Raw genomic sequence first — 144,179 nt, forward strand, 5'->3', positions numbered from 1 at the left:
TTTAGGAAATATTTTGTGAAACCGTCTATTTGGGAAGCTTGATAAGTGTATATAGGCCCTTGTAGATACTTTTTCTTCTTAAGACTTTGCTTGTTAGAATACTTGTAAAACACCCTAGGATGTGTCATGCTAGTATCCTTTGATCCATGGATTAAGGCCTAGTCAAGAGTACCTTGTGGTGTGATAACTCCTTGGATACCATTTATTCCAAGGTGACCCTTGAAACCATGCAACCATCATCCATGTTCTACCACATTTTTATCATCAAAGGGAATGGGCACAAAAATTGTTCAAATTTGAGTTCAAGAAAAGAAAAGAAAAGAAAAAGTTTGCAATTGCATCAAAAAGAAAAGAGGAGTAACAAAAATGAAAACTCCTATGCTTCAAATACAAGGCACCCTCGTTACTAATTGGGGTGACTTTGAAAATGTTCAAAAAGAAATACAAAAAGTTGAAAGATTGTCAAGTATTGAAATTGCCAAATATCAAAAAGAAATGGCAAAGTGAAATTTTCTCAAATTGTCAAATGCCACAAATGTGGGGGGGGGGGGGGGCAACAAAAAGCAAACTCGCACATGAAACTCAAAATTCTATTGATCCCTTTTCCATCGTATCCACTTTTGTGCATGGTAGAGAGGGGACGACCCTTATTCTTGTTTAGGCAAGAAGGGGAATTCCGCGATCCTCTAGTGTTTCTAACACCATAGGGAGTCTACTCTTGACGAAAGCATTTAACGATTGAGGACAAACGTACCATAGCTTGACACAACTTGGAGGTGATTTATTGGTATCCTTCTAGGCTTAGTAGTTTGAAGAAACCGTATCTATAATGGAATGTGTACCCTTAGATTACTTCCCCTTTGGATAATTTCCGCCACTTAGATGAGGAAAGTGGCTATTCATTTTTGTAGATGCATCCATTTCTTGTTTTGTGTGCTTTAATGCTTGGATGTGTCCCCATTATGACAAGCCCTACCTTGCCTTGCAAGAAGGCATCCTACCTCATGATTGTCTTGTTGTGAGTTGAAGGGGCGGAATGAGATCCGCTAATTATCTCACATCGGCTATATTAGTAGGCTAGTTTGAATAAAGGTCCTAGTTTTTGTCACCTCTTTACTCGGGACAAGAAAAGGTTCGGTTTGGGGATATTTGATGTGACTCATATTTGAGCATATTTAGTCCCCGAATTAGCCTCGTTCTTATGCTTTATAGTGCATAATTGGGCCATTTACTATCTTTAGATTCTCGTTTTGCATATTCTTTGAGGAATTGTCCCTTTTGTAGGAAATGAGCGCAAACCTTGCATTTTCGTGGCAAAATGGAGCTAAATTGATCAAATTCAATGACCAAGCATCAAAGGGAAGACAATACTAGAAGGCATATGTAGAAAATAAAGTAGATTGGGGAATGATGAAAGGATCCTTGCATCCCCAACAAGATCCTCTAGGATTGTTGAGGAAAGAAAAAAAAGGGAGAGAGCTGACCCAGGATCCGAACGACTCTCTGCCCAATCTGAGCGTCTCCATGCTGTGATCCGAGCGTTCCGATGCCAAGACGCTCATCTTGAGGCCTATGAATCCGAGCGTCTACCCCTTGATTCGCTCGGATTCCCTTGCAGAAACCCACGTCTCTGCTGCCTAGCCGCTCGGGACGAGCATACTCTTTGGAGACCACCAAAATAGAGAGTAGCATCTCCTTGGAGAGGAGCACTTCCTCAACTTTTCTTAAGGGTCTTAATTGTAATACTCCGTATTTATGAGTCTTTGATTACTCTATCGAGTAGGCCTTACTCTGTCGAGTAAGGGTGAGTTGCGTCTTAAAATAGTTTCTGACCTGTTGGGTACTCGATCGAGTAACTAGGGTACTCGATCGAGTAAGGGGGTACTCGATCGAGTACCTTGGGTACTCGATCGAGTAGCCGGTTTACGGGGAGTTTTTCTCAGGTTTTGTTAATTATGCGATTAAGATATATAACCTTTTCCGTCATCATGCTAAACACTTTTGCAAAACCTAATTTACTGTCAAAGAGAGAAAGCAAGTACATTCATCATCTTAATCGCATTGTTAGCAAATCCCGGAGTTTGGAAGGTCGGTTTTCATCGTTGGTTATACCGTTGAGATCCCTGCGTCGAGGGTAAGATCTATGTACCCTTTTTGTTGTCTTTCCTTTAAATTGGTTAAACCCTAATCTAGGGATTTGGGTGTTTTTGAGTAGTTTGTGATTTGGTAGCATTTGTATGTTGTATGATAGGAGGAGGTTTCGTAAAAGAAGCTTTTTGATACAGCTGTAGAGACCGTCTGATAGTTGTGCTTTCCAGGTAGGATTTCCTACTCAGTATTAGTCCCATAATGGGATGATTGTTGATGTGTTGAGATTGATTGTTTGATATAGTAATTGTATTGTGACGGTTGTGATTGTGATTGTGATTGTGATTGTTGTCTATGGTTCTCGAGGCGTGTCCTCGGCTGAGTGGGGTCACTTGCGGGAGTGGCTTCATGCCCTAGTTTCGCCTTCTGTGGAACCCGCCACAGAAGGGATGTGCACATTAATGGACAGGGTTATCGCTCATTATGAGGAGCGGGGATTTGGTGGGTACGGCTGCGGTCCCCCATTGGCAGGGCTGGTCCAGTGGACAGTCGGTGTTTGAGATTATTGGAATTGGTGTGGTTGTGTGTGTGACAGTTAAGCTGTCTGTTTATCTTATTGTTGATATATATTGAGTTGTGTGATTAGTATCGACCCGGTTATTGTTTTGTAAACTGCGGTGATCCATTCGGGGATGGTGAGCAGATATTGAGCAGGTATGAGATGAGTATCTTTGGGATATTTGGGATTGCCACGATATGATGATAGAAGTCTTCCGCTGTAGCTTAGTAGTTTCTTTACATTTCAGTTAGAACAGTAAACAGTTAGTTTGAGAACATGTATTATACTTTTGGTTTTGGTTTCGAGAATTGTAACCCTTCACTAAGTATTTCTATTTAAACGTTGTTTCTTTATTGTCTTATGATATTCATTGCCTCGGGTAACCGAGATGGTAGCACTTCCATGCCTTAAGTGGTCCTGGTAAGGCACTTGGAGTATGGGGGTGTTACATTAATAGTCATTTAAGCCCTTAGTAACCCTAATCTTTATACCTAATCTTTAGTATAAATACCCCTTTTTACTACTTAGATTAGCATGCTCTCTTAATATCATCTTAATCCTATCTTAATCTTGTAATCAACTCGTAATTTAGCATTAATACAAATCTCATCTCTTAATCTTTCCTTAATTTCTCTATTGTTCATCCTTTATTTTGGGTAATTGAAGATTATTTGGGATTTATTGGGAGATTGACAACCTTCCATCAAGCATCAAGTACTTCTATTATTCTTTTGCTTTATTATTGTGGAATCTCCATAGGTATAATTCACTTAATCCTTGCTTTAATTATTGTTAATCATTTCCATTCATTCATCATGTTTTGCCTTGTTAATATGATTGATAACCTTATTAGCATGTTAAACTTGATAATGAGTGATTAGTCTCTTAGCTAGGGTTAATGGGTAATTAGGGGAAACCAACATGGGATATGATTCATGCTTAATCTAATATGTTCACTTAATTTATTTGCTTGCTTCTTGTAATTTCAACTTATGCACATGTTATGTTTGATGAAAGGCGAGCCTATGAATCCTTGCATTTTTACCCATCACTTATCTATTCAATGAGACTTGTATGACATAAACCAACTCGAGTCTCATTAGACCATGTATATAGTTGAATAAGGAGGATTAAGTCGACTTGTAGGTGTTGTACAATCTAATCGATTCGGCTTCGGGACCCAAACCTTCCTAGGATTGTAAGATATAAACCAACTCGATCCTATCACAACAATAATTGCTTGCTTATAATTTGAGAATATGTTTGTATGATCAATTTCCATGTATCCCCTATGAACCCATGACACCCTAGTGCTTTTAATCAATTGTTTACATCTTAATCATCTTGCTTGCTTTTATTACTTTATTTTCATTGTTGATCTCCTTTCTCAACCCCAAACTGTGACACCCCTTAGATACGACCATTTGCAATCAAAAATCCTACATCAATACACGTCCCTTGGGATCCGACCTTTACTTACCTCTTTACTAAGAGTAGTTTGTGAAGTTATAAATATTGTTTTCACCGAGGTAACTTTTGAGGACAAGTGATAAAACCGATAGCCCGACCAGCAGCTTGGGTGGTGGCTGTGGTGGTTTGTGTTGTCGGGTTTGGTGGACTTTGTGAGGGGTGTTGGTCACGGTTTCTAAACCGTGTATGGGATGTTGTTGGGTGTTTTTGTGACGAGTTTTAATTGGTTATTTTGGGTGACTCATGTTATAGTTGAATCGGTTTTTTAAGTACCGTAAACCTTTAATAATTATAATAAATAATTAATTTGAATAATGAATATAAATTATAAATAATAATGGAAGATAATAATTAATAATTGATGGAAGAATTATAATATTTTGATTAGGTGACGATTGTGAAGAAATTATAATCGGGTTAGATTGCTTTAATTATTTGGATTGCTTGAGCTGCTTAATTGGAATCGCTTGCCATGTAGGGATAAATCCTACTCAACTCTTATTCGATAATATTTGGTTTATTGGATGGCTTATATTAAAGTGAATTGATCGTGTGTGAATCGTGTTGGCTGACATTATCGTAATTGTTGGAAGGGAGAATTATATTTCATTTGTTGGTTGATAATATCGTAATTTGTTAGAAGAGTGAATTATATTGATTTGTGTTAATAATATTGCTGAGGTGATTTGAATTGTTATCGTCGATTGTGAACGTGATTTTTGTGAAAAGCTGTGCGACAGTCAGTTGTACGTTGTTGAGGGAGTTTGTACACTGGGGTGATGGTAATATGTACGTTGTGAAGGAGGGGTACTATTACATGTTGGCGGTACGTTGTTAAGGGAAGGGTACCAAAGTAAAGTGAGCAAGTTGTTAAGGGAGGTGTGCTAAGTCAAAGAAAGGAGCACGTTGTCAGGGAGTTGTGCAACGTAAAAGGAAATTGGATTGCTTATCGTATATTATTGTTGTTAGTATTTATTCCTACTCAACCTCGCGGTTGACACTGTGTTCGTGAACGCCTGTGATGAACCATAATGGGGAGCAGATTTGACAGGTACTAAAGATTAGCTGACTTGGGAGCTATGGGATGCGTGAGGACTTCGCCGACCTACCTAGAAGTATAGACCACATAGATTATGAGATCACTTTATTTATTTACGCTGCGAGTTGTATCGTATTTTATATTAAGTTTTAGTTTGTTAAGTTGTAATAAACATATAATTGCTAAGTTTAATTTAAAGTACTTTTGTGAGTTGGACTTTATTATTCACTACCTTGGGAAACCGAGATGGTAACGCTCTTATTTACTTGGGATGTCTAGCTAAAGACTCCTGATTAAATGGGGGTGTTACAGGAAGTACAAGAGGGAATGGTTTAGATAGTGCAATCATTTTTTCCGATTTTCCCTCCTCAGTCTTATCGGTCTTTACAGATCGCCGATAAGAGCCCTTCTCCCTCCTCAATCAATCATTTTTGAGATTTTTGTCATATTCTTTCAAATTTAACGCTCAAATCGTCAGTAAAGGGGATGACACTGATAAGGGCATAGCCTTTGATTGAACAAGACAAGAAAGGCATCAACTGTGAAGCTGCTTTTGTGATCAGCAAGTTTTCTACTTGTTTCTTTCAATATAGATTGTCCATCCTATACGGTTTTTGCTCTTTGATCTTAAGTTCGTTCTTGTGTTTGATCTGATTTCCGTCTTGCATCTCTCCTCTTTGGTTGTGCGTCAAGTTCGGCTTCTCCTGGGATATAGGATTTTCAGTATGCTTTGTTTTGTTGTTTGTATAATCTTGGCTTTAATTTTGCTTTTTAAGATGGCCTATAAATTCCTTCTTATTAATCTATGTGATTTGATTGTTGTGGTGGATAGTGGTGTCGACGATGATGACCTTGCTAAGTTGGTTATGGAATTGGGGTTTCCTTCTATCTCCAATGTTCATCTTGTAAAAGATAAGGGTAACTTCCTTTTCAGGGATGGGAATTTCGTCTTGGTTTCTCGTCACTACACTCAAACGCTTAAGCTCTTGTGTTTCCTAGGCCTTCCACTCGCACGTGACCAGCCTGTAGCCACTTCCCTCTGCCTCTCCCTTGTACTTAATTTAGCAGGTTGTGTGTTAAAGTTGTCTCAGTATAATCGGGTTGTTTGTTACATCACTTTCGTCTGATCTTTTGATCGGAGTAATGTTAGGGCCTTATTTCGTAGAGGTCTGTCTTTTAGGCATCTGAATCTTCTCAACGAGGCTATTGATGACTTTGAACATGCTGTGTAATTTGAACCGCATAACAAAGATGTTAATCGAGAACTCCTTTGTTTGCCTGACCTATAGTTTTAAATGTTAATGAGAAACGAGTCTTTTATCCTTTCAACTCTGTAGGCTCAGTCAAAAAAGGTAAGAAACCTTTGCTAGTCAATGAAGTGGTTAATAAGTTTGTAATCCCGTTTGTATTGGATGAAGCGTCTTGTAGTAGCGTTCCTTTGGTTATAGATGATGTTTCTTCTTCTCTTGCTGCAATTACAACTTTTTCTATTGATTCCGAAATCCTTTTTGTGAGTGATTCTGAAATTAATATGGACTCTGAAAATCTGGTATTACTGCCACTGGTTCTGGTTCTAACATTATTTTGAACTCGGAAAGCCTTAATAAGGCTGATCGTGCTTTGCCAGCTAAGGATAACTCCAATCCCTTAAATACTTTTATCTCAAGACAGGGAAAATGCTCCTTCTCTAACAACAAGCATCCTAATAATAATTTGCATTTCTCATCCCAAGATTATGAGAATTTGTTACTTTGGAGGAATCTCCTTTTTTCCATCAACGATCTATGTCATCCTTGAAGGTTCGTCTTCTTATCTCCATATATTTTATTCCGATGGGAACTCCCCATGAAGAAAATTCAAGGGAAGCAGCAGTTTGCATTCCTTATCTTTTACATGGATAACACCATCAGCTATCTCGTTCGCATTTGGGGTCTGAGAGTGATGTGTTGAATCTTGAGGAGGCTGATTTGCATATTTCTAAGAAGAAACGACTTTCCTCTGATACATCTATGGTTAACAAAGTATCATTGGTTCAGTTTCAATTTGTTGTAGTCAAAAAGAAATCGAGCATGAAGTTTTGTCGCAAGGTGCAACATTCCATTCGCAAGGATCGAATGGTTAGGTCAGGTGTTAATTCGAGGAAGAGATCGCGGGTTTATGTTGATAATTTACCCTTTTTTTGCAAGTACACAGGAAATGCTACTTCTAATGATGTTGCAGTTTAAAGATCTAAAAGGAAGGAGGCTGACTTACTACAGTTCGAGGACCGCTATCATCCACCTTTTAAGAAATTTCGTATTTCAATTTCCGTTAGTTTGGCTTGTAATTTTCGCTCAGTTAGTTCTATTTCTAGTAGTTTCGGGGTATCTAACTCTCCTATGTTTGTATTGTAAGTTTGTTTTTCCTAGTTGTAATCGTATATTGTGTAATCTCGTCTTTATAGTTTTATAAAACTGTACACGTTTGTTTAAAAAAAAGGTGAAAGTCAATACTATTTTCACCCGATAATAGTCACTTTCTTATTCTCATTTCCTTTCTTTTTGTTTTAAGTTTAGGCCAAGTGTGGGATTGTTGGAGTATGATAAAATGTCCCATATAATAAAAATAGTGGGAGTGCTATCTTCTTTTATATGGGAGTGTGTCACCTAGTATTAAGTATTAACTAGACTACTATTGAGGTGGGACTTTAAACTCCCCCACGGGTGTGCCGCTGCCGGCCGACCGGCTCGGCTCGGCTTGTGCCGTGTTTGTGATACGTGTGTGGTGGAGCTATATTTTTGCTTCTGGTCCAAACATTTCTTTATCAGATACTATTTCTTAGAGTTTATTACACAATTATATCCGCTCTTAATTTCCGATTTAATATCATTCATTGCTAGTTTTTTTACTACTAAATCTGGAGATCATCGAGCATCTTTATGTGATTGTTACCTTCTTACTACATACCCTAGAATCATCACATCTCTTTTGTTGTATATACATCTGAAATTCACAGAAACACAATAACTCCCCCCTTCTCTTTTATTCTCTACCGAGTGTTAGAGATAATACGAAATCAAAGATTACGATATTATTACGATATTGCTTGCTTGTACTATTTACTTCATATCTTGTATTCTTAGTATATATCTTGTGTATCATATATTTTATATTCTTTGTATCTAGGTTTTCATAGGTTAGTGTTCTTCTTAGCTTTGTATAAATAGCTACTGTATTTATCAATATTAATCAAGTTATTATAATACACTTTCTATATGGTATAATAACCTTCAAAGATCCATCTTCATCCCTTATCTTCTCCTCACGACAAATTTTTCCCATGGCTGGACAAGCACAAGTTTTGCCCAATCCTGCCGACCCCAAAAATACGATCTTTGTTGTCAACTTCGCCAATATTATTGAGCGTTCCCCTTCGACGTAGCATGCTTGGTCTCGTCAAATACAACACCTTCTCATTGGCTATGATCTCATCAAATTCTTGGATGGAACCCATCCATGTCCATCCGCAACAATTAAGGACGACAAATCTGTTGATGCCTCAAACCCGACTCACTTTATATGGCTCCGTCGGGATAAACTCCTAAGTGTTGCTCTTCAGGGAACTATCTCGTCTAGCATCACAAATTTTCTCCTCAGTGCCACCACTACTGCCGAGATATGGACTACCCTTAAGTCCACCTATGTTAATCCGTCCCGGGGCCATATCCTTCAAATTAAGGATCGAATCGATTCGATTTCCAAAGCTAATCTCTCTACTACTGAGTATATACATGCCATCCGTTCATGTGTCGATGAACTTGCTGGCTTGGGAAAGATCATGGATAACGAAGATGTCGTTTTCAAGGTACTCAATGGGCTCGACTTTTAGACCTATCGTTCTCTCATTGAGGCTGTGCGGAATCGAGATACTCCGATGTAGTTTGATTCCCTCCATGAGAAGCTCCTGGAATTTGACCTCTCCCTAAAACACACCACCAATACCTCCCTCTCCCCTCATGTCCCTGCCTCTGCCCACATTGCCTACACCACCACAACCATAACAAAAATCGCCCCTACTCCCACAACCTTTCCTCTTCATCCACTGCCCCTGGTATACTCCCTTTACCCGCCTCTCCTTCCTCAAACACCTCTGCCACTCCCTTCAAAGGGAAGTGTCAATGGTGTCATGTATCTGGTCATTTTCTCAAGATTTATCTCATATTTAAATCCCTATACCCACACATCATTGTCCCCCCTCGCTCCACCCCATTGAACTAGACCCGCCATTGTCCACCCCGTGCAAATACCGCTGTTGTGACTCCCACCCCTGCCTCGACCTTTATTGTTGACAGTGGTGCCACCCACCATATCACCCATGACCTAAACAACCTTGCTTTTCATGCCCCATATGACGGGAATGACGATCTTTTGATAGGCGATGGTTCTCCACATCACTAATATTGGTTCATTTACAATTCCCTCTTCTCCTTCCTCAATTAAATTTAATAATGTTCTTCATGCTCTATCTATATCTGAAAATATCTTATCTGTTTCACAATTTTGTGTTGATAATAATACATTTGCTAATTCCATGTCTACATCTTGTACTTTTCAGGACCGATTGAGGGGTCGGGTGCTACTGCGAGGCCAACTTAAAGACGGTCTCTATGAATGGTGTGTTCCGTGCTCTCCCTCTGCCCATCTCACACGCATCAACCCTGTTTCGTTTTGGCATCATAGGCTCGGACATCCAGCCTTTATGCTTCATTCCGTTTAAAGCATGATTTATCTTACAATTGTAATGCATGTGCGATCAATAAAAGTCACAAACTTGCTTTCTCTCAATCTACCTTACATTCTAATCATCCTCTTAAACTAATATTTTCCGATGTTTGGACCTCTCCTATTCATTCGATCAATGGCTACAAATACTATGTAGTTTTCGTTGATCATTAAACTCGTTATACATGGTTATACCCACATAAGAAAAAGTCCGACACATTCACTGTTTTCACTCGCTTTCGTGCGCTTGTTGATAAATTTTTTAACCGGTCTATTATACAAATTTTCTCAGATAACGGTGGCGAGTACTTAAAACTTACACCCACAGTAACTAGTCAAGGAATCACTCATCTCACGTCCCCTCCTTATACCCCCGAACACAATGGTATCGCTGAGCGCCGTCATCGTCATATTGTTGAAATGGGTCTCTCCCTTCTCAGACATGCCTCATTTACCATTGCTTATTGGTCCTATGCTCTTGTCACTGCAGTTTACTTGATTAACCGTATGCCCACTCCCGTTCTTAACAACATCTCTCCCTATACTAAACTCTTTGGTGTTTCCCCTGACTGTGCTAAATTGCAAAGTTTCTTGTGTCTATGTTACCCGTGGCTTCTCCCCTACACAACACATAAACTTGACCCTAAATCCATCCCGTGTATCTTTGTTGGGTACTCAGCTACCCAAAGTGCTTTTCACTTTCTTGACCCGACCACTAATCGTCTTTACACTTCGCGTGATCTTAAGTTCGTTGAGTCCTGTTTTTCTTATCCTCTCCTTTGTTCTAATGCCCCCTCTTCCCTGACATGCTCACCAACACAATGGTGTTCCATGTCCATTCCTCTCCTACCCATTCCCCCTACCCAAACGCCTCCTCATACGCCTCCTCATACACCCCCTAGTACGCCCTCCGGTACACCCCCTACAACTCCCCGTGCCTCTCCCATGGACACTGTTACCTCACCCACTACGGAGTCCCCTTCCCCTGCTCATGAAATTGTCCCTGCTGCTGCTTCCCCTTCCCGTGTCACCACTAGAATCACAAATAACATTCGATGACCTAATCCTAAATATGCCAAATTTGTCCAGCTATCTACACCTTATCTTCCCCCTGTCACGCTGAAATCCGCTCTCTCCGACCCTAAATGGCAAGCTGCCATGGCTGATGAACATTCAGCTCTTCTTGCGAATAAGACTTGGGCCCTTGTTACCCCTCATCCCTCTTGCAATGTCGTCGGCTGTAAATAGGTTTTTCGGGTAAAATATAACCCGGACAACACCATTCACAGATATAAAGCTCGACTTGTAGCTAAAGTTTTTCATCAACGTCCGGGTGTCGACTATTCTGAAACGTTCAGTCCCGTTGTCAAATCCATCACGGTTCGCCTCATTCTCTCGCTAGCACTCATCCATGGTTGTTCCCTCAAACAACTTGACATTAACAATGCATTTCTTCAAGGTACGTTAACCGAAACCGTCTTTATGTCTCAACCTCCCGGCTTTATTAATCCCTCATGTCCCGACTATGTTTGCAAACTTTCTAAAGATATATATGGGCTTAAACATGCTCCTCGAGCTTGGTACACTAAGTTAAAAAATTACTTAATTTCATTTGTTTTTTCTAAATCACTCAATGATCCGTCCCTCTTTCTATACCACAAAAATTCATCCATTATCTACCTGTTGGTCTATGTCAATGATATTATCGTCCCTGGTCCTCCATCGTCTCATCTTGATCATTTCTTTACATCTTTTTCCCGTCGTTTTTCTCTCAAAGACTTAGGATTCCCGCCTTACTTTCTTGGAGTTGAAGTTGGTCTCACATCTTCCGGCCTCTGTCTTACCCAAACCAAATACATTTATTACATTCTCACTCGCACCAATATGCTTGACTATAAACCCACCACCACCCCCATGAGTCCTTATCCGCCTCTTACTCTCACCACTGGCCACACTATCCCAAACCCTTCTTATTACCGTGCCGTTGTTGGCAGCCTTCAATATCTCTCCCTTACCCGTCCCGACATCGCTTTGCTGTTAACAAACTTGCCCAGTTCTTGCATGATCCTCAAGAGTCTCATTGATTGGCCTTAAAACGACTCCTTTGTTATCTGAAAGGCTCTCTCACTGTTGGCATTCATCTACATCGTGACACTCTGCTGTCTTTGCACTCCTTTTGTGACGCCGACTGGGCCGGTGATAAAGATGATTACGTCTCTACCACTGGTTTTATTGTGTACCTAGGACGAAACCCGATCTCATGGACCTTAGAAAAAAGCGAGCTCTTGTTCTATCTTCTACCGAGGCCGAGTTTCGTGCCATAGCCGCTGCCACAACTGAACTTTTGTGGCTTCGTTCTCTTCTTGCCGAGCTGCATTTTCATGTCTTGTCACCCCCTGTGATCTATTGCGATAATTTGGGTGCTACTAATTATTCGGCAAATTCGGTATTTCGTTATCGTATGAAACATGTCGCCCTAGCGTTTCATTTTGTGCGTGAACATGTTAACAAAGGGTTACTACGTGTGAAGCATATCTCGGCCAATGATCAGCTCGCCGACGCTCTCACAAAGCCTCTCGCACGTCCTAGCTTAATCCTATTTTGCACAAGATCGGTCTTTCCTTTGGAACGTCCGTCTTGCGGGAGCGTGTTAGAGATAATACGTAATCTAAGATTTACGATATTATTACGAAATTGCTTGCTTGTAATATTTACTTCATATCTTGTATTCTTAGTATATATCTTGTGTATCATATCTTTTATATTCTTTGTATCTAGGTTTTCATAGGTTAGTGTTTTTCTTAGCTTTGTATAAATAGCTATTGTATTTATCAAATATTAATCAAGTTATTCTTATAGACTTTCTACACTAAGAAGGTTCTTACTTCTCTCTTTGAAGTGCACCAAAGTCAGGAAATGAGACGTTAATCCTGACCTGGAGTCGGTGACCAAGAAACCAAGACGCTCCATTGTGAAGGTCTAACTAAGTTAGGGCAGTGATCAGTCACAATGTCTCAATTCTAATTATTTGGTTAGATAAATACATATTTCTAACATAGGATATTGGATACATTATATTGACTATTATTGAAGACACAAAGGCATTTCTATCCACATCTCATGGACAGGCTTTATAAATTAACCTTTCCAATTACCTACAGTATTTTTTAATCATTTTCCCAGTCAAAAACATAAAAAAGGGTTGCTGATCTTTTGCCATAGAATTTGCCAAGTGGCTTGAATGGAAAGATTATGCCATTCTCTACTTCAGCTGGCAAATAATATGAGAGAAGGATTATGTTATAAAATGCTTTGTTCATGGATAAACGGATAAGGGCGTACGTCTTAAGTAACTTCAATGATTCATAAACTCAAAGTCTCAAACCAGGCAGGAAAGTGAACTGTGGATATTATTGGAGTATTTTTTTTTTTCAATGCATGCCTTAATTATTAGGGCTCCCCACTAACGAAGGACCGTTAGATCCAAGCTTTAACTTTATTGCTGTCCTATTATATGGTTTAACTTGATAACTGAAGGCTAAAGCCTTTGGTTATTGATTTCTTAGATCGTCAATTTATTAACCATGTTTGTTACTACCATGTTGTTTATGATAGACTAAAAATGAGAGAGAGGAGTTAAAACATAAGGAGACGTTTTACTAGTAAACGAACTCAATTAATAGCATAAATGATTAGCCTTTAAATAGGCATACAAACTAACTCATTTACTCCTAAACTTGTGGGATAACAACCCACGATTCCCTCAACTCACCACTACAACATATCCTAAAATCTAATTAGCCAACTACACTAATTATTAAGAATTTATTAACCATTAGCATGATTATAGCAAACCAACTTTGACTATTATTTTGGATCATAAAATCCAACAGTTTAGGACTGAGCAAAAAATCGATAAAAACTTTTTATCCGAAATCTGATTCGCTTTCTGAATTAAAAAAGTCCGAATATCTAGAATCCATTTGAATTGGATATTCGATCCGGTTTTTTCTCATTAGACTAGATAGAATGCGGATTGGGAACTTTTAAAATCGAAATATCAGATAACCGGGTTTATTCGGATCGAATCTGGATCAAAACATTAAAGAATTCTAAAACTGGATATCCGATTCGGATTCTATGTTCGGATACCCGGTTTTACTCAACCCTTTATTGTAGTAGTTTCCCTTATTTACGGACAGTATTTAACTTGATTTTAGACTATGACTGTTTTTGGTAACACAAAATAAGTTATTTTATTGGATCAAAATAACTTATTTGACCAAAATTTTACCTAGCTTATTTTTGTATAGGCATTTGGCAAATACCTTATTAGTAAATTATTTGATAACAAGTTCGTGGAAATGAAAAACTAAAGCATGTGGGATTAACCTACCTTATGTATTTCAATTTTTTTTTTTGCCCCTTTAATTTATAGTATTAAATATTTATTATGTCATTTACAACTATCTTTTCAGCTAATTTCCCAAACAATTTTAATATAATAAGTTAACTTATCAAATAATACTTTTCACCTAGCTTATAAATATTCAACCAACTTTTCAGTTTTCAAATAATTTTTCAGCTAAATTTGTCAAAGAGAACCTATTATTTATTCCTAATTTCTTTAGCCTTACTTACCTTAGTTCATGCATATTTCCTTTAATTTTCTTTATCAAGAGGAAAAATATAGATGTAATTATTAACCAATGAAAATGTTTCACTTGATTCAACCTTCACAAATTCTTCTATAAGACTTGTATAACCTTTAAGACTTTAAGTTGGATATACTCCCTTGCGGTAATTTGTTGTTCTTTGGTTTTGACATAAAGATCAAGGAAAGAGAAATGGACCAATTACTAAATGACAAGAGGAATAAATTGGATGAGAATGATCAAATTATTCATTCTTAAAATAGAAAGGATAATAATTGACTGAGACACCTCAAAATGGAAAAGGACAATAAATGACCGGAACCGAGGGAGTACATCTTAAGGAAGACAATCTCTTCAACCCTGACGTAGTGACATGTAGCGTTGTAGTCCCATCCTAGTCTGGTCCTTCACTATAATATACTCGTTCAGTCGTTCTATTAGTTCTTATTTTGGTCAAATGACGTCTTTGCGACATTTACAATTTTAGAAAGAAATTGCGGCTTTATATATGATTTATGAACTCGTGATTAAGAGATACGAACGGTAAAGCTATTATTGGGGAAAAAGTGTAAATTTCAGGAGTCTCATGTGAATTATCCGTTTTCATAATCATTATAGTAGAAGATACATTTTTCCATCAACCTTTCCACCATATGATAAAAACCCTATTATATTTACAACTAGATTAGCTAGCAATAAAGCTTCCAAACTTGTTCATAATACCAGACATTATATCCTTGTCATGAAGCTTTATTTTGTGTTATAATTATTAGCAAGTTTGCTGCTTGAGCTGAGAATAGAACTTCTTAATAAACTCCTCAGCAGCCTCATCAACTTGCATAGCCTCATTTTGCGACAAAAATGGCGAATCTGTCACTTTTAATTGCCTAACCGTAGGACTTTTATACGCCTTAGCGTCACTAGAAAGCGTCATCATCATATCCCACATGTTATTCACATCCTGTTCGATGCTTTTTTTGTGTTGGTGGTTAATTTTATTGTTGCTACGCTTATTGTTGGGGAAGTAATGGCGGTATAGGGGAGTGTTGGTGCAACTAAACTCGTATTCGTCACAATTATCGAACGTGGAGACATTATGGTTGTGGAAAAGGAGATTGGTGAGGGTTTTTCCGGCGACGAGTTTCCCACGCTTTATGAATAGATTGAGGTCTAAGAGAATTTTCTTCTTGTTGATGCTTTTCTTAAGCATGTAGAAAGCAACCCTCATTATGTTCCATATCTTCCTTGTTATAGTTGGTAGATTTTGTTCCATTTTATTTGGGATGTTTGTTTTAAGTTGTAAGAGGTGCTTTGAGATTGTTGTGAAAGAGTTATTGTTAATTAGAGATTTGAATAAGAAAGCAAAGGTTTTAGTTTAGTTTGGTGTGAGGAAACAAAGGTATACGATAAGGGTATTTATATAGACCGCTAGTGCGCATTTGAAAAACAAATACAATTATTGGAGGATGGGGTGGGAGTCGCCCATCCAATCCGTCTAGTCATTGGTCAGGTCAACTCATCTTGAATTTTTATCGTGTCAGGTTAATAACAAGTTTGGATTAGACGATTTATTTTAGGTCAATATTGAGTTACAAATTCGGTCGAATTTGATTCGACTGTATTAGGTCAAGTTATCAAACATACACATTTCATATCAATGCTATTTTGATTGCATTTATTTTGATATAAATTTAAAAAAAATATAGAAATTAGGCAATTCAATGTTCAGCTTATTTGGAATAACATTAAACTAATTTATTATCGGGTTATCTATCAGATTGAGTCATTATCTATCAAGTTGTGAGTCATTGGCAAGTCATGGCTCATCGATGGCCGGTTACCATTCGGATTCGGTTGAGTCAGTTGGGTTATCACTAAATTTTATTTTCTGGTTTCTATTTATACGTATTTTATGTACTTTTCTGAAATCGGATCAGCTTTTGTCAGTCCTATGTAATCCAATAAACATATGATTAGAGGCTCAATTCTTTTTCACAAATGCACATACACAACCATCTATGAACAATTGAAGTTTTATTGTATGTATATAACTAAACTGTTGAGATTATGACTTGAATTTACCCTAACCCTTCATTTTATCATTGAAGTTTATGCGACAATTTGTTTTATGTATTTGACAGTAATTTAATAAGTCACGTTATTAGGGCCGAACTATGACATATGTAGTCTCGGGTCTAGATATTGTATTTAAACCAATGATGATTAATGAGAACGACAACACAATGATTAAACACAAAACATAACTTAACATGGTATCAGTGTCTTTCTCGTTCCTAAAACCCTAATCACTCTTCCACCTCCTCTTTCTCGATGACCAATCCCGATCAATCAGCCTCTGGCGCAAAGACCGAGGCACCCAAACTCGATCCCCTATCTCCTTTCTCTCTTGCGAACCGGCCAAGAGGGCCCCGGTCAATCCATCACCCACATTTGTCTTCGCAGCGATAATTATGAAGAATGGAGTCGTTCTATGCGTACCTCCCTCAAATCACGCCGCAAATTCGGGTTTTATGATGGTATAATCACCAAACCTCAAGACGACCATTTTCTTGCCCAATAATTGGAGGTTGTCCACTGTACGATCGTTCAATGGATCATGCATTCAATCGATGATTCGGTTAAAAATTCTGTTTCTTATACTGAAGATGCGCGTGAGTTATGGCTCGATTATGGGATTTATCTGTATGCATCCCTTTAAATATAAGGATTATAACGATTTATAATGATGAATGCTAGTCATAAAATAAATTACATAAACAAAAGGTAGAGAATTAAGAAATCAACCTTCGGTCCTAGCAAAATCGGCCTAAGAACAATATCGCAATGATATTCACCTATCAGTTGCACCCAAGATGATATGAGATATGCCCTTTGCTTCTTGCTAGAATCGATCCCCAATTAACTGATTAATTTTAGGTTTTGTGTTTTTCTTTGATGAGAGGAGGCTTGGTTAGAAAATTAGGTTAGAAAAATTCTCCCCTTAATCACCCTTTAAACCGTGTATGTAGAGTGATTAGGGTAGTTTTTTTTTTCTTTTTAATTTTCGGCCCATCTTTTCGAAATTAAGAGGATTATTTCTCTTTTTTTTTTCCGGTTTTAGCAACAACCACAAATTAGGATAAAATCCTCTCATTTTTGGTTATTCTAAAATTATATATAATGTGTACATTTTATTAATTGTCTTACATGTTGTCCCGTTTTAATAAGTCCATACATAACTGATTGTAGTCGATTTATTAAGTCCGGCCTGACAACATATATTATAACAATCTCGTGTAAAATATACTTTAACTATAAATATCGCATATTTATAATTACCTAATTAAATATAACCGATTACATTTAATTACAAATTAACATATTAATTCGTCCAAGCTAACATTATATACATTAACTAAATATAACAAATTATATTCAATTTACGAATTGACAGTTAATTCGTCTCAGCTAAGATTATTTAATCGGCATTAAATAATCGTCTCATCAACACGTTGACTAACTTTTTAGTCATATAAGGCATCAATGTGATTACATTTCCATAATCACATCTCTCAAACACATCCTTTAGGTGTGACTTTTAGGGACCAGTTGATCACCGCCATCAGTATGATAATAACGTCAAACTTTCTAGCAAGCCAACCGTTATTAGGTAATCATTAATCAACTGATAAAATACGAAGTATACCCTTGTGAACCTATAAGAGATTTATTAATGTTATCACATTAATTTGTGGAGGACACAAGCTCCAACAAACTCCCACTTGTGCTCACAAGTGTATGTGCGATAACCGATTCTCATATCCTAAAATTTCTCTCACTCAATGTAAAACAATTTGCAAAATCCGTATTCACAAAGGTCGTATTTTACAAGTGATCTGTATCAAGAGTGGTTTCCCCGACTAGAGAGTAACTTAACTGATAAACGAATCATCATTCGAGCATGGCCATGCATTTCAGTTACAACTCCTCGAGTGGCCCTGAGAAATAACTATACCTGATAAGGGTTGGATATTTTCCTCAACTCGAATCCTGCAGATGTAAGCACAGTATGAAATGACCCATAAAAAATATACTTAGCCTCCGATTCGGCGGGACCGTGAGAAAGAAACCAAAGTCACCCAAAAACTGCCTTAATCTCAAGAGACAATCGATAGTCAAAAGAATCGACTCTAGGAACACAATGGACGTCCAATCCACGATCTGGCACCGAATGTTTTTAAAACATTTAGGACTCCATTACGTTGTCACCAAAAATTTGTCCTACGAGGTATCGTTATAATCTCGCATATGTGATCGATCAGTCAACCGTTTGACTTATGGCTCGTTGAACCCACCATCAATCGATGGCACAATATAATAGCCAGAGTTATTAGCTCATTAAGGCGATTAAGGACCAAAACAAATATAATGTAATTCAGTTCACTTTGTGGCGTTCAAAGTTGTCAGTACAATCCACATGAAAAACAAAATATTATATTAAAACGATGAAGTTATAAATAGTATATGAAAAAGATAATGTATCAAATCCATAATCAACTACTACAACTCAGGAACACATTTAATTCCCATGGAAAGAACGTGCCCTTCATGCTTATCAAAATTCAACGGTTTAGTGAGAGGGTCCGCGATGTTATCATCCGAAGCTATCTTGTCAATCACTATCTCTTCTTGCTCCACGTAATCACGGATCAGGTGAGCTTTCCGATGCACATGTCTAGATTTGTTGCTAGACTTAGGCTCCTTAGCCTGGAAGATGGCACCTCTATTATCACAATAGATGGTGATCGGGTCATTCGAACTAGGAACTATCGTAAGTCCTTATAAGAATTGACGCATCCATATAGCTTCCTTAGCTGCTTCCGAAGCGGCATAGTACTCGGATTCAGTGGTAGAATCTGCTACAACACTCTGTTTGGAACTCTTCCAGCTGACCGCAGCACCATTAAGAGGGAAGACGAACCCGGACTGAGATTTTGAATTATCTCGAACGTTTGGAAGCTAGCATCTGCGTAACCGATTGCGCATAGCTTAGTATCGCCTCCATAAGTCAATACCCTATCCTTAGTCCTCCGTAGGTACTTGAGGATGTTTTTAACAGCTATCCAGTGTGTTTCACCTGGATTCTTTTGGTAACGACTCGTCATACTCAATGCATATGCCACGTCTGGACGTGTGCATATCATGGCATACATGATTGATCCTATTGCAAATGCATAAGGAACACGACTCATGCGCTCAATCCCTTCAGGCGTCGTGGGTGACTGAGACTTGCTCAAATGCATCCCAGACGTCATTGGAAGGTTCCCCTTCTTGGAGTTGGTCATGCTGAACTTCTCAAGAATCTTATCCAAATAAGACTCCTGACTAAGTGATAACGTCCGTCGTGATCTATCTCGGTAGATACGGATTCCCAAAATGCGTTGTGCCTCACCCAGATCTTTCATCTGGAAATATTTCTTCAACCATTCTTTAACAGAAGATAGGAGAGGAATGTCATTCCCAATCAAGAGTATGTCATCAATATACAATATCAAGAAAATAATTTTGCTCCCACTCGACTTGATATATAAGCATCGTTCCTCGACCGATCGAGTGAAACCATACTCTTTTATCACATGGTCGAAACGATGATTCCAACTCCGAGAAGCTTGCTTAAGTCCATAAATGGAACGCTTAAGCTTGCGTACTTTCTTAGGATGTTCAGGATCTATGAAACCTTCGGGTTGCACCATGTACAACTCTTCCTCCAAATAACCGTTTAAGAAGGCGGTTTTCACATCCATTTGCCAAATTTCATAGTCATGAAATGCGGCAATCGCTAAGATTATCCGAATGGAAAGTAGCATGACTACAGGTGCAAAAATCTCATCGTAATGCAATCCGTGCACTTGAGTGAAACCTTTTGCCACTAGTCGTGCCTTATAGGTATCTGGTTGCGAGTCTACAGAACGCTTTATTTTGTAAAGCCATTTGCACTGTAGAGGTTTTACCTTATTAGGTAAATCAAAAAGATCCCATACGTCATTCTCATACATGGAGTCCATCTCGGATTGCATGGCTTCGAGCCATAGCTTTGAGTCGGAACATGCCATATCACCTTTATAGGTAGCGGGTTCATTACTCTCTAGGAGCAAAACGTCATTCTCCTCGACCATACCAATGTATCTGTCCGGAGGATTAGAGACTCTACCCGACCTCCTAGGTTCCTCAGGAATATTAACCGTATCATCAGTTGGAGGAACAACTTCCTCTATCTGTTCTTCGGTTGTTGGCTCTGGAATCTCCGACAGCTCGAAGGTTCTATTACTTGTCTTGTTCTCGAGAAATTATTTCTCTAAGAACGTCGCACTAGCCACAACAAAAACTCGATGTTCGGTAGGCGAATAGAAGTAATGACCAAACGTTCCTTTTGGATAACCTATAAAGTATGTCTTGACCGATCGCGGGCCGAGCTTATCCTCGTGTCTCCACTTGACATAAGCCTCGTAGCCCCAAACCCGAATAAAGGACAAGTTACGGACTGTTCCCTTCCACATTTCATATGGAGTCTTGTCGACAGCTTTAGTCGGACTTCGGTTAAGTATAAGAGCAGCTGACAAAAGTGCAAAACCCCATAATGAATCAGGCAATACCGTGTGACTCATCATGGATCGAACCATATCAAGTAAGGTTCGATTTCTCCGTTCGGACACACCATTTAATTGAGGAGTTCCAGGTGGAGTTAACTGCAAAACAATTCCACAGTCTTTAAGGTGTTGATCAAACTCATTTGAAAGATATTCGCCACCCCTATCTAAACGGAGTGCTTTAACCTTTCTACCCAGTTGGTTCTCAACCCTGTTCTGGTATTCCTTGAATTTCTCAAAGGACTCACTTTTATGCTTCATTAAGTAGACATATCCGTATCTACTCAAATCGTCCGTGAAAGTGATAAAATATCTATAGCCATCTCTATCGGTAATTGACATAGGTCCACAAACATCAGTATGTATGAGTCCTAATAGGTCACTAGCGCGCATTCCAACACCTTTGAAGGAAATTCGAGTCATTTTTCCAATGAGACCTGATTCACACGTGCCATATGTAGAAAATTCGAATGCGGGAATAGTCCCATAATCGACGAGTTTCTTTACACGTTTCTCATTTATGTGTCCCATTCGGCAATTCCATAGATAGGTTTGATCTTTGTCACCAACCTTTAATTTCTTATTATTCACGTGTAATATTTCCGTGGTTTGATTTAAGATATAAATTCCATTCATGGAAACCGCTTTGCCGTATATCATTTCATTGAAAGAGAAAATACAGCAATTGTCCTTTATTAAAAATGAAAATCCGTCTTTATCAAGTACGGAAACTGAAATAATGTTCTTAGACAAACAGGGTACATAGTAACAGTTATTTAAAAATAACTCAAAGCCACTAGGGAGTTGGATTACATATGTTCCCTTTGAGACAGCAGCAACTCTAGCTTCATTCCCGACTCGCAGGTCCACATCACCCTTTCCGAGAGGTGTGATTTTTCTTAGGCCCTGCAAATGATTACACAGATAAGAACCACAACCAGTATCAAGTACCCAAGTTCCGAAACTTGCATGGTTAATCTCAATCATATGAATATAAGATGACATACCAACAGGAACGACGCGGCCTGCTTTAATGTCCTCACGGTACACGGGACAATTCCTCCTCCAATGTCCAGTCTTGTGACAATGGTGGCACTCAATGTCACCGCCCTTGCTCTTTGCCTTGCCCTGTGAGCCACTAGTCTCACCAGGCCCACTCTTACCATTTCCTGGCTTTTTAAACTTTGGCTTATCTACAATTAGGTCGCCTGGAGCTTTGCCCTTACCTTTACACTTGTTGGAAATCGTGAGAACATCCTGCTTCATGCTCCCACTCAATTTCATATCCTTCTCGGTCTGTACGAGAAGTGAGTGTAGCTCATGAGGAGTTTTCTTTAATTCATTCATGTAGTAGTTCGCCCTGAAAAGGGCAAAACCATCGTGAAGAGAATGAAGCATACGGTCAATGACAATGCTCTCACTGATTTTACAATCAAGTGCCTCCAATTTCTCGACATTCTCAATCATGTTAAGAATGTGTGGGCTAACCGGTTGGCCCTTTTGGAGTTTCGCATCAAAGAAGCGACAGGTATGCTCATAAGTAATGATTATCGGTGCTTTTGAGAACTCGTTAGTGAGCGTGGTGAAAATCTTGTTCGCACCTTGGGCAATGAAGCGTCTCTGCAAATTGGTTTCCATTGCAAAGATGAGTACGTTCTTTATCGCACCCGCTTCCATGACGAAATCACTATAAGCAAGTGACTAGTTAACTCCCACATTGGGGCCTGGGTTGACCGGTATTGGCTCAGTTAAGTACTTGAGCTTACCGTCAGCAATGGCAGCATTCCGTAGTCTTTGCCTCCCGGTCCGCAAAGTTGGACCCATCATTCTTCAGTCGCGTGTACTGATTCATGTTGTCCATAAAAACTTTCAGCCAGGACTCGCGTCCAAGTGTGGTACTTGGCATTGGGATTTCGTTATTTCCAGCTATTTGTTGTAACAGTAATATAAATGTGTTCTACACTGCGAAAAGAAGAATAAATAATAAGCATGTGCATCGATTTTAATTTAAGTCTAATGCAATACTGTTATAACGCGAAGACTCATGCATTTATATAATTGACCTTCCTCAAGAATTATATAAATGATCCCAAGACTCAATTATCTATAAATTGATAAGCTAACCTTTTGGCTAATTCTACTGTTAGAATTCTTGGTCGATAAATTTCTGTAAATTCTATCTTTAGTCCATCATAATCACGAGAAACTCTTCGGACTATAATGTTGAGATAAACTAAGTCAACACAAACTACTTACCCAACGTAGAAGGCGTCATATTATGCCTACCGACGAAGAAGGGATTCATAGTTGTTTGCCCTTATAAAGACTAATCTCAATTTCCGTTTTAGAGAAAGATCCCATCAACTTTGTTTTAATTCATTTTAAGTGAACTGATATCTAGCATGCGTGAATGAATAAACTAAGGTGATGGCTTAAAAACATGTGACATCTGTATGTCTATGAAAACTAACATACAACCTATTGTGTCTATTTTCATGCATTTTAGTAGGTGGTTTGGTTTTAGGCGGAAAATGATGCACTAACCAGCATGTGAATGAAAAGCAATAAGAACGGTAAAACGTAAAACAAAATAAAGTCCTAGTGTGGCCTATCCTATCAAAATGAACATAAATACAACTTTGTAATCCATCCACGGACCCGAAAAGCTTGTCTTGATGTTCCATCTTGATCCATGTAGCGGGAGTGAGCTCCAATCTCCATCTTTAGTCTTCTTAAAAATTACAATTTAAATTACATAGTAAACCTATTTACATTCTAATTTAAAAACCATAATACTTAAAGAAAATAAAAGGAGATTCGAGATCTCATAATTACATAAAAATTATGTTTCCTTCATTACGAAAACATAATTAACTAAGACCACACTAGGTATTACAAATTACAACCGATTGCAAAAATACGTAAATAAATTCATTCAACAAAAGAAAAGCATCAACTAAATAAAATTAAACATGCAAGACATAATTCCTTAATTATGTAGATTAATTTTCCAAACCACCTATTTAAATGATCAAATTAAGTGACAATTCCTCAATTAATCACATTAATTTCAATCTTAATTCACATTAAACTTGTAATATGAATTTAATCCAACATTATTTTAAACTTCTTTAAAATAATTAGGTATCTTAAAATTTTGAACTGTTTCAAAAACATACAATCATACATTATAAAATTAATGTATAATTATAATTATTGGCCAAAAACAACAAATTTTTTTTTTTTTAAATTTATCTCGGTAAACACCAAAACAGCCTAATAAAAAAAAAACCTTTTCTCGATTTTACAGCTAAAACCAAATGAAAAAAAAAACAGATTTTTTTTTTTAATCTGCCCAACGTGAACAATAACAAAAGCAGGGAAAAAAAATTTTTCTTTCTTTTCTCGGTTTCTTTTCAAATCGGCATTATGCCCTAAATTGCAAAAACATGATATTGATGAATAAAATCGTTTATTGTTGCTATTAACAAGATTGGCATATTCATCTTATAATTTAAACATGTAAATTTATGAAACTTGATTCTAAACAATAATTTAGAACCATTTATGCCAAAAACAATATAGCAAAAAATAATTTATCATCAACAACAAGACGATTCCATTTACATTTTAACTTAATCTTCATTAAATCAAACATCAATCAATTTATCATATGATTATTTTAACTGATTAAAAAAACAACATGAAAAATCAAAATGGAAATAAATCATCAAACAAAGAAAAAAAAACAGACGGCAAAAAAAATTCCTCTCGGCAAAATTTTTTTCAGCCGAAACCCTTTTTTTTCGAAATTCCTTTGCACTTTTGCTAAATTCATTTATGAAAATCATCAAAATAAAATCGTGGTCTTGGCTCTGGTACCACTTGTGGGATTTATCTGTATGCATCCCTTTAAATATAAGGATTATAACGATTTCTAATGATGAATGCTAGTCATAAAATAAATTACATAAACAAAAGGTAGAGAATTAAGAAATCAACCTTCGGTCCTAGCAAAATCGGCCTAAGAACAATATCGCAATGATATTCACCTATGAGTTGTACCCAAGATGATATGAGATATGCCCTTTGCTTCTTGCTAGAATCGATCCCCAATTAACTGATTAATTTTAGGTTTTGTGTTTTTCTTTGATGAAAGGAGGCTGGGTTAGAAAATTAGGTTAGAAAAATTCTACCCTTAATCACCCTTTAAACCGTGTATGTAGAGTGATTAGGGTAGTGTTTTTTTCTTTTTAATTTCCGGCCCATCTTTCTGAAATTAAGAGGATTATTTCTCTTTTTTTTCCGGTTTTAGCAACAACCACAAATTAGGATAAAATCCTCTCATTTTTTGTTATTCTAAAATTATATATAATGTGTACATTTTATTAATTGTCATACATGTTGTCCCGTTTTAATAAGTCCATACATAACTGATTGTAGTCGATTTATTAAGTCCGGCCTGACAACATATATTATAACAATCTCGTGTAAAATATACTTTAACTATAAATATCGCATATTTATAATTAGCTAATTAAATATAACCGATTACATTTAATTACAAATTAACATATTAATTCGTCCAAGCTAACATTATATACATTAATTAAATATAACATATTATATTCAATTTACGAATTGACAGTTAATTCGTCTCAGCTAAGATTATTTAATCGGCATTAAATAATCGTCTCATCAACACGTTGACTAACTGTTTAGTCATATTAGGCATCAATGTGATTACATTTCCATAATCACATCTCTCAAACACATCCTTTAGGTGTGACTTTTAGGGACCAGTTGATCACCGCTATCAGTATGATAATAACGTCAAACTTTCTAGCAAGCCAACCGTTATTAGGTAATCGTTAATCAACTGATAAAATACGAAGTATACCCTTGTGAACCTATAAGAGATTTATTAATGTTATCACACCAATTTGTGGAGGACACAAGCTCCAACATCGATCTTGAGGAGCATTTTTGTGTCGTCGTCGGGTCTCAGATTCACGCACTCAAGGCCGAACTTCACGACTGCCGCCAAACCAAAGGTATGACCGTAACCACTTACTTTGGCGAATTAAAGGTTTTATGGGATGTTATTGCCAATTACGAATTCTTCGCTTGTAAATGCGGTGGTTGTAAATGTAACATCTCTAAAACTGCTATGGCTCGACAAGATTCGGAGCGAGTCCATAAATTTCTCATGGGTTTAGATGCAACTCTTTATAAAACAATACGGTCACAACAGCTCACCCTTGACCCGTTACCATCTTTGAACCGTGTTTATCACTCCGTCTTGCAAGAGGAACGACTCGTTTCCTCACCTACTGCTGTCGAAGATCCCACGGGCATCATGGCTTTTGCAGTCCGTCCAGACCTTTCGACCTCTGTCACGGCTGGTTCAATTCCGGATTGGCGCGCTTTGCGTGATGCTGAGCGACAAGAAAGGCGAAAATTGTTTTGTTCCCATTGTCAAGCTAACGAACATGAGGCTATCTCCTGCTTTATTCGCACTCAAAGGTTTCCGGATTGGTGAGGTGATAGACCCAAGACTCTCGAAGAATTAAAAGCAAAACGCGCTGCTTAGGCACGTACTCCTGCTCGTGCAAATTTTTTAGGCGGCTCAACTTCGATTCCGTCATCTGATCGTCTTAGTGGTATGTCTCCTACCTGGATAATTGATACGGGAGCCTCTCACCATGTCACCGGTGCTGCGACATGGCTGGCTGATCCTCACCCGATCCCTCCTTACCCGGTTACACTCCCTAATGGGCAGAGTGTCTCGGCCTCTATAGCCGGAACGGTTCACTTGAATGAGTTTTTGGTTTTACGCAATGTTTTATACGTCCGTAGTCTTACCTGCAATCTTCTTTCCGTTTCTCAACTAATTGCTGTCACTGACTGTGTTATTAGCTTCACTAATTCCTCTTGTCATATTCAGGACCGGTCTTTGAGGAAAAGGATTGGAGTCGGTGAGCAACGGGACGGTCTCTATTTATTGCGTGCGGTGGTCAAGCCAACTATCCATCGGGTGAGCGCTGATTCCTTTGAGTTGTGGCATCGACGCCTTGGCCATCCATCTAATAAAATAGTTAAACTTTTACCTTGTGTTAGCAATTCACGTTCCCATTCGGATTTTATTTGTGATACTTGTCATGAAGCTAAACATAGCCGTGGTTCTTTCGATTTGAATGAGAATAAGGCCTAAGGTATTTTTGAGTTAATTCATTGTGATTTATGGGGTCTCTATCGGTCTCCGTCTACTTGTGGGGCTAAGTATTTTCTCACGATAGTTGATGATTTTTCCCGTACTGTTTGGGTTTATTTGCTCCTCGATAAGCGTGAAGTTACAGACATGTTTTTGAGTTTCTTTGCCTTTGTTAAAACTCAATTTAATACTGTTGTTAAAATGTTCAATCGGATAATGGGACGGAGTTCTTTCATATGGCCGATTTTTTCACCAAAAATGGCGTGTTGTTTCGCACGTCTTGTGTAGGGACCCCACAACAAAATGGTCGTGTTGAGTGCAAGCATAGACATATTCTTAATGTTGCCCGAGCCTTAATGTTTCAAGCTAATTTACCGGTCTCTTTTTGGGGTGAATGCATCTTAACGGCGGCTTATTTAATTAATCGCACCCCGTCTCATCTTTTGCATAATAAAACACCCTATGAACATTTATTTGGCACGACACCTATTTATACTCATATTCGCACCTTCGGATGTCTCTGCTTTGCTCAGAATTTGCATACCAAGGGCGATAAATTCGCTAAACGAAGTCGAAATTGCTTGTTTATCGGGTACCCGCACAATAAGAAGGGTTGGAAAGTGTTTGATCTTGTCACTCGGGAAATCTTTATAAGCCGGGATGTATACTTTTATGAGAATAGCTTCCCTTATATTACAGATACCCCTACATTTCCTAGTCCTAATTCGGTTCCTACTTGTGACGATGGCCCCTTGATATCGCTTGATACGTGTGACCCCACGGACTCCACGGAGCCTTCGCACAATGACACGGGTTCAGGGGCCGAGTCAAGTACTGTCTCAAGTACTCCCTCGGATACGGGTACTACCATTGATGCTCCAGGTACTCCCTCGGGTTCGGGCTCGGCTGCCACCCACGATGATAATGTCAATACCTCTTCTCCTGTTGAAATGGGCCGTGGCAAGAGAACTAAGAACCCATCAACCCATCTTCGTGGATATGTTGTTGGCATCGCATGCACTTCTTCCGATTCCGACTCACCTCGTTCCTCAGGTACTCCCTATGCTCTACCAAACTTTGTTTCATGTAACAAATTTTCTTCGAAACATCGAGCTTTTCTTGCAGTTATCACCACGGGTGTCGAACCCCCAACTTTTCGAGCAGCTCTCGCTGATCCCTGTTGGTGCAAGGCTATGGCAGATGAAATTGCAGTTCTCGAGAATAATGCCACCTGGGAATTGTCCACTCTTCCACCGGGTAAAAAGGCGCTTGGATGTCGTTGGGTTTCAAAATTAAATATAATTCCGACGGCAGTATTGAAAGCTATAAGGCACGTCTCGTTACCTTGGGTAATCATCAGGTGGAGCTTATTGATTATGGTGAAACTTTCGCACCTGTGGTAAAGATGGTCACTATTCGTGCCTTCTTAGTTGTTGCTGCTATAAAGAACTGGGAGCTCCATCAAATGGATGTGCACAATGCTTTCCTACACAGCGATCTTGACGAGGAGGTCTATATGAAGCTTCCCCCTGGTTTTGGAAACGGAAAGGAGGGAAAGGTCTGTCGGTTACGCAAATCCCTGTACGGCCTTTGACAAGCTCCTCGATGTTGGTTCGCCAAACTAGCGATTGCTTTGCGCCGGTATGGTTTTACTCAGTCTTATTCTGACTATTCTTTTTTCAGCTCCACACAAAACACTATCTCTCTTCACGTCTTGGTTTACGTGGATGACCTCGTGGGTGGCCAGTAATGATTCTTTGGCCATCTCGAAGTTTACGAAATATCTTGGTGATTGTTTCCATATGAAAGACCTAGGAGTCCTGAAATATTTTTTGGGTATTGAAGTTGCCCGAAAATCCGAAGGAATTTTATTGAGTCAGCGAAAGTATGCCCTCGACATCATTACTGAAACCGGTTTGCTGGGTTCCGAACCCGTCGCCACTCCCATTGAACAGAACCACAATCTTGGGTTGGCCACAAGTGAATTTCTTGAGGATATCGAGTCCTATCGAAGACTTGTTGGCCGTCTTGTATACATAGCTGTAACACGGCCTGATCTCTCTCACGCTGTCCACACCTTGTCTCGTTGCTTGAGTAAGCCACGCAAGGCCCATTATGAAGCTGCTCTTCGTGTTGTTCGCTATCTCAAAGGTAGCCCGGGACAAGGCATCCTGCTTCGTTCTGATAGTGAGCTCGTTGTCACCGGCTGGTGTGACTCCGACTGGGGCAGTGATCCCTCTACTCGACGATCGCTCTCTGGGTGGCTCGTCTTTCTTGGTGCGTCCCCTATTTCTTGGAAGACAAAAAAGCAACAGACGGTCTCCTTATCTTCAGCAGAGGCCGAGTACAGGGCCATGGCAGCTCTCCTTTGCGAGTTAAAATGGGTCAAAGGATTGCTCCTCAGCCTTGGCGTGTCCTTTTCGTCTCCCATGAGTGTCTACTCCGACAGTCAGTCCGCGATTCAGCTCGCTCAAAATCCCGTTTTTCATGAGCGAACAAAGCATATCGAGATTGATTGCCATTTCATTCGTGATGCAATTACTGATCGTTTGATTCGACCTTCTCATGTATCGACTAAGGACCAACTAGCTGATATTTTTACAAAGGCCTTAGCATCGTCTCAATTTGTATTTCTCCTCCGCAAACTGGGCATTCTTAATCTTCATGCTCCAGTTTGCGGGGGGGGGGTATTAGGGCCGGCCTATGACATATGTAGTCTCGGGTCTCGATATTGTATTTAAACCAATGATGATTAATGAGAACGACAACATAATGATTAAACACAAAACATAACTTAACACATGTGTACAAATAATGAGACCAACATATGATTTCATTTAACTAAAGAAAAATAGAAAAAATAGAATAATTATTAAGTGGTCAATAATTGTAAATTCTCTTTGAGCTAAGTATGCGAAGCCTTTGTGAATTGTGATTGAGACTGCAGTTGATAATTAGTACTCATTGATCTTAATCTTAATGTAACTTTAAAATTAAAGTAATGGAGTAGAAGGTCTAGAACGATGTTAGAACATGTAAATTTGAGATGGATTTGTTAAAGAGGACAAAAAACTTGCTCACGATAAAGCCATAACGACAACACTTCCTCAGGATTAATAACTTAGGCCACCTGGCCACCTCCAACCCATAATTGACTTATGATGGAATTTGATTAGATTGAATTCCATTAAATTGGGGTGTTCATTATCCACCGCAATGAGTAGTTCATTAGCTGCAGAGTGCAGACATACAGGTCTTTCATAAAGAAGTAAACGATTGGCTAGGTTGTTTAATTCTCATAGAGATTGAACCGTTGTTCACCTCAAAATAAAAAAATAAGGTGACCTATGTGGAGCAACCACTATACCTAAGCCAATTATTTAAATTTTGATAAACTATTAAAATTAGATATTAAAGTATCTACATTTATTATATGGGAACCTTTTACCGGTAAGAGTTACATTTTGCAGAACAACATAAAGAAGGAAACACTAATTTTTATTGGTTTCATAACTGATTATAATAGAGGTGAAAATAAAAGAAAGTTGTTAAATATTTTAAGTAAGACCTACTACTCAATACTAAAACTACTTCAAATAGCAATGTGGACCAAAAGTTCAATACATTTATTGAACATTGTTTTATCCAACCTTCACCTTCTGAGCTAGGACTTTAAGTACTTTACATCCACATAATATGTACTTCATCCTGAAGTATTTATCCTATCACATTCCAGAAAAGAGAGCAATGTATTCTTTTCGTAGAGAAGTAAAAAAGTGCAATATTCTAAGAAAGCAAGCATTCAAGCTTTGGACACATTATTGAAGCTCAAGGGATATCAATACTATATATTAAATCCAGAAACTAAGGGACTTCAAATGTAATTAAAGAAAGTTATACAAATTAATTATACTATATAGTTTTAAATCACTAGCACCGTGTGATGGACCCGATTAAGGGATCTCAATGCAAATATTATATAGTTTGGGTTAAAATTAAATTATATAGAAGTTTGGTAACTTTCCTAAACATTTGTAAAAGACTAAAACATTGGGTATGTATATATACAAATATTAATTAATTAAGATGGTCAATTTCCTTAAAATAAAATAATTAATTAAGATGCTTGGTAATTTCCCTAAATATTTATAGAAGACTAGAAGATGACAATTTCCTTAAAATAATATAATTAACTAGTTTGGATGCCCGTGCGTTGCAACGGAGTAATTAACTTAGTAACAAAAAATTGGTTATAAGGTCTTAATATTTACATCTATGTCTAATCATTTATTTAGATATGATCAAAAAATTGGTTATAAGGTCTTAATATTTACATCTTATTTAAGAGACGCAAAAAATATTGGGTTGATACCTAACTTCCAATTATACCTCATACTTATAATCATAAGACCGCCACATCTTATGTTAATCTTTCGATGTGGGACAATTCTATTATTTTTATATAATCCCACATTATTTTTCAATGTGGGACATATAACATACTAAGAAGTACACAATTTTATATATGTACAAATTATATGAAACCGATACGTTAATGAGAGCATCTTTACCACGAATCAAATTATGTTATTTTCATAATTTTCTTCACGATATTTTTTGCCAAATGAAATGTAAAGTTTTTATATAAAAATTTGAAACATCACTTGAATATAATATAGAAAATAAATATTATAATAATTAAAAGATTCTCCACTTTATTTTTTACATCGAAATATATTATTTATAATACTTTCTTAAATTAATTTTTAGGATCACCCATCTTATGATAATTTTCTGATGTGAGACAGTCCAACTATTTATATGTGTAGTATATTTACCACACCTACATTATTTTTCAATGTGGGACAAATAACACAATAAAAAGTACACCATCTGTTTTGCATCTATTTCGATATCCAACCCGATTTAATTATAAGAAAATACTATACTATCTATTTATATTCGTACGTTTTTTTCCATTTCTTTGTCATAATTAAAATATGTACAAATGATATGATTTAAATTACATTTTTTTTTCTTAACACGACTTTTAAGATGTAATTGATGTAGCAACAAAATGTATAAACAAATGCAAAATATTTTCTTTTTCTGGTGCGATTTTGATTAATGGTTAAAAATTATGATGTGTTTTAGTTACTCAAATGTAATAAGGCATAATAATTACCTATATTTGAAAGTTAAAAAGATTTAATTCTATCAAAGTAAAGAAACTCATTATTGATTTGTTTATGGATTCAAGATTTTTTATGCAACACTTAATTGTATTATAATTCATAAATTTTCTATTATAGTGCAGAGATTATCATTATATATAACACATGCATTAATAACCAATTTATGTATATTTAGCACCCATTTTATTTTTTAATTATGATTTTGTCTTAAATAAAGTTATTATACTATCGATTGTTTTAAAATAAACATTATAATATCACTAATATATAATCGCTTTTATAAATATCTACGTGATTAATATTTGTATGGTATTGTTGTAACAAATGTTTGTCGTTAATACAAACTCTTATAAGAACTCTGTTGTGCGGAAGCGATACGGAGTAGATGCAAAAATAAAAGACACACAAGATTTACGTGGTTCACTATCAATGCGATAGCTACATCCACCAGGGCGAGGGAGAATAATTCACTATGTCGGGAGAATTACAGATTACAAAAGATGAGCACAGAGTTTTTCTAGATCTGCCTCTTAAAACTCTCAATGTGTTTGCCTCACAAATCTCTCCTTAAAGAATAGCTAGGTTAGGGTAGTGTTTATATATTAAACTACCCTAACAAAGACTAATACAATTAGGAAATTTAATAAACAAACTAATCACTAAACAGGCCGAGGAAACCAAACTAACAACATGGCTAAATAAGTTAGGAAATTAAAAGAATACCCACTAACTTTAGGAAAGCAGGTGACATTCACTAACTTTCCAAATCCATGTCATCTTTCACGTGAATAAGCACAACAGCAAGAATTAGCACTCTCAATTCAGGAGTACGGACGACCTGCAAAGAAGTACGCACTACTCGCTTGAAACACTGCTTCCCCCTTCACGTATTTTATTTCTTCGGTAGTTTATTTCTCATCGTAATCAAACTCCGACATATCAATGCGACATACGAGTCACATTCTAACAATTCTCCACCTTGACTCGGACAGTCGCATTTAGCAAACGACTTCCAAATCACTCGACCACTATACAAGTCACTCAAGTAGACTTATATCTGCCATGTTCTAGCAAATTGAGCTCTCACACTAGAACACCATAAACTCCTCCGTGAGTCTACAACCGTCCAATATACCCTGGACTGGGTCTGCCGTCCAATAAGCCCTGGACTAGGCCTGCGTCCATTTTGCCCTGGACCGGGCCGCTCAAGGATGCTCCACCTTAAGCTCAGCACCCCGAAGGGTCAGGGACTTCTTTTATTTTATGAGCACTCTTGCTAAATTTAAATCTGTGTTTCTTACCAAACACACGCTGCTCATCAAACTCAAGGTTATTTACCTTGACACCATTAAGAAGATCCCTCTTGCACAATTGTTGTATCCCTCTATCACCCATATGACGACCAAGCCGCTTATGCCAAACCTTAGTCTTCTTCTTGTGATTCACGGATGCACAACTTGCAAAATTAGTCAGTGTTTCACCTTGCAATACATACAAGGAATTTTGTTTGACACCTTTCAAAGACCAAACTAGAACCCTTCGTGATGACAAAATCTCCCCTTTACTCGGAACTCATATCCTAAATCACTTAATAAACTAAGTGATATAAGATTCTTCCCTAAAGCTGGAACATGTCTCACATTAGTCAAAGTACACTTCTTACCCTCAGCCGTCTTCACCTTGATTGACCCAATACCCACTACCTCACAAGTAGCATTGTTACCAACAACAACGCGACCCTCATTAAAGGACTCATAAGTATTAAACCAATGCTTGTGTGGATACATATGATAAGAACACCCCGAATCTAGAATCCAACGATCAATAGGACGAACAGAATCAACCACAAGTGCATAGTCCGCCTCAGAATCGTACTCCAAATTCTTACTTTGAACTACAGCCGCATTAGACTTAGCTTTCAACTTAGGACAACTAGGTCTTTTATGCCCGGGTTCTTTACATAGATAACAGATAACAGAATTATCAGCAGTATTGGTGTCTGGAATACTAGCCTTAGCCTTTTTCTTCCGAACTCCACCCTTTTTAGTATTATCAACAACTAAACCTGCCCCTGATCCGTTTTCTAAGTCAACAGTTGCTTTTTGTCGCAACTCCCTAGTGCAAAGTGCCGACTTCACTTCCTCTAGGGTCAATGTTTCTTTACCAAGAACAAAAGAATCCACAAAATTCTCATACGACGCAGGTAAAGAAACCAGCAGAATTAAAGCAGCATCTTCATCCTCAATCTTAACATCTATATTACGCAGATCTAGTAATATAGTATTATATTTGTCTAGATGATCACGAAGTGACATACCTATCTGCATCTTGAAAGAGAACAGACGTTGTTTCAACAACAACTTATTGGTGAGCGACTTTGTCATGTACAAACTCTCCAATTTCAGCCATAACCCCATTGCAGTCGACTCATCGGCTACCTCAGTTAGGACATCGTCTGACAAACTCAACAAAATCGATGAATGAGCCCTCTCCTCCATTGTAAACAAGGCAGGATCTTCCGTCTCAGTCACCCTAGATTCAACACCTGCAGCCGAAGCTTCAATCTTCGTCACCTTCGTGGAGAAACCCGGCGTCAAGGGTTTCCATATGCACCGCTCCTTTAGCAAAGCCCTCATCTTTATCTGCCATAGTGCAAAACTATTCCTCCCATCGAACTTCTCAATCCTTATAGTGTCAGTTGCCATCTTCTCCTCCCTGGATCCAAAAACCTAAGCTCTGGTGCCAATTGTTGTGCGGAAGCGATACGGAGTAGATGCAAAAATAAAAGACACACAAGATTTACGTGGTTCACTATCAATGCGATAGCTACATCCACCAGGGCGAGGGAGAATAATTCACTATGTCGGGAGAATTACAGATTACAAAAGATGAGCACAGAGTTTTTCTAGATCTGCCTCTTAAAACTCTCAATGTGTTTGCCTCACAAATCTCTCCTTAAAGAATAGCTAGGTTAGGGTAGTGTTTATATATTAAACTACCCTAACAAAGACTAATACAATTAGGAAATTTAATAAACAAACTAATCACTAAACAGGCCGAGGAAACCAAACTAACAACATGGCTAAATAAGTTAGGAAATTAAAAGAATACCCACTAACTTTAGGAAAGCAGGTGACATTCACTAACTTTCCAAATCCATGTCATCTTTCACGTGAATAAGCACAACAGCAAGAATTAGCACTCTCAATTCAGGAGTACGGACGACCTGCAAAGAAGTACGCACTACTCGCTTGAAACACTGCTTCCCCCTTCACGTATTTTATTTCTTCGGTAGTTTATTTCTCATCGTAATCAAACTCCGACATATCAATGCGACATACGAGTCACATTCTAACAAACTCTTTAAGATAATATTTAAGCGATTCAAAAGATTTGGATTGATACCCTTAAGTTTCAAGTATGGCTCCTATTTATAATCATGTGATACCTCACCTCATGATAATCTTCTAATGTGGGACAATTCAACTATTTATATCTAGTATATTTACCACACCTACATTATTTTTCAGTGTGGGACAAACAATATACTTAGAAATACACCATCTTTTTCGCACTTAATTCGACATCTAACCCAGTTTAATATCTAATTATATAATTTTTCAAAAAAAAAAAAAATATGTTACTTTTTTGCTAAATGAGATGTATATGTTTTTATATAAAAATTATAAACATAACTTGGACATAATATTAAAAAAATATATATCATAACGTGGAGATAATGATATAAGAGCTCTCCAAGACAATGCTTAAGAGATTCATGAGGTTTTGGGTTGGTATTTAGGTTCTAAGGATGCCTTCTATTTATAATCATATGATCACCCACCTTATGCTAAACTTTCGATGTGGGACAATTCTATTATTTATACATAATATATTCACCACACCAACATATTTTTCAATGTGGGACAAATAACATACGTAGAAATACACCAACTTTTTCGCACATAATTCGACATCTAACCCGGATTAATAATAATGAGCAAATACTATAATCCCTCGATTCAAGACCAAATACAACATTCCTTTTTTTACACTATTCATGACCGAATAGAATATTTATGATTCCTTGCAATATGTAAGACAAAATATGATCATCTGGGATCTTATTTGATTCACCTAAGTACAATGAGAATACCAAATTTTTAAATTTTTTATAATGTAAACTTAAAGATATTTACGTTATAATTTGTGTCTTGGCAAATGTGTAAATGAAAATGTTGTATTTGGTCTTGAATGGAGGGAGTACTATTTCTTAATATTCATACGTTTGTTTTTAATTTTTTATCATAATTAACAATATATGCAAATAATATGATACTATATACTAATGCTAGCATTTCTTTTACCAAGAATCTATTATAATATAATTTTCATAATTTTTTTTATACTTTTTTGGGAAATGAGATGTATAAGTTTTTTTATAAAGATTATAAACGGCACTTGAATATAATACATAATATAGAAAATATATATATATCATACTGTGAAGATAATGATATAAACTCTTAAGAGCTCTCCAAATAAGAGCTCTCCAAAACAATACTTAAGAGACTCAAAAAATAGAGGTTCCAATAATGACTCATATTTATAATCATAGGATCACCCACCTTATGTTAATCTTTCGATGTGGGACAATTCTATAATTTATACGTATTATAATCACCACACTAACATTGTTTTTCAATGTGGGACATATAACATTTTAAGAAATATACCATCTTTAATATGTGCAAATCATATGAAATTTATACTATAATGAAAGCATTTTTTACCACGAATCTAATTATATTATCTTCATAATTTTTATAACGATATTTTTTTGCCAAATGAAATGTCAAAGTTTTTATATAAAAATTAGAAACTTCTCATGAATATAAAATAGGAAACATAGATATTATAATAATTAAAAGATTTTCCACTTTATTTTTCATGTGGAAAATATTATTTATGAAACTTTCCTAAATTAATTTTTGATGATGTGGACGCTCTAGAATCGCTCGAAAAAACTCTCTTTTATGTATATATATAGATTAGTATAAACATGCACACTTATGGTATTAATTATTATCATCATAAAATTATTATTAAATTTAAAATCATAATTCTTTCGATTTGATAATATATAATATTGCATAATTCAAGTTAGATTCCATAATATATAATATTGCATAATTCTTTCGATTTGATTTAATGTATATATGTAATATATTTATATAAATATATAATCCTCTTAAAATGCATGCCTAAGTAGTAAAAGTAATTTTGTCAGTAAAGAAAATAATTGTAGTAACATTGGATATAGTTATATGATAGTAATCACTCATTTGAATAGTAAAAGTGACAATGTTATTAGCGAGATTAGTGAAAGTGGTAGAAATAATAACGGGAGTAGTGAAATAATCAATATTAATGCGACAATAGTGAAAGTTCAAATAATTACGCGGGAGTAGTGAAATTATCAATATTAATGCGGCGGTAGTGACAGTAACAATAATTACGGCGGAAGTAGTGAAAGTAACAATGATTACGGCGGAAGTAGTGAAATGTTATTACTATTATTTCATTAATAAGAGTAAAATATTAATAACGGGAGTAGTGAATTTGTCTCAAAATTTATTCATCGTAATTTTAGGATATGTCATAGAAAAATATATTAATGATAAATTTATGGGTTATGCAACTTTAAGTAATTTTATTTAATGAAAAAAAATTAATGGTAAGTAGAGGTAGCCCGGGCGAAGCCGGGCACCAATACTAGTATACATGTATAGTAGTAACCTGCGTTGCTCCAATACAAAAAGAAATGGTAATAGTGTTGGATTTAGACTTCCATTGGTCGGTTTTCTTATTTATGAAAACGGGTTGAATAAGACCTGTTTATTATACATAGTATAATGGTACTGATAAGTGTAGGACCTGTTTATTATACAGTGGTCAGCCTGATGGTGGGGGGCAAATACAGTACTATGGCTAGGTCTCTATTCCTGTCTAGAATACCTCTAACCTATATAAATAGGTTATTGGGTTGACATGCCCCATTGATTGTCATCATAAGGAAACCTAGAAGAGAGAGGAGAAGATCCTAATATACTAATCATCTTATTACTTATTATTATTATTATTATTATTATTATTATTATTATTATTATTATTATTATTATTATTATTATTATTATTATTATTATTATTATTATTATTATTATTATACGATCCAGGCGATCTGACTATGTATCCTATACAATAATCCTTATAATTTATCTTACGAATAGTACTTCCACTTAAAACTCTGCTAGAGTGGACACATACTAGAAAATTATATGGCCAAAATAAAGTTTGCGGGTCATTGAAAACTCTATTGTAAACAGAAAAGAAAATCAAAATTCTCACTTGATGGACATATAGTATCCGTCTAATTAAAGTTGTAAACGAATGTGTGTCTCTCATAAAATGAAAGTGGATAATGCAAGTGGGTGGAAAATAGATACCCTCACTTGCCCTCTCACTTGCATTTTGTGAGAAGGCCACTATCCGTCTACAGCTTTGAGACGGATTTAAAGAAAATTGTCCTTTATTATTACTAGATTTGGTGTCCGGTCTCGCCCGGACTATGTCTATTTATCGTCGACTTTTATTTTCTGTAAAAATAAAAGTACGTTAGGCTTGCCTAACTCATACGTTTACCATTGATAATGAAATATAAAAGTTATCTCAAATTATGAGACATATGTTATGAAATATTATTATATGGATGTCCATTTATTTGAATACTCTAGAATATATTGTCTTATTGAAACCTTTCCCCATTATATTGTATATATATATACCCTTCATAATGAAATAAGAAGATGGTTCTGTCTCTCTCTATATTTTCACTAACTTCTCTCTATAATTATATCTCCCTTTATATCACAATACGTTATCAGCATGAATTCGATCGACTGAGCAAAATCCCATAATCATGTTTTCTTATCTATATACTTTGTTTTTATTAACTAAAAAAAAATTAAAATCCTTATTGTTATGCAACATTAGGGATCGTTTGACCAATATTTTTTAGGGTTATTTCACACCAATAATCCATTCTATTGGTGGTCTGCATTAAACGCTCTATCATATCAGTAATTCGAATTAAATCCAACCTATACACTACCCATTCTAATAACAAACTCACTTAATTTTCTCACCGGTTGCCTCAAGTATGCTTCTCCTTCTTTATTTAAGTGCGTTATTTTCACCTTTCTCTGCAAATTCCTTCCTTCATCATCTCACTTCTCCTTTCTCCTTCCTCTGCAATTTTTTTTCTCCCTTCTCCTTTCTCCCTCCTTATTATTCCCAAATTGATGGGGAAAAGCTCTTATGCATCCTCATGTAATTCATGGGGTTCAAAGCTTGAAAACAAGGTTTTATGCAACCACAATATTGCGGCAGTGCTGAAGTTAGCGAAGAAGGGAGAAAATGCGGGTAAATGGTTCTACGGTTGTCCACTTTAGTCGGTATGTTAATTGATAACCCTAATTTTTTTTTTAAATTGAATTTTAATAAGTCTTAATTAATCCAATATCTTATTTTAATTGAATTGTAGAACAATCCTTGTGGGTTTTTCCAATTGGTGGATGCAGGTTCAGAAAATGAAGTATTTGAGAAGAAGATGTTGGTAGAGAAATTGAAGAAGATGAAGATGAAGAATGAAAAGTTAAAGACGGTGGTTGATGAATTACATTCTGAAATTAAGAAGCATAGGAGAAGCGAGAAATTAGGGTTGTATGCTTTGTTAGTTTCCTGGGTTTTTTTTTGCAATTTGGTGTATCGGTAAGAAAGTTTGATGTATGTGTAGAGTTGCTATCAAATCCAACAATGTAATATGTAATGAACTCGGGTTTTCAATACAAGGAGACTGTTTTCAAAACAAGGAGATTTTTGTCATTCCATTCATGTTCATTCGAAAACTATCAAATGAAGCTGCTTGTTTTTGATTACACAAAATATCAACTAGGTTGTCCATAAACTTGAAAATAAACCAAGTACTTGATCCTAAAACTTGAAAATATTACACACACATCACAAATACCACCTTAGTTGTCCAAAAGCTATCATATAATCCGACATAAACTACACAAACAACAGCTAGTCATTCCATTCATTCCATGCACTAATGCTAATTAGTGCTCTTCTCATGGGTGGTTTATTGATGCTTGTGTGGCCTGAGTACTTGGTCCCTCAACTGAACTGATGCTAATTGGTCCTCTTCTACTTCCTGGTACATTGGTGTATGCATTTCCACTATCATCAAATAAAACACCAAGTCCACGAGGTACCTGGTTAAATGACAGAAAAAAAAGATATGAGTAAGTTTACCACCCATCAAAAGAGGCATATGAACTTAGAAAATGAAAAATGCAGAAGGTAGAGAATAAGTAGAAGAGTTTACCCTTCCTCTTCCACCACCCCTTCCTCCGGTTGTTCCTCTTCCAGCACCCCTTCCTCTGGTGGTTGTTCCTCTGCCTGCCATTATCATCCTTCCACTTCTTCCAATTCTGGTACGCTGTGCAGTTAGAGCATGGTGAGGTTGTGTAGATGTGGTAGCTACTTCTTGCCTCTGTGAATTGATGCTACTTGGTCTTCCCCTACCTCTCTTGGCTGGTGGTTCAACAACTCTGTCCTTATCAGGACATCTTCTCTTGTTATGTGCAGTGGACTTGCAAATAGAGCAGGTCATGAGTAGCCCATGTTTTGTCAGTTTGCCACTCTTTTTGGGATCCTCATGGGGATCCCTTCTTCTCTTTTTCCTTGGCCTGTCAGGTCCAACCTTTATTGGGGGGGGGGGGGGGGAGGGGGGGGGATTTAGAGTCATTTCAACCTTTGGCCAATGTCTTTGGCCAGGACATGGAGCAATTGAACCATTATAGCTCCTCAAATAAGCCTCCTTCTTGTACATATCATCTACATAATCTTCAGGTTGGCCATGAATTTCAAAAATGGCAGCAACAGCATGACTACATGGGATACCAGTCAAGTCCCATCTCTTGCAAGTACATGTCCTTGCAACCAAATCAACATTGACCTCATCAATGCTTTGTCTCACCTGAAATAAGGTGGTTGTTGATGGGAAAATAGAGTACTCAGCAGATTTTTCCTTGGCTTCTTCTAATCTTGCCTGAACTCTAGGACATACAGTCACTGTCAGCTTCTCCGGCCATTTCAGCTTTTTTGGACACCAACCTAGTCATGATGGATGTCCTAATGTCCTCAAGCATGTATAACAAATGCTTAGATCTTGCTTCTATGATGTAGGCATTAAAAGTTTCTGCCATGTTATTAACAATGACATCAGTCTTGGATCTGGTACTTATGAATGCCCTACAGAAGAGTGTAGGATTGCAAGCTAAGAAAGCTTCAGCTGCCTTGTAGTCCACCTCTCTCAAATCACTTAATGCTGCATCAAAGTCAGCTTGGTTGTATGCCTTGGCACAATTCCAAAAGCACATCTTCATCTCATCCCCATTGTAAGACTTGTGCCAGTTGGCAAAGATATGTCTGGCACAATGTCTGTGTTCAGCCTTAGGGAGTTCTTGAGCCACCATTGTAACAATGCTCTGCATCAAATAACATCAGTGAGTGCATTAAAAAATTATTAACAAATTATTGAGTCAATGACCACAAATTAACATTAGACTACATTAAGAAATACCTGATGCTGATCTGAGATTATAGTTCACCCATCACCATCTTCCTCTCCCAGTGCCTTTTTCAATTCCTTAAAAAACCATTCATAGCTGTCATTGTTTTCACCTTCTACTACAGCCCAAGCTAGTGGATACATTTGCTCATTAGCATCCCTACCAGTTGCTGCTATTAATTGCCCTCCCAGGAATATTTTCAAAAAATAAGAGTCAACAGATAACACTCTCCTACACCCTTCAAGCCACCCTTGTCTCAGAGCATGAAAACAAACAAAAAACCTTTGAAAAACAGGAACCCTACCAGGGATTGTAGTAAGGATGAACACACTGTTTGGATCTCCCTCAGTCAAAGCTTGAATATAACTACCCATCTTGTTGTAGTGCTCCTTCATGGATCCATGGAGCATTCTATGAGAAAGTACTTCACCTTGTATGCAAAATTCTTCTTTATAATTACCTTGTATGCCTTCCTAACTGTGTCAATGATTTCAGAGGCTGGCCAATGAGGCCTTGATTTAAAAACGTCCAACAGTTGTTTGGCTAGCCAGGTTGTCTTTAGTTGCCTGTTCCTTTCTATGTTTCTATGGCAGGTGTGATGTGGGTCAACAGATTTCACCAACATACATGCTCCTTGATTATCCCAACTACAATACAACTTGAATGGACATCCTGGAACACATCTTACCCCAAGCCTCTGACCTCTAGCTTTGTCACTTTTATCAAAAGTGAGATTTCTTCCTTGAGCTATTGCATACCTAGTTACACAATCTCTGAAAACATCTCTATTTGGAAACCTAATCCCAACACACCATTTTAACTTACTGAAATCAGTCTTCTCATCTCCTTCTGGCACTTCCCTCTTCTTTCTTTTACCTGGCACAGATTCTTCTTCACTTTCACTAGGGGTGTGGATTTCATCCCCACTATTGTCATAGTCACTTATTCTACCATCATCAGCATGCCTCTCTTCATTAGTCTTCTGATCTACTAAAGTTCTCTTATCTTGTCCAGGTAACAAGATAGCAGCAGCTTCAAGTTGTAGTTGCCTTGCTATTTTCAAAGCATTAGCATTCCAGGTTTTAACCTTCTCCCTAGCTACCTGCAACTCCTCATCAGAGTTGTCATCTGACTCTATTTCTTTTCAATGAAATTCTGTACTTCTTCATTCAACACCTCTATTTCAATTAACTCTTCATCAGTTAAATTCAGCTCACTGGAACTATCTTCATCATCACTGAAATCTTCCTCTTCAGGTTCATACCCAGGATCCTCACTCTCACTCAAATCATCCCACTCTACCTCATCACAGATATTTGCAATGTCAGCTTCTGCTTCATAAGTATCAAACAGATCTGCTATTCTTGTGTCATTGCAGTCATACAATGATTCAGTGATTTGGTTATAAGATTCAGAACATATGGGAGTTGCTTCAATTGGTTTTTCAGGTACTTTTGATGTGGTATAAGTTTGAGAGGGGGCAGTTTGTTTAGAGGGAGCAGTTTGGTTAGATGAGGCTATTTCTTTTGAAGAGTTAATAGTGTTAAATGCCTTTAGGGTTTCAGGAGCCTTTATCTTTGGTTGAGAAGAAGTGCTTTTCACTTGTGGTCCCTTCTTTACAGGAGCATTTACACTACTACCCTTATTTTCTTCTTTCCTCCTTGGGGTCAACTTTGATGGTAATTGGATGACAGTCCTAAACTCAATTAAACTATCATTTACCAACTCCATGACCTCAGGAATATCCCTCTCAGCAATAAGATAACATTCAACAATTCTTTTTTCAACAGCCACCTTAGTCATAACCCCTACATCCTTGTCATTTTCAACCTTTACCAATCCAGTATCAGGGTTCATATAGAAAATGGCGTCAACATTTCTCCTAAAACCACCACACTTCTCAGCCTCTTCAACTAAGGTAAACCAACAAATCTCGTCTGGGTCCGCACCCACAGTCCTAAAGGAGCCACCATACCAAAGTTTTACTGTAACAATCTCCCAAGGATTTTCCTAAATAAACCAAAATTAACACAAAAAAAAAAAAAAAAAAAAACAAATCAAGCTAGTGTATATTATAATAACATAAGAACTTCAATCAACAAATGAGATGATTAAACTTGTTCATTTTATTTGAAACCCATTTCACAAAGCATATAAAAATTGAAGCTTTAAACCAAAATTTGATTATAAAAGAATGTAACATCAAAATTATATAACATTAACACAGTATAACGCAATTAAACTTCAAATAAATTCGATTTTTAAAGTTTTTAACTCAAAAGACAAAGATTTTAAGTTGAGGAAACACTTACAGTAACCATTGCCGCTGACAATCCGTATGGTAAAAAGCAGATGATGAATATCGAAGAAAATTGTTGAAGATTTTAAGTAGAAGATGATGAATATTGGAGAATTTGGAGGTTGAATCAGAATGGGGAGTTGTGCTTTGGCAGATGAAAAGTCTTCTGAAAATGGGAATTTGTGTTTAAAGTGTGTTCAACACACTTCTTTAACCTAAACATAACAAGGGCAACCTGTTGTTCAGGTTGCCGGTCTACGTAGTTTGTTATTAGAATGGGTAGTGTATAGGTTGGATTTAATTCGAATTACTGATAGGATATAGCGTTTAATGCAGACCACCAATAGGATGGATTATTGGTGTGAAATAACCCTAATTTTTATTTTTTATGTTGTATAGTACTGCTTATTTCTAACTTAATTTTCTTACTTGACTTATTCAGTAGCCCATAAAAAAAGATTGTGAATAAGATTACGGTGAAAGCAATCATATAATTTCAGATTGTCCAAATTTTGAATACTAAAATCATTGAGGAATCATATGAAAGTAATCATGGGAAGTAGTTTGCCTGAAGTGAATTGTTACGATGAGAATCTCAGCCTCTCGGTAAGCCTATGGTTTTAGACGAATTATGACGGTAGTTGTTTTGGAATATATGGACTTTGGTTAATCCTAATCCTAAAACCTTAAAAAGAATGAACTTGGTGGTACTGTAGCAATGAATAGTACCACCCAAGTTCATCTCCTACCGTTGGATCTTGCCTTTAGATCCCCGCCCTCCAATTCTCTTTCATTCACAACCACGCCTTTTCTTCTACTCTTTTCCATCTGCTCAACTGGTCCATTCATTTCCTCATTCCTTCACTTCTCCCTCATTCCTCGGTTTTCATTTCGCAACAACTCTCTATTCTTGCTCAAAGGTAATTTCTCCTTCTTATATGCTATCCTTGTACATCGTCCTTGATACTCCGCTGTGATTCTTGGTTTCTGGTCTTGGCTTTTGAACTCTTTTTTATTTTTTTTATTTTACTGTTATTACTGTATTCCTGGGATTTTTGGTTGCTAATTGGATCTGGCTTTAATAACCAGGTTGGAGTTATGTTGGTTGGAGTTGTCTCGGCTACAACGTTAGAGATTGAGCTCAGAACATGAGGTATTGGTTCTAACCCTAATTAATTATTTGGTTTTCTTTGCTCTGAATTAGGTTTTTATGTTTATTCGGTTTGATTTCCAAGGATAGCATCTCTGAATCTCTTATTTTCAAGTTATTTCCGTTTGCTTTCCTTTATGTCGGAGTGTTATAATGATTTTGGGGTCGGATAGCGGTTAGACTTGGTACTTCCTGAACTTTGTTTAGGTGGATTTGTAGGTTCCGTGAGCAGCTTTGGGATTTCCAGTTTGATTAAGATGTGGTTAAGCTCCTTTGAGTGTCAATCCTGTTACTTATGTCTCCTCAAAGGTATTTTACTCCTTAAGCGATTTGGCTTTCATTTTTTTGTAATCTCCTGGTATTTACTCCTTATTAGGGATTCCGCGTTCTTTTTTTTTTTTGTCTGTTTAGGTTTGGTTCCATTTTTGGGGATTTCTCACGGTTTGACTCCGCTAATTAGGTTTGTTTTCAATTGTTATTTGTTATTATTGATTTATTACTACTACTATTGTTATTACTTTCATTATTATTATTCGAATTATTTCTGATCTCATTATTATCGCCACGATCCTGGACCTGAAGTTGTGGACACGCACTAGATCCCGGGGCTGGATTTGGCATGAGCTTGGAGTTGTTTAGAGCTTTGGGGAGATGCTTAGCTACTAGGGCCACTGTTTAGGATGGTGCATTAACTAGGTATTATTAGTATTGTTATTGCTATTTCTTTGTTAGACCTGTATTCACTCTTCAATTGATGCGCGGTCAGTTTTGTACATGTGGGATTTATCTGTATGCATCCCTTTAAAAATAAGGACTATAACGAATTTATCACGATGAAAGCATGTCATAAATTAAATTGCATAAACAAAAAGGGGTAAAGAGATGACGAAATAACCTTCGGTCCTAGCTTATATGGCCTATGAACAATATCGCAATGATATTCTCCTATCAGTTGCACCCAAGATGATATGAGATATGCACTTCTTTTTTTGCTAGAATCGATCCCCAAATCAACAGATTAATTTTAGGTTTTTTGTGTTTTTCCGATGAGAGGAGGCAAGAATTGGGAAAAAGAACATTAGGTCAGAAAAATTCTCCCTTCTCCTCTTCTTATAACCGAAACAGAGAAGTCCATAGGGAGATTTCTCATCTCCTAATTTCGGCCCATATACCGAGATAATAAGGAGTTTTAATTCCTTATTTTCGGTTTCCAAAAATGTATAAAATGTGTTAAATATAAATTGTCATCTAGTGAGGATCGAACCCATAACCTCTTGGTTTGAGTACCCTTACTATTACCACTATGACACATTCATCTTGTTGATTAAATATAACCGATTACATTTAAGTACGAATTAACATATTAATTCGTCCAAGCTAACATTATATACATTAGTTAAATATAACTTATTATATTCAATTTTACGAATTGACAGTTAATTCGTCTCAACTAATATTATTTAATCTTCATTAAATAATTGTCTCATCAACACATTGACTAACTGTTTAGTCATATAAGGCATCAATGTGATTATATTTCTATAACCACATCTCTCAAACACATCCTATAGGTGTGACCTTTAGGGACCAGTTCATCACCGCCATCTGTATGATAATAACGTCAAACTTTCTAGCAAGCCAACCGTTATTAGATAATCGTTAATCAACTGATAAAATACGAAGTATACCCTTGTGAACCTGTAAGAGATTTACAAATGTTATCACACTAATTTGTGGAGGACACAAGCCCCAACAAACTCCCACTTGTCCTCACAAGTGTATGTGCGATAACCGATTCTCAAATCCTAAAATTTCTCCCACTCAATGTAAAACAATTTGCAAAATCTGTATTCACAAAGGTCGTATTTTACAAGTGATCTGCATCAAGAGTGGTTTCCCCGACTAGAGAGTAACTTAACTGATAAACGAATCATCATTCGAGCATGGCCATGCATTTCAGTTACAACTCCTCGAGTGGCCCTGAGAAATAACTATACCTGATAAGGGTTGGATATTTTCCTCAACTCGAATTCTGCCGATGTAAGCACAGTATGAAATGACCCAGAAAAAATTTACTTAGCCTCCAGTTACGGCAGACCGTGAGAAAGAAACCAAAGTCACCCAAAAACTACCTTAATCTCAAGAGACAGTCGATAGTCAAAAGAATCGACTCTAGGAACACAATGGATGTCCTATCCACGACCTGGCACCGAATGTTTTTAAACATTTAGGACTACATTACGTTGTCACAAAAATTTGTCCTACGAGGTATCATTATAATCTCGCATTTGTGATCGATCAGTCAACAGTTTGACTTATGGCTCGTTGAACCCACCATCAATCGACTGCACAATATAATAGCCTGAGTTATCAGCTCACATAGGCGATTACGGACCAAACAAATATAATGTAATTCAGTTCACTTTGTGGCGTTCAAAGTTGTCAGTACAATCCACATGAAAAACAAAATATTATATTAATACGATGAAGTTATAAATAGTATATGAAAAAGATAATGTATCAAATTCATAATAAACTATTACAACTCAGGAACACGTTTAATTCTCATGGAAATAATGTGCCCTCCATGCTTATCATACTTCAATGGCTCAGTAGTAGAATCTGCTACAACTTCCTGTTTGGAACTATTCCAGCTGACCACAGCACCATTAAGAGTAAGAATGAATCTAGACTGAGATTTCTAATAATCTCGATCCGTTTGGAAGCTTGCATCTGCGTAACCGGTTGCGCATAGCTTAGTATCTCCTCCATAAGTCAATACCCAATCCTTAGTCCTCCGTAGGTACATGGATTCTTTTGGTACCGACTCGTCATACTCAATGCATATGCCACGTCTGGACGTCTGCATATCATGGCATACATGATTGTTCCTATTGCAGATGCATAAAGAACACGACTCATGCGCTCAATCCCTTCAGGCGTCATGGGTGACTGAGACTTGCTCAACTGCATCCCAGACGTCATTGGAAGGTTCCCCTTCTTGGAGTTGGTCATGCTGAACTTCTCAAGAATCTTATCCAAATAAGACTCCTGACTAAGTGGCAACGTCCGTCGTGATCTATCTCGGTAGATACGGATTCCCAAAATGTGTTGTGCCTCACCCAAATCTTTCATCTGGAAATGGTTCTTCAACCATTCTTTAACCGAAGAAAGGAGAGGAATGTCATTCCCAATCAGGAGTATGTCATCGACATACAATATCAAGAATACAATATTGCTACCACTCGACTTGATATATAAGCATGGTTCTTCGACCGATCGAGTGAAACCATACTCTTTTATCACCTGGTCGAAACGATGATTCCAACTCCGAGAAGCTTTCTTAAGTCCATAAATGGAGCGCTTAAGCTTGCATACTTTCTTAGGATGTTCAGGATCTATGAAACCTTCGGGTTACACCATGTACAACTCTTCCTCCAAATAACCGTTTAAGAAGGCGGTTTTCACATCCATTTGCCAAATTTCATAATCATGAAAAGCGGCAATCGCTAAGATTATCCGAATGGAACGTAGCATGACTACAGGTGCAAAAATCTCATCATAATTCAATCCGTGCACTTGAGTGAAACCTTTTGCCACTAGTCGTGCCTTATAGGGTATCTGTTTTGCGCGTCTACGTAACGCTTTATTTTGTACAGCCATTTGCACTGTAGAGGTTTTACCTTATTAGGTAAATCAACTAGATCCCATACGTCATTCTCATACATGGAGTCCATCTCGGATTGCATGGCTTCGAGCCATAGCTTTGAGGCGGAGCAGGCCATAGCACCTTTATAGGTAGCGGGTTCATTACTCTCTAGGAGTAAAACGTCATTCTCCTCGACCATACCAATGTATCTGTCCGGAGGATGAGAGACTCTACCCGACCTCCTAGGTTCCTCAGGAATATTAACCGTGTCATCTGTTGGAGGAACCACTTCCTCCATCCGTTCCTCGGTTGTTGGTTCTGGAATCTCCGACAGCTGGAAGGTTCTATTACTCATCTTGTTCTCGAGAAATTCTTTCTCTAAGAACGTCGCACTAGCCGCAACAAAAACTCGATGTTCGGTAGGCGAATAGAAGTAATGACCAAATGTTCCTTTTGGATGACCTATAAAGTATGTCTTGACCGATCGCCGACCGAGCTTATCCTCGTGTCTCCACTTGACATAAGCTTCGCAACCCCAAACCCGAATAAAGGACAAGTTAGGGACCGTTCCCTTCCACATTTCATATGGAGTCTTGTCGACAGCTTTAGTCGGACTTCGCTTAACTATAAGAGCGGCTGACAAAAGAGCAAAACCCCATAATGAATCAGGCACTACCGTGTGACTCATCATGGATCGAACCATGTCAAGTAAGGTTCGATTTCTCCGTTCGGAAACACCATTTAATTGAGGTGTTCCAGGTGGAGTTAACTGCAAAACGATTCTACAGTTTTTAAGGTGTTGATCAAACTCATTTGAAAGATATTCGCCACCCCGATCTGAACGGAGTGCTTTAACCTTTCTACCCAGTTGACTCTCAACCCTGTTCTGGTATTCCTTGAATTTCTCAAAGGACTCACTTTTATGCTTCATTAAGTAGACATATCCGTATCTACTCAAATCGTCCGTGAAAGTGATAAAATATCTATAGCCATCTCTAGCGGTAATTGACATAGGTCCACAAACATCAGTATGTATGAGTCCTAATAGGTCACTAGCGCGCATTCCAACACCTTTGAAGGAAATTCGAGTCATTTTGCCAATGAGACATGATTCACACGTGCCATATGTAGAAAAATCGAATGCGGGAATAGTCCCATTATCGACGAGTTTCTTTACAAGTTTCTCATTTATGTGTCCCATTCGACAATGCCATAGATAGGTTTGATCTTTGTCACCAACCTTTAATTTCTTATTATTCACGTGTAATACTTCCGTGGTTTGATCTAAGATGTAAATTCCATTCATGGAAACCGCTTTGCCATAAATCATTTCATTAAAAAGAAAATACAACTATTATCCTTTATTGAAAATGCAAAACCGTCTATCTCGAGTACGGAAATAGAAATAATGTTCTTACATAAACTGGGTACATAGTAACAGTTATTTAAAAATAACTCAAAACCACTAGGGAGTTGGATTACATATGTTCCCTTCGAGACAGCAGCAACTCGTGCTCCATTCCCGACTCGCAGGTCTACATCACCTTTTTTGAGAGGTATGATGTTCTTTAGGCCCTGCAAATAATTACACAGATGAGAACCACAACCAGTATCAAGTACCCAAGTTCCAAAACTTGCATGGTTAATCTCAATCATATGAATATAAGATGACACACCAACAGGAACGACGCGGCCTGCTTTGATGTCCTCACGGTAGACGGGACAGTTCCTCCTCCAATGTCCAGACTTGTGACAATGGTGGCACTCAATGTCACCGCCCTTGCTCTTTGCCTTGCCCTGTGAGCCACTAGTCTCACCGGGCCCACTCTTACCGTTTCCTGGCTTCTTGAATGTTGGCTTACCTACAGTTAGGTCGCCTGGAGCTTTGCCCTTACCTTTACCCTTGTTGGAAATCGTGAGAACATCCTGCTTTATGCTCCTACTCAATTTCATATCCTTCTCGGTCTGTGCGAGAAGAGAGTGTAGCTCATGAGGACTCTTTTTCAAGTCATTCATGTAGTAGTTCGCCCTGAAAAGGGCAAAACCATCGTGAAGAGAATGTAGCATTTGGTCAATGACAATGCTTTCACTGATTTTGCAATCAAGTGCCTCCAACTTCTCGACATTCTCAATCATGTTAAGAATGTGTGGGCTAACCGGTTGGCCCTTTTGGAGTTTCGCATCAAAGAAGCGACAGGTATGCTCATAAGTAATGATCCTCGGTGCTTTTGAGAACTCGTTAGTGAGCGTGGTGAAAATCTTGTTCGCACCTTGGGCAATGAAGCGTCTCTGCAAATTGGTTTCCATTGCAAAGATGAGTACGTTCTTTATCGCACCCGCTTCCATAACGAAATCACTATAAGCAAGTGACTCGTTAACTCGCGCATTGGGGCCTGGGTTTACCGGTATTGGCTCAGTTAAGTACTTGAGCTTACCGTCAGCAATGACAGCATTCCATAGTGCTGCCTTCCAGTCCGCAAAGTTGGACCCATCATTCTTCAGTCGCGTGTACTGATTCATGTTGTCCATAAAAACTTTCAGCCAGGACTCGCGTCCAAGTGTGGCACTTGGCATTGGGATTTCGTTATTTCCAGACATTTTGTTGTAACAGTAAAATAAACGTGTTCTACACTGCGAAAAGAAGAATAAATAATAAGCATGTGCATCGATTTTAATTTAAGTCTAATGAACTAGTGTCATAACGTGAAGACTCAAAACATTTATACAATTGACCTTCCTCAAGAATTATATAAATGATCCCAAGACTCAATTATCTGTAAATTGATAAGCTAACCTTTTAGCTAATTCTACCGTTAGAATTCTTGGTCGATAAATTTCTGTAAATTCTATCTTTAGTTCATCATAATCACGAGAAACTCTTCGGACTATAATGTTGAGATAAACTAAGTCAACACAAACTACTTACCCAACGTAGAAGGGGTCATATTATGCCTACCGACGAAGAAGGGATTCATAGTTGTTTACCCTTATAAAGACTAATCTCAATTTCCGTTTTAGAGGAAGATCTCATCAACTTTATTTTAATTCATTTTAAGTGAACTAATATCTAGCATGCGTGAATGAATAAACTAAAATGATGGCTTAATAAACATGTGACATCTGTATGTCTATGAAAACTAACATACAACCTATATGTGTCAATTTTCATGCATTTTAGTAGTAGGTGGTTTGGTTTTAGGCGGAAAAATGATGCATAAACTATCATGTGAATGGAAAGCAATAGGAATGAAAAACGTAAAAGCAATAATAAAGTCCTAGTGTGGCCTATCCTATCAAAATGAACATTAAATACAAGTTTGGAATCCATCCTTGGACCCGAGAAGCTTGTCTCGATGTTCCATCTTGATCCATGTAGCGGGAGTGAGCTCCAATCTCCATCTTTAGTCTTCTTTGAAAATTACAATAAATAAATTTACACAATAAACCTATTTATTACATTCTAATTTCAAAACCCAAAACTAAAGGAAAAATAAAGGAGATTCGAGATCTCATAATTAATAAAAAATCATGTTTCCTTCATTACCAAAACATAATTTGACTAAGGCCACACTATGTATTACAAATTACAACCGATTGCAAAAAAAAAAAAAAAAACGTAAATAAATTCATTCAACAAAAAAAATGCATCATCTAAAAATAAATTAAACATACATGACACAATTCCTTAATTATGTTGATTAATTTATCCAAACCACCTATTTAAATTAACAAATTAAGTGATAATTCCTCAATTAATCACATTAATTTTAATCTTAATTCATATTAAACTTGTAATATGAATTTAATCCATCAATATTTTAAACTGCTTTAAAATAATTAGGTATCTTTTTATTATGAACCGCTTCACAATAATTAATTGGCCAAAAACAAGAAGAAAAAAAATTTTTCTTCACTAATGCCCTCGGCATTACAGAGAAAAAAAAACAAAAACAAGCCTTTTTTTTTTTCTTTTTCGGCAAAACAGCAAAAACAAAACAGCCCGTTATATTTTTCTTCTTTAAACACGGTTTTTCTGTAAAAACCAATTTTTTTTTTCTAAAACCTGCCCAGCGTGAACAGTAACAGAGACAATTTTTTTTTTATTTCTCGGCTGGATGAACCGAAACAACAACAAAAAAACAGAAAACCTAATTTTTGTTTATGTCTCGGCTAAAAAAAAAAACAACAACAACCCCAAATTTTTTATCAATTCGGCAAAACCGATTTCCATTTACATCTCGATTTTATAAATCAAAACAACTACAAATTATCATATTATTATCTTAACCGATTAAAAACAACAATATGAAAATCAAATGTAAATAAAACAATAACAAAAACCGCAACAACATGGTTGCAAAAAAAAATTCTCGGCACAAAAAAAATTTCAACCGTGTAAATTTATTTTTTCGAAACCCTAATCATGTTTACAAACAATTTTATGAAAATCATCAAAATTAAAATTCGTGGCCTTGGCTCTGATACCACTTGTGAGATTTATCTGTATGCATCCCTTTAAAAATAAGGACTATAACGAATTTATCATGATGAAAGCATGTCATAAATTAAATTGCATAAACAAAAAGGGGTAAAGAGATGACGAAATAACCTTCGGTCCTAGCTTATATGGCCTATGAACAATATCGCAATGATATTCTCCTATCAGTTGCACCCAAGATGATATGAGATATGCACTTGTTCTTTTGCTAGAATCGATCCCCAAATCAACAGATTAATTTTAGGTTTTTTGTGTTTTTCCGATGAGAGAAGGCAAGAATTGGGAAAAAGAATATTAGGTCAGAAAAATTCTCCCTTCTCCGCTTCTTATAACCGAAAAAGAGAAGTCCATAGGGAGATTTCTCATCTCCTAATTTCGGCCCTTATACCGAGATAATAAGGAGTTTTAATTCCTTATTTTCGGTTTCCAAAAATGTATAAAATGTGTTAAATATAAATTGTCATCTAGTGAGGATCGAACCCAAAAACTCTTGGTTTGAGTACCCTTACTATTACCACTATGACACATTCATCTTGTTGATTAAATATAACGGATTACATTTAAGTACGAATTAACATATTAATTCGTCCAAGCTAACATTATATACATTAATTAAATATAACTTATTATATTCAATTTTACGAATTGATGATTAATTGTCTCAACTAATATTATTTAATCTTCATTAAATAATTGTCTCATCAACACATTGACTAACTGTTTAGTCATATAAGGCATCAATGTGATTATATTTCTATAACCACATCTCTCAAACACATCCTATAGGTGTGACCTTTAGGGACCAGTTGATCACCGCCATCTGTATGATAATAACGTCAAACTTTCTAGCAAGCCAACCGTTATTAGGTAATCGTTAATCAACTGATAAAATACGAAGTATACCCTTGTGAACCTGTAAGAGATTTACAAATGTTATCACACTAATTTGTGGAGGACACAAGCTCCAACAGTACAGTCATAAGATCAGCCTTATTGTTGTCTCTTTATCGATTGTATTGCGCTTTATCCTTGTTGTGATTGCATTTTTCGTGGACTGCGGTGTTCCGGAGTATAAGGCGACATATGCCTTTGTGTTGTCTTCTCCGCCCAATTCGTGGTGTGTTTAGTGGCATGGGCATTGGGTTACCGTCTAAAGCCTGCATGTTTACTTATCTCTGCAGTCTTTTTTTACCTTTTAAGATTTTCTGATCTATGTTAATTTGGGTTTCTCGCATTTTCAGGTACCCGCTCTTTCCAATCTCCGGTGTTCTTTGTTTGCGCCTTGCGGTGGAGCTGGTATTATATCCGACTAGCTGTGTACTGACTTTTTTTTTTGTCTTTTTCAAGCACTTTATAACCTCTGTTCTTTGGAGTTTCTTGCATTGCTACATTATAGCTAAGAATAATACCTCCTCACACCACTTTCTGCCGTTGATTTCTCCCTTGTGATCTCAGATTCTTGGCCCTTCATTTTACTTTCACCTGCAGCCACACTTTTTGCCATTCTTACTGCCACTCTACTTCACTCATTCTTTGTTCTTTGGAGTTTCTTGCATTATAATTATTATTATTGCTATTATTACGAATACCAACAAAGCTTAATAAATCAAGAAGATTTCAAACTGCAATTTCCACCACTAGGCCCCATCAACTTGCTCGCTCGGCAGCTAACCTGGAGGCCGAGTTAAGAAACTAGAGAGCTTGTTTTGCATCGTGGATCACCTCTCAGAGGTCCTATATCCACGCGGTGTCTAGCTGGCTTCTCAGATGCATTAGACTATGTGCCCAACACTTCGAAGTTACCATTCTCTCCACGTCACTCAGCCGGGCTACACCCAATCTTCGGGCTATACATCCAATGGACCAGGCTCCACGATGCAGTTGGTGAGGCTCCTGTGCTAGATAGGATGTATTTCTTCGCAGCTGGGATGGGCTCTATCTGTGCTCAGAAGTTGAAGGAGGATGCCCTCCCAAACCCATGGCAGTGGTTCCCGTAGATTTGAAGACACGAGTACAAGCATGGAAGTAGTTGAATTCGAACAATTCAAGAAAGTTATGACACCCGAGAAAATGGCAGAGGTCGCAGTTAGGGTACTGTGTGCAGGAATGTCAGTCGCAATGAGCTCACTGAAAGAGTTTGCCATTAGTTCAGCCGACGGTTATGCTGAACTTGTACATCAATGGAAAAACGTGAAGTGGCCCCCCAATTCCAGTTAAGATTCGACGACGAACTTGTACCCTATCCGGTTTCGTTGGACCTGATATTGAAAGGTTGGATCTTATTCTTAAAATTTTGGACCCTTTGATCTGGGTTGGATCTGGATCCAACAATATCTTACGGTTAGTAATAATGTTATTATTAGATGGTTATTGTTTATCATTGTTTTATAAATGTGAATATGCGTCTCTGATAATTTATTATGGATTGGATGGATTCATCATGTAACATTTATCATGTTAATGTGTGAAACTGTTCATTTTCGATTAACGATTACTCGGAAAGTGAACATCCCTTTTATTCCTTCTTAGTTCCACCACAGGCATAATTAATGTTGCACAATCAAGTTTTGATTTGACGCTTACCTGATTGGCGAATCGATATTTGTTAATTAACTCTGACATTTCCTCTTATATACTCCATTATTCCTTTGGTGGACTTTGTATAATAATTCTTGTAGTTGTGAACTTTTGATATTGTGTAATAGGTTCTTATCTTTAATTCCTTCTGCTTTCTCCTTACCTTCCCACTTTTGGTGGATTAATTATAGATGGGTGCCTTGCTGATTCTTAACCATTCATAGGAACCTTCGCAAGATTGAGCTGACGCACAATGGGAAATGCGCGACGACGGTGACGATGACGGTGGTGAGGTGATGGCTGAAAGTGGTAAGCAACGACTGGTTTTTGTTTTTTCTTTCTGGTTTTTAACAAAAAAAAAAAACTTAAAAACTTTAACTTGGTGGGTTGTTTTTCTTGCTGTTTCTTTTTGTGCCTCAGATTTGTTATGTATATGAGATTATATTTTTTTTATGTTTCCATTTTGGAATTTCAATTTATGGCTGTTTTTTTTTTTTGCTTTATGATGTGCTTTCTTTCGTTACTTTAACCAAGTTCAAAGAATATCATGTACATTACAATTGTCTAGGCTTTACGGATTCATTTTCGGGGTACTTGATTTGTTGAGTTTCTCGATCTATGGAATCTGTGATATGTACAAAAATGACCCATTTTTGTTAATTGATGTGCGGAATAACGAATTTTCCAATTTAAGTTGGTGTTGCAGTGAGAAACACGAAATATGATTAGTTGAATAAGATCACCTGACCTTTGAAATAAGGAATTCCTTTATTGCTTTTATGTGTCTTCTATTTTAAAAGGCTACTACCGTGCTTATGCAAGTATTTACTGAATGTCGCTAATGATATACGGCTTCTTAGTCTACTATTATAATTCAACGATGAAAACGCCTACCAGTGATTTTTTTGGTTATAATTCAAATGTGTTGTTGATGATTGCTATTCCTTGACATAATTCATACATGTTAACTTAGTTGATAATGCTTTGATGACAGCTTCAGATTTTAAGCTAGGAGATAGAACTATAGAAAGAGAAAGGAGTTTCAGTCGAACGTGAGATAAAAATGAACGGTGTCGATTGTGGTGCCTATGGCGGATGTGAGACTGTCGGGGTCAGACCACCATCATTTTTTATCGAGTGGAAGCTTCTCAGGTTTTTTGGCTAACGCGCCTCCTCCTGAAGTTCAAGAAGGTATTTATGTTATTATTGTGCATCATTTTATGTATTGTTGACTTGTTGTACACATAGAAATTTTGGATGCGATATAATTGTGTGAACCACTTGATTTCATCTGTATTGGTTTAAATTTAGGTTTTTTTTGTTGGAATTGTTATTTGGCAGGTTGCATATGGCTAAACCTCTTCACTCATACTCTTATCTCTCTTAATCTCGGTATCTGCTCCTACCTTCAGATCGCGGCTGAATACTTGCCTATTCAACTTCACATCTCCTGGAGGTCCATTGTGTCCAACCGAGACTGTTCGCTATGAAGCTTGAGATGCACTTCTTTTCCCAATGAGTAGTTATGCATATGCCTATTCGATTGTCTTTGTTTGGTAGAGTGATTGTCTCACAAAGCTCTAATGCTTGTTATTACAGTTGATCGATTTTGGGCTCTCAAAGGTTGGTCTCATTAACAGCACTAATGACTTATCTGGTCCGTCAGTTGGCAGCTCCTGTTTTTTGGGTGACGAGAATCCTGATTCTATGCTGGATCAAACACCAAAGCGAGAGCAACGCCAGAAACATGCTGTTGTAGGAACTCCTGATTATTTAGCTTCAGAGATACTTCTTGGAATGGGACATGGTTTGATAAATGTTTTTGCATTTATTTTTATAAGTTAGTTTATCATATCCTCATTAGTTATTGTTTTGTGGGCTGGTCTTTAATGTTATCCAGGTGCATCTGCTGATTGGTGGTCTGTAGGTGTTATTCTTTTTGAGCTTCTTGTAGGAATTCCACCATTCAATGCGGAGAATCCTCAGGTAAATCAAAATTTGCAGGACAAATTTAAATATCCTAGCATAGATTAATACTACTTAGTCCGTAATACATAGATTACACTAGCTGTTGTGGAATCATCCATTTCACATCAGAAACTCCTTGGAAATTAAAAGTCATGGTATACATGATACAAACAATTTTTTTTGCATATCGCCTTTATTGTTGGATCTTTGATATTGGTTTTATCTCTTCAGGGAACACCATTGTTCATGAGTTTTTCCTCTGTTGCTATTGATCTATCATTTTGTTTGTTGCAGCAAATTTTTGTTAACATTATGAATCACGATATCCCATGGCCTAAGTTCCCTAAGGAAATGAGTTATGAAGCTTATGAATTAATCATGAAGCAAGTTGTCGGAAAGTCAGTGAGCTTGTCGATCTGTTCTTTCTCTGATTAGCTATTCTAGGCACTATGTTTGGTGCTCTTGCATGTATGACTTATAATGAGCTACAAAGTAATTTCTAATGCTGACATTCTAAAACTGTATCTGCATCGTAACTTAGCAGTGTCATTTGTTCTAGAAGACTAAAACAGTAGACAAAACTGGTGGCTTCATACTGACCATTAAAGTTACTCACACACCCTTTCCTTTCCTTTCGGACCATTCTTTTTCTTCTACTTTCTAAAAAATATGGTGTATTATACAAGTTCGACCATTTATTTCATACTTTGTTTACATGGCGTGCTCTACACAAAAGTATTATACACGATTACTCAAATTGGGGCACCGCATGACAAAAGTGTGCGCTGACCCATGTGGCATCTGGGACTTTAGAGCACACGAGGGTAGTGATTGACCATGGTTTCTGTCCCACTTTCCTCTATGAAGACATTGAACCTCAATGTTCAAATTTCACATGGCAGCAACGCTGACCAATGTGGCAGCTCATATGTTAAGTCAATATGTGATTCTGTCGTGGGCTGCTGTTGTTTTCCAGTTGACCGAGTCGTCGGCGTTTGTTTGGGGTTTTTCCTTCTTAGGTTGAACTGTCGTTTACTGTGATATTGCGGTTATTTAGCGATTCTTTTACTTTGAATTGTTGGTTGTCGTTTTAGGCAGCGACGTGGCCCTAACATTTCCAGAGTACTTGTTGACAACATAATCCTTAAATTTTCAGGCTTCTTTTAGTGCCTCGACGACCTGTTGGCTTGAGCTCTAAGTTCCATATACACCTTCTATATACACTGGTATAATCTTCTCTTTTCAATTTTTCATATCCTTGTTTCTCGCCATATTATAGGTCATTTGTTTATCTTTACTTTTGGCACAAAGACCAAGGAGAGAGGCGGGGACCGTTTAAGGGTTGTGTTATTGGATGACAAGTGCACCATATTGAAATTCGATGATCAATAGCCCATTAGAAACATACCTAATATAGATAGGTAAACAAATGACTGATACACCCAAAAATGTAAATGGTAAACAAATGACCGGGACCGAGGGAGTAATATAAATGACCTTATATTAACTTGTCTCTTAAAGTAGCGTAATCGGTTTTAGCTTTAGTTTATCAAGGTGCAAAATGACAAGGTAATTTAAAAAATTGTGACTCTCCTGTTATGCTTATTTTATAGATTTTAAGATGAGCTTATTGTGAAGGTTCCTTTGTTCTACACATATCATGAGCTTTGTGATACTGTCGTTTCGTACCAAAAATAAAATACCTAAGTACTACTAACAGAAATCAGCGGTAAGTAGGGTCGATCTCCACAGGGAGGCGGTGTACTATCTATTTGTCGATTTATCTGTCTAATGTCACTGATGGGGTTGAATTGATTGTGTTGACTAAACTAAAAAGGCTAAAGAAGAGAAATGAATAAGAGAATTAACAAAGAAGAGGAAGGAAGTATGCTAGAGTCGGTCTACCGTGGCAGCTATCGATCTTATACTATCATGAATACTAAAGCGATTAGACTATTGATAAGAAGAGCTATGGTCGTCACCTTTCGGTCCTTAAACCGCCCTAGAGCGTAAATGACTTAACTTTCGCCCTCACCGCAATACCCTATTGTAATTAAGCAAGCCTTCCCTTCCAATCTTTCGATCTAGGTCGGGGTTAACTAGATTTATGGTCTCCTGCATGCATTCATTCGACCGGATAACAATTAAATTGCCTAATACAATTCCTATCGCAAGACTAATCTATATAAGTCAGTTAAAACATTGCTACCACGGCTTCCCTAATCCTAACATACTAAGGGGATTTAGCTAGACATGAAATTAATAAGAACAATAAATAAAGAGGGAGGGGGAATAATAAACATTAAATAAAAAGAGAGAAAAGAGGGAAGAAATTACTGATATAAATGATCCGGAAATGAAAGAACAAAAGTAACAGGGAAAGTGACAGAAGAAAGTAACGTATATTGATCCCTGGATGATAACTAATGACATCCTAACTCCTATTTATAAGAAAATAGGAGTATAATTAAACCTAATGACGGAATTAGACTAAAAAGCCCAGCCCGTAGCAAAGTCCACTCGATCGAGTAACTAAATCACTCGATCGAGCAAAAGCATAAAAGGAACTGGTCGATCGAAAGGATAAATAGTCGATCGAGTACTTATTCATCCTAAAACCACTCGATCGAGAAGAAGTGTCTCTCGATCGAGCAAATGGGCTCTCGATCGAATAGAAATAGTTCTCGATCGAGCACTTCTCAGCGCGTAATTCCTGCTTCGCGCACTGAACTTCAAACGGCTGCCATTTCTTCGTTACTTGGGCAAATAGGGCGTGGTTGGTGGCGTTGGAAAGCTAAGAGGATAGGCTTTCACCTCCAACTAGAATCACCTTAATAACTGTTGTATAACTCGAGATATGGCTCTTACAAGCAGGAACTAGCAAATTGAAGCACTCTCTTGGCTCGCCTAACTTCCTTACTCCAATGCGCATCTCAAAATAGTACTTTCCAAGCTCCGACTCAACTCATCTCCTAAATGCATGCGTAGGGACATGTTTTAGGCTTGAATCTACTACTTATTGGTCCATTCCTGCAATTAAGACAAAATACACCAAAGTAGCATATTCGGGGCATTTCGTAGCATAAAACCATGATAAAAGCATAGAAATACGTGCATAAAATAGGCTAAAAAGACTATATAAAATGCACGTATCAAATCTCCCCAAACCAAACCTTTACTCGTCCCCGAGTAAACTAAAATGCAACTAATGGAACGGAAAAGATAACTCAGAGCTAGCTACAAATGCCCACTTAAGCCAGTTTAATGCAGACAAACTAACATCTATAGCTAATCAGTCAAATGCAAACGAGTTATAAGGATGTTTATAATAAAGCTGAACCGTCGACCTTGCAAGACCTTTAACAATGGACTCTCACGGGTCACTCTTCTCTCATGAAGCAAAGGGTAAGCAAATGAATGTAAGAGAGAAGAAGAAAAATAGTCGCTCACCTAAACTACGACTCACATAAACATGCATGCAACTAATATGATAGACAATTCTAGCTACCGTACACACATTCCAACCAACAAGGTCCTGTCACAGCCGAGGGCTTACAAAAATATGGTAAAGTGAGGCAATGGGTAAGAAAAGGCAAAACATTTATGGGAATGTGGAGGTATAGGTGATCAAGCTAGTACCTAAACAAAACCATATAAAACATATCCATTTCCAACTCAATTATGAAATAAGCACATGCCCTTCATTTGGCATAAAATCTCACTAAACCAAACCAAACATACTCCTCAAATGATATAAGATAGAACATAGGAGCAGGAACCGATCCTTTCAAACAACCAACATCTTTTTTTTTCGAACTCTTTTTTCTTTTTCTATTTTTTATTCGGTTTCTTTCTTCACATTCTTTTTCTGAATTCTTTTTTCATTTTCCAATTCTTTTTTTTTTCAACTTCTTTTTCACGTTTTTTTTTCATCAACCTCCTTTTCTTCATAAATTACCAACTCCAATTCAAGAATACAAAGGCCAAACTTGATACAATAGACAAAATACCGCATGAAACAATCTAAACTAGCTTGACAAGGCAAAGCTAAATTTGGATGTAGCTAAGGGTCAACGGCAAATTTGGCTAATGTGGAGTTAAATGGGTAAAAATGAAATAAAGGGAATTTGTAAGCACCTCCCTGCATGTGACACCAACCACTAACCCGAATGTATGACGGCAAAAAGCAATTGAATTTCATATTCGTGCAAAAATAATGATACATGTTATGCAAGGAGTAACTACTCACAATCCTACATGAAACTGGTCACAAATGACACCAGTTTATAAGGCTCTAATTCCTTAGAATTTATAAGTAGGTTGCCAAAATTTGTGTCAAGTCTATATGTTCACTAAATTTTAACATTAACTCGTAGATATGCAATAAGACAAAGCTAATAAGATAACGGTCTAATGCAAGGCTTAAGCAAACAGACAAATATAGTGCAATTTCATCACGGAAATCGACCGTTCCGACTCAACCTATATGCTAAAATAAACGTGAATTTTTTTTGAATTTTAACAATTTTTCAGTTTTTTATTGAATTTTTTTGAATTTTAACGAAAATAAACAACAATGCAAACATAAACTTAAACGTGATAACTGAAATGCAATAAAAACAAAATGCAGACACAGATATGGATGCATAACCTCCCCAAACCAAACCGTACAATGCCCCCATTGTACCAAAAATGGAAAGGAAATGCAAACTGAAAGGAGAAAGAGAGTAAATGCGGAAAAACTCACAAGATTGCGCGAATAAGGGGACCTCCCCAAACCGACCATGAAATGGGAGGTTGCTAAGGGCCCGGAAAAACGTCTCAGGGAGCTAATCCAAGTCAATAGCACTCGATCAAGAGGAATAGTAGCTGATCGAGTGAACTGGGCATTCAAAAACTGCTCGATCGAAAGGTAACTAGGTCGATCGAGTGGTTCTCCTTTTGCAGGTGGTCGATCGAGTAGAGGAAATGCTCGATCGAATGGATTTGGCAGCAAAAGTGCTCGATCGAGTACAACAAGTACTCGATCGAGTGATCCTCAGCGTATTCCTGCAAAATGCAATGAAAAACAGCCCGCAACTGACAAAAACAAGCATACTGAGATAGTCTATGGTATAAAAACCATTTATTACAACTGAAATGAATTAAAATGCAAAAATAAAATCGCCGGGTTGCCTCCCGGGTAGCGCTAGCTTCAGACAGGTCCCAGCTCGACCTTCTTTTTCTTTGAGCCACTCAAATTAGTCACAATCAAAACAGCTCAAAGCGTGCAGCAACCTGTCAAAAAGCTGCGCATGTGCTACACAAAAGAGTAAGTAGCACCAAAGTGGAATAACAATGTAGGAAATAAGGATATGTAAACATTTAAGTCTAACAAATTTCCTATGGGTGCTCCTAAATTTATCCACAAAATATAGGAGCGCGGGAGCAATTGTCAATAAAGTAGGGCTCCATTTCAGATTAACGAAATTAAAATGATAAGGACGGTGAAAAATCGTCAAATTATACGACCTACTGGGAAGGGGTAAAGCATTGGGATGCGCAGCAAAAGTCAACTGAGGCAATTTACTATTAAAACAAACAATAAATAAATTATCGTTTACTACCTCGTGTCGGTCACTCTCAATGACGGAATCATCGACAAAGGAAGATATTACCTCTTCCGTGCTAGGAGCAATTACCGACTCACCGCCTCTTTGACACCCTTCTTAGTGGAATTCGGCCCCGTAAATCGCGACCTCAAGTGCATCCAACTCGGCTTTGAATAGGGAAGATTCACCGTATCCATTATCGTCATCGAAATCGTCATCAAAATCAAACCCAAATGACGAACCAAAGCTCCCAATGGCCAAACTACTCGATCGAGTAGAATCTTCATTCGATCGAGCGTTTCCTCCTCGATTTCCACTCGATCGAGTAGAATGTTCACTCGATCGAGCACTTTCTCCTGGAAAATCACTCGATCGACCAATAATTGTCACTCGATCGAGTGATTCCTCCCGCATACAACGCTGAAATCCTCGTGTGGGGCAAAGTGAAATATGATAAAACTCGTCATCCGAGTCATAGAAGTCATCCTCAAGATTGGGTAACACGGTATCCTCGGGGAAGAACCGCTCTCAAAGAAGGTATACTTCTTCTTCTTGCATCTCAGCTGCTACCTGAGTAACTACAGACTCGAGCTCATGGAATCGAGCGTCCATATGTTTATCACTCTCTTGCATTTTGGATACAAGCGTTCCCATTAAATATGTCAGCTCCGCGATCTCTTCTTCTTCCATCTCAGCTGCTAGCTGAGCAACTACGGACTCGAGCTTATCAACTCGCGAGACATATTCTTGTGCTTGGAATGCAAGTGTCTCCATCAAGGATTTCAGCTCTGCAATGTCTTCTTCTTGTATATCAGGGGGATCTTGTTGCGGCGGCCATTGATAGGGTGGATGTGACGGCACAACTACAAACTGCATTGTGCTCGCAGAACCACATCTCCGTGAGCGGATCACCTACTGTTCCATATAGTGGGACATCGGTGATGGGTCAAAGGTACTCAAGCCTTCCTTTGATCGTCTTTCACCTAGAACTGTCTAGGTAGTACTGTAAGGCCTATCAAAACAAAGACTCAAGGAAAAAGATTAAAACGGCCTCAAGGGAAAAATCCCCGGAGGCTAAAAACAGATAAAATTAAACAAATAAATAAATAGATTGCCTCCCAAGAACGGCGCCAAAATTTGATCTGTCGTTTCGTACCAAAAATAAAATACCTAAGTACTACTAACGAAGTCGGCGGTAAGTAGGGTCGATCTCCACGGGGAGGCGGTGTACTATCTATTTGTCGATTTATCCGTCTAATGTCACCGATGGGGTTGAATTGATTGTGTTGACTAAACTAAAAAGGCTAAAGAAGAGAAATGAATAAGAGAATTAATAAAGAAGAGGAAGGAAGTATGCTAGAGTCGGTCTACCGTGGCAGCTATCGATCTTATACTATCATGAATACTAAAGCGATTAGACTATTGATAAGAAGAGCTATGGTCGTCACCTTTCGGTCCTTAAACCGCCCTAGAGCGTAAAACGACTTAACTTTCGCCCTCACCGCAATACCCTATTGTAATTAAGCAAGCCTTCCCTTCCAATCTTTCGATCTAGGTCGGGGTTAACTAGATTTATGGTCTCCTGCATGCATTCATTCGACCGGATAACAATTAAATTGCCTAATACAATTCCTATCGCAAGACTAATCTATATAAGTCAGTTAAAACATTGCTACCACGGCTTCCCTAATCCTAACATACTAAGGGGATTTAGCTAGACATGAAATTAATAAGAACAATAAATAAAGAGGGAGGGGGAATAATAAACATTAAATAAAAAGAGAGAAAAGAGGGAAGAAATTACTGATATAAATGATCCGGAAATGAAAGAACAAAAGTAACAGGGAAAGTGACAGAAGAAAGTAACGTATATTGATCCCTGGATGATAACTAATGACATCCTAACTCCTATTTATAAGAAAATAGGAGTATAATTAAACCTAATGACGGAATTAGACTAAAAAGCCCAGCCCGTAGCAAAGTCCACTCGATCGAGTAACTAAATCACTCGATCGAGCAAAAGCATAAAAGGAACTGGTCGATCGAAAGGATAAATAGTCGATCGAGTACTTATTCATCCTAAAACCACTCGAGCGAGAAGAAGTGTCTCTCGATCGAGCAAATGGGCTCTCGATCGAATAGAAATAGTTCTCGATCGAGCACTTCTCAGCGCGTAATTCCTGCTTCGCGCACTGAACTTCAAACGGCTGCCATTTCTTCGTTACTTGGGCAAATAGGGCGTGGTTGGTGGCGTTGGAAAGCTAAGAGGATAAGCTTTCACCTCCAACTGGAATCACCTTAATAACTGTTGTAGAACTCGAGATATGGCTCTTACAAGCTGGAACTAGCAAATTGAAGCACTCTCTTGGCTCGCCTAACTTCCTTACTCCAATGCGCATCTCAAAATAGTACTTTCCAAGCTCCGACTCAACTCATCTCCTAAATGCATGCGTAGGGACATGTTTTAGGCTTGAATCTACTACTTATTGGTCCATTCCTGCAATTAAGACAAAATACACCAAAGTAGCATATTCGGGGCATTTCGTAGCATAAAACCATGATAAAAGCATAGAAATACGTGCATAAAATAGGCTAAAAAGACTATATAAAATGCACGTATCACTTTGGTTGCCCTTTTTATTGTCGAATTGTTGTACAATATGAAAATAAAGATTTCGAGACCAAAGAACACCTTAAAAAAGAGGTGTACAACTTTTCTTTGTGTGTTTTTTCCTTCATTCTTGTATAGAGTGGTTGTTATTGTCTTTTGATAATTTTACATGCCTAAGTACACCAAAAATAGGTCTCTTTGGTTACGGAAATTGTTTGTTCAGAGACCGCGACATCCTCGACATAAAAAGAGTCTGAGAGAATTCACTGAAATTGAGTGGTGTATCTCTTTCTAAGTCTTTTCTCAAGGCAAAAGCGTATATGATTTTGTCTGTGGTCGCCTATTCATTTGAGAAACTCATAACTTCTTTTCACTGAATTTGAATGTTTTCCTCGTCACAGAGGGAAATCCGATTCTTGTTGACCTTCTAGCTCCAAAGCCTGGATGACAAGTACTTTTATTCCTCAAATGTACGTGTAAGTCGAGGTGCATATGTATTGTATGTGACCACTGTTTGTTAATCATGCTTAGGTTTATAGAATCGGCCCAATACTAGGCCAAATACTAGAACCTGACAAGGTGGACGTTTCGGGCGATATTTGAATACTGAGTCACTTGAAGAGTGGGGGTGCATCCTAGAAGTTGAAGGACTATAGCTCAAATCAACAAAAGAAGACCGAGGAGATAAAGATAGCTATTCGCATTGCATATTTCAAGAAGCATTTTTTAAATGGGAATGTATCTTAGGGAACACTTAATTCTAGAGGAAGTTTTAATCGATTTACTGATTTGTTTTTCTATTACAAGACTTGAACCTTTTATGTCAAGCTATGTAAATTCTCGTAGCGAGGGACATTCCTATGGCTCACTATCAGTTTTCAATATAAAACCTCCGCCTTAAAAGAGACCTTTGAAGACGCACAAAGGATAGCTAAGGCTTAAGGTAACCTGCTTTGATGGCAAATTGGCAAAGTAATTAACATTCTATTCTATACGCCAACTCACGGTACCTCAACAGGATTCCTATTTGTAACACCCACGAATTTTCCGTGTTGGCATTTATAATTTAATTAGCCATTTTATTATTTTATTTGTATTTTAAAACCGTTTTTATAAACATGCGGCTTTACATGTAAAATAATATTAATGTTGATAAAAAAATATCCGTCTTAAGTTTGTAGTAGGTTCGGGTTGTGTTTTAGGGTAAAATCGACTTAAAATGATAGTTTGAGCCTAAGATAACTATGGGCCTTCATCCTACTCTTTTCCCTCCACCCATATAAGAGCTTAAACCCTATCTTCTCCCTCCATCATTCATTTTTCAGCAACAAACACACAACGACAACACCATTGTTACACAACTTCCACCTCCTTCACTAAAATGGCCATAAAACCTTCGTTTCTTATCGGTTTTCAACGATTTTCGCGCCTATCTCTTCCTCTCCTCGCCCTCCATCTTCCTAAGTAATAAATATCTTGACTTTCCCTCACCCTTGCTGCTGGCCGTGACTTTTGTGGCGCGATTTTCGAGGTCTTACTTGGGAACTCGGTTCTTGAGCTTCCTTTTGGGCAACCGGCATGGTTTTGAGTCGGAATCTTGTATTTTGAAGAAATAATGAGGTAACGGTGATGGGTTACTCAGTATTATGTCATTTGTATGTTTATATGTTATGTTTTATTGTTATAAGCTAGTAATTGTGATTCTTATGAGATTATATGTGTAGTTGTTTAAGATGGATTTATACAAGGTTTTACTTGCTTAAATTGAGTAAAGATGGTATCTTTGGCTTTTGTTCCGGGTGTAATTCCAGAGCAGTTATTTGTTACCACCCGTGCTTGTAGAATGACGTCTTTGGTTGGCTTCTCCTTTCGGTCTCCTGAAACAGTGAACAAACTGAGGGCTCGGCTTTGGACCGAGCGAACTCACTCCGACGCTCAAGTCAGTAACTTAGAGAGGTAAGTTGTGGTTACTTGGCGAAGTATGTATTGTAGAGAGATAAGGAAGATATTACCAGATGAATAGTGATTCTTAGGTTAAATTGTGGATCCTCTCCTCAATGAGAGTTGAGGAGTATTTATAGACTTTCACCTTTTGTCACGTAGTGGCCAAGTGGCCAAGTGGCTAGCAGGTGGAAAGACTGAGCTACCCTCGGCCGAGGGACCTATGGCAGGCCGGCGGATCCTGTTGACTCGCCGCCGAGGGGGCTTGGATATGAGTTCGCGGATATGTGCCCCGGCTGGCTAGTTGCCCCAGCCGAGGCATAAGAGACAGGCCGACAGGCTGCGTCGGTTAGGCTGTCTAAGTCGTTGACTTGCTGTGGATATCTTTGACCTTGCTCAATATGTTGACTTGGTCAGAGGGCACAGAATATGCCCCATCAGCTTTCTTATGAGATGGGTAATTAGATGTGGTTGTTGTTATATGTCACTAGTATCATTACTTGCTTAAAGTTTTAGTTTTGAGACGGTTCCATTTATCTTGCTAAAGTTGCATTTTTTAGACTATTTTGGGTGACCCGTGTTGGCCTGGAACCTGTCGTATCTGATCGGTGCAACTTCCAATGCCACTGAAAATATGACAGATGGACCGGCGTCGAAAAATTAGGTGGTTTAGCCACTTGAATCACTCGATTCGAAGTCCGTATGAGTAAATGGCGCCCGTTTTACCGTTTCAAGTTCTATAAATATATATATCCTTTGTGTATGATGGTTGTTATGCTTTTTATTCGTATCATGACCAAAGTTTTCCCTTGTTGACTCGTATATGCTTATGGGTGGTTCAGATATTTATACTTTGTTCAAGTAACATGTAAATGGGAAATGAAACGTTTATTCATTACCGCTCATTATATTTTATAGATTGGGTTCACTATAATTTATATGGGGAATTTAAATACTTTCTTCTTTTGGGCTTGTTATGTTTTAAATGTTGGACTTCACATGATTACATGGTTGGCCTTTGCATGATTAACTTGATGGATTTCCTATGACTTCAAGTATTGGGTTTTTATGACTTGTTTGATGGGCTCATAAATGAGTCGCTTGAGTTGGTCACTTTTATCCTGTAGATTTCACATAACGTAAATTAGTCATTATCGCTTATTATATTATATTTAACCGACATGTTAAATTATAAAATGAAATATTTATTTGCATAAGACAAGTATGAGATATTTATTGTTAAATAATTATTTGTGAAGGGTCATATTCTTGATAATGCCTTGTATTGTTCTGTTGTGAGAGTCTTGGTCCTATCGGATACTAGGGGTGAGCTATAAGCCCTCTAGTTGCGATATGATCGTCGGGAATTGATGTTCCCATCCGTACTCATGGTGAGATGCAAGCCATAAGTATGAATGTGACATTAATAATTTTGTCCCCGAGTCTTGGTCCTATCGGATACTAGGGGTGAGCCATAGGCCTTCTAGTTGCGATATGATCGTCGTCCTACCAGGAGGTTGGAGTCTAGGATGTAATCTTGTGTGTGGTATCTCGGACATGCTTTAAAGGTAGCCTCTGAGTCGGATACTCCGTCTACTCTTTGTGTTGGTCTTACACTTGTGAGTCGTATTCTTGTGGAAATGCCGTAATACCATCGTATGTGCTTGACATGCATTTACGCCCTACTTGTGCTGTTCTGGCAAGTACGGGTTTGGCCTACTTGTACTGTTCTGACAAGTGTGGTTTTGGGCCACTTGTGCTGTGCTGGCAAGTGAGTCTTATCTTAGTCTTTCCGCCACTTTCGTGCTGTTCTGGCGATTGGGGTACTCGGTCTCCATGAGTAGTCGAGTCTTGGGTGCGTGCTGTGCTAGCGCACGTCGAATCGGGATGTACACCCGAGTATCTGCAGATTTAGACTAGGACCGTATCATTATCGTAGTCCTACCCGGGGAAATTATAGTCTAAGAGTAGTAAATGTCTTGCATTATTGGATGGTTACTTTGGCCATATCTCCTTGAAATACGTGCTCGTGGCTAAGTGGTCGTGTCTGTTTCCTTGTCTTTCTTCTCCATTTATTTTATTGTTGCTTATGCCTTACTTACTTGTTTATTCCATCATTTCTTTTATCCTTGTTGGTTTAAACACGTATGATCCCATGTTTAGTTATAAGTCGATTCACTCATAACTTATCTAATATGATTATTTGTTCATGTTCTTTGTTATGTACGTTTTGACATAATGTGGCTGGGAGAACCCTGAGTTACTCCTCCACTGACTGTGGCTTTCATGTTTACATGAATGACAGGTTTGTGAAGATGCATTTGTGGGGTTTAGACGTGTGAGTTAGCGAGCACCTTGGACTAGTAGTCGGTTTAGTAGAATTGCTTATACTCACCTTTTATCATTTGTCATTCGAGGGATATATTTTCCCTCACCTTGACTACCACGTTTGTATAATTTAAATATTTATTTTCGCATTCTCTAGTTATGTTTTAGGTTTTAATGAACCCGCGCTTTAAACTTTAAAAGTTTCAAAAAAATTCATAATTTCCGCTTGAATTTATAAGTTATATTTTCCGCGTTATAGCGGGGGTTCACATATTAGTCTTTTATAAACGATTAACAAAATTGGACATGACGCGAAACTAAGTAGCTATATTTTTAATGAAACGGATGCTTAGTAACATGCCAAATTGCCAACTATACAAGGCTGCATTTTGTGTATAAGTACTTGGCTATTTTTCAGAACTGTGTTTTGCTCATGACATGAATTTCTCATTTTTGCCCCATTTGAGTCATATCGACTTAGTATCTAGGCGTTGTTTCCTTCCTCTATTATGCCTTTCCGGTGTTGCGGACTTTAACCGGACTTGTTATTCAACTGTTAGCCCGTACATTGTGGACCCGAAAATGTGCACAAGTAGGAACGTTAACCAGCCAATGTCTCTGAAATTTTTGGCAACAAATATGGTGTAGTAGTTAGAATGTTGTTCTAAAGCCTTGCAGGTGATACCCACAACACAATCCTATAAACCTTTCGACAATGGATACCAAAAATCAGGGCTCCGCGCCCGGGAGGGTGCGGCGCAACGACTAGTCTATATAAAAGTATAATAAAGGAACCATTAGACACGTGGCAGCCTCACATTTACTCTCAATACTGCTTTTCGCGCCTACTATCTCAGGGAATCTTTTTATATTCTTTAATAATCTTTGAATATTCTTTAATAATAAATCAATATATTCACTAAAAAAACGTCAATTGTGAATGATTTTCCATTTTCTTTTCTACCAACTATGACATCTTTTTATAATCTTTATACTCAATCTGCAAAAAAAAATGGAAACTAATCTTTGATCAATCAATATAATTAATATAAAATTATCTTCGAATCCTGCGTAAATAATATCTTTAGACAATCAAACAATGAAAAAAAATACGGAATTGAGGTGAAAATGAGGGATGAAAAACATTTTTACAATAAATTAGTTGCATAGGGAGGAACATAAATTAATCTTTTATGGAGACCAATCTAATTTGTTGATGTCTTTGAATATATAAGACAAAATATACACTTTGTACAATATTAAAAGGATGATGTATCATACAGTATATTTTATGTGCATGCTCACATTTTCAGAATATTTATTTCCTTAATTCATAATGAAAAATGAAATAATGTATGATACGACAAAGATTACATTTTCAGAATATCAAGCACACCGATTGTGATATATTGCAGATCACTTATAAATACGACTACACATTACAATCGATTATTAAAAAAAAAAGAATAAATATGAATTGTAGGTTTTAATATGATTTTTCCACTCTACTTCATGATGATCTTTTAATAAATTCTATACTTTGTAGTATGATTTCACGCACTTTACTGTAGAAAAGTTCTTTTGGTGCTCAAGTTTGAGTTCATTGAATATTGTGCTTGCCAATTACGTACCCTACTTTTTTTTTAAGTACATATTTCCGGCAACTTTTGTGAATTCTTTTTCAATATTTTGTATTGAATCGGATCAGCAAAAGATACGAAAATGTTACAGAGATCTTCAATGTGAAGAAATGGAGATTAATTTTTGGGAGTAGTCTAGCTTAATACCGTCTTAACTTAAGACGTTTTAATTTTATTAAAAAAATGATATAATGTATGATTAAGTTGGTATAGTCATTTTCATATAAGGGTAAATTATGACGGTCTTAAATACCAGGATATTGTTAATGATTAATATTATTCGTAAAGTTTTTGATTTTCTAATACCAACTTTCATTTTATTAAAAAAATGATATAGATGTATGATCTTCAATGTAAAGTTTTAGATTTTCTAATACCAACTTTCATTTTATCATTTTATTAAAAAAATGATAATGGTAAAAGATTGATGATTATGCACACTTGATCGTTTTTTATTGATCTTCTTAATCGTTCTTTTATTTCCCTGGAATATCGAATTTAATAATACATCCTTAAAATATTTGTTCACATCCTACATTTATAATCTTGGGCTTAATTTGATTTTGGAAGTGCATTCATATACTTACCAGTTTTTATGAGGCGATCCTAAATTCGCAGGCTAAAACTTCTTATAAGGGAGCATTCCAGTGATCCATCTATTTGTGTTACCCCTCCGTCTCAATTATATGTTTGCATTTGATTAAAATACCACTCAAAGACTTAAAAAAAAAGTAAATAAATAATTGATAAGGAGTATAAATAATTTTTCGTAGTTGCTCTTTCATGTACGTGTTTTACTCTATCACGGACCTTTTTCCATTATTTTTCCATAGTATACCAAATTCATCAATGATGTACTTAATTCATATATTGAACAAATTATTGTTCTAATTCCATTAAAAACGCAGCACTTTTTTGTTTCAAAATTACCTAAATTTAAATTGATTGGGCTTAGTTTTACAACTAGGGTTTTATGAAATAAGTTGTGGTTGCGGTCGGGGTCGGGGTGACTGGTCACCGGAAGGGCAGAGGGCATGGCGGCGATCGCGTAAGTGTGAGGTCGTGGGATGTGGTTGTCATGGGGTTGGTGGTCGTGGGTAAGTGCTAGGCCGCAGGGGATGGTGGTGGTCGATACGAGGCGTGAAGGAAAAAGTCTAAGGCAAATGGTCGATGCTGTTGGCCTGAGATGGTCGACGTTGGTGGCCTTAGATGGTCGATCAATCTGTGGTTGGCGGCAAGCTGAGACTAGGAAAGGCAGTGGCAAGGTGGTGGCAGGGAGGAGGGAGGTGGATAGAGAGAAAATTTGGGAATTTAAATAAAATGGGTAAAATGGTCATTTGCGTCCATAAATGAGCATCACCCTAATTCTTTTGGTTAATCCATTGAGGCAAAGAATATAATATAGCTTTATCTTTTTATAGGTTAATCCTGCATGGCAATATTGAATCAGTTTATGGTTATGGTTAACGCACTGAAGCAACAAGTTAATTTTAATCTAATGTAGATCATTTACGTAAAATGTTATATACTCTTATTACTATAATTATATCAATATAAAATTATAAAACCTTATCTATACATGCCCGTGCAATTTTGCACGGGTTCTAAGCTAGTTGATGTTAATATGCAAGTATAAACAAATTACACAACTGATTGATTACATCGTTGATTTTCATGGAGGACAATGGTTTTATTTGGCTGGCATGATAGATAATAAAGTTGTGCTTTATCTTTATTGATGTAAGTGAGGACTTAATTTGGTCTCTTCTTTGTATTAACTTATTAATGCTTTAAATTTGTGGTTCATATGGTAGTTTATCATTTACACTAAATCAATTAGTCGGGTAGAATGTTCATCTTATTGAATCTGGAATTCCATATTCTGATCAACGGTTTTGAAAAGGATATATCATACAATTTTATTTGGACCTGAAGTTTCAAAAGATCTATTTTGTAAAGATGATAAGATATGTCCATATAATAACTTTAACCTGAAGTTCAAAGTTTTAAGGGTGTGTAAGTATTTAACACCGTCTCATCAGTACAATATATTCATATTGTATAAGTGTAAGTGGCCAGAAGTCCGCGTCTATGAGAATATGAACCGTTGTTCCATTTAAAGCGGTCTTTATGAAAGGCAAGTTTTATTTGCAAATTAATACTTGTTCACCTGAAGTTGAACAGTATAATGAGATATGAATTTGATCCATTCTTTGAAGTGAATGTGACATCTCATAAAGACTCTGTTTGTAACACAGATCAAGAATATGGCGTTATGATAAGCCGGCCTTAATTGAGCCTAATAATATGGCATTTGATGAGCCAAGTAAAGAAGCCTTAATTGAGCTTAATGATGTGGCCTTATATATTGAGCCAAATTTGTTCATTGAAAGAAATGAAAATATCTCATGAAAGTGAATATTTCATGAAATGTCATATGAAAATACTCAAAGAGTAATATATTTCTTATTGGAATATTGGCGAGTCTTGCCTACATATATGAGACGCATATTGTGTCATATGTCACATTATTTATCCGGTTAGATAAAGTATTACTAACCATAAGATTAGCGTGATGAATATAGTCAACAAAAATATGGCATGTGATAAGTGAAATTATTGAGATACATCCAATTTTGATTAAAGTTTGCCGTGTATTTTTGGCAAACTAAGAAAGTTGACATGAAAGGATTCAGATGTGACAAATTAAAGCCATCCGGGTTCTTACTATACCCGTTTTGATAAACCTTGAGTTTATCTTCAAGAAAAGATAAGTGCTGAAATTCTCTCGTGTAGAAATTTTATTAAAGGCAAGACACTACACTGAGATTAAGTATGTATGATCTTGGAGATCTAAACACTACTCGATATTGAATAAAGAACTTAAATGTTCGTGTATGGATTGACATTATATTGAGAGTAATCACATAATGATTTTTCTGAGTAGTTCCCGTGATTAAAAATCACATTCAGATTTTTATATAAAATCGTTGATCTCTTAAATTGGGCATTGATCAGCACATTAAAAATCCAACTGCATTACACATTTCTTCCGAAATATCATTATATTGTACAAAGATGCCCATATAAATTCTCATCGATGATATGAGAAATTGAGATCTAAGGTGGTTATGATAAATATTTAGACTATACATTGGTTATAGTTTTTACCACCTTAGAGGGAGAAAAGTGAGTTAAAGCTCGTAAAAAGAAAATTGATCCCATACTGAACCAAAAGTTCAGAAGGTTATACGTTAAATTCATTGAGTAGAGGTTTTTCAATTTGATATAACCATATGTTTTACCAGATTAATACAAGTATATACACTTGAAGTGTATTATAATAAAAGTCAAGATGAATTGACGGTTCCAATTAATGTGAAATAGCAAGTTCAAGCAGTTGGTATGACATATAATTGTTATATTTGAAGTGTCCCCAAAGTAACACGATATCTGAAAGATAATAGATGACTTAAATGAATATAATGGTACCACATACATATTCATATTCAGATATCATTAAACAGTACTGATATTATCAAGAGGTGATGAAATTATATCGATATATTTATGGAACCTACATACATTTGAGCACGATATTTTATGGACTTTATAAATGGGGATCGTAAATTTAAGTCCATTTTCATTGTTGACGTATAATCTATGATTATAAATGAGCTCATGGACTAGATGTCCAGTTATTGACTTGAAGTCAATTTAAATTATAAATATTGGAAAATGAAACTGTACAATTTGCATTATCGAGTCGTCATCATGTGCATATAGATAATAAATTCATCACTGCATTTAGTTTTACTATATACATTATTCTTATTGGATTATTTTAGGATATGTTATTTATAACTTGGTTTCATATCATATGTATGCACATGTTTCATAATATAATTTTTAATGTTGGAAAGGAGAAATATATTATGATCTCTACTCCTTTGAGGATAACTCCATGTAGGAGCCTCTTATAAATGATCATCAATTGTTAATGGTTGATCAATTTGAGTTATTGAAAACTCTTGATGAAATATTTAAACCTCTACAATACGATTGAAAGATATCGTGATTAGTTCCGAAAGTGGAACATCAAAACTCCTACAGATTTTATTTGAAAAGTTATTGTCTCAACCTGAAGTTTGAGCATATGAGAATAATTATTGAAATGAGCTTCTTGCTAAACATGTGAAATTAGCTTATGGTCCAGAAGTACCATAACAATTGGAAAACAATGTAGTCAAGTCTACAATGAAAAATGTCAATCCATACATACATGGTTTAGCAAAGAAAATCGCTCAAAGAAATTGGATGATTTATTCAATAATTATCAGATTAATTTTCCTTAATACAAGTCATTAAGGAATGATGGCTTCACTCTTTTTCGTTCCCTTTGACTAGGTTTTTGTCCCAACGGGTTTTTCCTAGCAAAGTTTTTAACGAGGTAGCACTATAAGCGCATTATTACGCTATAGTCACGTCATTGTAATTGTTGAGATGACAATTGTTTTAGACATATAATGTTATGTCGTTTATTGATGAGATCCTATATCACTATTGCGGAATTATTATTTCAAATGATGATGCAAGAGTTGTTATGAAATGATTATATCCAGACTGTGAGTTGTCAAATAAATATGATAACGAAGATGTCATGAATTTCTATTGAGTGAAAATTCAAGTTTATCAACCACAATGGGTACTACTTCAACGATCATGAAGAAGGAATGTCAAAGCATGAATCATTTTAAGATACATCAAGTTATGTAATCATCAGGGGGAGTAAACACGCGCTGTACTCTTTTTCCTTATCCATGATTTTGTCCCACTGGGTTTTCCATGGAAAAGTTTTAACCAGGCGGCTATTATTATGCGTGTTTGAAGATTATTGTACTCTTTTTCTTTCTAGCGTTTTTCACATAGGGTTTTTCTAGTAAGGTTTTTAACGAGGCTTCTTCTTCAGTAATGGACATCCAAAGAGGAGTGTTATGAAATATTATTATATGGATGTCCATATATTTGATACTCTAGAATATATTGTCTTATGGAAACCTTTCCTCATTATATTGTATATATATATCCTTCATAATGAAATAAGAAGATGGTTCTGTCTCTCTCTATATTTTCTCTAACTTCTCTCTATAATTATCTCTCCCTTTATATCACAACAACATATTCACTAATCTCATCGTTAATATTATTACTTTCACCATATTCGTTATTAATACTATTATGTTCAATATTCCCGCGGTTACTATTATCTCTCTGGATAATTCCGTTATTTTTATTGGTAAATTGACTATTCCTGTTAATTTTATCAAACTTATATATTTAATAAAAAAATATTTTGCTTAAGTCGATTAATTAGTTAATTGTTAATACTATTACTACTAATTAATCTGGCGATCATCGGGCATCTTTATGTGACTGTTACCTTCTTACTACCCTAAAATCATCACATCTCTTTTGTTGCATATACATCTGAAATTGACAGAAACAAAATAACTCCTCTCTTCTCTTTTATTCTCAACTAAGAAGGGTTCTTACTTCTCTCTTTGAAGTGCACCAAAGTTAGGGAATGAGACGTTAATCCTAGCCTGGAGTCATTGACCAAGAAAAACCAAGACGCTCTATTGTGGAAGTCTAACTAACTTAGGGCAGTGATCTATCACAACGTCTCAATCCCCTATATACTAAAAGAATAGGAATAGTTTCAAGTTTTCTCGCCTAAAGCACATTTCCTATTTTGATAAAATCTATTATTTACTTTACTATTTTGATATAATCATTGTTTAAAATTTGTCTCTAAGATTTTTGGGATAAAAAAATTTGTTCTTTGTATGCTAAATCGTAACTAAAAGATATGCTAATAAAAAATTTATAAACAATTTCATTAATTTTGTTTAAAAATATATACATTTTATGACATTACTCAATTTTTTTGATTAGTTTTATAAATTATTATTTTTTTTCTAAAATTAAAATTTTTATAAATACCGTGCATTTATTGCGCGGAATCCAAACTAGTTCTAATTATTGGGTTAGATAAATTCATATTTCTAACATAAGATATTGGATATATTATATTGAGTATTATTGAAGACACAAAGGCATTTCTATCCACGTCTCATGGACAGACTATAAATTAACCTTTCCAATTACCTATTTTTTAATCATTTTTCCTGTAAAAAACGTAAAAAAGGGTTGCTCATCTTTTGCCATAGAATTTGCGAAGTGGCTTGAATGGAAAGATTATGCCATTTTGTACTTCAGCTGGCAAATAATATGAGAGAAAAATAATACGGATTGATCATGGATAAACGGATAAGGGCGTCTTAAGCAACTTCAATGATTTATATACTCAAACCAGGCTAGAAAAGTGGAATGTGGATATTACTGGAGTATTTTTTTTTTTTCAATGCATGCCTTAATTATTAGGGCACCCTGCCAACTAAGGACAGTTAGATCCTATATTTAGCTTTATTGCTGTCCTATTATGGTTTATTTTGATAACTGAAGGGTAAACCCCAACACATTGTTTGGTTATTGATCTCTTAGATCGTCAATTTGTTAACCATGTTTGTTAAAGATGTTTTTTCTTCATTGTAGTAATTTCCCTTATTCATGGACTATATTTGATTTTAGACTATGACTTTTTTTTTTTTGGGTGAAAGGTTAGAACTTCTCATTAAGCACAAAACAAGCTATTACAAACTACCACAAGGATCAATTTTGATGGTTTTAAATTAGTCTAATTAAATATAGACTTAATCCAAAACTCATCCCTACTCGACATACAGTTTTTCATCCAGTACATAGATTGTATTCGCATAAGACTAAGGACTTGTATCAACACAATTTCAGGACGAACAAGAGAGTGTTCCATCCTAACTCTATTCCGTTGTAACCAAACAGCATAATACAAAGCTTGAATCGAGCATTAGTAACCTTCTTAAGTAGTCTTAGACCATGGTTTGCTATGGATCCAATGAAGAATATTGGTCTGAGGCAGATTCATATGCATCTTAGTCTCCAGTCTTGTAAGTAGCAGCTGAGTGTACTGACAATGCTAAAACACATGTTGATGAGTTTCAGTAGCAGTCCCACAGAGGAGACACAGGGAATCAGGACTGATGCCAAAAGAAAAGAGTTTATCCTTTAACATTAAGGCTTCACGAACAATAAACCAATTGATGAACTGATGCTTGGGAAGGCACCAGGAATTCCAAATGTAGAAATGCCAAGGGACTTGAGGTCGTTTCTTCCGATCCAATGGTAACCACTTTGGACATAGTATAGCCGGTGGGTTGAGCAAGCCACCGACCATTACCGTAACTCCGTGCTATACTTCTCCTTCACCTTGCAGATGGTCCTCCAATACCAGCTAGTATCAGATTTAGGAGTATATTGATCCCAAGGAGTCCCTTTTATGTATATGTTGTTTACCCATTTCACCCATAAGCTATTAGGTTTGGTGTAAATCCACCAAACAAGCTTTCCAATAGCTGCATGATTCCAGGATAAGCTATCTCTTATTCCTAAACCTCCTTCACTCTTAGGGGAACAAACTTTCTCCCAGCTCACTTTAGGGGTTCTAAGATATTCAGATGACCCATCCCACAAATAGTTCCTACAAATTGAATCAATTTTCCTCAGAACACATTTAGGGATAATAAAAATAGCTGCCCAGTAGGAGTAAAGGGAAGTCAACACAGAATTCACTAAAATTAGCCTTCCTGCATTCTGATTCTGTGAATGACCTTCTCTATCAAGACAGTCTAATGTTTGACAGCAAGCTTTCCAGCTGAAATAGGGACACCAAGATATTTTAAGGGAATGCTTCCCTCAATGAAATCAGAAATTTGCAAGATATCTTCTCTAACAGATTGAGTCACCCCATCAAAGTAAATATTAGATTTCTGAGTATTCATGTGCAAACCAGTTGCTGCAGAAAAAGTGGCAAAACCTCTGAGAAGGATCATAATAGAGGTGATGTCACCCTTAGAGAATAAAAGAAGATCATCAGCAAACATGAGATGATTAAGTTTCATAGGACCACAAAGATGATGTTGTTTAAAATTCATGGTACATGTGACATAAGAAAGAATTCTGTTGAGGTATTCCATGGTTATGGTGAACAAAAGTGGGGAAATAGGGTCTCCCTGCCTCAAACCAGCAGCACCTTTAAAGTATCCAAAATTTTTGCCATGTAACACCAAAGAATAGGATGCTGTTCTTACACAAAGCATAACCAGATGGATGAACTTTAGAGGGAAATTCAATGCAGCTAACATTTGCTCAATAAAATTCCAATTAACTGAATCATATGCCTTTTTTAGGTCAACTTTCATTAGGCATCTAGAAGAGACTGATTTCCTGTTATATAGTCTCAAAATATCCTGGCAAATCAGAATGTTTTCAATGATATTTCTGCCCTTAATAAATCCACCCTGTGTATCACTAATAATATCAGGTAGAATAGTTGCGAGTCTGGTGCTCAAAATTTTAGAAATTGCTTTATATAATACATTGCAGCAAGCAATTGGACGGAATTGGGTAACATTATGAGGCATCTCACATTTAGAAAGTAAGGTTATGAAAGTGTGGTTGACCTGCTGCAATAATTTTCCTGAGGTAAAGAAGTCAAGGATGGCAGAGGTGACTTCATCTCCCACAACTTCCCAAGCATCTTTATAAAAAGAGCTGGAAAAACCATCAGGGCCAGGTGCCTTGTGGTTGGGAATAGAGAATATGGCAGTCTTAACTTCAGCTTTTGTGACTGGGGCAAGCAGAATATCCCAATGGTCAGATGTGCATAACTTCCCCATCTGAACTACTGTAGAATTAACAGCTGTAGTAGCTTTAGGAGTACCCAGTAGATGTTTTTAGTAGGACAAAAAAGCATTCTGAATTTGTTCTCCACTGTCATGAATATTTCCATCAGTGTCTGCAATCCTGCAAACCTGAGCCTTGGCATACTTCCCTTTCATGATACTATGGAAATATTTAGTATTATTATCACCTTCATGGACCCATGTAGCCTTTGATTTTTGCAATAAGAAACTATCACAAGCTTTCTGCAAGTCTCTATAAATTTTTAAAGCCTCAATTTCCTGTAATATCAGTCCTTCATCAGTAGGAGATTGACTCAGTTGAGATTGAATAGAATCCAAAGTTTTCCAAGCATGGACAGTGATATTCTCTATATCAGCAAACATTTTGCTATTAAGATCTTTTAGAGGCTTTTTCAAACTTTTAAGCTTCATAACCACTTTGAACATCTTTTGTCCAGACCAATGTTGATCCCAAATATGTTGAATGCAGGGAATAAAATCATCAACACTGCTCCACATTGTAAAATATTTAAAGCTTTTCCTTCCCACCATAGAATTATTCCTGAGTTGTATTATACATGGAGTGTGATCAAACAAGCCCTCATTGAGAAAATGTTCACAAGCATCCATTCGAGCATGCAACCATTCTTGATTCACAAGGACTCTATCAAGCCTTGAGTAAACTCTAGTACAGGGGTCCTGCTTATTGTTCCATGTATAGAAGGAACCAATAGCTGGACAGTCTAAAAAGCTACAGTAGTCAATACAGGCCTGAAAGTCATTCATTTCCTCTTCTGTGGTATGACCTTCCAGTCTCTCAGAGGGGGAAAGAACACAGTTGAAATCACCACAGACAACCCAAGGAGCAGCAATGTGTTGAGAGAACTGCTGTAAGTCCTCCCACAAAGGAGTTCTTTCATTTATGCCATTAAAAGCATAGACAAAAGTGCAATAAAATCTAAAGTTAGAAGTAAGATCCAGGACTTCCATATGGATGAGCTGAGCACTATAGTGTAAGAATTGGACTTGAAAAATACTTCCACAAGACCCAAATTCTACCACCATTATGCCAAAAAGTATTTGTGGAGACTGACCATCCATTGCAAACATTTGTTCTAACTAAGTTTAGAGACCAAGGCTTTACCTTAGTCTCAAGGAGACCAAATAAACCCACATGATTAGTATGGAGGAACCATTTGACATGTTTCTGCTTAGATGGGTTATTTAGCCCCCTGATATTCCAAAATCCAAAACTATGCATTACTCCCACGAGGGAGTAATACACTACCTTTCGTACCTATCCCAACTTTTGGTGTGGCATTGTTCATAGCATCCAAAAAAGTGTATTGGCTAAAATTTGTAGTAGTCTTGCTAGCCTGTATGATTTCCTTCCTACTAAGGGACACAGTAAGCCTGGCAGGGGTGTTAATTTACCTTGACCCATTGCTGTAAGTGACCTGCAGATTCTGTTGCACCTCAGCAGGAGTCTTAGCAGGGGTTACCAACACACCAGCAGGCCCTTCCTTAGTGATTGGAGTTGTTACTGGTTTAGGAATTGGCTGCAGATTTTGGATCACTACAGTGGTTGCAGCAGGTGTAGGGATTTGTTGCACAGTAGGAATCACAGCATTAACACCTGCAGATTTTTTTGGAATCCATTGTTGTTTAGGGAGGGTATTAGGGTTAGGTTTGACTTTCTTTGATTTCCTGCAAATCTCACTCTCATGCCCAGTTCCCCCACACACAGTATACACTATTGGTTTCCATTCACATTCAATTTTAACTTTGACAACGTGACCATCCTCATCCAAAAATTTCCCAAAACCTGGTAAAGGTTTTCCAAAAGGAACCTCCAAGAGCACCCTGGCAAAGCCTAACCGAGTTTTATCATCTGTGGATGCATCACTTCGAATATATTTACCCACTAGACCCGCAATACGTGGTAAACATTTACCCCAAAATTTGAGAGGCAAGTTCAACAATTTGATCCACACAGGCACATTCATGACATTTGTTTTTGTTAATTCCACTTGGTCAGACCATTCCCGCACAATAAGTGGCTTGTTATCAAACAAAAAGTGTCCTTGTCTAAGAACAACCAACTTACTTGCTTCATTTGAGAACCGGACCAAAAATATACCATCAGGTAAGAAGGAGACCTTATCAATATGATAGTTGGCCCAGATTCTGCGAACAAAACCCTCCACAATATCCCATGGTGGATTTGCACCCAGTATGAAACAATAAACAGAGTTTTTCCAGTAGTTTACCTCATCTTGTATGTCCTCTATTGTAAACTGAAGCAAATCCGCCGGTTCCTCCTCAATGACTATGACTCTTTTTAGTAACACAAAATAAGTTATTTTATTTGATTAAAATAGCATGATAAAATTCCAGCTAGCTTATTTTTATACAGGCGTTTGACAAATAGCTTATTAATTAGCAGAAATGAGAAACTACGTACTTGGAGTAGCATGTGAAATCACGTTATTATATTTTGTTTCTTTTTTTTTACCCCTTTAACTTATAGTACCATTTTACCATCTTACAACTATGTTTTCAGTTAATTTTTCAAGCAATTTTAATGCAATCAACTAGCTTATCACATAATACTTTTCAGCTAGTTTATAAACTTTGCTTCAGCGAACTTTTCAATTTTTAGATAACTTCTAAGCTTAATTTGTCAAACATAACCTGTTTTTGTCCCATGGGGGCCTCGGTATCAAGGCCGCTCGCCCTCTTAACGATGCCTACTCTATTAAACTTAGCTGGAACCTTCTTCTCAACAAGAAATCTCTGGCCTCCACTGCTATCCAAAGTAAGTACCCGACCCATTCTTCCTACTCCTTTCGTAAGGGCTCCCACATATGGAAAAATGCGGGCTTGGGCTTCCCCCTTCTCCGGGACCATACCATCTGGTCAATTGGTGACGGAGATTCTATTAGTCTTTGGACTGATTGTTGGTCCTCCCTTGGCCCCCTCCGTGCGATTATCCATGGCCCCCTCTCTGCTACTTCTTCCAAAGCTAAACTTAAGACTATCATCTCCAATGGCACCTGGGCTCTTGATAACTTGGACTTTGTCCTCCCTATCGACATTTTAAACACTATCCTTGCCATCCCCCTCCCTTCCTCCTATAAGCCCGACCTTCTTACCACTAGCCTCGCCCCCAAAGATAAATTCTCGATTGGCTCTTCTTACTCCTCCCTCATCAACTTGAGTAATCACCTCCCCTCTTTCACTCCTACCCTTGACTGGATTTGGGACCTTCCTACCCTCCCAAAAATCAAGTTCTTTATTTGGATTGTGTGGTGGGATAAGTTACCGCATAATAAGACCCTCTTTAAAAGAACTATCCTCCTCTCCCCGTCTTGCCTCTTGTGTCCCAGTTCTTCCCTAGAGGAATCCTCTATCCACATTCTTCGTGACTGTAGTACTGCTACCTCTGTTTGGGCTCTCCTTAATGTCGACCATTCTTTCTTCTCCCTGGACCTCCACCCCTGGATCCATGCAAATTGCACTTCTCGTAACCCGTCTTGGGTTACCCTCTTCTCTTTTGTCTTGTGGCGCCTTTGGGTTCAAAGGTGTGACTCTACCTTCAATGCCACCCCCCCCCCCCAGACCGCCCCATTTGTTTCGAGATGCCACGAGCAATCTTGCTCAGTCTTGGGCCTCTGCCTCGTCTTCCAGCCCTCCACCCTCCTTACCCGGGTTTACCTCTGCCTCTTACTACCCTTGTAGTTGGTCCCTTCCTCCGCTTTGTTGGTTCAAAATCAACGTTGACGCGGCTTCCCCCCCCCCTATTCTTTAGCTTGTATTGGGTGTGTGGTTAGGAACGACATGGGATCCTGGGTCCGGGGTTGGTCTAGGCGGCTTCTTGCCCCTACCCCCTTCGTTGGGGAGGTCTTAGCCATTAGGGAGGGTCATAGGGCCGGCCTTGCGTCTATGGATCGTTTTATCATTGCCTCGGATTGCCTTAATGCGGTTACTTCTATGTTGAGTAAGGCTCAGCCTTGTGGTCAATTTTCTAATGTTATTCTTGAGTGTAGGGACCTCTTGGAAAGCTCCCCCCGTTTGAAGATTGTCTTTGAGAAAAGATCTGTCAATGCTGTTGCGGATGCTCTTGCCAAAGCTGGTTTAGTTGACAGTAGTTCTAGTAATGGTTGTATTAATTGGGACGTTGCTCCACCTTTCGTTCTTCGCCTTTGTACTAGTGACTTTGTAGCGGCTATCGAACCGTTCCCCCCCCCCTTGATGTACTCGTACTCTTGGTTTTTTTTATGCACTTCCTTTCTTCCAAAAAAAAAAAAAACTTGTTTTTGTTCCTAATTTTTTTTAGCCTTACGACTTACCTTAGTTCATGCATAAAAATAACAATTTTCTTTAATTTTCTTAATCTACTCATAAAACCAATGAATATGTGCCACTTGGCACATTGCAAAGGAGGAAATGTGAGGTATTGATTTTTAATTATTTGTTTGTTTATCCGAAACCTCTTCTACATTAATCCTTCACAAATTCTTATTTAAGACCTATATATTTTAAGGAGGACCATATGTTCAACCTTTGACATGTAGCGTTGTAGTCCCATACATCCTAGTCGGTCCTTCACTAGTTGTTGTACTCGTTCTTTTAGTTCTTATTTTTTGACATGTACTCGTTCTATTGAGAAGATATGATCGGATATTCAGTTATATGCTTTATATTCTGTACATTGTACTTAGACGTATAATTACCTTGGTGTATATTTTCTTTCCTTTATCTTAGGAAGTAGTTGCTTATTTTATTGAGTCCAATATTGTATATATGAGGGAGGCTTGTACGTTGCTTGATCATTGATTAATAACAATCTTCTTCACATATTAATCTTCTTCATGGTATCAAGAGCAGGACTCTGATCCTGTAAAATAAAACAAAAAATACAAAAATTCAACTTCACCGATCATCATGACAATCGGTGATGCATCAGGCAAAAATACCAAAAACGAAAATAACAAAATTGAGCATATCTCACCATCTTCCCCATTGTATCTCCATCCAAATGAAAATCCGACTTTGACATTAACTCCCAAGAAATTTAACGGAGAAAATTATGATTTGTGGGCTGATGCAGTGAAGACCGCTCTAGATGCGAAAAATAAGTTGGCCTTCATAGAAGGAACCATCACCAAACCAGTCACGCCTAAAGGACAAGAAGAGTCCCTTGAAGCCGTAGCATGGCGACAGTGCAATGCTATGCTCAAGTCATGGATAAGATGCTCAATTCAAGAAGAATTGCACGCTAGCATTAATTTCTCAGGAACTGTGACAGAAGTTTGGAAAGAATTACGAGAGCGTTATGCCGCTGGAAACGCTCCCAGAGTGCATCAATTAAAAGGAGAATTAAACGAATGCAAGCAGAAGAAAGATCAGTCAGTCGTCCAATATTATACGAATTTGAAGATGATATGGGACGAATTGGCGAGTTATAGCAAGGTTCCCCAATGCACTTGCGGAGCGGCCACTGAATTTCTCAAAGAGCGTGAGGAAGAAAAGGTGCATCAGTTTCTCATGAGACTCGACACGAGTCTCTATGGTCACATCCGTTCAAATTTACTTATGGATGATGAAATTACTTCTCTAAGTAGAGCATATGCTCTAGTGTTAAGAGAGGAAAGGCATAAGGCTGTGACCAAGAGCAAGGAGGAAGTGCACGAAGTTGCAGCGGCCATGGCAGCAAAGGTAACAGGAGGGCAGATGCGTGGTCGAGGCAGCAGCAGTGCACCAGAAACGGATGACCAGGAAGTGGAAGTGTTTTATTGTGGTTATTGCAAGAAACCTTGGCACAGAGAGGAAAATTGCTGGGACAAACCAGGGAACCCAGGTAGAGGAAGAGAACGCGGCCGACGAGGAAGAGGTAGAGGCGGTCGTGGAAGCTACCAGAGGGCTAATGCAACTGGTGTTACTGATGGTGACAGTAACAGTAGCAGCAGCACGCAGGGACTGACAGTTGAGGAATTAACTCAACTCCGTACCCTTTTGTCTAAAAATGAAGGTAGCAATAAAAGTGCAGGTACGAACAATAAAACTTGTTGGCTTCTTGATAGTGGTGCCTCACACCACATGACGGGACAAAGGCATTTGCTCGAAAACATACACAATAAAAGCCCCTCTACAGTCGGCCTTCCTAATGGTTCCCATATTATTGCCCATGAACATGGACAAGTTGTTTTAAATGACAATTTCGTTCTTAAGGATGTCCTATATGTCCCAACTTTAACTTGCGACTTGATTTCCGTTCAACAACTTATTAAAGAAAACAATTGTACAGTGACCTTCTATACTAATCATTGTGTGATACAGGACCTATCTACGAGGATGAAGATTGGACGGGGTGAGCATGAAGACGGGGTTTATTATTTCAAAGGATGTCAAGAGCAGTCCGTGGGCAAAGTCAGCAATAAAGGAAATGCACGTCTATGGCATGATAGACTCGGCCATCCCTCGAGTAGTATATTACCTCTTTTCTCTAGTTTAATTGGTTTTGATTTAATTTGGAATTCAAAGGACATTTGTGATCCGTGTTGTCGTGCTAAACAAACGCGGTCCATTTTTAAGTTGAATAAGAAACGTCATGATTCTTTATTTGGTCTTATTCATTGTGATATATGGGGTGCTTATCGTGTGAAAAGTTTGAGTGGAGCCCAATATTTTCTCACCATCGTAGATGATAAAAGTAGAGCCGTTTGGGTTTATCTTATGAGAGAAAAAAGTGAAGTCGTTCAGTTGATGATTAATTTTTGTCAGATGGTCAAAAATCAGTTTGAAAAACAAGTTAAAATAGTTCAAAGTGACAATGGAACGGAATTTCTTTCCGGGACATTAAAAGAATATTATAGTGAACATGGAATCGTTTTTCAAACTAGCAACATAGACACACCTCAACAGAACGGACGAGTGGAACGGAAACATAGGCATATTTTAGAGAAAGCTCGGGCTTTGCGTTTTCAAGGTAATTTACCTATCGAGTTTTGGGGGGAGTGCGTTGTTACCGCTGCGTTTTTGATTAATAGAACTCCCACTCATGTATTACGTGGTCAAACACCCTATGAAGTTTTATATGGCCAAAAACCAAGCCTTGATAATGTGAGAGTTTTTGGTAGCCTATGTTATGTGCACAAAAATGAAAAATCTCGAGATAAATTCAATGAACGGGGAATATGATGTATTTTTGTTGGGTACCCATCAAATAAGAAAGGTTGGAGAGTGTATGATTTAAAGAGACGACGTATTTTTGAGAGTCGGGATGTGACATTTTATGAGCATGTTTTTCCCTTCGTCGATATTAAAACTACGGAGGACAATGACAATGCAAAGTTAATTGAGCATTTCGATAATGCGACCAATGCCCAACAAAATATTTTCATAGACGAAGTGATAGAAAACAGTGAGGAAAATATTTTGAGTGACAATCAGCAGGAAATTACCTTGAATGGTAACGGTGAAGCAAGTGTCGAGGAGTCAAATTCGGCTGAATAGAGTGACGACAGTGGTGTGCCTATGGGATGAGGTGCACGACAGAAGTTCGAGCCGCAGTGAAAGAAAGATTACTACTGCAAATCGACTCGCATTATAGACCCCGCAACACCAGCTCCCTCGGTCCAATCTAAGTCCGAAAAGAAAGGTACTCGTTATCCCTTGATTAATTATGTCACTACTAATTGTTTCTCTACTTCTCACAACTGTTTTTTGAGTAAAATTGATGAAATTGTTGAGCCACAACATTATTCGGAAGCTGCCCCAATTCCGGAATGGCGAGAAGCTATGTTGCAGGAATACAAGGCTCTTGAACGAAATGGGACTTGGACAGTTGTTGACTTGCCAGAGGGTAAGCGACCCATAGGTTGTCGTTGGGTTTACAAGGTGAAGTACAAAGCAGACGGCACTATTGAAAGGTATAAGGCCCGACTCGTTGCGCAAGGGTACACACAAATTGAAGGTATTGACTACCATGAAACATTTGCCCCAGTTGCAAAAATGACGAGTGTCCGGTGTTTATTAGCTGTTGCCGTTGCCAAAGGATGGTCCATTGCCCAACTAGATGTCAACAATGCTTTCTTACATGGCGATTTGAATGAAGAAGTGTTCATGAAAATGCCCCCTGGTTTCGATAATGGAGGCACACGAAGAGTTTGCAAGCTCAACAAGTCATTGTACGGTCTCAAGCAAGCATCGAGGAATTGGTTTGAAAAACTCACAAGTTCCCTGACGAGGTATGGTTTCAAGCAATCAATGGCTGATTATTCCCTTTTTACTTACCATAAAGATGGAGTGTTTCTTGAAGTTCTTGTTTATGTGGATGATATGATAGTCGTGAGTGATAGTGAAAGTGCAAGTACACGGCTAAAAGAATTCCTGGACCGAAAGTTTGGGATAAAAGACCTAGGTCGAGTTAAGTACTTCTTGGGAATCGAAGTGGCCACTGGTTCGAAGGGATTATTTCTTAGTCAACGTAAATATGTTATAGACATTGTGAAAGAAGCGGGCTTGGAGGGTGCAAAACCGATTGACACACCTATCCAACCTAATCATAATTTATCTCTAGCCGAGGGACGTCTTTTAGACGATCCCATGAAGTATAGGAGATTAGTTGGGAAGCTTATTTACTTGACCATTACAAGGCCGGACTTGATATATGTTGTACACATTCTCTCACAATTTGTGCATGCTCCACGAGAAGAGCATTGGAGTGCCGTATTGAGAGCCATTAGATATATAAAAGGAGCTCCAAATAAGGGAATTGTGTTAAGTCGAAATTGTGACCTACAAGTTAGAGGGTATTCAGATTCGGACTTTGCGAAATGTCCATTATCACGTAGGTCTATCACAGAATATTATGTTGCATTGGGAAGTTCGCCCATTTCATGGAAATCTAAGAAACAGACGACGGTTGCGAAGTCGTCGGCGGAAGCAGAATATCGAGCTCTAGCAGCTCTTACAAGTGAAGTCATTTGGGTGAAATCCTTTCTTCAATCTTTGGGAATTGATCATACTCGACCAATGAACTTATTTTGTGACAATCAAGCGGCCTTACACATAGCGAAAAATCCGGTTTTTCATGACCGGACTAAACACATTGAAATAGATTGTCATTTTATCCGACATCATCTTGTCCAAGGAACAATTACCACATCTCATGTACGGAGCAAGGAGCAGATTGCCGACCTTTTCACTAAGGCGTTGGCCGGAGATGCGTTCCAATATTTACAGTCCAAGTTAGGAGTCGTCTTACCAACTACTCCAACTTGAGGGGGAGTATTGAGAAGATATGATCGGATATTCAGTTATATGCTTTATATTCTGTACATTGTACTTAGACGTATAATTATCTTGGTGTATATTTTCTTTCCTTTATCTTAGGAAGTAGTTGCTTATTTTATTGAGTCCAATATTGTATATATGAGGGAGGCTTGTACGTTGCTTGATCATTGATTAATAACAATCTTCTTCACATATTAATCTTCTTCACGTTCTTTTAGTTCTTATTTTTGTCAAAATAGTTGTCGGTCTACAATTTTAGAAAGAAATCGCGACTTTATGAACTCGTGACGACTAAGAGATACTAATCGCTAAAGTTATTATTTGGAAAAAAAGGTGTAAATTTCAGGGTATCAGGTAAATTATCCGTTTTGATAATCATTAAAGTAAAATATATATTTTTTCCATCAACATTTCCACCATATGATAAAAACCCTATTTATTTACAACTAGATTAGCTAGCAATAAAGCTTCCAAACTTGTTCATAATACCAGACATTATATCCTTGTTATGAAGCTTTATTTTTGATTATATTTAGCAAGTTTGCTGCTTGAGCTGAGAGTAGAACTTCTTAATAAACTCCTCAGCAGCCTCATCAACTTGCATAACCTCATTTTGCGAAGAAAATGGCGAATCCGTCACTTTTAATTGCCTAACCGTAGGACTTTTATACGCCTTAGCGTCACTAGAAAGCGTCATCATCATTTCCCACATGTTATTCACATCCTGTTCGATGCTTTTTTTGTGTTGGTGGTTAATTTTATTGTTGCTACCGCTACGCTTATTGTTGGTGAAGTAATGGCGGTATAGGGGAGTGTTGGTGCAACTAAACTCGTATTCGTCACAATTATCGAACGTGGAGACATTATGGTTGTGGAAGAGGAGATTAGTGAGGGTTTTCCCGGCGACGAGTTTCCCACGCTTTATGAATAGATTGAGGTCTAAGAGAATTTTCTTCTTGTTGATGCTTTTCTTAAGCATGTAGAAAGCAACCCTCATTATGTTCCATATCTTCCTTGTTATAATTGGTATATTTTGTTCCATTTTATTTGGGATGTTTGTTTAAGTTGTAATAGGTGCTTTGAGATTGTTGTGAAAGAGTTATTGTTAATTAGAGATTTGAATGAGAAAGCAAAGGTTTTAGTTTAGTTTGGTGTGAGGAAACAAAGGTATACGATAAGGGTATTTATATAGACCGCTAGTGCGCATTTGAAAAACAAATACAATTATTGGAGGATGGGGTAGGACTTGGGAGTTGCCCATCCTGGTCATTGGTCAGGTCAGGTCAACTTATCTCGGATTTTGGTTATTTCGGGTTAATAAAAAGTTTGGATTAGGCGATTTATTTTAGGTCAATATTAAGTTACAAATTCGCTCGAATTTGATTTAATTGTATTAGGTCAAGTTATCAAACATACACATTTCATATCAATGCTATTTTCATTGCATTTATTTTGATATAAATTTTTAAAAAAATAGAGAAATTAGGTAATGCAATCTTCAGCTTATTTGGAATAACATTAAACTAATTTGTTATCGGGTTATCTCTCATATTGAGTCATTATCCATCAAGTTGTGAGTCATTGGCAGGTCACGGCTCATCGAGGGCCTCTTACCATGCATTTGGATTGGGTTGAGTCAGTTGGGTTATCACTAAATTTTATTTTCTGGTTTCTATTTATACGTGTTTAAAGTACTTTTTTGAAATCGGATCAGTTTTTATCAGCCCTATGTAATCTCTTAAACATATGATATAACATGATCAGAGGCTCAATTCTTTTTCACAAATACACATACACAACCATCTATGAACAATAATTGAAGTTTTATTGTATGTATATAACTGAACTGTTAAGATTATGACTTGAATTTACCCTAACCCTTCATTTTATCATTGAAGTTTATGAGACAATCTGTTTTACGTATTTGACAGTAATCTAATAAGTTGCGTGTACAAATGATGAGACCAACATATGATTTCATGTAACTAAAGAAAATATAGAATAATTATTAAGTGTAATAATTGTAAATTCTCTTTGAGCTAAGTATGCAAAGCCTTTGTGATTGAGACTGCAGTTGATAATTAGTACTCATTGATCTTAATCTTAATGTAACTTTAAAATTAAAGTAATGGATTAGAAGGTCTAGAACGATGTTAGAACAAGTAAATTTGAGATGGATTTGTTAAAGAGGACAAAAAACTTGCCCACGATAAAGCCATAACGACAATACTTCCTCAGGACTAATAACTTAGGCCACCTGGCCACCTCCAACCCATAATTGACTTATGATGGAATTTGATTAGATTGAATTCCATTAAATTGGGGTGTTCATTGCTGTCAAAAAAAAAAAATAAAAATAAAAAAAATTGGGGTGTTCATTATCCACCTCACTGGTGAGTAGTTCATTAGTTGTAGACATACAAGTGCTTTCATAAAAAAAAGTAAATGATTTGCTAAAAAGGTTATTTAATTCCCATAGACAGAAATCGAACATTTTTCACCTCAAAATAAAAAGATAAGGTGACCTATGTGGAGCAACCACTATACCTAAGCCAATTATTTAAATTTTGATAAAACTATTAAAATTAGATATTAAAGTATCTACATTTATTATGTGAGAACCTTTTACTTGTAAGAATTACATTTTGCAGAACAATATAAAGAACGAAACACTAGCTCTTATTAGTTTCACAACTGATTATAATTGAGGTGAAAATAAAAGAAAGTTGTTAAATGTTTTAAGTAAGACCTACTACGCAATAGTGAAACTACTTCAAATAGCAATGTGGACCAAAAGTTCAAATACATTTATTGAACATTGTTTTATCCAAGCTTCACCTTCTGAGCTAGGACTTTAAGTACTTTACATCTGCATAATATGTACTTCATCCTTAAGTATTTATCCTATCACAATCCAGAAAAAAGAGCAATGTATTCTTTTCGTAGAGAAGTAAAAAAGTGCAATATTCTAAGAAAGCAAGCAAGAATTCAAGGTTTGGATACATTATTGAAGCTCAACGGATATACATGTATAGTTATAGTAACCTGCGTTGCTCCAATACAAAAGGAAATGGTAATAGTATTTCCACTTAAAACTCTGCTAGAGTGGACACATACTAGAAAATTATATGGCCAAAATAAAGTTTGTGGGTCATTGAAAACTCTATTGTAAACTGACGGACATACACTATCCGTCTAATTAAAGCTGTAAACAAATAGTGTCCTTCTTATAAGATGAAAGTAGATAATGCAACTGGGTAGGAAATGGATATCACGACACTTGCCCTCCCACTTGTATTTTGTTCGAGCGCCACTATTCGTCTACAGCTTTGAGACAGATTGAAAGAAAATTGTCCTTTATTATTATTAGGTTTGGTGTCCGGTCTCGCCCGGACTCTATTTATCGTCAACTGTTATTTTCTGTAAAAATAAAAGTACGTTAGGCTTGCCTAACTCATACGTTTACCATTGATAATGAAATATAAAAGTTATCTCAAATTATGAGACATATTCACTAATCTCGTCGTTAATATTATTACTTTCACCATATTCGTTGTCAATACTATTACGTTCAATATTTCCGCGTGTTCCGGGTGTAATTCCAGAGCAAGTATCGTTACCACCCGTGGCTAGTAGAATTAGACCTGGCAAAAACAACCCGACCCGGTTGACCCGACCCGAAAAGGATGACCCGAGACCCGAAATTGACCCGAATTGCTGAACCCGAATGACTCCCGAAGCCCGAAGTGACCCGACCCGACCCGAAAATGACCCGAGCTTTCTTGGACCCATAACAGACCCGACCCGAAATGACCAATCCGAAACCACTCAACCCGAAAATGACCCGACAAAATATAACTTTAATTGACCCTAATAGACTTGAGATGCCTCTTTTCTCTTAATCTTTGACCCGAAAATGGCCTGACCCGAATTAACCCGACCCGCTTGACCCGAAACACACCCGACCAACAAACCCGAAATAGACCCGTAACCCGAAATGAACTGACCCGATCCGAACTAACCCGAAAATTTGAGAAGTCCGAAATGACCCGACCCAAACTGGCCCGACCCGAACCCGACCCGGTTGACCCGTTTGCCAGGTCTAAGTAGAATGATGTCCTTGGTTGAATCCTTCTTGCCTTTATCGTTCCTCTCGGCCTCTCCTGCAACAATGAACGAACTGAGGGCTTGGCTTTGTGCCAAGCGTACTCACTCCGACGCCCAAGTCAGTAAACTTAAGGGATAAGTTGTTACTTGGCTGAATGTATATTGTAGAGAGATAAGGAAGATAATACCAGATGAATAGTGTTTCTTAGGTTAAGTTGTGTGTGCTTTCCTCAATGAAGGTTGAGGAGTATTTATAGACTTTCACCTTTTGTCACGTAGTGGCCAAGTGGCCAAGTGGCTAGCAGGTGGAAAGACTGATCTACCCCTCGGCCGAGGGACCTATGGCAGGCCGGCGGGCCCTGTTGACTCACCGCCGAGGGGTCTTGGATGTGAGTACGCGGATATGTGTCCCGGCTGGCAGGTTGCCATGCCGAGACCCAGCCGACAGCCGATGGGCCGCAGATCGGCTAAATTTGTCTAAGTCGTTGACTTGCTGTGGATATCTTTGACCTTGCTCAATATGTTGACCTGGTCAACGGTGCAGAATATGCCCCATCAATTTGCCCCCAGCGTAGTCTATGCCTTGGTATGGGCTCCGATGTACGTTTGAGCGTATATTCTGCGTAAGTAATTTGTAAAAAATGTTCTGCATCGGCTTCTTCTGCGGCGGCTTCTTTTACCTCGGCCTGGTCTTTCTTAGGCCGTACCATATCCCCCATCCGCATGGATGCGTAAAGGGCATCCGATGTGGAAAAGAAAGTGACGCTGGCCGAGACCAGGGTTGAGAGAGCCGATTGTTTTTGATTGCCCCCGGCCGGCGCTACTTAGCTTGGTTGATCATGTTGCCGGCGGAGAACAGATGCTTGGGAATTTGTTGAGGAAGGTGAATAGGCGGAGAGATATGAATGGGCGTGCTGAAGACGCTTGGTCACTGTTGCATTGATTGACGTTCGACTGTTGCAACGATTGACATCCCGTGGTTGCATGTCCGACACGTGTCTGCACGCTGATTGGTTGACGCTTCATGGGCTGTAGTTCTCTGATTGGTCCTTCTTCATGGGCTTTTCCCTATAAATAGGGTAGTTATCCCGTGAAATTGGCCACCAATTTCATTCTCCAAAATTTTCCTCTCTAAACTTTCAAGGGTTTCATTGTCTTCTAATTTTCAGAGTTGTTATTCCGGCGGGTGTTTTTCTTCAAGGTAAACAAGCAAACTTTCCAACTTAACTCTGTAAGTTTTTATTGTAAACATGTCTTCTGCTGATGCCGGGCCTAGCAAACCGGCGCGGGGGGGTTCCCCGCCGCGTCTTGATGAGGAGGAGAAGTTGGACGCCCTCCTGATAAGGCCTGGGGGCCCTAGGTCTCCTTCTCCTGAAGTCGATCCTCGGATTTTGGAGGAATGGGAGGATGACTCTGATGTCGATGATGACGCAGACGATTTTGGTGATGATGCTGAAGAGGCTCGTCCCAAAGAGGTGAGGCAGTACGTTATGGATCACAGTGACGTCTGTAAGGTACGCGTTGACCGAGCTTGGACCCATAAGTTGGCTAGTTGTTCTGGTGAGACATTTTTCGAGGGCCATTTCTTTTTTGGCAGGGGGTACAAGATTGTTATCCCTTAGGAGGGTCAGGCCGTCTGTTGCCCTCCGCCGGGCCATACCGGCGTATACATGCGACACTTGGAGTTCGGGCTCCGGTTTCCGCTGAATGAGTACGTCATGGCCATCATTAAAGCTATGAACGTCGTTGTGGCCCAACTGCATCCGTTGGCCATGAGGACGATAGTCGGCTTTGTGTGGCTTTGTCTCTTCAAGGGGGAGGCCCCGACGGTGAATTTATTCCGCCGGCTTCATTATCTCCAGCCGTCAATCTCTGGTCGCGTTGGTTGATACAGTGTGCACACGGAGAAAGGTTATGTCTCTGTTGACAAACTTACTTCTTGCAAAGACTGGAGAGATCGGTGGGTGTATGTTAAGGTGCCGGATGACTATCCGCTGCCCCTCTCCTTTCAGCACCAAGTGAATTTGCGGTGTGAGACTAAGGCGGAGCATGACAGATGGGTCAGCCGGAAGAAGCTCAAGATGGATGCCAGCAAGGTCCTTCTTAAAGAGGATGAGAAGCTGGCGATGAGGCTTTTTGAGGCGGACAAGGGTGGGGTGTCGAAAAAATGGATTCCCCCAACGCAGATCATTCTTCAGGATGAGCCGCTCTGCCATGTCGGCCTCATACCGGCCCTAGCACAGGGTGAGTGGGGTCGGTATGAGGCCCATCACCGCTCTTAATGTTCCTGTTTTCGAACTTCGATTTATTTCTTCTACTTAATTCTTGCTTTTATTTCTTTCGCAGACTACTTTGGACCGGATTTGTCTGAGGATATCCTCCGGAGAATGGGACTGCACAAAGACAAAACCGTTGCTAACTTGCATCCCAAGGCTCTGACCCATGACCGTAGGACGTCGCCGAATGATCTTATGGACCAGCGGCTGAAGAGCTTGAATGCGGTGGAGGCCCAGGCGAAGGTTGTTAGTAACATGCCGCGCCATACGCGAAAAACAAAACCTTCGGCGGTGATGGCGTCGACATCGGCTCCGCCTTCCATCCCCCCTGTTCAGAAGGAGACGGTGGAGATCGTTTATATCTCCAATGGGGATGACTCCGATGAGGAGGAGGGGTCTCCCCTTGTCCGTAAAAGAAAGCAGACAGCCTTTACCGCTGCCGTTGCCTCTGCTGCTGACGAGGAAATGCGCCCTTCGGCCAAGAAGGCCAAGCACGGTATTGATCTATCCTGTGGCTCAGACTTAGCCGGTTCATCAGTATTTGCCGGTGATGTGCTCTCCGGCATGTCTATGTATGTTGATGCGATGCTTATTTTAAATTTTGTAGATCGCCGCGCGGCCGCCGCTCTTGTTGAGCGGCAAGTGGAGGAGAAACCGCGCAGTCGTCGGTGATCATAACGTCGCCATCGACTCTTCATCCCGAAGGTTTCCCTTTCCCGACCGCAGTCTGGTGATCATAACGTCGCCAGTGACTCTTCATCCCAGAAGGTTTCCCCCTCACAGCTTGTAGCGGAAAGCGCGAGGTTGATCAAGAGACTGGCGAGGTGGAATGAGCTGACCAGTGCTCGTATCATGGAGCAGGAGAAGGCCGTGGCTCAGTCCGCTTTTGAGCTTAATGCCACTAAGAAGGTGCCCGCGAAGGCGAAGCTGGATCTTCTCAATGAGCAGAGGCTTAGGGGGGAGGCCGAGAAGGCGCTCTTGGCTGAGAGAAAGCTCAGGGAGGACGCTGAAAAGGAGGTCCTTCTTTGAGAGAGCCAAGGCCGAGGCTGCTGCGGCCGAAATTGAAAAGTCTTGGCGAAGTGTAACCTTGTTCGAGAGGCACGCCGACCTCTATTTCCAGCAGAGGAATGAATTCAGGGAACGGTTTCAGATCCAGGGGAAAGTGATTCGGAGCAAGGAGGCCATCATCAGGCAAAAGGAGGACGACATCGAGATGCTTCAAACCAAAATGCTCCCTGACCTGTGCTCCGAATTACGGGATCTGGCCGAAGATGCTGCCAGGGAAGTAATTGAGGAGCTTTTCCCTCTTGAAGGTTCCTTTCCGTGGAGCAAATTCGACGAGCTGTTTGACGACAAGCTCGAAGCTAAGGAGAAGGCCGTGGAGGAGAAGGCCAAGGAGGCGGTGCGGGTGAAGATAGAGCAGGAGGCGGCCGAGGAGGCAGCAGCTCTTGCTGAGAAGGCTAAGGCGGCCAAGGAGGAAGCCGAGAGGGCAAGGGCAGCTGAGGAGGCCGAGGCTAAAGCTGAGGCTGCTGAAGCTGAGGCTGCTAGGGAAGCTGCTGGGTTGCCCCTTGAGGAAGGTGCTACTACCGCTGCTGATGGCGAGCAGCAACAGACATAGGGAGATGATATTTGTACCCTTTTGCCTTTGTCTTTGCATTTTGTGCAACTTTGGTAGGTTGTCTTTAGGCTGACCCTTATGGGGACGGCCGTCGTTTGTATTTCTTGTAATTTGTTGAACATATTTAATAAGAGCTCGTTTCTTCTGCCTCCGGCCAGGCCGCGGTCTTTACCTCATTCCTTTTTCTTGTGCTAATAGTTGAGCGTCTCAATCTGTACTTAGCGTTTTCACTTTGCCTCTGGCTTGGCCGAGGTCTTTTCCCGTCTTCGTCTGAGTTATTCTCTTGCGTTTATTAATTGAGTGTCTCTTTTGTTTCCGCCTCGGCTTGGCCGAGGCGGTCTAGAGTGCGTATCTCAATTGTGTTAACGCTCGAGGCATCTTGAACGCTTTGCGAGTATCACTGCGCTGGTCGTTACCATCGAGGTGTCCGCTCCTGGTGGTGATTGCCGCTCTTGTCGGTGTTTGACGGTGTGAGCCAAAGATCGCTTCTTGTTATTGACGTCGTGGCGTCTACCACTTGGAGTGACTGCGACGGCGTCAAACCTCTTGGGGTGATCGCCGTGGCTCTACTACTTGGGGTGACTGCGACGGCGCCTATTTCTTCATGGAGACTGTCGTGGCGTCTACCACTTGGAGTGACTGCGACGGCGTCAAACCTCTTGGGGTGACTGCCCTGGCATCTACTACTTGGGGTGACTGCGACGGCGCCTATTTCTTCATGGAGACTGTCGTGGCGTCTACCACTTGGAGTGACTGCGACGGCGTCAAACCTCTTGGGGTGACTGCCGTGGCGTCTACTACTTGGGGTGACTGCGACGGCGCCTATTTCTTCATGGAGACTGCCGTGGCGTCTACCACTTGGAGTGACTGCGACGGCGTCTAACCTCTTGGGGTGACTGCCGTGGCGTCTACTACTTGGGGTGACTGCGACGGCGCCTATTTCTTCATGGAGACTGTCGCTCTTGTCGGTATGACAGTGTGAGCCGACATCTGCCTACTGATAAAGACTGCCGCTCTTGTCGGTATGACAGTGTGAGCCGGCGTCTGCTGCTTCCTAGTGATTATGGGGAGAATGAACATCTTGATGGAAAACTTGGACGATTTTTCATTAGGTAAAAACATGCGTCGGGGTGCCCACAGCTGTTTTGGACACCTCCGCCGCTACATAGAGTATTCCCGAGATTACCAGCGTCCTAATGGCCTATCAAAGGCACACCGTCCTAGTCAGCCGCTAGTTACATCCATGAGGTCGCCCTCCTGTTGTAAGGATAGACTTTTCCCTTTCTCTGATTTCTTTGCCACTTTGAGGGATTGCATGTTGCATCCTCTGGCAGCTATCTGGACGTTGACCACCTCTTCATTCTCGTCTTTGGAGACGAGCTTATGCGCTTCCCCCCGGTTCGAGACATACATCAGTGTTAGGGCCCGGATGGACATCACTGCGTCAGCCTCGCTCAGGGTGACTCGGCCTATGAGAACGTTGTAGGCGGACGAGCCGTCGATGACCACGAACTCAGCTAGGACATTCTTAGCCGCATTCTTTTCGCCGAACGTCACCGGAGTCCGATTGACCCCGGTGGTACCAGGCCGGCCCCGAGAGAAGCTGTATAGTGGGTTGGTGCGGGGGCTCAAGTCCTTGACTTTCGGCCGAGGCCGAGGAAGCACTCCCGAACATGATGTTCGTGTACGCGCTGTGTCAATCGGGCACCTCTTGACCAGGTGGTTGGATATGTCCAAATTGACTACAAGTGGGTCGTTGTGAGGAGCGATGACTCCTTCGTAGTCCTTCCTTCCAATGGTTATATCGGGGATCTTTGGAAGCGGGGATCGTTGTGTTGGGCACAAAGTTGATGGCCTGATATAGCTCGTTCGGGTGCCGTTTGTGCCCATGAGCGGACCCTCCGTTCTCGTTGCCCCCGATGACAACATGGATCACTCATATCCGTTCGAAGACGGATTTCTTACCCGAATCGTTCGCGTCGGTCTTTTGGCCTTTGGCAACGTACTTGCCGAGGCTCCCCTTCCGGATCAGCTCTTCAATGGCATTCTTGGATGCCGGCGATCGTTGGTTAAATGGCGGTGTGGCCGTGGTACTCAAGATCGCTCGTGTCACCGTCACTTTTTGGCTTGGGGGTCTCTCCCACTTCGGCCCTCGTTTTGCTCGGGCGAAGACCTCGGCTACCGGCGATACGACGAGAGGGGTTTTATCACTATACCGCCTCGGTGGTACGTTCCCGAACTCCACCCGGGCGCTGTCGAGTCCTGTCTCCTGGCAGTTTTGTCCGACCGTGACCTATTATTCTCACGGCGTCTTTCATCGGACCGTGACCCGTTGTTGTCACGGCGTCTCTCATCCGGGTTGTCCTCCCGGCAGCTCTTCTTTTCTGAGTGCTCGGCCTCGCTGGGGCCTACCCAGGTCTTGTGGTAGTCCTCTACCTTGATGGCCTGGTCGGCCATCCTCCTGGCGGCATCCAAGTTCAGGCCTCCGCACTTTATGAGCTCATTTTTTAAGTCTCCCCTTGGGAGGCCTTTCATCAGCGCGAAGGCCGCCAATTCGAGATTAATTTCTCGAATCTGCTGGACCTTTCCGTCGAACCTCTTCACATAGCTTCGTAGAGACTCGCCCCCCTCCTGTTTGATAGTTAGGAGGTCCGACGTCTCCACGGCCCTTCTCTTGTTGCAAGAGTACTGGGCTAGAAAGGCGTCCCTTAGGTCGGCGTAATAGTATACCGAGCCGTCGGGAAGCCCCTTGTACCAACTTTGAGCCATCCCATGCAAAGTTGTTGGGAAAACTCGGCACCAGACCTCATCGGGCTGCTCCCATACCGACATGTAAGACTCGAAAGCCTCAGCGTGGTCGGCTGGGTCACTTTCTCCTTTGTATGATAGGGGTGGTAACTTGAGCTTAGTTGGCACCTGGACTCCTAGGACGTAGGCGTTGAGGGGCTGTCTGACCACGTGTCGAACGACACGCGGCGATCGGCTCCTCGCATTCCTAATCCGGCTCCTCTCCTCGTAGCGGGAAGGACTCCTTCTTCGACTCGGACTTCTTCTCCAACTCTGCTGAGTCGGACTCCTCTGGCTCCTTTGGGGTAAGCCTCGTTCGTGCTGCGGGGACGTTGTCCTCCCATGAGCGCGGGAAGGACTTAGGTCTACCACGCCCACTTTGGGCTCCCCCGGCGACTTGACTGGGTCAGCTTCTCCTAGTGCTCCGTTCAAATTTCTCGGAGTCACATTTTGGGCCCTGGTCTCCTGGACGGTTTCCGCCGCTCTTGTCGGCGTGACAGTGTGAGCAGGCGTATTACTAATTAGGTCCAGGACCATTTTCAGTTTTGCTATGTCAACCACATGTCCCATGATGGTGACCTGGTTGGCTGGCAGCGGCGTGTCCGGTATTATTGGCATTCCGAACTCCGGTTGGATTACTCCACCGGTGGAGGGCTGCGCGACTCCAGAATTATTGAAGGTATCATCTTGGTAGAATGGGGTTTCGTCGGTCACGACTGCGTCTTGTTGTTTTGACATCTTCTTAGCTTTTTGGGTGGGTTTTTGTTGTTTTTTTTTTGTTTGGGAATGAATGTGACTAGCTTCTAGTAGCGAGTCCCCACAGACGGCGCCAATTGTTCCGGGTGTAATTCCAGAGCAAGTATCGTTACCACCCGTGGCTAGTAGAATGATGTCCTTGGTTGAATCCTTCTTGCCTTTATCGTTCCTCTCGGCCTCTCCTGCAACAATGAACGAACTGAGGGCTTGGCTTTGTGCCAAGCGTACTCACTCCGACGCCCAAGTCAGTAAACTTAAGGGATAAGTTGTTACTTGGCTGAATGTATATTGTAGAGAGATAAGGAAGATAATACCAGATGAATAATGTTTCTTAGGTTAAGTTGTGTGTGCTTTCCTCAATGAAGGTTGAGGAGTATTTATAGACTTTCACCTTTTGTCACGTAGTGGCCAAGTGGCCAAGTGGCTAGCAGGTGGAAAGACTGATCTACCCCTCGGCCGAGGGACCTATGGCAGGCCGGCGGGCCCTGTTGACTCACCGCCGAGGGGTCTTGGATGTGAGTACGCGGATATGTGTCCCTTTGGCGGGTTGCCATGCCGAGACCAGTCGACAGCCGATGCCGGGTCAGCATCGGCTAGGGTCATTTGTCTAAGTCGTTGACTTGCTGTGGATATCTTTGACCTTGCTCAATATGTTGACCTGGTCAGCGGTGCAGAATATGCCCCATCACCGCGGTTACTATTGTCTCTCTGGATAATTCCGTTACGGGTATATTGACTATTCCTGTTAATTTTATCAAACTTATATATTTAATAAACAAAATATTTTGATTAAGTCGATTAGTTAGCTAAATGTTAATACTATTACGTTCATCATGTTTAGTCTTAATTTCATGCTTTGTTCATCCATCTTTGCTGTTTTAATTCTAAACATGAGTGAGTAGTAATTAGGCTAGAGTTAGAGGGGTATCATAGCAGATAAAAGGGAGTTTAATTTATAATTATTGTGTATGATTATTGATTAATGGTTCTATTTTCATTCTTGCATACCATGTGTTTTCTGAAATGTGTGATTGACCAAATCTCATTTTATATATATATATATATATATATATATAGAGAGAGGCAAGATCCGGTGAGTCCACCTATATATTTGAGTCCATGAGTCCATAAAACAATATCACGCACTATACAAAACAATATCACGAATTTTTTTTTTCAAATTTTTTTTCGAAATTTTTTTTTTCAAAATTTTTTTTTCGATTTTTTTTTCGGAAAATTTTGTTTTCAAATTTTTTTTTTCGAAATTTTTTTTTTCGAAAACGTTTTTTTTTTTTTTTTTTTTTTTTTTTTTATAACGTGTGATATTGTATTACAAAACAATATCACGATTTTTTTTTTCATTTTTTTTTCGAAAAAGTTTTTTTTTTTTTTTTTTTTTTTTATGTAAGATGTGATATTGTTTAGTATAACGTGTGATATTGTATTACAAAACAATAACACGATTTTTTGTTTCAAATTTCTTTTTTTGAAAAAGGTTTTTTTTTTTTTTTTTTTTTTTTTTTTTTTTTAATGTAAGCTGTGATATTGTTTAGTGTAACGTGTGATATTGTATTACAAAACAATATCACGACTTTTTTTTGAAATTTTTTTTTTTGAAATTTTTTTTTTCGAATTTTTTTTTGAATATAAGTTGTGATATTGTTTAATATAAAGTGTGATATTGTATCATGGACTCACGGACTCAAAAAGATAGGGTGAACTCATGTGATCCTAATTCTATATATATATATATATATATATATATATATATATATATATATATATATATATATATATATATATAACATCGAAGCCTTAGATGTCATATAATAGTGCTTGAAATTGGCAGTAATAAGACCGTGTGTACGTGAGAGCTAACCCATGTCGACTTAAGTAAAATCGTAAGATCGAGAGGACGCAATTTGCTAACCAAATTGAACCTCAATCGATTAATTACTGACTCAATGACCCTAATTATCCCATATGAACGCGGGTTCACCCTAATTTCCCCTTTTATTGATTTTATTATCACTTATTCTAGTTCATCGTTTTAGTTTACATTTACTTTGTTTTTATTTACACTTCGTAGTTTAGAGCCTTAAACCAAACTCAAATTGTGACACTACACTTTCAATTATGATGCATGAACAATTTTAGACACCCTAGCCCCTAAGACGACACTTATCACTTTACCTATTTCACCTCTTACTTTTTCTTTCAACAAAAAACTTGTGCAAGAGGTACTGTTACCAATCATTTGGATTGGAGGGAGTATATAAATATTAAAATTTTTAATAAAAATCGTGATTTATCTTTGATCCAACGAGTCTACTCGTTCGAGTCGAATTACGACATTAAATTAACGGATCATTTTGAGTTTGGGTTGAACGGGTTACTGTTATGAATATGAACTTATCTGACCGATTGCCAAAATTTAGATGTTGTGTACGAACATTGCCCTAAGTCAGTAACACCCTCGCAATGGTGCATCTGGGTTCCTTGGTCACCGACTCTAGGGTTAACGCCTCCCCTTCTGTGATGCACTCTAAAGAGCGAAGTGAGAATTGTTTTAAATAGTATAGAAAAGCGAAGAAAGAAGTGATTATGTTTCTGTAATTTTTTTTATGTGTAAAATTGTGGTAGAGGAGAAGATTTTATGGCAATAGAGAAGACTCTAACAGTCACATAAAGATACCAGATTTAATGTTAATAAAATTGGTAGTAAATGACAATAAAAGCGGACAGTAAGTGCAGTTTTTATTGTGATGGCGCAAAAAGGTAGCCCCACAAGCACGAGTCGACCAACGGTGATGGCGCGCGATAAGTGACTATAGTCTCGTCTCTATAGTGTAAATAACACTAGATAGAGCACCCCATCATTCTTCCTATTTGGGACAATTTAACACATATAAGTTTGGAGCAATCTCAAACTTCAATAGTCACGGGTTGAGATTTCGGATTTTCCCTCAAAAAAACTGGCCGGGTCGAAATTTGACTGGTCTAATTGGAACGAAGGCCAAAGGGACTATAAGACTAGCTCAAATTAGATCTTGAAATCCAAGCCACATATTATTATTTGAAACATTAGATTTGCCTTGAATTTGGTTTTGATATTGCTTGATTGTAAGGTGGCAAAAAGGGATCTTAATTACTCAACTAGGCAACTAATAAAGTTTTAGGCACACTATTATTTAATTTGGAAGTTTTGTTTGCTACGTACTCATTGCAAAAGTTTTGCTCCATTATTTTTTTCCGCTTTTTTCTTTTTATTATGCATAGGGCCAAATCCACTTACCTCCAAGTTCTCTTCAAAAAGAAACACAAAAAAACTCTATATTAATATGGGTGAAGAGCTTTCTCTTTTTTCTTTTTTATTTATTTAAGTTTGAATTCGACGTGTTCACTGGCTCACTGCTCACTCTTTCTTCTTAAAGAGAATTATTTGTGGAGAAATAAAGATGTCACTGCTTGTAGAACAATTAGTATGTAAAAACCATGTAATTAACTACTACTTGTATTTTAGGACTTATGTAAAATTGAAAAGAGTGAATATAATTTCAATTTTGGTGTGAAATGACATACAAGTTCAATTAGTTACATAGAGGAAGGAATTCCTAACCTAAAATATTAGGAGATCGGGAAACAAATTAAATAATGATCAAAGCGGTTATAAAATAGGATTTCTCTAATGTTTATTGTCAGATGGGTTATTATATACAGACCATGCATCCATATGAGCACTATGAAAGATCCTGAATTTTGTGACCGGGTTCTAGTGGAACAGAGTATGTTGCTAATGTAATGGAAATGTAGACGTTCATCATTCCATTTACCATGGACGCTAGGTAGGCGTTCTTGGGTTCACCCTTTCTCGATATTAGAAGAATTATGATCAATGAGTTAGTTAGACCATGTTCGTTTCGGCTTAATTTAACCTTTTATTCACTTTAATTCAGTTCAACTCAACTTATTTCAACTTTATTTATCTCAGATAAACTTCAATTCAGTTTAACTCAGTTGAGCTCACTTTAACTTACTTCAACTTATCAATTTAACTCCACTCAACCTAGAAAAACAGAGTCTCACTTACCATAAACAAATTAGCCCACTTCCCACTCACTAATTTAGATTTGTGATAAAATAAGAATTAGCGTGACAACAACTAACTCAAGTGTCCTAGATTGATAAGGGGATTCCGGCTTATCCACAACTAATCATGCAATTCAACTACTTCACCCTTAAGTCTAAGAGTAATCACAATATTTCCAAAGGATTGTACTCCATGTCTCCATGAAAACCCACAAACAAAAAGGTTAAAAGTTGCTTGGGCAGGCTTTATGCAAAAATTATACTCCACAAGTATGTTTTTATTCAATATTTATGCATAAACTATTTTTTTCATGCACTTTTGGGATTAGTGGATAACGGTACCTACCTAATTATGATTATAATAATTAAGTCACTAGGATATTATTGGGAGTTGGGACACCAAGAATTCAATCTAAGATGGAGTGATATAATTCGATTGATCCACAACTTAATCCTAGTAGGCACAAAGGTAGGGGAGCCTAAAGGAAACTTAAGGATGAACATAAAATATAAGGAGTGCTCCATAATAGACCTTATACGATTTAGATGACTGGTCAACTATGTAGTCTGTAGATGAGTTAAATAAGTTACGTTAACTAAATAAGGTACATGAAATTTTGGTCAAATAAATTGATTAGTTACGTTAAAAAACACATAATGTATATGTTATACGATTTTTGTATATCCGGGAAAAAAATAGATTATACTCCTTCCTAGTCTATATAACATTTCATATTCATGGTGGCACGAGAATTAAAGGTGTGAATTAAATAAGTTAAAGTATTGTGGTAGGGTGAGGTAATTGGAGAGATGAAAGATATTGTGGGATATTATTGTGGAGTGAGGTAATTAAAATAAGGTAAAGTATAGGTATTGTGGGGTATTGTTGTGAGCTAAGGTGATTAAAATAAGTCGTTTGGTTGCTCAAGAAACTTTAAATTCCTAGGAACTTGCAATTCATGGGTATTAAGTTCCAACATCCAATTCGGGCGAATTTGGCAAAATCGTTTGGTTGCCTATGTAGGAATTGAATTACACAGGAACTTCCAATGACCGGGGGGGGGGTGAGGTGATTAAAATAAGTATAAAACTTTACTAAATAAGGAAATATGAAAGATATTGTGAATAGATGAAAAAAGAAAGAGAGAAGGTTATTTATAATAGGAGGGAGTACAATTTACTAATATACAAAAAAAACTTTTTTGAATAAGGATATTTTTTTTTGTCTAACGGATCGCGCACTTAGTCGGATTACAATAGACGGGAGGGGGGGATCCGAACCTCGGACCTATTTTCCACAATACCTCTGTCTTAACCAATAAGGATATTAAAAAAGGGTTTATTCTATGTGGTACCCCTGTGTTTTTTCGAATTCTACGTGGTACCTTTACGTTTTTGAAAACATCAATGAGATATCCCTAAACTTTGTAAAATGTTCTCAAAATACCCAAATTACTAAAAAATCACATTTTTAAACAGTTAAATTTGGTAAAGAAAATATGTTGACGATTTACTAAACAATGTTTATGTTAATGGCATGACAAATTATTGCCAAAAAATCAATGCAAAATGTATAAACTAAACATTTAAAGCAGACGAATTAGAGCATTTTGGGTATTTTAAGTTGTTTTTATTAAGTTTAGGGGTACCACTGATATTTTTGAAAAGCGAAAGATACTACGTAAAATTCAAAAAAGTACAAGGGTATCACGTATAAACCCCCCCCCCCCCCCCCCAAAAAAAGTAGATTTTAAGAACCGCATATCTGATACGGTTTCCAAAACTATATCGGATATCCGGTTTTGCTCACCCCTAATTAAGGGGATGTGAACAATTTGGACCAAACTAGATTGGACAATATTTTATTTCGTCCAATTCACCAATTTTTGTTATTTTTGGTGTGTTCCCTCTAACTCTGGATCAAACCGGAATGAACCAAACCAAAATATTGTTGCAAATATGATCTGTATTATTAATATATATAAATTATTATTATTATTTTAAAAAAAAATATCATTTCGTTTTAAAAGAGAGAAAAAATTATAATTCCCCTACATACTGTAAAAAAAAAAAAAAAAAAAAAAAAAAAAAAAAAAAAAAAACCAATTCCCCTGCATACGTACAAAGACAACTAACTATTCAATCATAACTCGAATTTTGAGAAAACATTAAGAATCTAACTGAAACTAGAAACTTAATTTTCCTAATAATGTCATCAATAGTATTTGATCTTTGATTGAAGATCCTGTTATTCCTCTCCATCCAAGTTTGGTGAATTGTAGCAGCAAGCGAGCATTGAAATCATCTCCAATTTTTCTGCCCTCCTGTAGCATTCCTACTGCGTAATTTGTGGGAAATACCGGTATATCTCATCAAGAAAATTCGGATTATAACGAAATTATGAAATATGAAATAACGAGTCATAAACGAAATTGCATAAACAAAAAGAATAGAGATTAGAATTAACCTCCGGTCCTAGAAATTTGGCCTAAGAACAAATATCGAGATCGATATTCTCCTAATCGTTGCACCCAAGATGCTCCGAGAAATGCCTCTTTCTTGCTAGAAAGAAAACCTTAATTTCTTATAATTTTAGAGTAGTTTTTAGGGTTCTTGTGATGAGAGTGTTTTAGGTCAAAAACAAGTGAGAAAAATAATCCCCTCTATCCTCTTTTAACCGTGCAAAAGGGAGAGGAATAGGGAAGATATTTTTCTCCTTTTTTTCTTCCTTAAACCGTGTGAATTCCAACCAAATAAAGAGAAAAATCTTCTTATTTTAGGTTGTTATCATATTGTATAAAATGTGTATTATTATCAATTGTCATTTATGTCGTCGCGTATTAATAAGTCCACACAGAACAGTTTGTAGTCAATTTATTAATACCGGTCTGTCAACATTTATTATGACAATTTCGTATAATATATACATTAACTATAAATATAACATATTTATAATTTGCTAATTAAATATAACCGTTTATGTTTAGTTACGAATTAACATCTTAATTCGTTTAAGCTAACATTATATACATTAATTAAATATAACAGTTTATATTCAATGTACGAATTAACAATTAATTCGTCTCAGCTGATATTATTTAATTGTATTAAATAATCGTCTCATCATCACATTGACTAACTTTTTAGTCAAATACATGGACTAACCTTTTAGTCATATAAGGCATCAATGTAATTATATTTTCATATAATCACATCTCTCAAACACATCCTTTAGGTGTGACTTTTAGGGACCAGTTGATCACCGTCATCAGTATGATAATAACGTCAAACTTTTAGCAAGCCAACCATTATTAGTAAACGTTAATCAACTGATAAAATACTCAGTATACCTTGTGAACCTATAAGAGATTTATATACGTTATCACACTAACTGTGGAGGACACTAGCTCCAACAATCTCCCACTTGTCCTCACAAGTGTATGTGCGATAACCGATTCTCATATCCTTAATTTCTCCCACTCAATGTAAAACAATTTGCAAAATCCGTATTCACAAAGGTCGTATTTTACAAGTGATCAATATCAAGATTGGTTTTCCCGATTAGAGAGTAACTTAACTGATAAACGAATCATCATTCGAGCATGGCCATGCATTTCAGTTACAACTCCTCGAGTGGCCCTGAGAAATGACTAAACCTGATAAAGGTTGGATATTTTCTTCAACTCGAATCCTGCAGATATAAGCACAGTATGAAATGACCCAAGTAAAAATCGCTTAGCCTCGTTACGTCGACCATGAGAAAGAAACCAAAGTCACCCAAAAACTGCCTTAATCTCAAGAGACGGTCGATAGTCAAAAGAATCGACTCTAGGAACACAATGGAAGTCCAATCCACGACCTGGCACCGAATGTTTTTAAACATTTAAGACTCCATTACGTTGTCACAATGTCCTACGAGGTATCGTTATAACTCGCATCTGTGATCGATCAGCCAACCGTTTGACTTATGGCTCGTTGAACCCACTATCAATCAACTTCACAATATAATAGCCAGAGTTATCAGCTCATGTAGGCGATTACGGACCAAAACAAATATAATGTAATTCAGTTCACTTTGTGGCGTTCAATGTTGTCGTACAATCGACATGAAAAACAAAATATGAAATAATACGATGAAGTTATAAATAGCATATGAAAAAGAAAATGTATCGAATCCATAAGCAACTAGTACAACTCAGGAATATCCTTAATTCCCATGGAAATAACGTGCCCTTCATGCTTATCATATTTCAATGGTTTAGTGAGAGAGTCCGCGATGTTGTCATCCGAAGCAATCTTGTCAATCACTATCTCCTCTTGCTCCACGTAATCACGGATCAGGTGAGCCTTCTGATGTACATGTCTAGACTTGTTGCTAGACTTAGGCTCCTTGGCCTGGAAGATGAAACCTCTATTGTCACAATAGATGGTGATTGGGTCATTCGAACTAGGAACTATGGTTAGTCCTTGTAAGAATTGACGCATCCATATAGCTTCCTTTGCTGCTTCTGAAGCGGCATAGTACTCGGATTCAGTAGTAGAATCTGCTACAACTTCCTATTTGGAACTTTTCCAGCTGACCGCCACACCATTAAGACTAAAGACGAATCCAGACTGAGATTTCGAATCATCTCGATCCGTTTGGAAGCTAGCATCTGCACAGAACCGAGGTGCAGAGATAGCTTAGTATCTCCTCCATAAGTCAATGCCCAATCCTTAGTTCTCCGTAGGTACTTAAGGATGTTTTTAACAGCCATCCAGTGTGTTTTACCTGGATTGCCTTGGTACCGACTCGTCATACTCAATGCATATGCCACGTCTGGACGTGTGCATATCATGACATACATGATTGATCATATGGCTGATGCATAAGGAACACGACTCATGCGTTCGACCCCTTCCGGTGTCTTGGGTGACTGAGACTTGCTCAAATGCATCCCAGAAGTCATGGGAAGGTTCCCCTTCTTGGAGTTGGTCATGCTGAACCTTCCAAGAATCTTATCTAAATAAGACTCCTGACTCGGTGATAACATCCGTCGTGATCTATCTCGATAGATACGGATTCCCAATATGCGTTGTGCCTCACCCAGATCTTTCATCTGGAAATGGTTCTTCAACCATCCTTTTACCGAAGATAAGAGAGGAATGTCATTCCTAATCAAGAGTATGTCATCGACATACAATATCAAGAAAACAATCTTGCTCCCACTCGACTTGACATATAAGCATGGTTCCTTGACCGATCGAGTGAAACCATACTCTTTTATCACCTGGTCGAAACGATGATTCCAACTCCGAGAAGCTTTCTTAAGTCCATAAATGGAACGTTTAAGCTTGCACACTTTCTTAGGATTTTCAGGATCTATGAAACCTTCGGGTTGTACCATGTACAATTCCTCCTCCAAATAACCGTTTAAGAAGGCGGTTTTCACATCCATCTGCCAAATTTCATAGTCATGAAAAGCGGCAATCGCTAAGATTATCCGAATTGAACGCAGCATAACTACGGGTGCAAAGATTTCATCATAATGCAATCCGTGCACTTGAGTGAAACCTTTTGCCACTAGTCGTGCCTTATAGGTATCTAGTTGCCCTTTTACAGAATGCTTTATTTTGTAAAGCCATTTGCACTGAAGAGGTCGTACCTTGTTAGGTAAATCAACAAGATCCCATATGTCATTCTCATACATGGAGTCCATCTCGGATCGCATGGCTTCAAGCCATAGCTTAGAGTCGGAACAGGTCATGGCACCTTTATAGGTAGCGGGTTCATTACTCTCTAGGAGCAAAACGTCATTTTCCTCGACCATACCAATGTATCTGTCCGGAGGATTAGAGACTCTACCCGACCTCCTAGGTTCCTGAGGAATATTAACCGTGTCATTAGTTGAAGGAACATCTTCCTCCATCTGTTCCTCGGTTGTTGGTTCTTGAATCTCCGACAGCGTGAAGGTTCTATTACTTGACTTGTTCTCGAGAAATTATTTCTCTAAGAACTCTGCACTAGCCGCAACAAAAACTCGATGTTCGGTAGGCGAATAGAAGTAATGACCAAACATTACTTTTGGATAACCAATAAAGTATGTCTTGACCGATCGCGGGCCGAGCTTATCCTCGTGTCTCCACTTAACATAAGCCTCGCAGCCCCAAACCCGAATAAAGGACAAGTTAGGGACCGTTCCCTTCCATATTTCATACGGAGTCTTGTCGACAGCTTTAGACGGACTTCGGTTAAGTATAAGAGCAGCTGACAAAAGAGCAAAACCCCATAATGAATCAGGTACTACCGTGTGACTCATCATGGATCGAACCATATCAAGTAGTGTTCGATTTCTCCGTTCGGACACACCATTTAATTGAGGTGTTCCAGGTGGAGTTAACTGTAAAACTATTCCACAGTCTTTAAGGTGTTGATCAAACTCATTTGAAAGATATTTGCCACCACGATTTGAACGGAGTTCTTTAACCTTTCTACCCAGTTGGTTCTCAACCTTATTCTGGTATTCCTTGAATTTTTCAAAAGACTCACTTTTATGCTTCATTAAGTAGACATATCCGTATCTACTCAAATCATCCGTGAAAGTGATAAAATATCTATAGCCGTCTCTTGCGGTGATTGACATAGGTCCACATACATCAGTATGTATGAGTCCTAATAGGTCATTAGCGCGCATTCCAATACCTTTGAAGGAAATTCGAGTCATTTTGCCGATAAGACATGATTCACACGTGCCAAATGATGAGAAATCAAATGTGGAGATAGTCCCACTCTCAATGAGTTTCTTTACACGTTTTTCATTTATGTGTCCCATTCGACAATGCCATAGACAAGTTTGATCTTTGTCACCAACCTTTAATTTCTTATTGTTCACATGTAATATTTCTGTGGTTTGATCTAAGATATAAATTCCATTTATGGAAATGCTTTGCCATAAACAATTTCATTAAAAGAGAAAATACAGCTATTGTCCTTTACTAAAAATGAAAAACCGTCTTTATCAAGTACGAAAACAGAAATAATATTCTTAGATAAACTGGGTACATAGTAACAGTTATATAAATATAACTCAAAACCACTCGAGAGCTGGATTACGTATGTTCCCATTGAGACTGCAGCAACTCTTGCTCCATTCCCGACTCGCAGGTCCACATCACCCTTTGCGAGGGGTATGATGTTTTTTAGGCCCTACAAATGATTACACAGATGAGAACCACAACCAGTATCAAGTACTCAAGTTCCGAAACTTGCATGGTTAATCTCAATCATATGAATATAAGATGACATACCAACATGAGTAACGCGGCCTGCTTTTATGTCCTCACGGTACACGGGACAGTTCCTCCTCCAATGCCCAGTCTTGTGACAGTGGTGGTACTCAACGTTATCGTCCTTGCTCTTTGCCTTGCCTTGTGAGCCACTAGTCTCACCAGGCCCACTCTTACTGTTTCCTGACTTCTTAAACTTTGGCTTTCCTACAGTTATGTCGCCGTGAGCTTTGCCCTTACCCTTATTCTTGTTGGAAATCATGAGAACATCTTGCTTCATGCTCCCACTCAATTTCATATCCTTCTCGGTCTGTACGAGAAGTGAGTGTAGTTCATGAGGACTTTTTCCAGTTTCTCGACATTCTCAATCATGTTAAGAATGTGTGGGCTAACCGGTTGGCTCTTTTGGAGTTTCGCCTCAAAGAGGCGACATGTATGCTCATAAGTAACGATTCTCGATGCTTTTGAGAACTCATTAGTGAGCGTGGTGAAAATCTTGTTTGCACCTTGTGCAATAAAGCGTCTTTGCAAATTGGTTTCCATTGCAAAAATGAGTACGTTCTTTATCGCACCCGCTTCCATGACGAAGTCACTATAAGCAAGTGGCTCGTTAGCTCTTGCATTGGGGCCTGGGTTTGGCGGTATTGGCTCAGTTAAGTACTTGAGCTTACCGTCAGCAATGGCAGCATTCCTTAATGATGCCTCCCAGTCCGCAAAGTTGGACCTGTCATTCTTCAGTCGTGTGGACTGATTCATGTGGTCCATGAAAGTTTTGAGCTAGGACTCGCGTGCAAGTGTGGCACTTGGCATAGGGATCTCTTTATTTCCAGCCATTTGTTGTAAGCTGTAATACTACGTATTTATGAGTCTTTGGGTACTCTATCGAGTAGGCCTTACTCTGTCGAGTAAGGGTGAGTTGCAGTTTAAAATAGTTTCTGACCTGTTGGGTACTCGATCGAGTAACGTGGGTACTCGATCGAGTAAGGGAGCACTCGATCGAGTACCTCAGCTACTCGATCGAGTAGCCGGTTTACGGGAGATGATTTCTCGGGTTTTGTTAATAGTGCGATTAAGTATATATTACTTCCGTCACTATTTTTTAAACACTTTTTAAAACCTAATTACTGTGAAAAGAGAAATCAAACTACGTCATTCGCTTTAATCGCATTGTTGGCAAATCCCGGAGCTTGGAAGGTCGGATTTTACCTTTCTTGATACCTTTGTGATCCTTGCGTCGAGGGTAAGACCTACGTACCGTTTTTATAATGTTTTCTTAAATTTGGTTAAACCCTAATATGGGGATTTGGGGGTTTTGTTGTTTTGTATGATTGGTAGTGATTATATGTTTGTATGTTAGGAGGAGGATTCGAAGAGGAAGCGTTTTGATATCAGCTGTGAGATCATCTGATTGCGTTGTGCTTTCCAGGTGGGGTTTCCCTACTCAGTATTAGTCCCATAATGCATTGTTGGTATTGTGTAATTGCTGATTATTATCGTATTGGTTTTATGACGGTTGTTGATTGATTGTTGTTGATGGTTGTGATTGTTTGTCTCTGGTTCTTGAGATGCGTTCTCGGCTGAATGGAGTCACTTGCGGGAGTGGCTTCACGCCCTAGTTTCGCCCTCCGTGGAACCCGCCACGGGAGGGGATGTGCACATTAATGGGACAGGGTTATCGCTCGGTATGATGAGCGGGGATTTGGTGGGTACGGCTGCGGTCCCCCACTGGCAGGGCTAGTCCAGTGGACAGTCGGTTACGGAGATTGATTGGTGTGGGTGATTGTGTGTGATTTGTTTGAATTTGTGTTGTTTCTTTGTCTTGTTGGTTATATAAATTGTGTGATTAGTCTCGACCCCGTTAAATGTTTTAAAAGCGTGGTGATCCATTCGGGGATGGTGAGCGATTATTGAGCGGTATGAGTCGAGTTACGGGGATAGCTGGGATGTGCCACCGTCTGATGATAGAAGTCTTCCGCTGTAGCTTAGTAGTTTAATAAACATTTCAATTAGCTGATTAGACAGCTGGTTTGAGAACATGTATTCGTATTTTGGTTTTGGTTTTGGATTGTAACCTTTCGCTAAAGTATTACTATTAAATATTGTTTCGTTATTGTCTATTTGATCATCATTGCCTCGGGTAACCGAGATGGTAGCATTCTTATACCTGAGTGGTCCTGGTAAGGCACTTGGAGTATGGGGGTGTTACAAAATGGTATCGAGCGACGATCTGAAACGGTAACCAATGAATCTAATGAACATAGGGAGTCAATTAAAATGAACCGGGGTAAAGGTTGTAGGAGCTAATGCAAAGGCTTGGGAGACGTCCTAAAGTCGCGAACTCGCCCTACAATTTTGAACCGGTCACATGGGGGTATATGTCAAGGTCGTATGTGATGTTTGTTAGTTTGTATGTGAATGTGATGAAGTATGCTGTAATTGTTGAATGATTGAAGTAGAAGGTTGAGTTTGTGCATGAAAGATTGGTGAAGTATATAGAACCGTTGTTTGAACAAGAAGCATGTTGGATGTTTACTATGTGGCGTTTGATAATATGATATAGTTGTTTGGTTGATCACATGAAAAGCTTGGTAGGATTACATGTTTAACTATATTATATGTTGAGTTTATAATGTTGCATAGTATGTTGGGATATGTGAGAAAACATGCGGGTAGTATACACCAATCACCTAATGGAACACCATAGTTTTCAAAACATTTAAACGGGGTCAATTACTGAATAAACAAGATAAGCAAACAACACATCCAATTATACAAACACATTTCTCCAACTCCATCTCATCACCAATCACCTGATTATACTCTAAAGTGTGTAGCCCTGCCAGAATACCCATCGCAACACTCCGCCAGTGGGGACCGCAGTCGTACCACCTAAGCCCCACTCAACCCCATAGAGCGGATAACCCATGTCCATTAATGTGCAAATCTCCTTTGTGACTGGAACCACAAGGGGCAAATCAAGGACGCGAAGTCATTCCCGCAAATGACTCCACTCAGCCAAGGGCGCACCTCGCGAACCACATACAAACAAACAACCAATCCACAATACCAATATAATATGTTAAATCCAAAGTACGATTACAGTAATCATGCCAACAAAATAATCATGCCATCTAATACTTATTTACGCAGTCAACTGAGTAGGAAAACCCTATCTGAGACGGAATCACCAACAATCAAATGCAGCGGATCAAAAAGCTTCCTCTACAAAATCACCTCCTATAAAAAATAATCATATAATCATAAATCTGCTACACAATCACTCTCAAAAACCCCCAAATCACCCAACTAGGGTTTAACCAACATTAACTATTTGACATAAAAACAATATAGGAATCTTACCCAAACAATGACGATCACAAAGGTATGACGATCTCAAAAATTCGACAACCCTAGCCTTGGTTTGATAGCAAAGAGAGAAGAGGATTGAACGTCGTTTGTTTTCTCTTTCTGTGAAAGGTTTAAAAAACTAAAAGTAAAAACTAAAAGAACTGTCGAAATCACTTTAAATACCTCTCCTCGTTTTACTATCAAACTCGGATCGGCCAAAAAACCGTTAAACACGACTTATTCGATCAAGTACCACATACTCGATCGATGTAATACCCCGTATTTTATTTGAGCGAGATATTATTATTTAGTAGTATCGTAAAAGAAATTAATTGATTCATATTGTAAGACGAGTCGGGTTTATAGTTTTAGGTGGCATTTTTGGGTCAAGATGTCATAACCCATTTACCCATTTACCAAATGTTATAACCCATTTACCCATTTACCATATAACCTAATTTTAACCTAAGTTTAACCTAATTCTACCCTAACACAAAACGTCCTACTCCCTCAACCCGCCACCCTCATTTCAGCAACACCAATCCCCATCTTCACGCAATTCGAGAGAGAGTGAGAGGGCGTGGGCAGTAGCGGCACATCAGGGATGAGGTAGGGGCTTTTGTCGACGACGGTGGGTGGCCGTGGTGGCTGTTATGGCGGCGGGAAGGTAAGTACTCAACCCATTCCTCCGTTTTAGTATTGATGTCGGGTTTTGGTTGATTGTTTCGTGTCTTATATTGGCGTCTATGGCGTTGTTGTGGTATAAGGGTAGTGTGGTGAGAGACAAGTGACTTGGTGGTTGTTGGGGTGGTTGTAGGTGGTTAGGGTGGCGAAACAGCGGCATCGAGTAAGGGGGCAAAACAGGTTGGTTATTGATTTTCAGACGGGTTTAGATGGGTAGCTTTGGGATGGTGCCACCGTCGACTAGGGGGAGGTCGACAGGGTGGTGCTAGGTTGTCTGTGTGCGTGGGTTGGTGGCGAGTCGAATGGTGGTTGTTGGGCAGGGGGTAGTTGTGGGTTGCGGTGGTGGTCAGGTTGAGAACGAGAGGTGTTGGTGATGCGTGGTGGTGAACCAGGCCAAATGGCGGCCGTGGTTCACCTCGCCGGTGGCAGTCGACCCCAGTGGGGGTGGTTGTTGGTGGCTGGGTTGATGTGGGGACCACGACTGGTGGTTGTCGCGGTGGTTTAGGTGGTGCGTGAGGAGAGTGGGAGCGTGTGAAGGGGGTACGGGCTGTTTTGGGTTTTTAAACGGGTTTTTCATCATTTAATCGTTATATTTCGTATCGGGTCGTATTCTAAATTAATTAATTAATTAATTAATTCCCGAGTGCATTAAAATAATTAAAGACGGGTTTGAGTCGGGATGTTTGAATTGTTTAGAGTTGATTCGGGTATTTCTTAAATCATATGATCCGTGTAATCTTTTATTTATCATATCAGTTATTTAATTTAATTCTCGAGTCTTTTAAATAAATTATTCCCGAGACATTAAATAAATTATTTAATTTGATCCCCGAGTCGTTTAAATAATTAGAGATGGACTTTGAGTGGGATTTGGTTAAAATGGAAAGTTACTATAAGGGGAAAGTTTCTATTTTGGGAGATTGCTATATTTAGTAGTTAGTAATTATAAATATTATAATTGTGTTAGGTGACGGATTCGTGAAGGATCGATAATCAGATTTGTTGCTTTATTTTCGGACGCTTGATCTACTTAATTGGAATTGCTGGCACCTTGAGGTAGGGAAATACACTTGACCTGTTATCGTGTTGTTGTATGGTGTTGACTTGATTCGTGGTTGTTGATTTACGTTATGAATCATATACGGGAAAGTGATTGACTGCATTGATCGTGTTGAGTTTGTTATCACAACATTCGTTAGCTGACATGATTTCATTCATTAATATACATATTGTGTTGCATTATTACTGTTGAGCATTTCTTATGCATTGGAGTTGGAGGATGGTGTAGGAGTGACGATGTTGAGATACGATGTGGATTGTGATAAGGCCCAGGCGGGTTCTGCAGGACTTGCCCTGGTGTCCTCAGCTGCGAGCTGGCAGATCGGCTACGGTCGATACATATAGTCTACCGGGGATCGGTATGGCTGGGTTGTCCGGGTTATGAGATATGAGAAATGAGATATGAGATACGAGTTGAGATGGAGATGGAGGTGGCGGAGGATCATGCATATTATATTTTGTTGTTTAAATGTTTTCCCTACTCGGCCATGGGTGACCACGTGTATTCGTGTACGCCCGTGATGATCCAATTATTGGGAGCAGATTGTGGTATTTCGTAGACCGATAGGAGCTGGCCGGGAAGAGAGCTTGGATGACGGACTTAGTGCCTAGCCCACCTTAGTCTTATTAGTAGCTTTATCAGACTTCATCTTTTGGTCATATTTTTTTGGAGACTTTGTTTTAATTCCAGTTGTAATCTCACTATAAGCATTTAATAAAGTACTGTGTTTCTTTCCTTTGTTATCTACTGCCTCGGGTTTCCGAGATGGTAACACCGCCATTTATCTGAGGAGTCCTAGTTCAGGCCCTTAAATAAATGGGGGTGTTACAAAGTGGTATCAGAGCGAACAATCCTCAGGCCTAAACCAATGAGCCCAATGAACATAGGATGTGTCTAATAAAAATGAACCCCGGGATAGAACTGTTAGGAGCACACTAAGGTAAGGTATGAGTTAGGGGCCCCCTCACACCGAACCAGCGGCCCTCTCAGTTTGACCCGGAAACCCTGAGTGTATATGAGAGAAAGGGTAGCAAAGTGGCTTGAGGTAGAGCATGAAATTCCTACATCGTTGTCTAAGTGTTAACTGATTGATACATTGATTATTGCATAATCGAGTAATGTATACCTTGCGACCCATATATTCTAACCATTCTGCAGGACAACGCTACGGTAAGTATTTTGTATGAATGATGACGTGAGCATATGATGTTGTAGAAATGAGAAATAAAATTTTCGAGTTCAGGTTAATAATCAATGAAGTGTTGTGGTAGCCGTGAGTATGAAAATAATTGCGAGTCGATGATAGTACCTAGTTGGATGTTGAATGATGTGTTGATTGTACTATTATGCCTAGTAATATGCGGTTATGTGATCCCGAAGCCATGCTAGTATATTATTGTGATAGTAATTAGAAACACTGTTGAATTGCATGTTTTTAGTCATAGCAATCGTGATTTAGATGTACGGAGTAGATCGAGATGCGAAGGGATTCTACGGGATAGAGGTTACGAATTGTACAGTGTGAGCTTTAAGTTAGGATGGATTGGTATCGATAGTATAGTTGTAAGAATTGGGACATAGAAAATGAACGACATAGTCTTTGAAACTCGTTTAGTTGATTTCACTCTTTAATTGACCTTACTGCCATTTCTTTTCTATTTATTACCCATGGATGAAAATTTTATGAGAGATAGCCCCGTGAGTTAGTGTTCGTTTGACGTTGGTTTCATGCTTATAGAATATACAGACTAGGAGTAATAAATATTTTAGTGGGCTGTGGTTAGGAAGTTCTGTGCAAGTAATGTTCGACCAACGATTTCGTGAAAATCCTCATTTAAATTGTATTAATAATTTTTACATAATTCCAACTCCATCGATCAAAAGAGTCGCATATGTTTTCAAATTAATAAGCCACGAAAAATCTTGATGTTTCAATATTAAATAATAAGTGTTGCAAACTGACCCAAGTTTTGGACCAATAGTTGTCACATGTTTGTTTGGACCAACTGAGTTGTAAATTTTTTTTTTTTAAAATGGAATTCTTGTGCTTTAGACCTAATCCTTTTTCCCCTGTGATTTTTAACTCTCCGTATCTTATAAAATAATATGAATCAAGTTTTAATCGAACGGTTATTTATTCGTGATCCTTGAAAGTCACAACGTGAATCATGACTTGTAAAATGTGTATTCTAGGTTGAGTTTTCATACAATAGTTGGTTAATTCATGAGCTTTAATAATGTGAATTTATAATGTTTTATATGATGATAGTAGCACGCATGTTGATGTAGTTATATATCTTAATCGGTGATAAAATTAAAACTTAGTTGATAACATTGTTGGCATGATAGTATGAGTAAAAATTGGATAGCTTAATTTGATTTTAATCGAGGGTGAAATATTTGATACGAGTCCAGTTGTTTGAATATTTTATCTACATATGGCATGTTGTAATATCTCTAGTGTGTTCGTCATATTTGCATAGAGGTCGGATATATATAAATATAAAACTACAGTGTCATATCGTGGTAAAGTCGGTGGCGTTAAATGATAATTTGATTGTTCTAATATAATCGCATGAATTTTTATAATAATCATGTTTAAATGTTTACACATGGATGGTAATAATGAGTACGTTCAAATGTTCACACATGTAGGAGGCATCTGAGTTCTAATGTCTTTCATATGAGTTGTGTGCCCATAGTTGTATTTATTATCTTCATCACATTAAGTTATTTCAGTTGGACCTAAGCCTATAACATGATAATAAACAGCGTCGTTATTCCTCATTGAATATGTTCGTTATTACATTGTCATAAAATGCTAAAGTGATTCTTGCAATTGTATGGGCGTGACATAAAGGAAATTGTTTGATATAACACGACATTTGACATATCTATATTCTCGAGTCGTCACTATCAATTATATTTTAATAAGATTGTTTATGATAATTATAATGACAATTATAATGGGATAACCCTTTGATGATTCACATGATATGCATTGGTTTAAATGATAGTCATTATAGTTACATTTAATTGAGCCTACGAGTTGCCTAATTATTCAATCATGCAAATCAGAGAAGTTGTTCAAGTTGCTAATCTTTTATCATAGCTAGTGTTCTACAAAGTATATGATGGCAAATGTATATGGTTAAACTATTTATACAATATCTCTTGTTTTGCTGAAAATGAATTATACTAAGTTGCTGGACACAATTGAATGATATGGTTGCTAAAATGTGAAACATAGGTGTGATATGGAAGTAATGTTGTCGTTATCATAGATCATATGTAGTTACTTTTATTGGGAAACATGTTTTCAGAATTGATATCGTGCAAACAATTTTTATAATTTAAGATATGAATTATGAGTATGTTGTTGATTGCTTAAATTCATCGACCTAATTTGTGACCTAAACCAGTGAGTGAGTAAAGGGTTGTATGGACATGTCAATAAGATCCTGTGATTGTGATAGATAGTAGTGGTAGATCTATTTCTGTGATATGTTTACAAATGTGAGAACTTCTTAAATTGTTTGTTGATTTTGCTCTCGCTCGTTCATAGTCTATAATTGATCATCAAATTTATTAGTTGTGAAACCGTGTAAACCATGATTCCTTTCGTGTTGTTCTTTTAGTTGATGTTGTGTTTTTAAGTTACGCATGAGCTAGTAATAAATGTTACGTGTTGACAATCAGTTAATTCCTTAATAAAACCTTGTTTCGACCTTAATGTTGATGCGCAACCTCTTATCATGTATTCTTTCCTGTCACGTGTGGTTGATAATGATCTTGTTGCATAGGTATATGAAAATTTGAAAAGAGGTTACGAGGACGTAACCATGTTTCTAGTCGGGTAGGATTGTAAAATCTTAATGTTTATATTGCACTTATTTGTAGATGGTGGTTTTGATCAAGTAAATGTTTCGTTGTGGGGTACCTATGCAAATGAGTTCTATATGTTTGTTCCTACTTCTGTTAGTTGGTTGAGGTGTAAAAGAAGAGTATAGTTAAACTACTGGTATTGAGTTATGAGTGGTAGGGCCTTTGTGCCGAGTTACGTTTACGGTTCAGTGAAACCATGGTTATTGACTTACTTGAGTCTGTGATCGGAATTTAAAGGGAAGATGACGGTGTTCTCAGATGAATATTTAGTTGTTATACAGTTGTGTTCTCAGGTAGTTATTAGTCGTAGTTAATTGAGTTAAGTAACGACGAGTTAAACTTCGGGACGAAGTTTATTTTTAGGAGGGCAGAATGTAACATTCCGTATTTGTTATGTTAATTGAGGTGTCAAAAGTGTGTGTTAACCGCGTTAGAAATGCGTGACGTCCGTATGTACGATATACAATACCCTGCTGATGTTTGAGTACGGAAGCGAACTTCGGGACGAAGTTCATTTTAAGGGGGGAAGACTGTAATACCCCGTATTTTATTTGAGCGAGATATTATTATTTAGTAGTATCGTAAAAGAAATTAATTGATTCATATTGTAAGACGAGTCGGGTTTATAGTTTTAGGTGGCATTTTTGGGTCAAGATGTCATAACCCATTTACCCATTTACCAAATGTTATAACCCATTTACCCATTTACCATATAACCTAATTTTAACCTAAGTTTAACCTAATTCTACCCTAACACAAAACGTCCTACTCCCTCAACCCGCCACCCTCATTTCAGCAACACCAATCCCCATCTTCACGCAATTCGAGAGAGAGTGAGAGGGCGTGGGCAGTAGCGGCACATCAGGGATGAGGTAGGGGCTTTTGTCGACGACGGTGGGTGGCCGTGGTGGCTGTTATGGCGGCGGGAAGGTAAGTACTCAACCCATTCCTCCGTTTTAGTATTGATGTCGGGTTTTGGTTGATTGTTTCGTGTCTTATATTGGCGTCTATGGCAGTTGTTGACAGGGTATAAGGGTAGTGTGGTGAGAGACGAGTGACTTGGTGGTTGTTGGGGTGGTTGTAGGTGGTTAGGGTGGCGAAACAAAGTGGCATCGAGTAATGGGGCAAAACAGGTTGGTTATTGATTTTGGACGGGTTTAGATGGGTAGCTTTGGGGTGGTGCCACCGTCGACTAGGGGAGGTCGACGAGGGGCGGTGCTAGGTTGTCCGTGTGCGTGGGTTGGTGGCGAGTCGAATGGTGGTTGTTGGGCAGGGGGTAGTTGTGGGTTGCGGTGGTGGTCAGGTTGAGAACGAGAGGTGTTGGTGATGCGTGGTGGTGAACCAGGCCAAATGGCGGCCGTGGTTCACCTCGCCGGCGGCGATCGACCCAGTGGGGGTGGTTGTTGGTGGCTGGGTTGATGTGGGGACCACGACTGGTGGTTGTCGCGGTGGTTTAGGTGGTGCGTGAGGAGAGTGGGAGCGTGTGAAGGGGGTACGGGCTGTTTTGGGTTTTTAAACGGGTTTTTCATCATTTAATCGTTATATTTCGTATCGGGTCGTATTCTAAATTAATTAATTAATTCCCGAGTGCATTAAAATAATTAAAGACGGGTTTGAGTCGGGATGTTTGAATTGTTTAGAGTTGATTCGGGTATTTCTTAAATCATATGATCCGTGTAATCTTTTATTTATCATATCGGTTATTTAATTTAATTCTCGAGTCTTTTAAATAAAGTATTCCCGAGACATTAAATAAATTATTTAATTTGATCCCCGAGTCGTTTAAATAATTAGAGATGGACTTTGAGTCGGGACTGGTTAAAATGGAAAGTTACTATAAGGGGAAAGTTTCTATTTTGGGAGATTGCTATATTTAGTAGTTAGTAATTATAAATATTATAATTGTGTTAGGTGACGGATTCGTGAAGGATCGATAATCAGATTTGTTGCTTTATTTTCTGGACTGCTTGATCTACTTAATTGGAATTCTTTGGCACCTTGAGGTAGGGAAATACACTTGACTTTGTTATCGTGTTGTTGTATGGTGTTGACTTGATTCGTGGTTGTTGATTTACGTTATGAATCATATACGGGAAAGTGATTATTTGCATTGATCGTGTTGAGTTTGTTATCACAACATTCGTTAGCTGACATGATTTCATTCATTAATATACATATTGTGTTGCATTATTACTGTTGAGCATTTCTTATGCATTGGAGTTGGAGGATGGTGTAGGAGTGACGATGTTGAGATACGATGTGGATTGTGATAAGGCCCAGGCGGGTTCTGCAGACTTGCCTGGTGTCCTCGGTGCGAGTGGCGGATCGGCTACGGTCGATACATATAGTCTCTGGGGATCGGTATGGTGGGTTGTCCGGGTTATGAGATATGAGAAATGAGATATGAGATACGAGTTGAGATGGAGATGGAGGTGGCGGAGGATCATGCATATTATATTTTGTTGTTTAAATGTTTTCCCTACTCGCCTTCGTGGTGACCTGTGTATTCGTGTACGCTTTGTGATGATCCAATTATTGGGAGCAGATTGACAGGTATTTGAGACTGATAGGAGCTGGCCGGGAAGAGAGCTTGGATGACGGACTTAGTGCCTAGCCCACCTTAGTCTTATTAGTAGCTTTATCAGACTTCATCTTTTGGTCATATTTTTTTGGAGACTTTGTTTTAATTCCAGTTGTAATCTCACTATAAGCATTTAATAAAGTACTGTGTTTCTTTCCTTTGTTATCTACTGCCTCGGGTTTCCGAGATGGTAACACCGCCATTTATCTGAGGAGTCCTAGTTCAGGCCCTTAAATAAATGGGGGTGTTACAAAGTGGTATCAGAGCGAACGATCCTCAGGCCTAAACCAATGAGCCCAATGAACATAGGATGTGTCTAATAAAAATGAACCCCGGGATAGAACTGTTAGGAGCACACTAAGGTAAGGTATGAGTTAGGGCCCCCCCCTCACACCGAACGGCCCTCTCGTTTGACCGGAAACCCCGAGTGTATATGAGAGAAAGGGTAGCAAAGTGGCTTGAGGTAGAGCATGAAATTCCTACATCGTTGTCTAAGTGTTAACTGATTGATACATTGATTATTGCATAATCGAGTAATGTATACCTTGCGACCCATATATTCTAACCATTCTGCAGGACAACGCTACGGTAAGTATTTTGTATGAATGATGACGTGAGCATATGATGTTGTAGAAATGAGAAATAAAATTTTCGAGTTCAGGTTAATAATCAATGAAGTGTTGTGGTAGCCGTGAGTATGAAAATAATTGCGAGTCGATGATAGTACCTAGTTGGATGTTGAATGATGTGTTGATTGTACTATTATGCCTAGTAATATGCGGTTATGTGATCCCGAAGCCATGCTAGTATATTATTGTGATAGTAATTAGAAACACTGTTGAATTGCATGTTTTTAGTCATAGCAATCGTGATTTAGATGTACGGAGTAGATCGAGATGCGAAGGGATTCTACGGGATAGAGGTTACGAATTGTACAGTGTGAGCTTTAAGTTAGGATGGATTGGTATCGATAGTATAGTTGTAAGAATTGGGACATAGAAAATGAACGACATAGTGCTGAAACTCGTTTAGTTGATTTCACTCTTTAATTGACCTTACTGCCATTTCTTTTCTATTTATTACCCATGGATGAAAATTTTATGAGAGATAGCCCCGTGAGTTAGTGTTCGTTTGACGTTGGTTTCATGCTTATAGAATATACAGACTAGGAGTAATAAATATTTTAGTGGGCTGTGGTTAGGAAGTTCCTGTGCAGTAATGTTCGACCAACGATTCTGTGAAAATCCTCATTTAAATTGTATTAATAATTTTTACATAATTCCAACTCCATCGATCAAAAGAGTCGCATATGTTTTCAAATTAATAAGCCACGAAAAATCTTGATGTTTCAATATTAAATAATAAGTGTTGCAAACTGACCCAAGTTTTGGACCAATAGTTGTCACATGTTTGTTTGGACCAACTGAGTTGTAAATTTTTTTTTTTTAAAATGGAATTCTTGTGCTTTAGACCTAATCCTTTTTCCCCTGTGATTTTTAACTCTCCGTATCTTATAAAATAATATGAATCAAGTTTTAATCGAACGGTTATTTATTCGTGATCCTTGAAAGTCACAACGTGAATCATGACTTGTAAAATGTGTATTCTAGGTTGAGTTTTCATACAATAGTTGGTTAATTCATGAGCTTTAATAATGTGAATTTATAATGTTTTATATGATGATAGTAGCACGCATGTTCAGTAGTTATATATCTTAATCAGTGATAAAATTAAAACTTAGTTGATAACATTGTTGGCATGATAGTATGAGTAAAAATTGGATAGCTTAATTTGATTTTAATCGAGGGTGAAATATTTGATACGAGTCCAGTTGTTTGAATATTTTATCTACATATGGCATGTTGTAATATCTCTAGTGTGTTCGTCATATTTGCATAGAGGTCGGATATATATAAATATAAAACTACAGTGTCATATCGTGGTAAAGTCGGTGGCGTTAAATGATAATTTGATTGTTCTAATATAATCGCATGAATTTTTATAATAATCATGTTTAAATGTTTACACATGGATGGTAATAATGAGTACGTTCAAATGTTCACACATGTAGGAGGCATCTGAGTTCTAATGTCTTTCATATGAGTTGTGTGCCCATAGTTGTATTTATTATCTTCATCACATTAAGTTATTTTGATTGGACCTAAGCCTATAACATGATAATAAACAGCGTCGTTATTCCTCATTGAATATGTTCGTTATTACATTGTCATAAAATGCTAAAGTGATTCTTGCAATTGTATGGGCGTGACATAAAGGAAATTGTTTGATATAACACGACATTTGACATATCTATATTCTCGAGTCGTCACTATCAATTATATTTTAATAAGATTGTTTATGATAATTATAATGACAATTATAATGGGATAACCCTTTGATGATTCACATGATATGCATTGGTTTAAATGATAGTCATTATAGTTACATTTAATTGAGCCTACGAGTTGCCTAATTATTCAATCATGCAAATCAGAGAAGTTGTTCAAGTTGCTAATTTTTTATCATAGCTAGTGTTCTACAAAGTATATGATGGCAAATGTATATGGTTAAACTATTTATACAATATCTCTTGTTTTCTTTGAAAATGAATTATACTAAGTTGCTGGACACAATTGAATGATATGGTTGCTAAAATGTGAAACATAGGTGTGATATGGAAGTAATGTTGTCGTTATCATAGATCATATGTAGTTACTTTTATTGGGAAACATGTTTTCAGAATTGATATCGTGCAAACAATTTTTATAATTTAAGATATGAATTATGAGTATGTTGTTGATTGCTTAAATTCATCGACCTAATTTGTGACCTAAACCAGTGAGTGAGTAAAGGGTTGTATGGACATGTCAATAAGATCCTGTGATTGTGATAGATAGTAGTGGTAGATCTATTTCTGTGATATGTTTACAAATGTGAGAACTTCTTAAATTGTTTGTTGATTTTGCTCTCGCTCGTTCATAGTCTATAATTGATCATCAAATTTATTAGTTGTGAAACCGTGTAAACCATGATTCCTTTCGTGTTGTTCTTTTAGTTGATGTTGTGTTTTTAAGTTACGCATGAGCTAGTAATAAATGTTACGTGTTGACAATCAGTTAATTCCTTAATAAAACCTTGTTTCGACCTTAATGTTGATGCGCAACCTCTTATCATGTATTCTTTCCTGTTACGTGTGGTTGATAATGATCTTGTTGCATAGGTATATGAAAATTTGAAAAGAGGTTACGAGGACGTAACCATGTTTCTAGTCGGGTAGGATTGTAAAATCTTAATGTTTATATTGCACTTATTTGTAGATGGTGGTTTTGATCAAGTAAATGTTTCGTTGTGGGGTACCTATGCAAATGAGTTCTATATGTTTGTTCCTACTTACATTAGTTGGTTGAGGTGTAAAAGAAGAGTATAGTTAAACTACTGGTATTGAGTTATGAGTGGTAGGGCCTTTGTGCCGAGTTACGTTTACGGTTCAGTGAAACCATGGTTATTGACTTACTTGAGTCTGTGATCGGAATTTAAAGGGAAGATAACGGTGTTCTCGAGATGAATATTTAGTTGTTATACGAGTTGTGTTCTCGGTAGTTATTAGTCGTAGTTAATTGAGTTAAGTAACGACGAGTTAAACTTCGGGACGAAGTTTATTTTTAGGAGGGCAGAATGTAACATTCCGTATTTGTTATGTTAATTGAGGTGTCAAAAGTGTGTGTTAACCGCGTTAGAAATGCGTGACGTCCGTATGTACGATATACAATACCTGCGATGTTTGAGTACGGAGCGAACTTCGGGACGAAGTTCATTTTAAGGGGGGAAGACTGTAATACCCCGTATTTTATTTGAGCGAGATATTATTATTTAGTAGTATCGTAAAAGAAATTAATTGATTCATATTGTAAGACGAGTCGGGTTTATAGTTTTAGGTGGCATTTTTGGGTCAAGATGTCATAACCCATTTACCCATTTACCAAATGTTATAACCCATTTACCCATTTACCAAATGTTATAACCCATTTACCCATTTACCATATAACCTAATTTTAACCTAAGTTTAACCTAATTCTACCCTAACACAAAACGTCCTACTCCCTCAACCCGCCACCCTCATTTCAAAGAACACCAATCCCCATCTTCACGCAATTCGAGAGAGAGTGAGAGGCGTGGGCGATAGCGGCACATCGGGGATGAGGTAGGGGCTTTTGTCGACGACGGTGGGTGGCCGTGGTGGCTGTTATGGCGGCGGGAAGGTAAGTACTCAACCCATTCCTCCGTTTTAGTATTGATGTCGGGTTTTGGTTGATTGTTTCGTGTCTTATATTGGCGTCTATGGCAGTTGTTGACAGGGTATAAGGGTAGTGTGGTGAGAGACGAGTGACTTGGTGGTTGTTGGGGTGGTTGTAGGTGGTTAGGGTGGCGTAAACAAAGCAAGCATCGAGTAAGGGGGCAAAACAGGTTGGTTATTGATTTTCAGACGGGTTTAGATGGGTAGCTTTGGGGTGGTGCCACCGTCGACTAGGGGAGGTCGACAGGCGGTGCTAGGTTGTCGTGTGCGTGGGTTGGTGGCGAGTCGAATGGTGGTTGTTGGGCAGGGGGTAGTTGTGGGTTGCGGTGGTGGTCAGGTTGAGAACGAGAGGTGTTGGTGATGCGTGGTGGTGAACCAGGCCAAATGGCGGCCGTGGTTCACCTCGCCGGCGGAAGTCGACCCCAGTGGGGGTGGGTGTTGGTGGCTGGGTTGATGTGGGGACCACGACTGGTGGTTGTCGCGGTGGTTTAGGTGGTGCGTGAGGAGAGTGGGAGCGTGTGAAGGGGGTACGGGCTGTTTTGGGTTTTTAAACGGGTTTTTCATCATTTAATCGTTATATTTCGTATCGGGTCGTATTCTAAATTAATTAATTAATTCCCGAGTGCATTAAAATAATTAAAGACGGGTTTGAGTCGGGATGTTTGAATTGTTTAGAGTTGATTCGGGTATTTCTTAAATCATATGATCCGTGTAATCTTTTATTTATCATATCGGTTATTTAATTTAATTCTCGAGTCTTTTAAATAAAGTATTCCCGAGACATTAAATAAATTATTTAATTTGATCCCCGAGTCGTTTAAATAATTAGAGATGGACTTTGAGTCGGGACTGGTTAAAATGGAAAGTTACTATAAGGGGAAAGTTTCTATTTTGGGAGATTGCTATATTTAGTAGTTAGTAATTATAAATATTATAATTGTGTTAGGTGACGGATTCGTGAAGGATCGATAATCAGATTTGTTGCTTTATTTTCTGGATCGCTTGATCTACTTAATTGGAATTGCTTTGGCACCTTGAGGTAGGGAAATACACTTGACCCGTTATCGTGTTGTTGTATGGTGTTGACTTGATTCGTGGTTGTTGATTTACGTTATGAATCATATACGGGAAAGTGATTGACTGCATTGATCGTGTTGAGTTTGTTATCACAACATTCGTTAGCTGACATGATTTCATTCATTAATATACATATTGTGTTGCATTATTTCTTGTTGAGCATTTCTTATGCATTGGAGTTGGAGGATGGTGTAGGAGTGACGATGTTGAGATACGATGTGGATTGTGATAAGGCCCGGGCGGGTTTCGCAGACTTGCCCTGGTGTCCTCAACAAGGAAAGCGAGATCGGCTACGGTCGATACATATAGTCTACCGGGATCGGTATGGTGGGTTGTCGGGTTATGAGATATGAGAAATGAGATATGAGATACGAGTTGAGATGGAGATGGAGGTGGCGGAGGATCATGCATATTATATTTTGTTGTTTAAATGTTTTCCTACTCGCCATGCGGTGACCCGTGTATTCGTGTACGCTGTGATGATCCAATTATTGGGGAGCATTGATTGACAGTATTTCGAGACCGATAGGAGCTGGCCGGGAAGAGAGCTTGGATGACGGACTTAGTGCCTAGCCCACCTTAGTCTTATTAGTAGCTTTATCAGACTTCATCTTTTGGTCATATTTTTTTGGAGACTTTGTTTTAATTCCAGTTGTAATCTCACTATAAGCATTTAATAAAAAATCGTGTTTCTTTCCTTTGTTATCTACTTGCCTCGGGTTTCGAGATGGTAACACCGCCATTTATCTGAGGAGTCCTAGTTCAGGCCCTTAAATAAATGGGGGTGTTACAAAGTGGTATCAGAGCGAACGATCCTCAGGCCTAAACCAATGAGCCTAATGAACATAGGATGTGTCTAATAAAAATGAACCCCGGGATAGAACTGTTAGGAGCACACTAAGGTAAGGTATGAGTTAGGGGCCCCCTCACACCGAACCACTGCCCTCTCGTTTGACCCGGAAACCCCGAGTGTATATGAGAGAAAGGGTAGCAAAGTGGCTTGAGGTAGAGCATGAAATTCCTACATCGTTGTCTAAGTGTTAATTGATTGATACATTGATTATTGCATAATCGAGTAATGTATACCTTGCGACCCATATATTCTAACCATTCTGCAGGACAACGCTACGGTAAGTATTTTGTATGAATGATGACGTGAGCATATGATGTTGTAGAAATGAGAAATAAAAATTTCGAGTTCAGGTTAATAATCAATGAAGTGTTGTGGTAGCCGTGAGTATGAAAATAATTGCGAGTCGATGATAGTACCTAGTTGGATTTTGAATGATGTGTTGATTGTACTATTATGCCTAGTAATATGCGGTTATGTGATCCCGAAGCCATGCTAGTATATTATTGTGATAGTAATTAGAAACACTGTTGAATTGCATGTTTTTAGTCATAGCAATCGTGATTTAGATGTACGGAGTAGATCGAGATGCGAAGGGATTCTACGGGATAGAGGTTACGAATTGTACAGTGTGAGCTTTAAGTTAGGATGGATTGGTATCGATAGTATAGTTGTAAGAATTGGGACATAGAAAATGAACGACATAGTGCTGAAACTCGTTTAGTTGATTTCACTCTTTAATTGACCTTACTGCCATTTCTTTTCTATTTATTACCCATGGATGAAAATTTTATGAGAGATAGCCCCGTGAGTTAGTGTTCGTTTGACGTTGGTTTCATGCTTATAGAATATACAGACTAGGAGTAATAAATATTTTAGTGGGCTGTGGTTAGGAAGTTCTGTGCAAAGTAATGTTCGACCAACGATTCGTGAAAATCCTCATTTAAATTGTATTAATAATTTTTACATAATTCCAACTCCATCGATCAAAAGAGTCGCATATGTTTTCAAATTAATAAGCCACGAAAAATCTTGATGTTTCAATATTAAATAATAAGTGTTGCAAACTGACCCAAGTTTTGGACCAATAGTTGTCACATGTTTGTTTGGACCAACTGAGTTGTAAAATTTTTTTTTTTAAAATGGAATTCTTGTGCTTTAGACCTAATCCTTTTTCCCCTGTGATTTTTAACTCTCCGTATCTTATAAAATAATATGAATCAAGTTTTAATCGAACGGTTATTTATTCGTGATCCTTGAAAGTCACAACGTGAATCATGACTTGTAAAATGTGTATTCTAGGTTGAGTTTTCATACAATAGTTGGTTAATTCATGAGCTTTAATAATGTGAATTTATAATGTTTTATATGATGATAGTAGCACGCATGTTCAGTAGTTATGTATCTTAATCAGTGATAAAATTAAAACTTAGTTGATAACATTGTTGGCATGATAGTATGAGTAAAAATTGGATAGCTTAATTTGATTTTAATCGAGGGTGAAATATTTGATACGAGTCCAGTTGTTTGAATATTTTATCTACATATGGCATGTTGTAATATCTCTAGTGTGTCCGTCATATTTGCATAGAGGTCGGATATATATAAATATAAAACTACAGTGTTAGTCCCATCAGCTGTGAGATCGTCTGATTGCGTTGTGCTTTCCAGGTGGGGTTTCCCTACTCAGTATTAGTCCCATAATGCATTGTTGGTATTGTGTAATTGCTGATTATTATCGTATTGGTTTTATGACGGTTGTTGATTGATTGTTGTTGATGGTTGTGATTGTTTGTCTCTGGTTCTCGAGATGCGTTCTCGGCTGAGTGGAGTCACTTGCGGGAGTGGCTTCACGCCCTAGTTTCGCCCTCCGTGGAACCCGCCACGGGAGGGGATGTGCACATTAATGGGACAGGGTTATCGCTCGGTATGATGAGCGGGGATTTGGTGGGTACGGCTGCGGTCCCCCACGCGGGTGGCTAGTCCGGTGGACGATCGGTGACGGAGATTGATTGGTGTGGGTGATTGTGTGTATTTGTTTGAGTGTGTTGTTTCTCGATCTTTGTTGGTTATATAAATTGTGTGATTAGTCGACCCGTTAAATGTTTTAAAATCGTGGTGATCCATTCGGGGATGGTGAGCAGTTATTGAGCAGGTATGAGTCGAGTTACGGGGATAGCTGGGATGTGCCACCGTCTGATGATAGAAGTCTTCCGCTGTAGCTTAGTAGTTTAATAAACATTTCAATTAGCTGATTAGACAGCTGGTTTGAGAACATGTATTCGTATTTTGGTTTTGGTTTTGGATTGTAACCTTTCGCTAAAGTATTACTATTAAATATTGTTTCGTTATTGTCTATTTGATCATCATTGCCTCGGGTAACCGAGATGGTAGCATTCTTATACCTGAGTGGTCCTGGTAAGGCACTTGGAGTATGGGGGTGTTACAAAATGGTATCAGAGCGACGATCCTGAAACCGGTAACCAATGAATCTAATGAACATAGGGAGTCAATTAAAATGAACCCGGGGTAAAGGTTGTAGGAGCTAATGCAAAGGCTTGGGAGACGTCCTAAAGTCGCGAACTCGCCCTACAATTTTGAACCGGTCACATGGGGGGTATATGTCAAGGTCGTATGTGATGTTTGTTAGTTTGTATGTGAATGTGATGAAGTATGCTGTAATTGTTGAATGATTGAAGTAGAAGGTTGAGTTTGTGCATGAAAGATTGGTGAAGTATATAGAACCGTTGTTTGAACAAGAAGCATGTTGGATGTTTACTATGTGGCGTTTGATAATATGATATAGTTGTTTGGTTGATCACATGAAAAGCTTGGTAGGATTACATGTTTAACTATATTATATGTTGAGTTTATAATGTTGCATAGTATGTTGGGATATGTGAGAAAACATGCGGGTAGTATACACCAATCACCTAATGGAACACCATAGTTTTCAAAACATTTAAACGGGCTCAATTACTGAATAAACAAGATAAGCAAACAACACATCCAATTATACAAACACATTTCTCCAACTCCATCTCATCACCAATCACCTGATTATACTCTAAAGTGTGTAGCCCTGCCAGAATACCCATCGCAACACTCCGCCAGTGGGGACCGCAGTCGTACCACCTAAGCCCCACTCAACCCCATAGAGCGGATAACCCATGTCCATTAATGTGCAAATCTCCTTTGTGACTGGAACCACAAGGGGCAAATCAAGGACGCGAAGTCATTCCCGCAAATGACTCCACTCAGCCGAGGGCGCACCTCGCGAACCACATACAAACAAACAACCAATCCACAATACCAATATAATATGTATCCAAAGTACGATTACAGTAATCATGCCAACAAAATAATCATGCCATCTAATACTTATTTACGCAGTCAACTGAGTAGGAAAACCCTATCTGAGACGGAATCACCAACAATCAAATGCAGCGGATCAAAAAGCTTCCTCTACAAAATCACCTCCTATAAAAAATAATCATATAATCATAAATCTGCTACACAATCACTCTCAAAAACCCCCAAATCACCCAACTAGGGTTTAACCAACATTAACTATTTGACATAAAAACAATATAGGAATCTTACCCAAACAATGACGATCACAAAGGTATGACGATCTCAAAAATTCGACAACCCTAGCCTTGGTTTGATAGCAAAGAGAGAAGAGGATTGAACGTCGTTTGTTTTCTCTTTCTGTGAAAGGTTTAAAAAACTAAAAGTAAAAACTAAAAGAACTGTCGAAATCACTTTAAATACCTCTCCTCGTTTTACTATCAAACTCGGATCGGCCAAAAAACCGTTAAACACGACTTATTCGATCAAGTACCACATACTCGATCGAGTTGCCCCTACTCGATCGAGAAACTACAAAGCAGAACGTACTCCATAATGAATCAGTGACGTACTCGACAGAGGTCGAGTAAGTCTTACTCGATAGAGTACCCACCAGCTCAAATATCCGAGGTATTACAAAGAGCGCAGTTGAAGACTTGCTAATCCAGTCGAGTCTTGATGAGGCGTTGAATTGACTAAGCCATTGGAGATGAGTGCTTCTTATTAGGAGTCAAAGAAAAATAAAGTTGTGAGTATGATAAGGTTGACGGTAGCACCGAAGATTAAGTATGATCTTTTGGGTGTGAAGGAGTCGAGGGCCTTGTTAGAGAATTTACAAGGCATGTATGTGTCAAAGTTGCTCACCAACCGACTATGTTTGCGATAGAAGTTGTATCAACTCAAGATGGAGAAGGGTGATACAAACTTGCAAGACCACATACATAAATTCAACCAATTAGTGTGTTAGCTCTTGAATGCCGATGAGAAAATAACGGATCAAGAGCAATCTCTCTTGCTATTGCTTCATTGCCAAAGAGTTTTAGACCCAATTTGATGACGATGCTCGTGAGTAGAGAGAAGATATCTTTGGATGAAACAATATTAGTGATGGGAGAAAATGAGAGGATAGTGGCAAAAATAGATGGAGATGCATCATCAAGTGATGGGGAACTAGTGGCAGATGGTTGTGAAAGAGGGAAAAGATCACAAAAACATGGAGATGGCTAAAGAAGTAGATCGAAGTCGCGTGCTAATAGATTTAACAACTCACAAGAAGAGAGTAAGAGTGTTAATGGTGTGCTAGAAGTTTTGAGAACTTCTTAGTATAAATAGATGTTGGTGCTAATAGATTTAACAACACACACACAATAAAAAAAATTCTAGAATAAGTGCAAGTATAAAATATACGTGAGTCCATTATTCATATGATTGGTGAGAATATTAATTTTCGGAGAAATTAAGTGTTCAACATCCTTTATAAGAAGAGAGTAAGAGTGTTACAAATTGTGAGAGGGAATGACAATATTTGTTGTCCGTGATTGTACTCCATAATTATTTAATACACTTTAATAGTGGATTGATTTTGCCGAGTAGGGCCGTGGTTTTACCCTTAATTGAAAAGAGGTCTCCACGTAAAATTGTGGTGTCACTTTATTTGTTCTTACTTACGCTTGTTGTTTGTGTTCCATCATAATATCATTGTTGGGTGAGACTTTTCCCGCACCAATTTACATGACGCTTCCCCAACAGGCACGGCTAGGCTCGCTAGCACCCCTAATTCAAGATAAAGAATGCAAAAACAATCAAATAATTTTCTTTTAAGTTCCATATAATTACAGGGAAATTAGTTACATGTTCCGTACACCTGGTAAAATTGATTGAACCTGAACCTAGACCTGGAAAACGGGTCAACCGGGTTGGGTTTGGGTCGCGCTAGTTTGGGTCGGGTTAATTTCGGTTAGCAGGCTTCGGGTCGAGTCGGGTTGGATTATTTCGAATTCGGGTCATTTTCGAGTCGACTATTAGCGAGTTATTCATGAATAATAATCCTTTTACAACAATAAACATTCGGGCCAGGTTATAGCGGGTCGGGTCAATTCGGGTTTCGGGTCAAGTTCGGGTGTCGGCCCGAATTTGGGTTGGTTTACTCAGGTTGGGTCAATTTTGTCAGATCTACCTGAAGCCCACCCGATACCCGAACCCAAGACCCTAACCCAAATTGACCGACCCAGTATAACTCACCCAAATGTTTATTGTAACAAACTGATTATTATCCCACAAATAACTTGATAATGTTGATCCGAAAATGACCCGGCCGAACCAAACTAAACCGAGCCTAACCAAAATGTACAGACTCTAGATGACTCGACCCAAAATAACCCGACCTAATTGACCGGTTTTCCAAGTCTAGAAGAGAGTATCAATGGATAGGGGTCCATGATAAGCTTAACGTTAATAAGAATGAAACATAAACAACTCTATCTTCCAGTTCATTGTGGGAAAATTAACTCCATTTGTACAAATAATAACGCAATTGCTCTTAAACAATTATTTAGCAAGATCCAATCGTATCTATAACAAGATTGACCACATATTAAACTCGTAGAATGGTAAGCAAAAGCATTTCAATCTCATTTTTTTAATTATCATCTTGGATTAAGGTTTAATGTAATGGTTGCTTAGTTGGAAAAGGAACCACACTTACTTGTGCTATATACCTATATTAAAGGAACCTCGTAGCCACCATAGCACGTAATCAAATTGTAAAATGCCTCTGATTTACAATAATCTTTTGAGTTTGCAAGCTCTTTTAAATATATGTAATAAAGATTTTATAAACGAGAAAATTATTGTAAGACGGAGGAAGCATAATGTATCATATTATTACAGAATTTGAGACCATAACATTGTTTGATTACCTAGGATCTTTACCAAGATAAGTTAGATACTTACTCCAACTTATAAGTACTTAGATCAACAGTCAAAAGGTAAGAAGAGCTGAAGAGGTATCGACCTCTAGGTTGAGATAGAGGTATCTACATTCTACACGATAAAGTCTAGGCACGAATCTTAATACCAAGGTTCAAATCTCATTCCCATGTATATGACTATATACTACTCCGTATATAGCCATATAGTACAATTCCTGTGCATCATTCGACACTAGCAATAAACATTAAAGTATTCACTAATCAAAATGTTTATATGCGGATGACCTGCTCTTGTTTTGCAAAGGCACTCCTGCTTCCATTATGTGGCTTCTCAGGGGTTTCTCTACTTTTTCTTCTGCTTCTGGTCTATGCTTGAATCGTGACAAGACTAACATTTACTTTAATGGAGTTAAGAATGAGCTTATTGAGGAGATTGTGTCTATTTCAGGATTCAAAGTTGGTACTCTTCCTTTTAAGTACCTAGGTATTCCAATCTCTTCTAAGAAGATTTCTAAGTATGATGCTCATGTTCTTATTGAAAAGATTGTCAGCAGGATCAGGTCCCTTGGAGCCAGACAGCTTTTTTATGCTGGTAGAATGGTTCTTGTTAAATCAGTTTTGTCCACTATGCATTCTTATTGGGCTTCAATTTTCCTTATTCCTTCTGGTGTCATGAATAAAGTAGATGCAATTTGTAGGAATTTTCTGTGGGGAGGGAAAGATTCCTACCTCAGAACTCCTAATGTTGCTTGGGCAAAGTGTTGTACGCCAAAAGAGGAAGGGGGATTGGGTCTTATGAATGCTAAGATATGGAATAAAGCTGTTCTTGGAAAATACACCAGTTGGTTAGCTACAAAGAAGGATCACCTTTGGGTTAAATGGGTTAATCATGTTTATATGAAAGGGAGTGCTTGGACTGGTTATTCTGCTCCTTTAGATTGCAGTTGGACTTGGAAGAAGATTGTGCAGGTCAAGGATATTTTTAAGAATGGTTATCAAAATAACAGTTGGACTCCCAATGTTTCTGGCTACTCCATTGCATCTGGCTATAACTGGTTAAGAACTCCCTCTCCTAAGGTCCCCTGGCGGTTTATTTGTTGGAACTCCCACAACATTCCTAAAACTGCATTAATCTATTGGGCATCTCTTCACAAGAAACTCCTTACTCGTGATAGATTAGTCCAAATGGGTATATGTACCGAGGTTAACTGTTGTTTGTGTGATGCTGCCCCTGAATCTCATGATCACTTATTCCATGATTGCGTCTTTACCAGAAGGTGTATGAATCTGTTGCAGCTGAAATTTCAATTCCCTGTTCCTACTGATGACATAATCAGGTGGTTCTCTGCTGGCAGATGCAAGAGTGTACTGCAGAAGTTACTTGCAGGTGCTTTATATGTTGGTATCATTCATGCAATTTGGATGGCTAGGAATCATTCAAGGCTTCATCATTCTGTTATTTAACCTAAAGTCTTAGTGCAGCAAGTTTGGAAGGAGGTATTAGAAAGATGGAAGAACAGAAATAGATCCCCCCTGAGACCATCAGAAATTCAATGGTTATCTCGTGTATCTATGTAATTTTGTTTGGTTCCCTTAGCTAGTGAGTTGAGCTTGTATTCAGAACATTGTATACCTATTTTTTGATATTATATACTTACCCTTCACCAAAAAAAAAAATGTTAAAACAAATAGCAAAAAACAAGAAACCTATATTAGAAACTTATGAAATTTGATTAATTAATTAGAAGGTTTTTTTTGTAACCGTCACAAGCTTGTGACCTCTCACAACCCCTTCTCCACTTACATTTCCACTTGTTCTCCCACTTGCAGCTTGTGACAAAAAGTGTCCATCACAAATGAAAATTTGTGTCAAATTCAATATGAACTCAAATGAATATACTTTCGAATTCAAACTAACCTAAACCACTAGAGATAAACAACAATCATGCCAACACAAAAGCTCTCTTAGAAGTGATTGTTGGGAAAATAGAAGAATCTAAAAACCTTCCACTTCTCTTTAAAAAAAAACCCTAACCCTTTGCTTCTGACCCGCCGCCTCCCCTAATCAATTCACTCCCCCCCCCCCCCCTCCCCCTTTTCCCCCTACCCTTCGCCGGAGATGAGTTCACTCCTTGACCCATCTCCGGTGGTAGCTCAAGTTTCCTCTTTGTGGCGGACCCCAATTGCCTGATCTCTCTCCTTTCTCTCTGCGGATCGTTTCCGTCCTGTTCGTCCGGCGGGTTTGGTTGGTTTTCGTGTGGTGATTTTTGAGGTCGTTCCGTTCTGCGTTCCCCTGTCCTGTCATCGAAAGCGTCAAATGCGTTCCAGGGGTGTTTCCCCTCTCCCTCTCCCCGCCCCTGGTATGTCCTGGTGCCTTGATGGTCGTCGGTTGTCGTTGTGTCTGGTCGATGAGTATAGCTCATCTGGGTGGTGTTTTTCTGTTAAGTGGTGGTGGTTTATGGGACGATCTGGTGTTTCCCCTTCCCCTCGCCCGTCCCCCACCAGATTGGCCGCTTTTCCGGTTCGGTTTTATGTCGGTCTGTTGTGATGTTGTTAGTCGGGTTGAATGTCTGTCGATGGTCCTGGGGGGTTCGTTTGGAATTTGGAGTCTCAGTGTTCTGGGGTTTGGTGTTCGTTGGGTGTGCCGTGTCCACGTGGACGATGGGTTGTGTCCCGTTGTTCTTGGTTGGAGTGAGGCTGTTTTGCTGGGGTCCGTTACTTTCTGGTTGAGGTGTGTTGGGTAGGGTGGATTTTGGTTTTAGGTGGTGTCTTTGGTTTGGATATGAGGCGGTGGTTTCCTCGTCCTTTAATGGTGTCGCTTTTTATCTTCTTTTCTTGTTGTTTCCTCCTAATAACTTCCTTAGATAGGAGCCTAAGTAGTCTCTTTAGTGGTAAGCCAGGTCCTCTTATCGGTGGTGGTTTTGGTGTTGAGGTGCTTTTGTCTATGGGTGTTCGTGTAACTAATTACATGCTGGACTTCTCGGTCCGTTTGTGCTATGATCTTTGGGTGCGATCTCTGAGGTGTAGGTGATTTATCTCCGTCGAGGGTAGACTCCGTCTTGCTTCTCATCTTTTCTTTCTACGCTCTTTTCGTAAGAGCGTAAGTGCACCTTGTCATTTTTACTCTTTCGTTTGTGTGTACCGACGGTACTTGGAGGTCTTCAGTGTTAATGAAGATGATATCAACGTTCGTGAACAAGCTGCCATCTTTTGCCTTTCTACCATCGTTAATCTTGCTTATCTTATTGTTTTAGCTATACTTTTAAATAAAGGTTATGTAATTTCTATGTATGACTTTGTAGTGCTAGATCTAGTTGTCAAGTGTCTGTCTCTATTTAGTCGAATAACTTACTCTGTATTGGTTACAATAATGTAAGTTATTCACCTTCTGTCAAAAAAAAAAAAAATCATGCCTACACAAGAGAGAGAAAGCTGGAAAAAAACATGGGGTCAAAAAACCCTAAAAACCCGTCAGTGAAACTGCCGCAGCTCCCCACCGTCCCTCTTGACTCGCACACTATCACCGGATATGGGGCCGTTTTCAATGCTCTGTCTCCGGCAATCTCTCACTCTCCTCTAATTAAACTCGACTACCTATTTTCCTACACCCACTACCCTTTAGCTACTCTCCATTATCCTCTTTGTGGTTCGTTTTCGACCTTGAATATGGTTGCTGTCTTTCGCGGGATGAAGCTTTTTGGCATGGGGAGTTTCCCTGATTTTGTAAGAAGTGGTCATGGTTTTCTGTTTTTTTGAAGAAGACGATGTATGTGTTGTTCTCAAGGCCTCTTCTTCCTTTATCTCTTGTGTTTTTCACACCGGTTTTGCGCTGTCTTTTAGTTCCTTTTGATCCGTTTTAGGTTTTGGTTTTGATCAATGTTGGGTCTTTACAAGGTTTGGTGTGACTAATGCTTTGCCATGTTTTTGCCTTCAATCCTGATTTTGTTTTAGTAGTCGGAAGTGGCTGTTTGTTTTTCGATGGTGGACTTTGTTTGTTCTTGACAGTTTCTAGTCCGAGGTCAGTGTCGAAGGTTTCTTTGGGCGATATTGCTGGTAGTTTGGGTGTGGGATTCTGTTTGGTAGTTTGGCATTAATTATCAGAGGAGTGGGAGTTGGGTGGGTTTGGGATGGGATTAACGATGGTGATGGTTTGGGTCAGGTGCGGTGGTTTTCCGAAACCCTTGTCCAGCTTGTTTCTTAACGATTTCTTGTCCGGTTTTTGCTTATAAGCTTTTATTTCTGGTTCACTAATTTCAAAATAATCTACTCTGAGAAGAGTATTTGTGCTTTTAATCACCTCTTAAAGGTGGTCTATCTTAGCTTTTCAAGTTGAGGTTATTTTGTGAAAAGTTATGGCTGCCATTTCTATTAATGCAATTTTTCTAAAACACTTTGTTATTGCACATGGAACTGGTGAGTTCAAGGACTATGATTGGTCACTATTTAGTTCTTTCTTACCAATGGAAGGAACCCATTTGATTAATGTTAAATTTCTTAAGGAGAAGGGTAACGATTTTTTTAAGCAAAATATATTTGACTCTGCTGGCGGCTGCTATGAAATGGCATGTCGACTTTTATGTTTGGTATAATACTACGGATTTTTATAAGCTAAGTACTCGACCGAGTAGAGCCTACTCGGCCGAGTAATGTTAAAAGTGTATTTTGTTTGGCTTCTGCTGAGGAATACTCGGCCGAGTATGATGAATACTCGACCGAGTAGAGAATACTCGGCCGAGTATGCTCTATACTCGACCGAGTACCCGGTCTGGCGAGCATTATTTCAGCGGTTAGGTTCGGGAGTAATTAGGGATTTATATATTCGATAATCAGTTTCTAAAAACGTCATTTGCAAACCTAATCATTTTACGATAACCTAACCACTCCCAAATCTCCCACTGTGTGTGTATCCATCGTAGTTCTTGCATTCAATCTCTCGTTCTATCGTCGGTAAGTCCTTATCCCCATGTCATTGATGATTTATTCTAAGGGTTGTTTTATGTATGAATTGGGGAAAGGGGAATTGTGAATTGTGCAATGTGTAATGTGTAATTGTGTTATGTGATTATTGTATAGGAGAAGACTTCGTAGAGGAGCCATTCTAATTGTCCAATTCTCCATATTGTCGTTATTGTTAAGGTAGGGTTTCCCTACTCAGTTACTGTTAACTGATTTAAGATTGTGCTTGTGTTGTAACTGTTGTTATCTGCTGATCATCGGAATATGGGTGTTGTGGTGACGGTGGTTGTGTTGTGACGGTTGTGGTGTTGTGACAGCTGTGATGCTGTGGCATTGTGTTGATTGTGGTGGAGTCACTTGCGGGAGTGGCTTCACACCCTGGTTCGCCCTCCGTGGAACCCGTCACGGGAGGGGATGTGCACATTAAGGGACAGGGATTGTTAGTCGCTCGTTGATGAGCTGGACTTGGTGGGGATGGGCTGCGGTCCCCCACCGGCGGAGTGGATTACCTATTGCGATGGGTAATCCGGCAGGGCTACACACTTCGGTGTGTAGTCAGTTACTGTGGAGGATGATCAGCCGGTTACATTGTTTGTTTGTCTTATATTGATTGAATGGTACTGACCCCGTTGTTGTTGTTTGTGGAATCTCCTGTGATCCATTCGAGGATGGTGAGCAGGCTTGACAGGTATTACTTTTGGTGAGCTTGGGCGGTCATGGGGGAGTCGTCTTCACCAGTTATAGTATCATAGTCTCGAGTCTTAGTTATGACTTTGTAGCTGTCGGCTGTTGGATTTATTTCATTGGTTTTGGATTGGATTTAGTTTATGTAAACATTTACACTTTTCAGTATTTCTAATAAATGTGTTAGGGCAGACGCTTTTGATATGTACTAACCTCGGGCAACCGAGATGGTAACACTCTTTCATGGCTGGGTGGTCCTGGTAAGGCACCTTGGTATGAGGGGGTGTTACAAAGTGGTATTAGAGCCGACGATTCTGGCACCTAAAACAAATGAACCCAATGAATTTAGAGAGTCTAAATAAAATGAACCCGGAGAGAGTTGTTTGGAGCTACCGCAAGGACTTGGGAGACGTCCCGGAGTCGCACTATGACCCTCACAAACTCAAGCCGGTCACGAGGGGAACTGTGTTGTGTGTTTATTTGATTCATACGTGTGGTGTGTCGAAATTGAATGCTTGGAACATGTGGTAGAAGGTGTAATGTGTGAAAATCTGTGAAGGACATTTTGGAAGTGGTAGAAAGCCATGATGGAATTAATGTGTGAAATCATTTGAAACGGTTTTGGCATGAAAAGTATTGGCATGTTACGTGTTTACTATGTGGCTTTCAGATTTATGACGTAATATGCTTAACTTTGTGTAGCGATGCATAGTATATAGAAATGCATGTTTAAGTATGTTATTGTAAGTTTATGTCGTGTTTAATTTTCATGTGGGTATGATAAGAATTCAATTATGTACTGGTTTCTTGAAGTATTGAGTGGTTGTTGTTGCCTTATGCATGTTCAAATTGTTTTTTGTTT

At 38.4% G+C, this 144,179-nt stretch overlaps 1 protein-coding gene and 1 long non-coding RNA gene across 2 annotated transcripts; both read left to right on the forward strand.

Moving 5' to 3' along the window:
- Positions 1–14,977: 14,977 nt before the first annotated feature.
- LOC141647997 (uncharacterized) lies at positions 14,978–91,865 on the forward strand. The gene is made up of 2 exons (XR_012545899.1): positions 14,978–15,260; positions 91,169–91,865. It is a non-coding gene; the product is annotated as an uncharacterized LOC141647997 (long non-coding RNA).
- A 46,133-nt stretch (positions 91,866–137,998) lies between these two features.
- LOC141649655 (uncharacterized) lies at positions 137,999–139,141 on the forward strand. Its single transcript, XM_074458340.1, has one exon. The coding sequence runs from the start codon at positions 137,999–138,001 to the stop codon at positions 139,139–139,141; it is 1,143 nt and encodes a 380-aa protein (XP_074314441.1).
- Positions 139,142–144,179: the final 5,038 nt, after the last annotated feature.

This window comes from Silene latifolia, chromosome 3, assembly GCF_048544455.1.
Source record: "Silene latifolia isolate original U9 population chromosome 3, ASM4854445v1, whole genome shotgun sequence".
NCBI classification, from domain to species: Eukaryota; Viridiplantae; Streptophyta; class Magnoliopsida; order Caryophyllales; family Caryophyllaceae; genus Silene; species Silene latifolia.

Coding starts and splice junctions, on each gene's coding strand:
- LOC141649655 (XM_074458340.1), top strand. CDS start 137,999: ATGTGGCTTCTCAGGGGTTTCTCTACTTTTTCTTCTGCTTCTGGTCTA.